At 43.0% G+C, this 126,989-nt stretch overlaps 5 protein-coding genes across 9 annotated transcripts; 4 read left to right on the top strand and 1 right to left on the bottom strand.

Moving 5' to 3' along the window:
- Positions 1-22,087: 22,087 nt before the first annotated feature.
- Positions 22,088-33,794, top strand: med1 (mediator complex subunit 1). 2 transcript variants are annotated; one of them, XM_084567435.1, is made up of 16 exons: positions 22,088-22,218; positions 23,468-23,574; positions 24,908-24,998; positions 25,150-25,204; positions 25,423-25,555; positions 25,685-25,713; positions 25,890-25,961; positions 26,068-26,142; positions 26,458-26,621; positions 26,742-26,853; positions 27,010-27,134; positions 28,080-28,207; positions 28,534-28,735; positions 28,823-28,918; positions 29,024-29,129; positions 29,207-33,794. In XM_084567435.1, exons 1-16 carry the CDS (start codon positions 22,098-22,100, stop codon positions 33,075-33,077), a joined length of 5,487 nt encoding a protein of 1,828 aa, XP_084423561.1. In that variant the 5' UTR covers positions 22,088-22,097; the 3' UTR covers positions 33,078-33,794. The 2 variants fall into 2 exon arrangements, with proteins under 2 accessions (XP_084423561.1, XP_084423562.1); XM_084567436.1 differs by lacking the exon at positions 23,468-23,574 and having other exon boundaries at positions 22,128-22,218.
- Positions 33,795-53,084: 19,290 nt separating this feature from the next.
- On the top strand, positions 53,085-79,608 carry LOC311504806 (SH3 and cysteine-rich domain-containing protein 2-like). 2 transcript variants are annotated; one of them, XM_084568110.1, is made up of 11 exons: positions 53,085-53,268; positions 65,542-65,923; positions 66,693-66,787; positions 72,684-72,768; positions 72,893-73,005; positions 73,096-73,159; positions 73,934-73,989; positions 74,120-74,208; positions 75,499-75,550; positions 76,508-76,645; positions 76,909-79,608. In XM_084568110.1, exons 1-11 carry the CDS (start codon positions 53,179-53,181, stop codon positions 77,005-77,007), a joined length of 1,263 nt encoding a protein of 420 aa, XP_084424236.1. In that variant the 5' UTR covers positions 53,085-53,178; the 3' UTR covers positions 77,008-79,608. The 2 variants fall into 2 exon arrangements, with proteins under 2 accessions (XP_084424236.1, XP_084424237.1); XM_084568111.1 differs by lacking the exons at positions 76,508-76,645; positions 76,909-79,608 and adding an exon at positions 75,721-75,910.
- A 13,516-nt stretch (positions 79,609-93,124) lies between these two features.
- On the bottom strand, positions 93,125-95,247 carry LOC311504883 (large ribosomal subunit protein eL19). Of its 2 annotated transcripts, none has more exons than XM_084568219.1 (6): positions 95,214-95,247; positions 94,145-94,251; positions 93,895-94,017; positions 93,662-93,782; positions 93,440-93,550; positions 93,125-93,325 (listed from the first exon to the last, which is right to left on the bottom strand). In XM_084568219.1, the coding sequence occupies exons 1-6, from the start codon at positions 95,216-95,218 to the stop codon at positions 93,199-93,201; spliced, it is 594 nt and encodes a 197-aa protein (XP_084424345.1). In that variant the 5' UTR covers positions 95,219-95,247; the 3' UTR covers positions 93,125-93,198. The 2 variants fall into 2 exon arrangements, with proteins under 2 accessions (XP_084424345.1, XP_084424346.1); XM_084568220.1 differs by lacking the exon at positions 95,214-95,247 and adding an exon at positions 94,878-95,015.
- A 2,000-nt stretch (positions 95,248-97,247) lies between these two features.
- Positions 97,248-117,697, top strand: gpam (glycerol-3-phosphate acyltransferase, mitochondrial). 2 transcript variants are annotated; one of them, XM_084567646.1, is made up of 21 exons: positions 97,248-97,637; positions 103,311-103,453; positions 103,651-103,770; positions 104,238-104,311; positions 105,257-105,370; positions 105,603-105,752; positions 105,945-106,044; positions 106,348-106,484; positions 107,179-107,278; positions 108,605-108,817; positions 109,176-109,289; positions 109,461-109,546; positions 110,223-110,335; positions 111,491-111,561; positions 112,181-112,448; positions 112,588-112,751; positions 113,081-113,158; positions 113,268-113,405; positions 113,508-113,697; positions 113,870-113,928; positions 114,437-117,697. In XM_084567646.1, exons 2-21 carry the CDS (start codon positions 103,370-103,372, stop codon positions 114,551-114,553), a joined length of 2,490 nt encoding a protein of 829 aa, XP_084423772.1. In that variant the 5' UTR covers positions 97,248-97,637; positions 103,311-103,369; the 3' UTR covers positions 114,554-117,697. The 2 variants fall into 2 exon arrangements, with proteins under 2 accessions (XP_084423772.1, XP_084423773.1); XM_084567647.1 differs by lacking the exon at positions 97,248-97,637 and adding an exon at positions 102,827-102,896.
- Positions 117,698-121,029: 3,332 nt separating this feature from the next.
- On the top strand, positions 121,030-126,335 carry ghdc (GH3 domain containing). The gene is made up of 11 exons (XM_084567009.1): positions 121,030-121,237; positions 121,450-121,740; positions 122,835-123,031; positions 123,134-123,328; positions 123,422-123,541; positions 123,865-124,162; positions 124,333-124,522; positions 125,449-125,520; positions 125,603-125,736; positions 125,814-125,902; positions 126,011-126,335. The coding sequence occupies exons 1-11, from the start codon at positions 121,150-121,152 to the stop codon at positions 126,230-126,232; spliced, it is 1,896 nt and encodes a 631-aa protein (XP_084423135.1). The 5' UTR covers positions 121,030-121,149; the 3' UTR covers positions 126,233-126,335.
- Positions 126,336-126,989: the final 654 nt, after the last annotated feature.

Here is a 126,989-nt window from a genome sequence, read left to right as displayed (position 1 = left end):
ATCAACACATAAATTAATATGATATAGGTGCTTTTTCTTAGCTTGACTTAATGGTAAAGATAATTTATCAGTTTTGTTTTAGCTTATTAATTAAAAGTTGATGAGAAACGCAGATTATTTAAGGCGTACGCACAATATAGCCCGATTTTCCGTTGTTCTGGGGGTGATTCTGGACATGGCCTCCGAAATAAATGGAGAAAAGCACACTTTAAACACCAGCAGGCAAAGAAATCTGAAATACAGAGGTCACATAAATAAAAAACAACACTTATATGAACAGAGACAGCTGGGATAGGCTCCAGCAGACCCCCGTGACCCTTAACAGGACTAAACGGGTATAGAAGATGAATGAATCAATATATGAACAGATATCAAATATGCGTAAAAATATTCCATGGGAAATTTTTAGAAATAACAACAAACGCGTTTAAAGAAACTGATAGAAATGACAAAATGTGCACGAAAACCATTTAGGTTAAACTACGGCCACTGACTAAGGAACTGTTATTTAAACCTCTTGCTCGGACAGTGGAGTGGCCAGAGGCACAATTCAAAAATGACTGTAGTCAAATTCTCTTTAGAGAAATTAAAATGACCTTGCCAGTGAGTTTGGAGTGAACATTATTGATCTGAACTTTTTGCATAACTGCCTCACAAAAACAAGAAGGAATGGGAATAAATAGCCATGCGTCAAAAGACCTGTTGGAGACCGAGCTGCCTTAAATTATTTGAAACATTTGTTTTAAACATTGTCTTTTGTGCAGCGTTTGCTAAACACAACAGGTTATGTTGTAACTGACCAGTCGCCAAAATACTTTGTGATCAAACCCAGTTATATAAAAAAGTACTAGACTGGATTTCGAATTATTTGGATCGCTTTGCGCACAGACTTTGCGGTGGGTCAGTGTTGAGTTTAAAGGCCTCACACACGCACTAATCCGGACCAAAGCTTGACACTCACACACTCGGCTTACGCACAGTGCGCAGTCTCTTCTCCTGCACCGCGCAGGTGGATCTGGGCCCTGTCACAGCGCCGTGGGTCTGGCTCTCAGGTGAGTAAATCCGTCCAGCTGTTTGAATAATACAGTCATCTCATTAATAAATCATAAAATATTTCCAAATATACAGTAGACGAGCGCTAAGATAGATTTATTTGTTAGAAATCTTTTAGTCTAAGTGTTCATTTAGCAGAATATGAAGTGAAAAGTGTTCACAAATTCAAGTGACGAACATTTTTTTTCGGGTTTAAAGCCACCCTCTCACAATTGTACTGAATATTTGATCGTTCATGCGGGATTCAACACATCATTGGTGATTTCTCATATGAATAGCGGGAGCAGGCACCATCTTTGGACCACTGCCCTGGGTCCCATATGTTGTTGCGGACGTCCAGGGGAAATCAGTACCGGGCACCGCAGGGTGGAAACCGTCCCATCCAACACTGACCACGGCAAAAAATATATAAAAAAAAAACAAAAATATATCTGCAAATTCTGCATTAAAATTACATACATTGCACAAAATTAGATTTTAAAAAAAAGTTATTTATGTTTTTTAGATTTTCAGGTGATTTCATTTTTGCGTAAAACGTCCATCTGACTCTCCAGATCACTGAGAGAGAGGGGCAGGTGCAAAATCAGGTGAATCAATGGCCCGTTGGTTTTAAAATGAAGAAGCCCAGAGACGGAAGAATGAACTCACACACACACACACACACACACACACACGCAAACCTCTCATCACAGATCACGTATCTGTGTACACAGTCCAAATTGTGACTATATCACTACCAGTAATAGATACGTAAATAAACTATTTGGAAAAGCAGCTGGCAAGGCCGCATTTTGGTGATCATCAAGGGCAGACCAGCATAATAATAATAATAATAATAAAAGGATAACAAAAGGATTTTAGGCTTCAAACCACATTTACGCAATAGCTACTTTTAGGTGCACTTTCACTTGGTAGCTGCAAGAGATTTTAAATTGTCTCTAAATTATTTAAGTTGATTAATTTGGACGATATTTTCAAGGAAGATTCTCATTTTTGGACGAAGGGAGAAAAAAACATTCATTTATTTCCTTTGCGCATTTACCCATTTATCTAAAACTGACTGATTTCTTTTAAAACATACATTCAGGATATAATTCCTAAAATGTCCAACTGGGGCAAAATACTGTTATATTATTTTGCTTTTAATATAATGTAAGTTTGTTATTTCTGAAGAGCTAATGTAAGATAAAAAAGAGAAAGAAAAATAGCATGCAGGCACTTTGATTTAGCAAAATGAACGTCTTGAGCTTTTTTTTGACACGTCCTCTCTCAGATGGCAGGTTTTTGAGATTATCCATCGACCTAACTCAGTAACTGCAAACGAAAAATACGCATATGCATCAGACACTTGTGGCCCGTGAGTGGATGAAACTACCATTAAACATGTATTTAAATGTCTTGCATCTAAAAAAAAATAAATAAATCCAGCCATCTGAAAGCCACACTCCTTCCATCCCTTCATGTCACGACCGTCCGTTTTAGTTTCCTGTCCCAGGTGAAGGGGAAGGCCTCAGAGGCACCTTTCTAATTTTATTTTTTTGCTCTAACCTCTCAGTTAGCTTGTGATTTTTTTTTTCTTCTTCTTCTTTTTTTAGTGAGGAGGGCATGACGGCTGGCAGAGGATTTGATGACGGAGCCCGGTGCCAACTCGCTAAATGTCTGAGCACCAGTAAAGCCAGGGACTAGTAGAGCCCACCATCGCCAACCCGGTGCCAGCTGCGCCACGTGGCAGCCCGGCGACCCCTGCCAAAGTGGCCCTTGTGGGAGGGACCCAGTATTTCTTTCCTAATTCACTCAGCATCTGTTCATTATTCTCCGCCGTTAAAGGAGGCCGAGTGTCCACACGCGCAAAAAGAGGGACCCTCTTTTTTTTTTTTTTTTTTGTCTCTCTCTCTCTCCGGTCATGCACTTTTGGTGGAGACTGCAGAGAGACCGAGGCATGGAACTAATCGGACATCGGACAAGGTTAAAGAGGGTTTAAAAAAAAGAAAAAAGAAAAAGTGAAGCCACAATCGCTCCTGCAGCAGACTTTGCGTGTGACTTTTCACCCTTTAAAACTCACCCGTGGGTCCAAAAAAAAATAAAATAAAAAAGGAAACACTAAAGTTTGATGAGTTAAACAAACGCATTATATTATTATTGTTGTTATTGATATGGTTATTATTACTACACTGATGTAAAATAGCCCAAATGAACCATTGGAATATATACCATTCCTTTAGGCTATGCGCCTCGGGCTAAATTAATGATCTGATTAATTTCTTATGATGCATTTTTTTTAGTCAGATTGTCCCGACTTTAATGCATGCTGGTGGTCTTCTATACGATTCCAAATATCTATGACAAATGGCTCCAAGTGACGTGACTGCAGCGCATAAAATCAATTATCCGGGGGTCCTAATCCTTGCGTAATTGTTCAAATGAACGCTCGCGAAATACCATGCAATTACTCTAATTAAATAATCCCGTGCAGATTTAACAAATTTAACTTGCTCCCACAATGATCAGCTGATTCGCCGGCACCGCAAAGGCAACAGGAAGCAGGGGCCCGGGCCCCACTGTACATAAATCTCCATCTGGACATGCCTCACCCACATTTATCAGATTAGGTAAACATTTATCGGATTAATTATTCTGGGATTAAGAAATATTTATATATATATTTCTCTAATCGGTGCCATAATCATAACATAGAGGGGGTTTGTGGTGCAGTAGAGGACTATTCAAAGATGAGTGACCAACATTATTCACTAGAGAGCACCTGTGGGGTTGTGTGTGTGTGCGTGTATGTATGTGTGTGTGTGAGGGAGGAAGAGAGAAAAGAAAGGAGAGGAGGAGGGGGGGCTCCATGATATATATGCAACATGTTTTATTTGTCACTTCCTCCCCACCAGTTGAAGAGAAGGAACAAAAGACTCCATTTAGACAATCTTGTCTGGAGTCACCTCCTTGCTGCAGCGGGCAACCGGGCGCCACTGCATCACGCTCGCCGACCCTGCACCCTCCCACCGATGCCAACCTGCCAGCCAGCCAGCCAGCCAGCCAGCCAGCCTGAGCACTATACGCCCATCTCTGTGAAAAAAGACACGGAGCTGGCATGGGGGAGAAATTCCAGTGCATGTGCGGAACAATAGTGTGGCACGTGTGAATTTATGTGCAGCGCCGATCGCCCGGGCCTGTTCATGGCTAACTGTCCTTACAAGAAAAAAATGTAGAAAGTGTGAAAGGCCTCACTGTGGTATTTGTGGTTAAGAAGACGCCCAGACTTGCTGTTGAATATTAAAGCCCAAAAAGTGAGGATTCGTCCTGTTTGATGTGCACCCCAAATGTGTGTATGTGTGTGTGTGTAGTGTAGAGGCTGTGTTGTGCATGGTAGGGTATAGAGGTTGTTGTCACTCTGCACAGATGGTGGGAGTGTTTTTTATTTATTTTTTGGGGGGGAGTGTGAGGAAATGGGGAGGGGAGGGCAGGGGAAAAAGGAGGAGGGTTGCGTCTCTGATGCTGCCATGCCACGGTCACACGGGCAGCAGTAATTGGCCTCCATATTGAGGGGTTTTGCGGTGCTGCAGGGTGGGCAAACTCCCAGCTGGACCTGTCAGATGGTATTCAATCCAGCTCATTGCCCTCGCTCCTCTGCTCCTTTCTCCTCTCTTTCCCTCTTCCCTTTCTCTGGCGTGTTTGCTTCTTTTTGTTCTTCTGCTTACTTACTTATTTTTTTCTTTTAAGCCATCTCCACTGTCTTCGTCTTCTCCATCCCACACACTAACTCGCGCTAACTTTCCGTCACAGTCCCTCCTTTCTTTAATCACACTTATCTTCTTTTTCTTCCACCCGGCACTTTCACCTCCCAGCATATCACTCTTTTCCTCACCTTTCTCTTCTCTTTACTTTCTTCTCTGCAGTTTTTCTCACCAGTGGCACATGGTCACTTCTATCTAACACGTTCGGTATCTTAAAGTACATCACACCCTTGCCTAGCTCCTCCGTCACTGGTCACCCACGTGCACAAACACACAAACACACAAACTCACACACGGTCGAGCTTCCATTGCTTCAGAGGACGTTACAGCCACCTTCCATTCATTCCCAGAAGACTTACCCGAACAATACTCTGACTAACAACGTGTGAACAGATTTATATCCACGCAGGTAATGCACATAAACACTCAAGACATTCAAGACGTGCAGGGTAGTTCTCTGCAGCTGTCTCTGCAAAGTAAATATGATAGATTTTAAGTGAAGATATCAAGGGAGATTTAAAAAATAAAAGCGGGGCTGCATTACAGTACAAAAAACTAAAAAAATCTGGAAGAGCAACGCAATAAGAAATCTCAGCGCTTCTGTGACGCAGCCATCTTGCACGATCTGATGAAACAGTGGGAAATAAGGAGCATGCGCTGCGTTCGATGTGCATAATATGTGCAGTGGGATATCTAGGCTCTCTGCTAAAAGGGCAGGTGGGACAATCAAACATACTGATGACGTGATAGATAGAGGTGGCAGCGGTAGGATTAGAGAAAATACCGCGTGGTCAATCCAAACCAAAATCCCCAAATAGCATCCAAGTGGCCTAATTTAACCAACTCCTGCTTTTTAGCTGCTCCTGCTTTTCGGGTATTACGTAAGGATGTCAGAGAAACCATGTCATAATAAACCTAAGGATAGTTTATCAATTTAATGCAGATTTTAGTTTGAAGCAGAAAGGCCAAAACCAAAACAAGAATTTCAATGGAACTCCCACGGTTTTACAGAATACTTACTGCGTAGTTTCAAAAACAAAATGACTGCATGAAATGTGCAAAGTAAAATGCCTCTACAGTACATGTGAAGTACTCACAGGCTGAGAACTAAATAGGAATAATTAAGACAGGATACAGGAGGGCCTGAGTGCCTTGTGCTTTCTTCTCTTCATTTCTACATTACATCAAGCTACAAGAATATTTAGCTCTGTCTGGTTAGCCCTCCATCCACCCCGGAGGTCCCTGTATACGAGGACCAGTATGTATCTGTTATAAAAAAAATTTTAAAAAAAAAAGAAAGAAAGAAAAACGTTGCCAGTTCTCACAGGCTGCCAAGAGTGGAGTGAAGTGGCTGCCTAGTAGTACCAGGACTTAAATGATGTAGCTTAAATTTGGTAGAGTCACAGTTGAGAACTTTAGAAAGGGTTCAGTAATTGGCTCATAAGGTTATTATGCACATAGACAGGTATGTGTATATTTTATGCTTATATGTATACAGCATATGTATGTATGAGTCTATTTATATGCGTGATTGTCACAAAAAAAAAAGTCTCCACCTGGATTTAACTAGTCAAATAGGTAGGAGCCTCCTATTGGATAATTACTGCATGGGTGATTATCTTTCAGCTGGAAACAAGTTATTTAACCCCAACTGATGCAATGAGTAGCTTCTCATTTCTTCAACAACCATGTCTAAAGACACATCCTGTGGTCGTGGAAAAGATGTTAGTTTGTTTGAGAAGGGTCAAATCATTGGCATGCATCAAGCAGAGAAAACATCTAAGGAGATTGTAGAAACTACTAAAACTGGGTTAAGAACTGTCCAATGCATTATTAAAAACTGGAAGAATAGTGGAGAACCATCAGGGTAAGAAGAGAGGCAGATGAAGTGATGCACCCATCATGCCTAGTGGCTACTGTACAAGCCTGTGGGGGCAGTGCTATGATCTGGGGTTGCTGCAGTTGCTCAGGTCTAGGTTCAGCAACATTATGTGTCCAAAGAATGAGGTCAGCTGACTACCTGAATATACTGAATGACCAGGTTATTCCATCAATGGATGTTTTCTTCCCTGATGTTCACGGGCATATTCCAAGATGACAATGTCAGGATTCATGGGGCTCAGATTGTGAAAGAGTGGTTCAGGGAGCATGAGACATCATTTTCACACATGGATTGGCCACCACAGAGTCCCGACCTTAACCCCATTGAGAATCTTTGGGATGTGCTGGAGAAGGCTTTGTGCAGTGGTCAGACTCTCCCATCATCAATACAAGATCGTGGTGAAAAATGAATGCAACACTGGATGGAAATAAATCTGGTGACATTGCAGAAGCTTATGGAAACAATGCCACAGGGAATGTGTGCTGTAATCAAAGCTAAAGGTGGTCCAACGAAATATTAGAGTAGGTGACCTTCTTTTTTTGGTGGTGACTTTTTTTTTGGCCAGGCAGTGTACTATATATTTTTACTAATTTTTATTAGTTAATACTTACTTACTTAGGGTTAATTTTGCACTTTTATGCTATTTTCACTTCTGGTTAGATGCCACTAAAGGTTAATCTAATTTAATCTGAAATCTAATTTACTTACATTTACAGCAAGTAGAAATGCTAATCTGTGCTGGATTTTTTGATTCTCACTCTCAGAGTTGTTGCAATTCAAAATCCTACTGGTTAAATTAGACAGAACGTTTCTAGTTCCTGCTGAGGTTAACTGGACCTCATTATTATTATTATTTAATAATTGTGGAGCATTTTCATGCAGCACTCCTATCCACCAAAGACCTGACTGTAGGTGCAGGTGTGTAGATTTCATTTAAAGTTCAGTGATATAGGCCTGTGCTGGCCACTGTCCATATGTTTCCACGTTATTCCCCTTACACACATTAAACAGACCCCAGATGTACACAGGGAACAACGCAGCAAACGCACTATAACGGGAGAGAAAGCATTTCACACATCCCTGACGAAACTTAGACGTTCACCATTTGCCGATGAGGCTGCGACTAAAAAGTCAGTTTTAGAAGCGCATTTATTCAATTTAAACTCTGACGCATAAATTGTGACACATTTCAGAAACAGAGAACAAAAGGAGGATAAAGAAAACTGAAATACGTATTTAGCCACAAAATATTAGATTGCATCTTTTGTTCAAATGCACAAGAGCATATAATTAGTCTATTTTATTCAAATGTACCTGTATAAAAATCTGACTAAAGCTGTGTGCCTCATCCGTCCCGTGGATTGCCTTTCTGCTGGTATGTGCTGCTTTGAGGAATCAGCAGTGTGGGGTTGTAATGGACTAATGAACAGCTGTCACCGAATTTAAACACTGTCTCGCACATACAGAGACGACCACAGTGGCCCTCATGCATGCAGATGCTCACAACACACACACACACACAAACACACACAACACACACACACAATTTCTCTTTAGTCGCTGGCCTTGACTTAGCAACCACCCACAGGTTTCGACTTTGTGTGGGTCTGACCTCTAAGTGTGCATTTGCCCGTGTGTGTTGTGCTTGATGTGCATATGAAACACTTGTCTGTCCACTTAATATATTTAATATAGTCTTTGATCAACACAAGCCACAGAATGAGGTTAATTTTGAAAATGTTATTATTATTTTTTTAAATGCGGTCTTAGACCCGTTTCCGTATGTGTGGACATGGCGTCAGTTACAGAGATATGAAATACACGTATTCATTTGTTTTCGCAGCACATTTACAGTAGTATAAATTCTGGGTCTTAGCTTTTTCATATTAACATCAGTGCTTATTTTCTAGTTTAGTTACAACAAATGTATTATTTATTTCTCTTTATTTGTTTTACCTTTGGTCCATTAGTTGAATTTCTTTTTGTAATGCGAAGCAATATAAAAGAGTAAACTACACAAACGTAATTTCAATCAATACCAAGAAAACAAGTGACTTCATTGAGTTCCAGTTTAATTTTAACTTGAAATAATTTATTGTTTCTCCATGTGCCTCATTAAATAACGTCGTATCTAACTGTGAGTACATTCCTTTTTTTCCCCATTATGAAGGCATAATATAAGAGATTATTATTTGCACTTAAATAGGGTTCTTTAAACAACTCACTGATTGTAATGTTCTGCTGCTTCTGCACTTCTTTAAAGGTCCACTGTCTTGGATTTAGTGACATCTAGTGGTGAGACGGGAGACCGCAACCAACTGAAAACCTCTCCCTCAACCCTCACGTTTCCAAGTGTGTTGAAGAAACTATGATAGCCACCCACTTTAGTGTGAACACAGGAAAGACCCTCTCCAAAAAAGAGTGTTTGGTTTGTCTGTTATGAGCTACTGTAAAAAGATGGCACTGAAACATGCCAGACTTCCTGGAAGAGGACTTGCTCTCTATGCAGATATTAAAAACAGTTACTAATGAAAACATATCCATTTCTTTTCCAGTTCGTGCATTTGCCATAAACTCATTTTTATTTTTATGGAGCTTTTTGACACATCTACTGTTAATATTGCTGCTGACTGATGAGTTTTCCAGAGCTTGACAATTTGATTTGCCCTGTATTATGTAAAGCAACAACTGGCAATCATGTCCCGATAATTACTTTGTATTGTTGACCTTTATTAACATAATCTCAACTCTCTCATGCTGTATATCAGAAGTCAAACCACGGAGCACACGTGCAGGCTCCAAAAAAAAAAACAAAAAAAAAACACCTTTCTCCAGCTGACTCCAAAGGTGTTAACTTCTCGGTGGAAATACGAGCCAGACGTGTTTTTCAATGAGTCATTATGATCTCAGTTGCTAAATCGTTTCACGGAGGGGTTGTCACGGCAACTGTTAGTCATCATGATGTCACATCCTGTTTCTATAGCGTCAAATAACAAAAACATGCACCAGCATTATATCAACTCCCTAAAATGACAGAAACCATCCTCGGGGGAAAAAAAATGTGTTTGACGTGTACTTGAGTTTTTTAGTTTAGCCCAAGTCCCGCCCACTAACATGGAGGATGGAGCTTATGACCTATACTGCAGCCAGACACCAGGGGGAGCTCTACTTGCTTTGGCTCCACTTTTGAGGCGCCGTCATGGCGTCCATTTTTTATGCAGTCTATGGGTTGAACGTGCTCTGTCTTGGACTTTGAGTTTCTTCTTAGTACAGTATTAGCTTAGTTCAGCGTTAGCAGAAATTTTATATTCATACTTGTGTTTTCATTAGTGTATAATCACCTGTAACTATGCAATTCTCTTTTAAGGCTCCCTTTATATCTACATAGGTCAGCAGATATTCTTCTACGAAGCCCACCATGATGTGCCAACATTTTTGTGTTTTTTATACACTGAAGCGGTGGCCACCGTAGATTCTCCTGCACACTTGGAAATGGAGAGATCCATTTCACAAAATCCAACACAATGATCCCTTAGGCAGTTGTTTTTTTTCCCCCCACGTTACATCAACAAGGTCCTTAAAAGATGGAGTAAAGCAGCTTTTAAATAAGGTTAATGCTTGCTAACCTGTCCTATTAGAACAATGCAGCTGAATCTGCTCCTATTTGCCGATATGTAACCTGTCAGTGTAATATCTATGATATCTATGTAGGACCACCTTCCAAGACTAAATGACATGCAAAAGTCTTAAAATATGTGACGACGACACGCAAAATATGCCAGAGGCAGTGTGCTGTAGATACGCAATTCCATCATTTCACATGGTTCTGGTAAACTAGAGTTAACTTCAGTGTAAGCATCTTCCCAGAGGGTGAAAGGCAAAATCCTTGCTCTTTGTTTGAAAGTTTCTTGCTCCAAATTCCAGCTCTAAACTGTGACTTTATGCTCCAAACCAGCTGCTCACTATGTCCATCTTTATGTATATTCTAAGAGTCAGCGCTGTCTCTCCCGCTCTCATGCCTTTAACCATTTCCCACGGGTCAGTGCCCACCTTCTCCACTCTCCCCTCTTCTTTTACATATTTCTTTCTCCACCTTATGCTCTGCCGCTTCGTGTTTTTTTATATATATATTTTCCTGCCGAACCATCTCTCTTAATCACTCCTTGGATGCTGAGAAGTAAACAAAATGGAGTGCGTGTCCCGATGGCAGCCTTGAGATGAGGTATTGACATAGCCATTCACTGCTGCTATCTCAGATTAAAGGAGATTATCAGGAGAGGAATGAAGAGAGGAGCTCGCACTTCACATCACAGCATGGGAGAAGGGAGTGGGGGGTCGTACATTGAATTAAAGGGAGACTTGAGGGTCGCACAGAGACAGAGAGGCTGGTATTAAACACATGTTCATGCATATGCACGCATAGATGCATCGGTGTATTCGCAAACATAAACACTAGCACAGAGCCACTTCAGTTGTGAGTGATGCATTTACTTCTCTCAATCCAATAAAAGGATTTATGGACATGAAGGAGCATCGTGTAATTATTTTAACTTCGGGACGTGATCTCAACTCAAGGTAATAAATGCCTACTTTCAAAAAATATGACTTGCTACCTGTGCTGAGTACCTAAAAGCCTCCTTTGTGCAACAACTTTTTGGGAAATTATGGATATTTATGTATTTAAGGGAGAGTGCTTCACAATAAAACAATGAGGCCATTTCTCTCAGTACTTTCAGACTTAGTTATTGTGTAACACATCTCTTAGACCACTTGTTCTTATAAATGGTTTACATTTTATATGTTACATGCATATCTTAAAATATCTTAAAAAGAAATCACACTGCTTGAAAACTGTAGGATAGTTTAGCAAACATTCGATAAGCCTTATGTACGACTATTTTCCTGCAAGCGTTTATGGCATGCACCATCGTTCCATCAGTAGGTATTCAAAAGGACATCGGTTTAAGTTCAAGTGGCAAAGATTTTGATGGGAGCAAAAGCATAGGGAGGAGGTTTGGGTGGAAGAACGGGTCAACAAAACATTTGACTTACTGTTCATACCAGCACTCATATTTGAGAGTTTAAACCAATTTGATAGTAATATATTAGTTATTATGAACACTCTTAATACAATTTAACATTTGTTATTAGGGATCGGATCAGATGCCCCCATCAAGTTCAAAAACTTGACGTTCAATCTGATCGTTTAATATTCAGTATTGACCGATCTGAGTCCCGATCTGATCTTAAATAAACAAAATTTCCTCCCCCTGGAGATTCATAAAGGATTTTCTTACCTTACTTGTATTCTCCCAGATCATGTGAGTACCGTGCGACCGGATTAAATACAGTAAATAGTGCTGTGAAAGCTAATGTGAAAGCTAATGTAGCCAGGAGATGGTAGCTCGTACTTTGGCTCCAGAGTCTCCAACAGACGATGAAAACCTGTGTTCTCGACTACAGAAATGGGAAACGACATAAACTCTGTAATATTTTTCGCCTTGGCGTCGTCTTAAGGAAACTTCTTAAATGCAGCATTCAGTGTTTGTTGCTGTTTTGGTAAAATAGATAACTAAAATAGATAATTTTGATCAAAATCACATTTCCAAAAAACCCTAAACAGGTAATTTTTATTGGTTAACCTAATCGATTATTTACAGTTTGTATCATCTGTGATTTAAAATGGTTAAGGATAGAACTGATAAAGATTTCAGATCAGAAATACACCTTCATGTGTCGCTCTAGTGGGCATGTGGCCTTCTTTTTGTTGGTTTTATTTGGAAGACCAAATGTTACGGCACTTGGGTAGTGTATGCGCAACAAACAGTGCCCATGATTTTTGCAATGAAGAAACACAGATGTGTTTTAATACGACAGCAACGGAGCCAAATAACTTTAAAGAAAATACTATAATCTGGCTTTGTGTGTCTAGACAATAACAGTTAGTACGGTTTATCCGTTGTCAGGTTTAGTCTTTTTATGGGATGTGTTTACTGCAAGAAAACTAGAAAAAAAATAGTTTTTATCATATCTGTTGATGAAGACAGAAAAGCCTATCAGCAGCCACATTTCAACAGTGATACGTTTTTAAAAAAAAATCTAAACTAGTCATAAAACGGGCAGCCATCACAGTTAGACATCAGAACGAATGAGGAAGTGCATCAGCATCCACCAGGATGAATAAATCAACACTTTCCCCTAAATTAATCTCTCTCAAGTTGAAATTTTATTACAGGCGAGCTTGGACATCTCCATGGTAACAGGAATTCCACCGCCATTCCCAAGTGGATTTGCAACCAGCATGCACGGACTGACAGTGTGATACGCTGTGCATACTTGCATGCGCTGTACACCTGCGCGCAGAAAAGGAGGCAAAGCTGCAACTCGGAAATTACGGCGCATTTCCCATCTCGCCTCTGTCCGCACGGAATATTCCAGCCATTGTTCACGCTGGAAAATAAAATGTCAAGATTCTTCAGTTCTACATAAATAACTGACAGCTCAAGTTTTGCACGGCCCCGTCCTTCTGCGGGCACACTCTCTTCCAGACACACAAAGAAAACAGTGCACTTTGAGTCTGCTGTTTTCTTGGTCTTTCCAGTTGGCGGCGGCCAGACGCGGCAGAGTTGGCACAGCCAGAGTCAGAGTGCCAGGGGGAATGGAGCGCCACATGGCACGTTCGTGGCAGGGCCAGCTGGGGGGGAGGCAAACAGTGAGGGTTGTGTGTGTGTGTGTGTGTGTGTGTGTGTGTATATATATATATATATATATACACATGCATGTGTGATGGAGTTGGGGGGTGGTGGAGAGGTGGTTTTGCATCTTAAATTCCACAACATCTGTTCGATAGGCAGCGCCGTACTATATACGGCTGAAGCTTGTGCAGGCAGCCATTGTAATTGGGGGTTGGTGGTGGGTGCGTAATGTGCATGTGTGCATGAGCATGAGTGCCTTCTGCGCGTGCATAGGTGTCGTTGTAGAGGGGAAGAATGGGAAGGGAGCGATCATAGGTAGGGAAGCAGGGTAAGTTTCAGTTCTGCGGCTCTTGGCTCAGCAGCTTTCGGCGCGTGAAATACAGCCTTGGTCAAAACGGCAACAAAAAAATCAAAACGAGAGCTATTAAATTCCCCTCACATATGGCCGTTTTGCTCGAGGCTGATTTATGGTGTCTGACGTGAGCATCACAATTTGTAGTTCATCACAACAACTGGGTTACGAGTAATTTCAGCATCATCTTCAGCGCAGTCTTGATGCCAGTGGACTAGCTGTGTACTGGCGCGTGGGGAGTCATCACTCTCTTCTCCGGGCGCTTCAGCAGACAGACAATGAGTGGGCATGAAGCACCGGGGCAAAGGCTTCCCAACCTCACTCGACGAGAAGCTGAAGTCAGAATACGGCCCTTGCTTCGCACACGAAGCGCACACACACACACACATACGCGTACGTCTAGTCCCCCTCCTCGTCATCCCTGCTGGCACTTTGGGGAAAAGTACCTCCTCCCACTCCCATTTATCTGCCCGCACTCCACCCCCCACCCCCACCCATGGCAGCCGACGTCCCTCGCAGCGTGGCGTACCATCTGTTGCCCCCCCCAACTCCACCCCACCCCCAACACCATCCCACCCTTCTCCCCCGAAAACCTCCTCCGCCTTCCTGCGCCATCATACCACACATCTCCAGGCCCGACTTTGGGACTTTAAAATTCACATACATGTACAGTACGCTCAAGTGTCGAGGAAACAAATGAACGCGCCGCGTTAAACGGGCAAATAATTCAAAGCTGCAAAGCGTGACACAGTATGCACACACCGTATACTGCAAGTGCGTCGTTCAACGAGGTACAAGCGTGACACGACGCTCAAACTACGGATGAAGTTGTACAGCGGGAGAGAACACATAGGGTCTGTTGATTGCCCTCATGAATGTTTAATCTGCGCGGCTCTAATAGGGATGAAGTCTGCAAAACCTCCTCCAACACCTCCAGGCTAAAAATGAAGCCATGCCAAAAGCCTAATTAAATGTTTTTTAAACCTTTCCCCTTGGAGAGGACACGGAGTAGTTTCACCCCAAAAGTGTGCCTGTGCCACAAAAAGGTGAGTTAATACGAACTGTAATAAAAAAGAAGGGGGCGGTTTGTGGTATTCATTGTGCACTTATAAATTTGATGCAAGTAGGAAAACATTAAAACTCTTAGACACCCAACGTCTACTTTGTTTTTATAGTTTTTTGGACATTTAATTTAGATACTGATCACATGTCTAACTGACTAATTACTGGTGCTGATATACATTAAATTAAATCAACCCTTTTTTATTATATCCCCATATATCCCCCGATATATATCCCACCAATCCTCACTATCCAAATTTAAAAACAGGAAATCCACGTCCCTGAATACTGAGACATGCCGCGGTCGTAGCTGGTCATCTCTGGGAAGACGCTGCCTGGCAGTCGGGCTCTGGGGTCACTCCAGTCAATTCAACTGATTAAAGCAACAAATTAAAATTTATACGCAGCATTTGTCAAATTGGAAAAAAAAAAGAAAAAGAAAAAGAAAAGTGGAGTGACTCCTGACCTTGGTGACCAGCCTTGCTGACACATTTAGGGAGCCGGATATATGGGACGGGAAGAGATTGCATGCGAGACGTTGCAGATGTGCACGTTTGGGCATAAAATATAGATTGACGTATTGATTTGGCACTGAGCCGATATTGTTAGTGCTGTTGACGTGAGTTTTACTTAAAAGCTCCCTAAAGACAATGTGTTTTTTTTTTCCATGTGTTCATAATCGATTTTGGAGTTTTGTTTTTTAATCCATCCAGAATCTTCCGAAAGACATAAATATGGTCTTACTGGCAACGTGATGAGTACTCATATGTGCGAGTGGGCGACAAATGTGCGGACAGCAGAATGTATCTAAACAGAAGAAGATGGATAGATGACGAAAGGGCCACTGCTGTTTGACCATTCGTCTCAGGTGTATGTGGAAGAGCTCAACAATGACAGCTCATCCATCAGCCACAGGGATACTACTGAGCCGCCTGGAACAGAACCAAAAGCCATCTCTATCCATCATCCCTCTCTTCTCTTCTCTTCTCTCCTCTTCTCTTCTGTCTCATATTTTTGTCTGCACAACTATTTCATTTCACTGTACGTTTTGCGTGTATGAGTTTGAGTCTGGTGATGATAAATGGCCGAAGCCCAGCTCGCGTGTTTGGGGAGAAAGAGGTAAGAAATGGAAAAAAAGAACCGGTGAGAAAGCAGTAGTCCAACAAGTACAACAGCGTGACTAAAGAAAAATAAAGTTTAGAGCAAAAGGATGAAGGAGTGAAAGACGAAGGAGAATGAAAATGAGCGTGTGTGCGAAGAACATGTGTGCACGTATATGAGGATTGGAGCGAACGAGAGCAAGGTAAGCAGCTAAACAGCAGCTGTCGACCTAATTCCTTCTTAACGCAGTGCTTGTGCTCTGATTAAGAAAGCGATCTGGCCTTTAATTTCCTCCTGACACCGGCTAATGCTCTGTATCTCAATCGCCCATCCTAGCTTTTCCTCCACGCAGCAGCCTGCTTAGCTAATCACCGTGCTCTCGGCTGACCTAACGAGTGCAAGAGACACATTACAAAATCCAAAAACTATTTTACAGCCGATTTTAAAACTGCCCTCGGCAAGGCAAGGCAAAGCAAAAAAAAGACCAATCTGTTGAATGTCTAGACGGAGTGCAAAATATAGTATATGCAGCGTAACGGCGTGGCATTTTACAAATCTCATGAGAGAGGACACAGATTCTGCTCTCTCTAAATGCGTTCAGTGTACATATATATATAGTTTTTGTCCTTAAGTGCACAAGTAGAATTTGTCACTGTGGCATAAATACAAATAAGCAACCGTTGATTTCATGGTCATTATATGACTATCAGGGTCAAACCCATTAGCAGCTACACTCCGAGTCCCTTGCACCAATCTGGTTCTGCAGGCGGCCAGATCAGAAATCAGAAACAGTGTGGGTGGGCATCAGAAAATCACAAGTTCTCAAATGCTTGCAACATTTTAGAAGCTTGAAACTGACTGGGATTTGCCCAGCTCCACCCCGACCCACCAACAGCTGTGTGTACATGTCGGCAGGATGCTGTCCTCAAACAACTAATACGCAGTTTCGGCTTCACAAATCGCCCAAACAAAGTCACCAAGGTAAAAAGCTTGCTCTCTTCCCTTCTTTACCGTCCCATTTCCCTCTTTTTTTTTTCCCGTCTCTACGAGATGGCAGATGGCTCGCCACATACGAGCTGGGTCCTGCTCGAGGTTTCTTCCCGTTTAAAGGGAGCATTTCCTCGTCGCCGTCGTCTCAGTGCTGGCTCTGGGGCTCTCGGGCGTCTTGACGCAATTTGGATTGTTATTGATGGTGCACAAATAAAATTGAATTGAGCCGAAAAGACACACTGTGCACGGAGTAACTGGATCCAATCACGCTGACAAATCAATCAGTCAAACAGTATTGAGCCGATGTTCGCCACGCAACGGCAAGTGGCCCAACTTGTGGAAACAGATTTAGACCAAAATAAAAAAAAGTAAAATATGTGAAAGAAAAATATTGGAACAGATCATGCTTCCACGGTAGCATCGGATCATGACCGGCAAGAAAAAACCTGAAACCCCCTAGAATGTCCCAAAATTGCTGGAGAATCAACGCTGCATATCCAAGTCTGCAGATTAGAGGTAAAATGTTTCACGATTTTTTTTCTATATGGTTAAAATCCATCAATCCACCGTTATCAACAAACCAAAATCTGCTTCTGATGTCAAAAGAAACAAGTACGACACAAGTGCAAATATGAAGCCTGGTAACAATGCAGACAGAAAAGAGACAATTTCAGCCTAACGTACACAGAGAGCATGAAGCATCCTACCATGACGACAGACCGTAGAAACCAACAACACAATGGGCCCCAATTTAAGATGAAAATGTAAGAATTACAGTTGAAAAGTCATTTTAAATGCAGGATTTCTAATTCTTAAAGCTAAATCCTAACACATTTTACGATGAGCGAGGTGAGGATTATCCCAAATTGGAACAGGCAGTCAATCAGAAGTCGTGACGGCATACAGGGCTACTGAATTTAACACTTATTTTCCTTTTAAGTGGTGAAATAGACACTCGGCTCCAACAGAAATGCATGATTACGACAGACTCAGATATAAGAGAGGTGATAAACCTTCGAGAAATGTGTGTGTGTGTGTGTGTGTGTAGTTTTAGTGCAAACACACACACGAGAAATGTGTGTGTGTGTGGTGCCAACACACACACACGCCATTCGGACCGCCATGTGGAGTGTATGTGAGAGAGGTGGCGTTGCTAGGAGCACCAGGTTGCGTGCAGACAGTGGTAACAGAGTAGAGACGGCAGCAGCAGCCTGGCAGTGGAGAAGAAAGGAGTGGAGCAATGCCAAGAAGATTCCCCCTGAGAGACTGTAGGAAGGAGAGAATAAGACAGACAGAGAGGGAGAGAAACATGGAGAGGGCACGCCGATATGATCACGTCTACTCCACCGCATGATGGGCGAGCAATTTGCTGTAGCTTGGCGTGGCTCGGGATATAAGGCTAAGAGAGTCATTAGAAATCGAAGGAGCACTTATTTCAGCTGCAAGGAAATGGTGATGATAGAACAGCAGGAGGGGGGTAAGATGGCTTACAAGGTTGACTGGAGGGATGGAAAAGAAAGAAAGAGGGGGAACGAGTCAATCTGTTTGGGGCTCGCATTTTGCCGTCCCTCCTCGTGTCACCCATCCGTCAGAAAAACAGTTTGCCTATTCCCAACCGGAGCACGTCACTTCCTCACCTCTGCGCGCTACCCTGCCGAGCCTATCCCTTGTTTTCCATTTGTTGTCTCCCCTTCTCCCCATTTCTCTCTCCCCTCTTCCTCCCGCGCTCTTCCTTCCCTTATTTTGTCTTTAAACGGAGAGTCGTGTGAACAGGCTATGCAAATGAGATGGTTATTACCCCACTGCTCATCAAGCCGCACAGAGGAGACATTAATAGGCTGATGAATATGCATGTGAATTTGTTAATTAAGTTAATTATTCTGCTGAAAATGCATTCGTCTTCCAAGGACATCTTCCCCAGGATTTCAACCTGCTCCACTCATTAGTCATGCGATATTTCATACACAGAGTGAGAAAGAGAGAGGGAGGCAGACAGTGGGAGGGAGAAGGAAGGAGACAATGCTGTATTTGGAAAGTGGGTGCCATGAACAGTTGGGGTTGTAAAAGTATGGGGTAAAAAAATAATGTGTTTTAATGTCATCAGCGCTCGCAATGGGATGCGCTATAACTACGCATAATAGGAAAACCACATCCTGCTTTCCAGATATGCCACATTATTCTCCAAAACTCTTCAACACTTTCAGAGTTTTCAGCATCTTTTTTTTCCCCCCCTCTTCGCCGTTGCTTCTACCTCACTGGTTACTTCTCCCTAATTGCTTATTAAAACCCTCTTAAATGAACTTTTTGTGCCAACTTTCCAACACATTAATTAATTGTTGTAGCCAATTAAGTGCCGTTGTGCAAATGAGCCTCATCACAAATGGTCCTATAGGGCTAACCCCTCCTTTCTCTCTCCGTCTCCTCGCTCTTCCCTCACTCCACCACCCTCCCCCTAGTCTTCCCAGCTGCCCGAGCACTTCAAGGTACTCTGTGCCAAAGAAGCAGAAACTGTGTCCCAATAATGCTTCACCGTTTCCTGGACAGTTTCCAGCCTTCCGGGGCTCACTGATCTAAAACTTGTACGATAGGTGAAAAAGCAAAAAGCCTCAACCGATTCCTTTTGTCTGGCACATTTGTTCACGCGACCGCCTCGGAAACTGAAAAAACCACCGAGCCTTATAGGAAAAAAAATCCGCTGATTGAATCGTCGGCTTAATTTGTCTGGTGGCCAAGAATAGCGGAGGACGCGTGTATGCATCAAATAGTTTATCTTTATTCACAGCAGGTAAAACGAGCGAGTTCACCGAGAGAGAGAGAGAGAGACGGCGGAAAAAGGAGGGTAGTCAACTTCAAAGCACTCAATAAGGTTGCCAAGCTGTTCACACATATTCATCCCCCTGTGTAAAAACTGGAAAACATGCAGAAGCAATCAAATACATGTCTAAAGAGATGTTTCAACACCATGAGAAAATACAGAGAAGGCAGGAAATAGTACTTGAGTATCTACGCACAGTGATATATATTGCTATGAAATGCAGGTTAAGTATCAACAATATGTCTTTATATGTAGGTGTGTGCATTTATGTAAATGTGTGCATGATTATTAGAGTGAACCGAGGTCACAAATGGTCAAATTAACTATTATTAGATCATTGTACTTATATAACAAATCAATCTGGCTTCAAATCAAAAAAAGCTGAAACGCAAATGGCGGAAAACTGACAAACCGGAATCACGTCAACATTTGGCGAGACCACCGTTTGACTTTAAAACGCCATCAGGTACACTTGAACGCAGTTTTCCCAAGTGTGTTCTGTGGATTAAAGCTGCCTCATTCGCTTCTGCCTCTTCAAGCAATCGCAGACTGACTCAATGATGTTGAGATCTCTGTGGGGGCAATGCCATCTGTTGCAGGACTCCTTGTTCTTCTTGTCGCTGAAGATAGCTCTCCGCGACTCCGGCGGTTGTGTGTTTGGAGTCGTGCGGCAAATTTGCAGACCGATCAGGAACGATGATGATGATGATGATGATGGAAGGGAATCTGAGCATCTAACGCACATTAAACTCTTGCACAGTATTGTACAGGACTGTCTATTTCACGTTTAATGTGTTATATTGACAGTTATTGTCTTCTTTTTTCATCAAGCATACTTTCACAGTTATGAAAGATGAGTAATGGAAGAATTTCTTTGTGCAAAGACTAACTGCAGCATTACTATAGTATATGAAACCCAGTTGAAGAGAGGACAAATTGCTTTTAATTTCCAAATACGTACAAAAGAGTATGCAGTAGGCAGATACTCTTGTCTTGTTTTTTTTTTTTTTTAAGGATATTCAATCTGTAGTTGAAACATGTCTACATCATGTTAAACACGCAGTGAAACATTATTTTTTTTAGGGCATACGCTGAACTTTCTTTTTTTTTTTCTTCCCTCCTCATGTCTGGCTCTGCCCACTCTGCTGCCATTCGGACGTGGCACTGATACACCCACCAGGAGGATTAGGGAAGGTTTAGCAACGGTGCCAGCCTCACTCCCTGTGCCACGCCATCCCTCGGCACAGAGGGGGGTCCCGCTTGGCATGGCAAGGTGAACTAGCCTCTGATTGATGGGCATGGTTTCAGCCCGCTACTGTGCTCCCTAAGGCCCATGCCTCCTTTTCCTTTCTCCTACTGCTGTCTTGGCAGCAGTGCCCGCACCTCCTCTTCCATGCCAGGCAGCCAGCTAAAGCTCCTGGTGGGCACATCAATTACATAGCGGAACCTCCCCTCTTTTCTCATGTCTATCTGTGGGTCTGTCTACTGTCTCAGACGATGCCAATCTGGTTCCTCTCCATTGCCGTCTATAGCTATCTCCTGTGTATGTGCGTGTGTGTGTGTGTTGTTTAATACCCTTGCTCACAAATATATCTTTGCATATGCGCAAATGCACATGTATTCATGCACACACTCCCTGCTCCCTCTCTTAGGCAGGTCATAATGGTTGGTGGGAAAATCCTCCCCAGAGAGCACTCATTGCCACAGGCTCAGCTGTACAATAGGCTCAGGTGTGTGTATGTAGTATGTGCTTGTGTGTGGAAGGAAGGCATGGCTGCTGTTTCATTTTTTTATTTATTTATTTTAAATCTACTGCTTAATTAGACAACCCATCGCTGCATGCTTTTAAAACGTGCAAATCTAAAAGAAAAAGAAATAATAATCATATTGAGGTGCTGCATTGTTCTATTTTTGAAGTCGATTAACGTGATCATTTCAACCTTCCTTTGGATTTTGGAGGCTAGTTGCTCTTGGCAAATCATGAATCATTTACTTGCAGAGATCGTACGCCATCTGGAGTATTCACCAAGCCACTGGCATTCATTTTAAGTCGAGAGATTTATTTTTATTTTTATTTTTTTAAAGAAATTAAGCTGAAATGTTTGTAAAACACTGGAAAACTGCTTAGAAAATCAGAAATAATATTAAAAACGCACAAGTCACACATTGTTTTGCTCCTATTTTGTATTAATTTAAATCGTTTTTCAATCAAAAATGACATGCAAAGTCAAAATAAGTCTTCAGACTGTAATATTTGTATGAAATTAGTTTGAACTCACCAACGAGAGGCAAAGTTTCCGCCGCCGGCTTGCGACTGTGGTGCGGTACGGAAGCCCGGGTGGCGACGCGAGCAAACCCGAAGCGGGGGAAGTCGCGCTGGGGAAATAGAAACGGGGAGCGGGGCACAATGGCGGCGGGGCCTGGTATTTCTATGCAGAGCGGCAGCCCTGCGAGAGAACTTTCTATCGCGGTTCAGCCGGGAGGAAATCAGACCCATGGAGATCGGGGCAAACCCGAAGAAGCGACAGGTAAGAAAGCAAACCCGTGCCTTGTTGTTTTTTTTTTTAGTTTATATCTTTCAGTTAGTTATGATAGCGGACCGGTTTGCTGGACGGGGGTGACTCGGGCTAACGGCTAACGGCTAAGTTAGCCGACAGTTAAACTGCAACGGCTACTTTTTGTGTGTCGTGTGTGTGTGTGTGTCTTTTCGACGTGTACATGGTGTATTCGAGTAACACAAAACACACTTGCGTTCACTTATGAAACACAAGTTGATAGTTGACAGCTTTTGTTGTTTTTGGTGAGGTCGCAGCTAAGTTAGGGAGCTAGCAGAAAGCTAACGCTAGCAGCTTCGCTAACATCAACTTTGTGCAAACACCAAAAATGTTCCTGAAGGTATAGGTACCACACGAGTTCACCTTCTTTTTTATCTTTAGTTGTGAGCTAAAAGTACAATAAGGGAACATAAACAGAATAAAACAACAAACGGTAGCAGTGTAGTAGCTCGTTATGACAGGTTATGTTAGCATTAGCCTTTGTTGACATCTTTGAACTTTATGACTGACAGTTGCATGTGGTTTATATTTAGCTAGTTTTCGGGATGTCATGGATAATTTTAAGTCGGAATGGTGCAGATCTGCCAGCTAATCAGCAAGATAGATATTAATGTTAAATACAGTAAGCATTTGCTAGGAACACAAATGGTACAGACGAAGTCCTGATCGTTTCTGTTTTGATTTTGCCTTCATACAAAACAAACGTGTCAGGATTTATGGACAGCCATACACACGTTTAACCTTTTTCACAATCGTTAAAAAAAAAAAATATATATATGTATATAGTTTCAGTTTATTGGATATGAATATACTTTGTTTTACCTGATTACCTTAATTGTTGTCATCAAGTTTGATATAAAACCAGCAATACACACTTAGATGCCTGCACCTCAGGTAAACCTAGAGAGTATAATAATGCAGTCTGACACATCAGGCATTATTATGTTTAGTTTTGTTGGAACGGCTTTGCACTGGCAACCGAAATGATAATTTTTGGGGATGTAGTCCGTGGCGCTGTTGAGCTGTGTGGCGTTAAAGAGAGAAGTGAGCCTGAGTGTAGTGTTGGGGCTGTGTTTCGCTTTACATTTGTTGAAAACCAAAGTAAAAGGGAGTTCGTGAGGCTATTAGCATCTTATTATTTAGTACAGTATATGTAAACAAGTGTCCTTTCTGTCGTCTTTCTGTGTGTCTGTTACTTGACGTGCTTTGCGTCCGTTTTCAGAAGCAGAGAAGCAGACTCGTATGACTGCTCTGCTGGAGAGGCTTCATGCCAAACACAACGCTTCACGGCCATGGCAGGAGACCTGCAAGGTTGTGCGTCAGGCCATGGTGAGTCAGGCCCATCCTTCTAGAAATAATATGTGTGAATTGGCAAAGTGTTCTCTTTAAGTCTGTGACATGTTAGAACATTGAAAACTGCCTGGTGCTTTGAAACTAGTGACCAGGGGGCCTGGTGATTGGCTCTCACACCTCCATGTTGTTCTCAAAAAGCCAATCAATACTTTAATCATGCACGCCGTATCTAAAATGTGTGGAAATCAGTGGGTCTTGCAAGTCAAAGGTCAAAGATACAAGATATCTTCATGATATGATGGTCGTGCAGTTCTTCCCTTTCCTTTCTTTAGTTTAATGAACGGTGAGTGATAATTTAGTGTAACTATATCATTGATTGTTAAGTTTAACATTAATAGAAGCCACAAGCATGAAAGGAAATGACATTAGTTTCCTCATGGAAGCATCACACCCTTCGCCTTAAGAGTGATGAGTACGTTTAAGCTGTCACTCTGCATGTGAGTGTCTATGGAAGCACTGAAACAGCCACAGCCACGATAACGATTGGTAGTCTGTTCATCATTAAAAATCAGTTAAATACAGTCAGTGTTTGTCCATAGACTAATAGTAACATTTCTCTACCTCAGTGACAGCGACGATGCACGTTTAATAATCCTCTTGTTTTATGTGCACAATGCGAGTGCTGCTGATCAGTCAAAGCAGATGTCCAGGGGATGTGCAAATATGCCATGCAGCAAGTCTTGAATAATGCCAGGTATGCATTGGCACGTACTTCTGATAGCTAGCTGAACTGGTCAGAAGACAGGGAACAGCTCCGAGGAAGACTCATAACTTCATGATGCAAAGTTCATGAACACCAGAGCACACAAATAGTGATTTATTTTCTTTCATAAACTGTGGGGAGGTGTTATTGTTACTGTTTGTGCAACTCCACTCTAACTCTGCCTCATTAGACAGTAAAAAACTCCATCTAGTGGCAAAACAGGGTACTAAAGCAAGTCAACAATATGGATTCCTCTGACTGATGATAAAAAGTAATTGAAAAGAAGAAAATAACAGCAGCACAGGGCGTTAAAACTAAGACGGCAATTTCCATAAACCTATCCATTTGAAGTATTAACACAAAATAAGATATCATTTAATATGTGCAATATCTGTGAAACCATTTGTCTTTGAGTGTTGTTTGCGCTTTAGTCATTATCTACTTCCACACGCACATAATTTGTTAATTTTTGCTGCATCACTAAACCTATACTGGTGACGTTTAAATGTCAGACCTCCTGTGCTGACTATGCAAGTAAAAAACAATTTGGAGCATCAGATCTTTTTGATCAAGATTCTCTGTTCTCTCATTTCTGTTTTTACTCAGAATGTGTCCCAGGAGAAACGAGGTGGGATGAATGCGGCAGGTCATCAGCTCCTGCTCAACTGCTTGGAGACCTTGCAGAAAGCGCTGAAAGGTGAGGCTCATAGTCACCTCATAGTACAGAAACAGAGTTTTTCTTGTCACCATTAATCGACTACACCGCCATCACTTGACTTGTCTTTTGCTTTGAGTTTTGTGCTTGCAGGAATAATAATTATTTTTTCCTTCTGTGCATTATTTTTCAGTCTCATCACTGCCCTCCATGACAGATCGTCTAGAATCCATTGCTCGGCAAAACATGTGAGTTTCTCCAGCCCGATTAAATTCCTTCTGGCTGTTAATACTTTTCACATGGACATAAGTAAAATGATCCCCCAAATAATCCATGTGAATGTTACTTTCTTGATAAACGACGTCCTGATTGTGAACTCAGTCATCAAAGATTATTACTTCCTTGTTCACTATACCCAAAATATTTTAAACGGACCTAGAGGCTAACAGGAGTTTTGTCTGTGCAGGTTGGGCTCTCACCTCAGCCCATCAGGGACTGAGTGCTACATCACGTCCGACATGTTTTACGTGGAGGTGCAGCTCGACACCAGTGGTCAGCTGGTGGACGTCAAGGTGGCTCATCAGGGAGAAAACCCGACGGTGAGTACAGCTTCCATACGGCTACAATAAGACTCACATAAGAGATCTTCAAATGAATTTGGATGCATATCCATTTATGCAACTGGGTTAAGATATATGATGTCGTTGTCTTGATTTTCTTGGTCACAGAGTTGTCCTGAGCTGATTCAACATCTAAGGTGAGTAGAAACCACACAGGCCACTGTACCTTACCATATTAAAAACACCACAAACTCTAATGCATGGTTGCTCATTGCTGTTTTGCTGAATGATGTTGGCAGTTATAAGAAATACTCATATTGGTCTAAAAGAAAACCACATTTTTAATAGTAAAGCACTTTCTTGTTTATATCAGGGAAAAGAACTTTGAAGAGTTTTCTAAACATCTCAAGGGACTTGTGGAATTATACAAGCTTCCTGGAGACAAGTAAGTTTTTATTTATTTATTTTGCTGATAAGTTACAATGATCTTTTCAAGGACATGGAACATTTTTATTGTTTTTCATCTAATTGTTTAAATTCCTGTCTTCCAGTAAGCTGAAAACTAAGATGTATATTGCGCTGCAGTCACTGGAGCTTGATCTCACCAAGATGATGCACATGTTTAGGTAAGGGTTTTTCTTGTTACGTTCATTATCCTCAGCACCTCAGCTTCCTATGTTTAGATTTCAGTAGTTTGTGAGCTTGTGCTACTCGTGCTAATCCAGGAACCTCGACTTATTTCGTAAATTATAAAGACCTCAATGATCAGTTAAGGTAGCCTGTGTTAACTGTCATAAGATGCATGTCAAAGTGTATCCCTAAGTGATAATTCCATACCCCTAAATTACATTAACCACTAGTGTAGCATAACAATTTGGTGCAAAGACCCCAATTTGATGCTCTCATTTTGTAATGTGGTCGCATTTGTGTTTGCTTTCTAGGTTAGCGACTAATGCTAATACTGTGGAAACTATTCTTCACGGGAGTGTGGGCCTGCTGACAGCTAGGAGTGGGGGGCATCTTGTTTCCCTTCAGTGTTACGTGTCCCCTTATGACATATTTGAGGAGGGCACAGGCACACAGCTCAACTTAACGGACAACAACGGTAAGTGGAGTCAGTGAATCAGTGACGAGTGGCCATTAGAAGAATTCCATAGGTGTTACAGGCCGTATGTTTTGCTAATGGATTGTAATTATCCCTGTGTGACTTGGCTCTGTATTGTAGTGCCACGCTCTTTGGGTGTCAGTGTCTCTGTGACAATTGAAGGAACCTCTGCTGTCTACAAGCTCCCTATCGCTCCACTCATCACTGGATCCCACCCAGTTGATAACAAGGGGTAAGAGAATGTACCTCACTTTATAGTGCTGTGTTGTGTTTAAAATACCAGTGTCCAGACAAAAACTGAGACTTATAGTAAAGGTACTAAAAGTTATTTTAGGGCAGAATTATGTCGAAATTATGTCTTGTTAAATGTATTTTTGCTGTATTTTAGGACACCTTCCTTCTCCACTGTGACCAACTCCAACTGCGTGGACCTGCCCGCTTGTTTTTTCCTCAAGATGAACCGGCCCATGCCTTTCTCACTCTCGTTCATTCAGAGACTGGGCAATGCCACTTGTGAGTTACACCTAGGGTTGCAAAATTCCGGGAATTTTCAAAGTTGGAAACTTTCCATGGGAATTAACGGGAATATATGGGAATTAACGGGAATTAATGGGTATATATGGGAATAAACAGGAATAAATAAGAAATTTACAAAATTGAAGGTTGGCCCTTAACAGGGAACTTAAATATAGTTGGGGGGAATATATTGTAGCATAGTCTTGCTACAAACAACCAGATTTAATGCAAGTACACTCCTCAATCACATGCACACAGCACACTGCTTACTGCAGGGCTATTGAGGCCACGCCCCCTACATGCACTGTGCATTCCTCCATCACATGCACAGGTGATTTCTTGAAGCCTGGAGGCCACACTTTTGAGCTCAAAGCACAAGACTATTGAAGCCACACATTTGAGCCCGCGGACTATATAAAGTCAAGTAAGTTTTGATAATATCATGGGGTAAATATATTTGATCTATAACGTTATTAATGTTTAACTTGCAAATATTAAATAAAAATGTATTAATACAGTAGCTAACTATCTGGTAAGTTAGGTGCTAAATGAAAGCTATTTTTCATTTCATTGACCATTTAAGAGGCTAGCTAATTATGGTGGTAGCTACCTCAAATTTGATGCTGTTTCTTCTGACTCCTGCAAGACGGTTTTCTGTAACCATACAAGAACTTATACATCAATTGTCATCCAATAATTCCCATAAATTCCCAATAATTCCCATAATTCCCATGGAAAGTTTCTAATTTGGAATATGTCCAAAATTCCCCAGTTTAACTTCCCATGGAAAGTTTCTGGAAATTTTCCGGAAATTTACCGGAAATTTTCCACCCCTTTGCAACCCTAGTTCCACCTAATGAATATTCCTCTTAAACGCTGTATGCGCCGAAAGGATGATTCTTGTTGTGTTTGATGATTTAGACTTGTTTATTTTCTCCCCAGCGATCCCAGTGTTTGAGACCCCACCCAGCCTCTCACCCCTCTACCAGTTAATTGTCCAGAGCCAGCTCCAGCTCCAGGAGGAGGGCAGCAATCCACCACCACCCTCGCATAACATGCACTTTTATTCTGTAAGCGGACACATGCAATATTTCCACACAGATCAGTAATGTGTCTCAAATAGCCGGGATCTTTCTACTTAGGTTGTTTGTAATTTGTGCCACCTATTGGAATTGGAAACGTCAAACAATCGGTATTGTATTTACCGTCGAACTATTTTTATAATTATTATGACCATTTTCCAGCAACTAGGATTGTTTTCATGACTTTCTCCCCTTTGCTGTCTTCTTGTACACATTGGAAAATCAGAAGACACGACCAATGCGAAAAGTACACACTTGATATTGTTAATCCACACAAATTACATTCTAAGAACACCAGTTGTTTGTTCTCACAGGTGTTGCCAGATCAGCAGCACTGTTACTTTATGAATGGTGATGCACCGGTGCAAGATGGTCATTCTCTTCAAGGAGCGCTGGTGTCCAAAATCCCCTTCCGCCACCCAGCACAAGTAGCACTCCTGTTGGATATCATTCGACACCAGGCAGCTTATAACACCTTGATTGGCAGCTGTGTGAAACGAACATCGGTCAAAGAAGGTAAGTTTCTGCTTTTGCTTTTGTACGTGTGTCTGAATTTTTAAGTTGCGTTTAATAAGTTTAACATCTTGGTTGTTGTTCCCACAGACAGTGCTGGCCTGCTGCAGTTTGAAGTGTGTCCTCTTACAGACTCAAGTTTCAGTGTCTCGTTTCAGCACCCGGTCAACGAGTCGTTAGTCTGTGGTGAGTGTTTAGCTAAATGTTTGGTGGTGGTATAAAGATCTTTTCATCCTTCTGTGATGGCCAGAATGATTCACTTATCTGAACTATATGACCTCTTTCTTCTAGTGGTGATGGAAGTGATTGATTCCAGACAGGTATCCTGCAAGCTATATAAAGGACTGTCAGATGCTCTGATTTGCACAGATGACTTCATCACCAAAGTGGTCCAGAGGTGAGATTGTTAATTCCTACATAATTGATGAATGTGCACCATTCTTTTTTGTGCTAAGTTTTTCCTTGTCCTCTCAGATGCATGTCCATCCCTGTAACCATGCGGGCCATTCGGAGGAAAGCAGAGACCATCCAGGCAGACACTCCAGCCCTCTCTTTAATTGCACAAACAGTGGAGACCATGGTGAAGAATAACCTGCCACGCTCTGATAGTCCCACCTTTAACATGGCAACCGGTGATGCAACTAATCCTATGGGACTGCCTGGGCTCACAGGGGGCAACACACCTACTGGAGGAGGGCCTCCTGGAGGACCTAATTTTGCAAGTCCCATCGCTTCACTGTTTGGGATGTCCCGAACAGAGAGACCATCCCAAGGAGGAGAGTGCCTGACCCCCGGAGGGGTCGCTGGCCAGCAACAGTTACAGCAACAACACCAGCAAGGACAAGGACATTCAGATGACTACAGCAAAGTCACCCAGAATCCCATACTAACAAGTTTATTACAGATAACTGGAAGTGTGGGTTCAAGTCCGAGCTCCCAGAATGCACCACCACCTCACCAAACCCCACCCCCAACATCCTCTCCTGCCAGCAACACCAAGAATCATCCCATGTTGATGAACTTGTTGAAGGACAATCCCTCACAAGACTTTGCTACTCTGTATGGTTCTAGTCCATTAGAGAGACAGAATTCTTCATCTGGTTCTCCGAGGACGGAGGCCATGAGTGGAACTTGCACTTCAAAGGTAAAGAAGAAGCGGGTACGGGGAACTGAAAAGGGTGGTGTGTTGCCTGGAACAGGTCCAGGTGTTGGAGGTGGTGGTTTAGGCATGAAATCACAACAAGCATCTTCCATGCCACAACATCACCAACACCATCCAGCCTCTCACGAAGATGATTTCCACCGTGAACTCCTCTCTATGGACGTGGACGCATCTCAAAATTCTATCTTTGATGTTAACCTTCCTGGTGATGGCCTAGACACTCCCCATAGCATCACTCCAGCACCTAGCCAATGTGGCACACCACCCTCTGGACCAAGCATGCCTTATACACAATCTCATGTCCAATCTCAGCAACAGCAGCCAGCAGGTTCTGTACCCCCTCGTATTGTCCGCCTTTCAAGTTCTGATAGCATTGGACCTGATATCACAGAAATCTTGTCAGATTTACCGGAGCAGACTGGAAAAGGCAGCAGTGGGAACCAGCACCCCATGGGCAGTGGCGGTGAGGACGGAGGTCCCTTAGGTACCCCCATCCGTGACTCCTCCAGCTCGGGCCAGGGTAGCACAGTATTTGACACTGCAGATATTTTCAATACCAACAGCAATGAAAATCCCTTTCCAGATGCTGCTGACCTGATTGCTGAAGCAGCTGGAACTGCTGCCACTCCAACCAGTGACTCTTCATCCACCAACTTCTTTCCTGATGCTGCTGACTTCAATCAAGACCTCCTGTCCTCAGGCCATGTATTCTCTCAAAACTACTTTGATGACAGTTCTCCAAGTGCCGATGGGGACATGGACCTGGTCAAGGGTTTCGGTGACAATAGCCAGCAGAATACCCCATCAGGAACACCACAGAATCCCACTTCTCACGGACAGAGCACCCCTGAGCCCTCACTCAAGGATCCTTTTGAAATGGCGATGGTTTTTGGAGGCAACAGCGGTAGTGGTAAACCTCTTGGACAAGCACCTGATTTAGGAGACACACATGGAGGAGGGTCCCAGAGCCCCCTCATGATTGGCCTCGGAGCAGCATGTGGCGATTTTAAAAGTACAGAACCCAAAGTTAAACCACCGAGTTTCATGCGCTCAAAAGATGAAAATGGGAGCAGCGGGGGGAGTAGCTCTGGGTTAGGGATGGGGAGCAGCTCCACAGAGGGCAAACAAGTCAAACGTAGCAGGACCCCATCCAGTGAGGGAAAGTCTAAAGATAAACCTCCCAAACGGAAAAAATTGGAAACCGATGGGAAGTCCCCATCTCACAGTTCAGGAGGGCGACCTTATACACCTCCTAGTGGTGGCTCAGGTTCTGGGGGAAGCATAAGTGGAGGAGGCTCCAAGTCTCCTGGTAGTTCAGGGCGCTCACAAACACCCCCTGGAGGTGCAACACCTCCAATTCCCAAAATCACTATTCAGATCCCAAAAGGGACAATAACCGGAGGGAAAACCTCATCCCACAGTGGATACACCTCCAGCAGCTCAGCCACAAGCAACACAGGAGGGACAGGAGGGACCAGCAGCAGCAAAAGCCATCATTCACACTCATCCTCCTCTGGGAAGATCAAGTCGAAGGAAGGCTCCATGACACAAGGCAGCAGCTCGAAGCCTGGGAGTTCAGGAGGTGGAGGTGGGCAATCACAGTCTAAAGGCTCCTCCCAAGGAATGGGTGTTGGCAAACCAGGATCTTCCCCAATCACCAAGCACGGGCTTTCCGGGCCTGGAGGTGCTGGAGGTGGAATTGGAAGTGGAAATAAAATTAAGCCGCAAGGGGGCAAGCCTTCTGGCTCACTTATGAATCCAAACATAAAGCCAAATATCTCTCCTTCACATTCTCGCTCCAGTGGCTCTGGTGACAAAATGTCCTCTCCGATGAAAATGCAGCAGTCCCAGGTTCCTGGAACTCCTCCATCCAAGGCTAAATCCCCAATGGGCTCAGGAGGTGGCAGCTCTGGAGGGTCCAAGTCTTCTTCTGGTGGAGGCATGAGCTCCCAGAAACCAATTGGTGGGAGCTCTTCTTCGGGTTCTGCATCTTCTTCGTCATCCTCCAGCTCCTCATCGTCTGGTTCCATGAGCTTCTCAGGAGGCTCCCAGTCTCAGTATGGTAGTGGTGGTGGTGGTGGTGGTGGTGGAAGTGGAGGGGGAGGAGGAGGAAGTGGTGGTGGTGGCAGTGGTGGTGGTGGCAGTGGAGGCGGTGGCGGAAGTGGAAGTAGTGGAGGTTCTGGTCAAAACAATGCAAATAACCCCAACGCCAAAGGGAAGTCTCCAAGTCGCAACAAGAAACCCTCTCTAACAGCAGTCATAGACAAACTGAAGAGTGTGGGTGGTGGAGGAGTTGGGGAGGATGGTTGTGAGGTCGGTCCACCGGTAGGGGGACCTGGTTCAGCGTCTGCTCCTGGTAGTGGACCTGGTAATGTTCCCAGTGGACCTTCTAACATGGGTCCCTCTAAACATAGCTCATCCTCTCAAAGCGGGGAGTATAAGCGGGAAAAGTCTGATAAGGAGGCAAAAGCAAAAGTGATGGTTTCAGGGGGGAACAGTGGGGATAAAAAGCTGATGGAACCAAAAACAAGTGGGGTGGGTGGGAACACTCTGGCCAAAATTATCATCAGCAAGCCAGATGGTGGTTCACCAAGCATCAAGGCTAAAGTGACGCTTCAGAAAGGAGGAGAAGGGTCTGGTGACTCTATGCGGCCCCAGATTTCTAGCCTCAAAGCTTCCCCTCTCTTCAGCGGCTCTACTCCCAAACACGACCGCTCGTCCCCCAGCCACAGCCGCTCGCCGGGATACACCCCGCTCAACCACGACAGCGAGAGCGAGTCGGGCAGCAGCTCAGTGGCGGAGAAGTCTCACCAGAACAGCCCCAGCTCAGATGACGACCAAACCATTCGCCCCCTTCCCCCGCAGGACTACATGAGCTCCATCCCCCTCAGCTCGGGGGAGAAGCACAAGAAACACAAGAAGGAGAAGAAGAAGCAGAAGGAGAGAGAACGGGATAGGGACAGAGACAGAGAGCGGGACAGAGACAAAGAGAAAAAGAAGTCATCTATGTCCATGGGGACGTCCTCGCATCCGCTTAAAGCAGACAGTTGGTCACGGTCGCCCATCTCGGCGTCAGATTCGTCGTCCGTGCTCAGTTCTGATCGTCCATCTCGACCCAGTCCCAACATGTATATGAGAAATGAAGATGATGACCTTATGGACATAGCCCTCACTGGCCTTTAATTTGGTTTAGAAGGTTGTTGTCCCAATTTTAACACAGGCTTTTTTTTTAACATGCAAAGTAAACTTCTATTTATTTAACCCCAGCCACAAATTGGGACTGGATATAAGAATATTTGTGGCTCTCTGGGCATTCATTGCCTTGTTAAAGTTTTATTTTAATGTCATATTTTACCGTATGATTATCCATGTGTAACGTAAGAGGGATTGGGATGCCAGTTTTATATGAAAGCGGGTGCTGCACATCCAAAGCTGCCTCAGAATACCAGCTCCCCCTTCTTTGGCTTCTCTGAGGAAGTTGCTTTAAACAGTATATTATCTGCAAAGTCTAAGATTTTGTTTTCTGTCTTTCCTGTGATGTCAGAATGTTTTTACTGTTAGTAAATGTTCATGTCCTTCCCGAATCTTCAGTGTGTACATGTTGCTAAAAACATGCAGGATTGCTTCGATGCGGCATGTTGTTAAAATAAGTTTGACATCTGTTTAAAAAAGAAAAGAAAAGGTATTGTAAAGCAAGAAGGGCGCAGTGTTCAGTTGCCTTCTTTTTCAGATACAACTGTGAGTTTTTAGATTTTGATACGTTTTAAACTGTTAATGTGTAAATTAGTGTAGGTAAAGAAGACTCAGACAGCCGACGACGAGGGGAACAGAAGGAAAGAGACATGCTGTAAAAAAACGTTTTTAACTGTAGATATATTTGAAAGCTTGGAATAAACATTACACTTCTGAGAAAAAAAAAAAAATGTCATCGTATTTATACATTTTTAGCAAGAGGAGCATCTGTAAATGCGTATCCGTATTAAACGTAGTAGTTTTTACCATTTCACTTCCTGTTCTGTGTGGTGTGGTAGTTGTACAGTAGATGGCAGCAGTGCATCACGCCGCCCAATCGCCGTTGCCCAAATTGCATGGCGCTTTGCAATTAGTTACGCGCTTCCACAGGTAATGCTCTGAGGCTAAATGGATTTCCACGTCTTTATCCACACATATTACAGGAGATTATGATGCAACTAGAGGGATGGAAGGGATGGAAAGCAAAAACAGCCAAAGATACACAAATGAGTTATGAAGGTTACAAGGAAACAAAAGACAAATTTGAACTGCTCAAACCTGAGACACTAAATTAGAAGACAGGAGAAGTGAATAACATTGACCATCTTGTGACAATTCAATATTCTGCTGGGAAACTTTTGGACCTGGCATTCATTGGTGTGGATGACATGTAGCACCCACGTAGACCAGACCAGGCACCCCCACCCCATAGCAATGACACCTCTTTGATGTCAGCAGGATGCAGCCTGACAGAGACACACACAAAAACGCTTTAGAAACAACTCATTCAATTCACTAGATCCCAAACTGATCAAGTATCTGTGGGATGATCCACAGAGGCCCCTCCCCTCAACCCATAGGACCCACTAACAACATTCACCCTCAGATGATGGGTCACAACTGTTTGGGAGACACAAGGGAGACCTACACAATATTAGGAAGGTGGTCATAATGTTATACCTGATTGATGTATATAGGCTTTGTCTAAAAATGCAAAATTATTTGTTTCAATCCATCAAGAAAAGTATTAAAAAAGCAAAATGCATCAATCAGAGCCAGCACAGCCGGAGACTAAAAGTGTCATTTATATTAATTGTTCTGAAGATATTTTGTCAGCAAAATGTAAAGAAGCTGAAAGGAACAATGCTCGTGTAATTGCTGCGGGCACTCAACAGCATTGGATACCAACGCCATGAGACTACATGGCTTACAAGTGAAGATAAAATGCCTGCACGCAGCATATCCTGCTAAATCAATAGCATATGTTCCTGTATGGACAGAAAACAATCTAACCTTTGCCTCCCCTCGTGTCCAAAGCCACGACACATGAAACCAAACATGGGTCTAATCTTCATCGTCAGCTGATCTTCTGACCTATTGCATCACTCTTTCCTGGCTCTGCTGACTGGGGTGTTTCGTTTTTTCCCTATAAGCCCCTCAAAACTGCGTAGTCGACACAAATGAATGGGCTCCTATTATGATAAAAAAAAAAAAGTCTTAATAGGCATTCAGCTCAAATGGCACAGAGTGTCATCAACTATGTGCACTTTAACGGGCAGCAGTTTGTTTAAGGCATCTGCTTAGGAGTTGGTCGGCTTCCCGTTCCTGTCAGTGTTCCCCCCCCCAAGGCCCTTGCTGATGGGCCCCCAAGGGAGGTCGTCTAACCTTTTGTACTGTATATGTTCCAACTAAAGATGGATGCTGAAAATGTCACATACGGCTTAACGCTATACAACAACCCGTGCAGGAGGTTGCTTGAATGTCAACACTGCCATTGTGGTTTTATCTGTCCTTGAAAGAGAAAGAATCACAAGTCGTCAGGCTGTTTTGCAGAACAATCGGCTCCTGAGCGGTCTCATATATTTTCTTTATGAGTGGCAATTTAAAAATTAATGAAACTTTTAATATTTCTTGATTTGTTTGTACATTTAGTATGGGAAGAAGTGAAGAGGTGACATTTTCCTTATAGCTGCAAACTGGTCTTGCATCATTGACGGTAATTACACCAAATAAGAAAATAATTTTATATGTTATATGTTATTTGAAGAGATTCTAAAGCCTTGTTTCTTGTTGCATACGTTTGATATACACAGATCAGTCATAACATTATGACCACCTTCCTAATACTGTGTAGGTCTCCCTTGAGCCTCCAAAACAGTTATGACTCATCAGAGAATGGACATGGGCCTTCTGAGGGTATCGTGTTGTTAGTAGGGGGGCCTTTGAGGGGAGGGGCCTCTGTGGATCATCCCTCAGATACTTGATCAGTTTGGGATCTAGTGAATTTGGAGGCCAGGTCAACACCTTATGCTGTTCTTCATGCTTTTTTGAGTTGTTCCTAGGCTGTCAGGCTACACCCTGCTGCCATCAAGGAGTATCATTGCTATGGGGTGGGGGTACCTGGTCTGGTCTGGTCTAGGTGGGTGCTACATGTCTAAGTAACATCCACACCAATGAATGCCAGGTCCAAAAGTTTCCCAGCAGAACACTGAATTGTCACAAGATGGTCAATGTTATTTACTTCTTCTGTCAGTGGTTTTAATGTTGTGGCTGAATCCATCAATGGGCAGTGTGCAGAGATGGTTCAGACCTATAAGTATCTGGAGTCTAAATCTGGATCACGAACTGGACTGGTCGGCTAACATAGACTGTAATGTACAAAAAAGGTCAGAGCCGTCTCGATTTCCTCAGGAGGCTAAGGTCGTTCAATATCTGCTGAACGTGTTCTACCAGACTATTGTTGCGAGTGTCCTCTTCTAGGCTGTGGTGTCCTGGGGAGGCAGCACTAAGAAGAAGGACACCGACCTCGCGGCTGGACAAGCTGATACAGAAGGAGGACTCTGTGGTAGGAGCAGAGCTCTAGTCCTTGATATCAGTGGTAGATGCAAGGACCTTGAACAAACTCATCATGAACAATGTCCACCACCCTCTACAGGACACCATAGTCAGGCAGAGAAGCTTGTTCAGTGACAGGCTGGTGTCTCAGTCCTGCTCCACGGTGAGGTTAAGGAGGTCGTTTGTCCCTTTAGGACGGCTCCTGACTGTGGTCATTGTTGATTCTACTGTATATTTTTCACATGAAGGTTTGAAGGTTATCATACAGTTAAATAAAAGTAGTCTTTAGCCATAGAGGCTCCTTTTAATTAGTGCAAACGTATGGATTTTATTAACTTCGAGCAGAAGAACAGAAGTAGATCAAGAGAACTTTAAGATGCTCGAGAGCTCACGTTCTTATTCTTGTTTCGCCTCTTCCACCTAAGCTCGGATATTATCAAGCGCTTTGTTGCAATCAATGGACTAATTTCTACGGGGCCAAGCGATTTGTCAGATGCCAGATAAATAAAAGAAAGCCTGAGACTGCAAAGCTCCCCTCTTCTCCAGCTCCTCGACTCTTTATTCCCTGTCAACCTTTTCAAAGTGCTGAGCGGCTCTTTTCTGCAGCACAGTTAATTTCTCTATTGTTGACCCCGTCACTCAAACACCCTGCCTGGCTTCTTTTTTTTTTTTTTTACTTACGCTCGGTCTCAATGCTTGGAGTATATCCACATCGCTCCTTCTCACCCTCCTCTCATCCTTTCATCCTGTGCGTACTCTTTCATCACTTCTCAAACAGGAGCCTGAGGTGGACTGCAGGTCTCTGGGATGTTACCGAGCAGTTTCAGATCCGGGATTCAGGAATGGACATGGAGATAGTGGAGTCTTATAAAAGTTCCTGGGTGTTCTGGACTGACCATGCTAGTGCATTTTATAAGAAAGGCTACACGCTGAGGACACTTTGGAGTGCAGGGAGCAATACAGAGGTCCCTTTATCTTATCCTATCTATGCAAATTCCCTGGCATACAGTACGTGTATGATAATCTGAGATACCATAAACCGAATTAGGAATACCACTTAGGTAGGAATGGGGTAATGGAAGCAAGGAAAACTGGGTGAGTTGGACAATAAGATCAGCAGCAATCTGTGACAATCTGTCCATTTTTTATAACTGTATTACAATCCTGGCAGCACAAGAAATATGTCGGCCAGATTTCAAGTTCTTTACTCCGATCCACTCTCTTCCTTTCGCGTGTTCCCTTCTCGTTTTGTTTCTTCTCCTGCATCTCAATGACATCCTCCTCCTCCTCCTCCTCCTCTCCATTAGCAGTTTGGCCCCCAAAGGTTGGCTCTGAACTCTTTCCTCTGTCTTTAAGGGTTGAAGCAAAAGTGCAAATGAGCCGGCTGCAGCGGCCGCGTCACATGCTGTTCTGCGTTACCGTCTGATTTAACACGCTGCAGGTATGCGAGGCACAAAAGAGGCAGGCGGCGAGATGCGTTCAGCCAGTCGCCGCTTCACCTCCAGCACATAAGGGAAGGCTTGCAGTTCATGACTGTTGATGAGCTGCATGGCGTGGAAATAACCTCCCAGCTTATCCAGCAGATAAGCAAGCAAAGGGAGGCAGTCGTTTGCCAGTTAGTTAAGCTTTATAGCTGCACACAGTCAGCTTTTGGAGGCAATGGAGGAGGAGAGTGGGGGGAGAGAAAGGGGGTGAGGAGAGGAGGAAGTAAGAATAAAGGCAAAGGAAGGAGGGAGGGAGGAGGAGAGAGTGTAGATTTATTTTCAGCCTGAGAGTGCTGCATCCTTAACTGAGGATATTATTATAGTATGAGAGCCCCAGACAAACTCCGGCTTATACTTCAGCAGCAGCTTACAGCGTGGCTGCGGTGAAATGTTTCATCGGGCCTGAAGGTTGCTGTCTGAGCAAAAATTCACTTTTAATTAAATGTTTTTCTTGACCTTAATTGAATCACGGCGTATAGATGAGCATCACTGACTAACAACTGATCTGACAAGAAAACAACAACAATCCAATTAAGTCCTTTCAAATGAACCATGGAAATACGTGGATCACTTGGTTATTGTTTAATTTCATTCCTCCCAGATAAAGCACGACCCTTTTGTTCGTCGTCACTGATTTGCAAATTAATTTTTTTTTCCTACGTTAAAATAACAAATCAGCCTCGTTTGAGTTGGAAAAAGCAGAATCACATTTTTTCCCCCCTCACGTGCTCTGAGGGGAACGGTTTACGGTCGTGTGGCTTTGCAGGTCTTATTAAAATGCTGCGCTGGGGAAAGTTTCCCTCATTGAATGGAGCTCTAGAGTTATGCTGAGGCAAACTGAAGTAAGTGGGTGTAAAACTGCTCTGCTTGTAAGACCTAAGCAAAAGTGAAGGAAGTGAAGGTGCACCTACGTACGTTCATGGCTGGTGTGTCTCAGGCAGTTTATATTTTTTTATATTTTAAGATTTTAGAGTTAAAACCACTGCAGGGGTTCTTTAAATGGGGACATTGTGGAATCGTTATGTAAAATGTTACGCAAGGTTGTTTTCGGTGAGTTTTCAGCACCACGGACAGTTCTGCACCACATGATGTTAAACTGTGTGTATTATCTTGATTCAGTCCTTAATTGGTCATATTCACAACAGAAATGTGCTTGTCTAAAGATTGCTGCTTAAAATATGTGGAAAGATAATAGAAAAATGAATGAAATGAAAAATGTTGCACCTGAAGTGGAAGTTCTATTAAAAAAGATTGATTTTCATAATGTTTCCTGAGCTTTCCTGTCTCTTGGTCTTCATCTGTCTCTATCGTAGATTCAGGAAGCGTAGCCCTAACTCTTTTCCTTTTTCTCTCCACGAAATAAATTTTAGATTGTTTAATTTTTTTCTATTTCGTTCACTAGGTCACTAGGTCACGTCTTCCATGTGTTTTGATTCTGCAGCACCGTTCATTAAAAAAAACATGAGACAGAACAACAGACACACACAATTCAGACCATTCAGGCAAGACAAAAATAAAACTAAACAAAGAAAAGAAAATGAAGTAAATCCAAAGGGTTAACTCTTTATAGGGCACTCATTGAAATACTTTTCATTCATTCATTCATCTTCTGTAACCGCTTGTTCCTGTGAAGGGACGCGGGGTCTGCTGGAGCCTATCCCAGCTGTCGGGCGAGAGGCGGGGTACACCCTGGACAGGTCGCCAGTCTATCGCAGGGCTAACACATTGAGACAGACAACCTACGGCCAATTTAGAATCACCAATGAACCTAACCAGCATGTCTTTGGACGGTGGGAGGAAGCCGGAGTACCCGGAGAGAACCCACGCAGACACAGGGAGAACATGCAAACTCCACACAGAAACCTTAGGGTGTTATTGCAGGGTGGTATGTGAGTAGTATTTTTCATTTTCATGTAGAAAATTAAGATCAATTAATTCATGCCGCAGGCCAGATTAGATCCTCTGGTGGACCAGTTTTGGCCTGCGGGCCGTATGTTTGACACCCCTGCCATATATGCTTCCTTGTCCTTAAGTGGTAAACAAACGTAAACATGTATTTAAGACCATTAGAACATCAGTGGTGATTCGGGCTCTTGTCAACGTTCACATTATCACATTAGACAACATTAAGCCACTTCTTCTACGTGGTACCTAATAAAGCATTTACACTCAGCGTTCATGCAGAGGTGGACCTTGCAGACCACATTTGACTTGGATTAGATCTGGCAGTGTAGCTTTGATCTTCTCTGATTGGCTGGGTGAAAACCACATTCTTCTAAACTTCACTAAGAGGCACAGGGACGCATTTTAAAATGTGTGCTAAAGTTACCAAATATGGTTCTTCGCCCCAAAAAGGGTTAAGGATTCAAAGTCTATGAGCCACAACATGGTCTCCTTTTAGAGGCCTCAGAGTCCTACTGGTATTTTTAATATATGCAGGTACCAGACCATGCAAGGCTCCAAACTTAATCTCGAGAATCTTCAACTGGAGTTTGTTGGGAAGCCAGAGTCAGACTATATTGATGTGGTGTGCTCTTCATGTAAAGTGAATGTTTGATTTTATTTTTGTTTGCGAGGGTTCTTAGTCACCCAGGTCCAGATTCACACCCAAAGCTAAAAACAAAAAGCAACTGGACAACGGTTTATTCTCCAATCATTTCTAAACAGAACATGTTTAGTCTTTTAGGCGTAAGTCAGAGATCAGGGCTTAAATTACAGTTACTTCCTGTCCAAATTAATATGTTATGTCATGTCAAGTCAAAAGACATCTCTTCTCTCACTCTTTATAGTGAAAGTCTGGTATCTGTGCTGGACCGGGTCACTTGGCTCCGTGTCCTCCACTTGCCCCTCCCGTCAGTAGCTGCATTTCTGCACAGTGACACGTCTGTAGGGCTATCTGTAGCGCTCATTAAAAAGAAATGGGGGCCTATTGTTCCTGTTATCCCTGCGGGCCTGGGGCGTGAGTCAGCGAATAGCAGCGCCGCCCCCCCCCCCCCCCCTTTTGGCACGTCGGACACAAACCCCAATGTCGTTCTGGCCAGCTGCCCGTACTCTCCGCTCTCACAGAATCGCTGCTTGCTGATAGTCCGTCTTTTTCAACGTCTCTGCAAAAACTATCTCTGTATTACACTTCGGGATAGGGATGAACTGTCAGGCGCTGCTCCAATGTGCATTTACAGACACTTCACTGGATGATATCTTGTCTATAAGGGATTATTATATCACTCTTGAAGGGATTTTGGCTGTATAAGGTGCAATATCTAAAGAAATCTAATTTCATTATGCTGAAATTTATAGTTTGAGGAGAAATTATTGTCCTCGTCTTTCATTCTGGACATGAAGTAGTCTAATACATCCTCTGACAAATTGAGATTTTATCCTACTGCTTGTATTCTGACTATAGCTCTTACTGTATACTGACTGTGACAGTGTTGGCCTTTGAAATCAAGCCTTAAGACTTTTCTGCTAGTTAAGTTCTCTTATTTTTATTTTCTGTTTTATTCGTCTCTCTTCACAGCGTGCTTCTTTAGTATTTTGTCTTGTTGTTGTATTACGCCGGGTTCCCTCTTCCCAGGCACACATTGGTTTGCATTCAATTAAATTCAATTCAGTTCAATTTTATTTATATAGCGTCAATAACAATACAAATTGTCTCTAGACGCTTTACAAAATCCGGTCTGAAACCTGGCCTGAACCCCCAGAGCAAGCATGAAGTCCCTTCCACACTCGCACTAGTATCTGATACGAATATGCATCGCTTTGTAATGGGCTGAAACCATTTCCTCTATATAAAGATGAAAAAAAACAGTGTGTGAAGTCTCCCACAGGTTTCCTAAAGAGCAGTTTTGAGGCTCAGTGTGGCTTCACACACTGGAGTCGCCATCTCGGCAGGATCTGACTCCCGACTAATCACCAAAATGGGAAAAGAAATGGAGCTGAGGAGGGTGGGTGTACGATTCATGTGACGGTTCAGTTTTAACGCTGACGTCTGGGGAGATTGAATTCATTTTGGAGGCAGCCTCTAGTGGCCATTTGTGGAACTGCATTTTTTTGGCATTTCACTAATTCCTTCCACTTGTGAATTTCTTTACTAGTAAGTAAAGTTAAAGGGGAACTACCGTTTTTTACAACCTGGATCTTATTTCTGGCATAAAATACGATCGTTTACTCACCCATATAACTTTTGTGTCATTTGCACTCGTTCTAGAGATATTTAGATCAGCGTGTATCCATATAGTGGGAGTGACTGGGGCACCGAGATGCAGCCTCTAAATAACGCATTATCTGCCACGAAACTCATTCATTTCACCAATATTTTGTTATGATACACTAGTGCTATTCCCCGTTGAGTCCGGAGTTACCTGTCGTCTGTCGCGGACGTGCAGAGGTTTGTTGTTCTTTAGCCAGCTGTTCCTCTCTCTGCCTCCTCATCCTCCTTTCAACGAGCTCCTCATCTGTATACTCTGGCTCAAAACGGTAAGGACGTCCATCATAAACAAAGTCGTCGTCCACAACCTCAGAATCTGAAAATATTCAGCCATGTTGCAAGAAACTAGCAGTAGCAAATTACAGGTAAACAAGTGGGACTGCAGGATGCGCGTGGCGCTCAGAGATGACATCATCCAGGTCTGAGGTTAGCAGGTCAATCTACAGACCATGGATGATGATAACAGGTAACTCTGGACTCAATGGGGAGTAGCACTAGCGTATTATAACAAAATATTGGTGAAATGAACGAGTTTCGGGGCAGATAATGCGTTATTTAGAGGCTGCGTTTCGGTGCCCCATTCACTCCCACTATATGGATATACTCCAGTTAAATATCGTCCGAACGATATGGGTGAGTAAACGATCGTATTTTATGCCAGAAAGGTCCAGGTTGTAAAAAACAGTAGTTCCCCTTTAAGACAGTATGTGATTTTATAATTATTCTCGTGGCCTCTCATATCATTTTATGCCAGCGTACTGTATATGTAAGGCATCTTATAAGGTACCGATACTGGATAAGCTTCTTTTCTCTGCCAAACAAATGTAAATCCACAAATATCCAAATCCATGCATCTTATCAAATGTACACACAGGATTATGTGAAGCGGTTACTGAAATATAACGAGAGCAAAATGCAAGAACGCATTTAATAGGTTCTGCATTAGCATCCAAAATGAGAGTGAGAGAGTGGGTGTAATTGTAGATGTGGTCACTCAGACATGACCTTGTTCACGAGGAATAGATGACATTTTGCTATTGTTGGTGCATGCACACACACACAGAGAGAGAGACACACACACACTAGCTAATTGTAACCTTTACCCTTTACTCCATAAGCACTCCAAGAACAAATGGTCCGTGCAACAATTCTAGCTCATAAACGTATTCATTTTCCATGATGACGTCCTAATCTGAAACCCTAAACTGGCATCTGTATCTGAGTTTTAGCGCATATGCATTTGTGTAGCAAACAGGGGACGCACACATTGCCAGACGACATTGCCCTGCGAACAGACACCACTTGGCACAGTAGGTGCTACCTGCGAAGCTAAATATAGCACGTTTGTTTTGCAAATTCATTTGACTCCGGCTCTGCAAGGGAATCTGCGTGTCTGTGGGATTTATGTCCCGATCTGCAGAAATCTTCATCTGCAAAAGTAAAACCAACATTCAAGTGAAGCACAGGTTCTCCAAAACCCTAAGAAAAAATGGAGTTCTTGATCTTTTTATATGTGCATTCACGACACTGAGGCTTTTTACAACAGTCCAGCAGTCTGTTAGATTAAAGGACTCTTGTGTTTTATGTGAAATACAACCATGTTTTGTCTTTGCCTGCACTGACATGAAGTCAAATTCAAAATAAAATATGTACTATTCACCACACAGGTGTAGTCTATCATCATACTGTGACCATATGCTCTCTTATATTAGGTTTTCCTTCCGTGGAGACCGCTCGCTGTGCATGTAATCATCCATGCTGGTTAGCGTGTGAGGCAGCACGTAACATGTTTACTTACCATAATCAGCTCAGAATCATTTTCATGTAATCGGGTTACGGTCAGACAATTTTATTTCTCGTTGTTAATAAGTTCTAATAATTTCATTGTGTCCGGGCTGCGTTTCCTCCACCTGCCAACGCGTCCCTTTAATTCTGCCCAAGGTCAGAGGAGACTGAGACGGAGAACATGTTCGGGTGCATAAATATTATATGATGCAGTGTTATACACCGATCAGCCACAACATTATGACCACTGACAGGACCATCTTGTGACTATTCAGTGTTCTGCCGGGAAACTTTTGGACCTGGCATTCATTGGTGTGGATGTTACTTAGACATGTAGCACCCACCTAGACCAGACCAGGCCACCCCCACCCCATAGCAATGACACTCCTTGATGGCAGCATCCATTCCCAGCAGGATGCAGCCTGACACAGGCACACACACAAAAACACTTTAGGAACAACTAAAAAAAACATGAAGAACAGCACAAGGTGTTGACCTGGCCTCCAAATTCACTAGATCCCAAACTGATCAAGTATCTGTGGGATGATCCACAGAGGCCCCTCCCCTCAACCCATAGGACCCAAGCCCACCTCTGTGGTTCCATGGTGTAATGGTTAGCACTCTGGACTCTGAATCCAGCGATCCGAGTTCAAATCTCGGTGGGACCTTGATTAAGCTTGTTTTTGGGTAGTAGGTGGAGCAAGTTGTCCACGAACCAGAAGGTTAGTGGTGTGATCCCCAAGTGTGCCACATGATGAAGTGTCCTTGACCATGTGGCCTCCAAATTCACTAGATCCTAAACTAACAACATCCTCAGAAGGTCCATGTCCATTCTCTGATGAGTCACAACAGTTTTGGATGAACAAGGGAGACCTACACAATGTTAGGAAGGTGGTCATAATTTTATGCCTGATTGGTGTATCTTTCTCTTTCTGTGGCGACTCTTCCCCCCCTCCCCTCACTTTTTCATTTTGACTGTGTCAGCTGAAAAACACAATTTGTATTCAACATATACAGTATTTTAAACGGCTCTGGTCTAAGGAGCAGTGAATTTAATAAAAAGGATTTAATTTCTTGCTTGCTTTTTGTTCCTTAAAGAAATCTCATTCTGTTCATTCTTTTTCATTTTCACTAGTATTTTATTTGACACCCTGAGCGCCTCTCTTGCGCAGTTCTTTTCGTGATAGCACCTCACATTTTTCATAATTCACAGCTAACCTGGTGAAACGGCACCAAACGCCAGCTGTACAACAAGGATTCGGTTTACACATTGTCATCAGATACCGACACAATTTTTTTTCTCTTCTTGTCATAAAAATAGAGAAACACACGTGTAGAGGAAGAAGAAGGAACACCACCACGTGCACAACTACAACTACAACAAAAAAAAATAAAAAGTGGGCCATGTATTCCACGTGGATCGAGGTTACGGTGGAAAAAACTCTTCAAAGTGATAAATAAAAAAAACACAAGGCTGCCTCACACATGAGCAAACGTTTGCTTGTTACATCATGAAAGAGATTTGTCTCCTATCAGGAATTAGCAGGTTAACGTTTGACCCAGATACGGCAGGGATCCGAGGATGTTCGTCACATCAAAGAGTTTTAAATTAAGCTTTTCTCATTTAAATAGAAAAAAAAAAGTCTTTAAAATAAAACACTTTTTTTTTTTTTCCACTTAGCGGGCTTATAATACTGTAGCTTCCAGGAAGGCTGAGTGACTTGAGGCTTTTTTTGTCCTCATAAGGCGACAGAAATAGCTCGTCTCCTATTTTCTTAGTCATCGTTGTTCAGATTCATACTAATCTTTATAAGCATGTTGAGCCACAATGTCCGGTATTATATCCACCACCGCACAGAGGAATATTATGCTTTCTTCCCATAGTTCAGCCACAACATTAAAACCACCAGTTGTAATATAATGCTATTCTGGGAGAACCCGGGTCCTGGCCTTTATGTGCATGTTACTTAGACACCTACCTCTACCTGGGAACGGCAAGGGGTGTCCCTTGTATGCTGCTCCCCAGATAAGGGACGCACACAAACCCAGCCATGCATCAGACCGGGTCACCTTCTTCCACTGCTCCGTGGTCCAGTTCTGATGCTCACGTGCACACTGTAAGATAAATAAGAAAAAGGTGAAGGTAAGGTAAAGTGCTTCATGAAACGAAATTGCATCGCACAAAGCTGCCACTGTGGGCCAACCTGATCCGGCACCATGTTTTTTGATGATGGTGGGAGGAAACCAGAGTACCCGGAGAAAACACGGGGAGAGCATGCAAACTCCACACAGAAAGGCCCTGAGAATCAAACCCTCTCCGCCCCAGGGATTCTCCTCAAACCAAGGACCTAGTGCTAAGCACTGTGTCACTGTGCTGCCCTTTCAGCAGTGGACAGGGGTCAGTGTGGACACCGTGACGGTCCTGCAGCTACGCGGCCTCGTACGAAACTGACCTGTGGGATTGGACCACAGCCTTCCTTGCATCGCTTTTGATAGAGACCACTGCAGACTAGGACAAACCGAGAAAAGCTGCAGCTTTGGAGATGCTCTAAATCCCAATTTTCTTTTACATTTTCAAACTTTTATCATGGGGCGGCACAGTGGAGTGGTGGTTAGCCCTGATGCCTCACAGCAAGAAGGTTCTGGGTTTGAATCCATGGGCCGACTGGGGCCTTTCTGTGTGGAGTTAGCATGTTCTCCCTGTGTCTGCGTGGGTTCTCTCCAGGCACTCCAGCTTCCTCCCACCGTCCAAACACATGCTCGTTAGGTTCATTGGTAAAATTGGCCATAGGTGTGAGTGTGAATTGTTGTCTGTCTCTCTGTGGCAGCTGGGATAGGCTCCAGCAGACCCCGCAACCCCTCACAGGACAAGCAGTTATAGAAGATGAATGAATGAATGAGCTTTTATCATTCAAAACTTTTACTACATTTAATATGAAAACCAAGGCTGGGTGTACAACAGAAACATAAGGAACAGCATAAGGGACCCCTTTTGGTTTGAATAGTAGTTTTATGCTGCAGGTATGATGGATTCCTGGTAAGGAGGTAAGCGAGCTTAATAATGACCAAACTTATTGTATAATTAAATGCTTTGTTTATTTACACTCTTCTGGTTTGTGAGGTTTCACTTTCACGCTAAAAAATAAATAAATATTCATCTTTCTTTCAAACTTTCTCGCCTTTAGATTTACCACGTCTCACTTTTCGGATGTTTTTCCTCTTGAGACCAATAACATGTTTGAGTTGACGAGGTCAGCGTCTGACTAACGATTTCATTACAACTTAATGCTGCCCCGAAGAATTCTGTGGTATAATTTAGTTTAATAAAGAAACGTCTGGCCCCACGCAGCGAGGATCCCTGGGCTCCAACCGGATATGTACAGACTCTGCTTACTCGTCCTGCACACTCTTTTGAAGTTGGGATAAGACAGTAGAGGTATAAAATTAGCATCAGAGAGGTCATTTCACAGAATAATGCTTTAATTATGGTTTAAAAGAAGGACGAATAAAGCTTTTTAATTGTGCCGCAGCTTGAGAATAACCAAGCAAACTTATTTTCTATGTTTATGATAATGCTGAGACATAATTTATCCATCAAAAAGAACCACATAAAAACCAAAGCTATTCAAAAATTCTAGATGATGAGTTATTACCACTGTAGCAGACATGAGGGACTGACACATTTAAAAATGGGAGAGGAGAAGAAGTGAGAACAGATAGAGGGGAAGCAAAGAGAAAATGCTAATTTGAACGGATGGGAAGATTAAACAGAGGCATATCAGGTCGTGTGCCTTCCAGAGACGGGACCCTAATCCCCTTCCCCGTGCCTCTTCTCGTGGATCTGCTTTAAACACACACACAAACACACAGAAGATGATGTGCTGTGAACAGCGTGTATTTCCGATGCGAGTTGGGGAAATGCACAACGACACCTGGAGCTGCAGGAAAAAGAAAATGACTAAAGGGACATTGCATGTAAAATAAAGTATGACTTTTTAAAATATATATGTAAATGAAGCCTATGCATGCTGTTTAAGGAACCTCAAACGAGTGCTGATGTTTAAAATGTTATTATTTGCTGTTTTGCACTTTTCGAGAGCTGCGTTTGAAGCCGAATTGGATGTGACGCCAAATGTGCACTATGTCTATGTTTGAGTCTGTGTTTAAGTGTGCTTTTATGCGGGTTGAGACAGAGAAATTGTGAGTGGATGGAGGGTAGAGTATCGTAACTGGAGCGAAAAAGTTCCCCGGAGCAGTTAATAAAAGATGACGCTGCAAAAAGGATATCAGAAAGTGCTCTGGCATGACTTGAAAGCAAAAAATATCACTGTTTTTTGTTTCTTATTTCTTGTTTTCTTGCCTTCTGTATCATTTTTTTGTTGGCCAGTAGTTACAAAACTTGTATAGCTGATACACAGTTGGTCGTATGGGGAAAAATGTGCAGTAAAACACAGCTAAACACCAAACCATCATGTAGTTTGATGATATTTGCAACCAGCAAGAAATGAAAAATGAGCTCAGCTTAGTTCTGTGACATGTAAACAAAGAAAATGACATAATTTGTCGCATAAATGGCCTTAAAGCTCAAGGATAAATGTTAATCTCCACAGTGTGTTGTATAAGTTCAGCATTACAGTGTAAGCAGTGAATCTGTGATGTTTTAAAGTTGATAGTAGCTCTGCACGACATAAACGATTGGACCTAGAAGGCCTTGAGAGTCTTTGCTTTCTTTTCCCATGAATGTATGATAAAATAATCTTTTCTTCAATTTACATAATTACCTGCTTCACCACGACTCAGTATCTTTTTTTTTCTTTCTTTCAGTGATGCGGATAGACAGGTGCTCAAGGCTATCTGTGATTGTTTCAGACAAATGCCACTAAAAAAAAAATCTGGGACATGCTACCTCTGAGAGAATACCGAACAGAAGATAAATCTATTTGGGTCTCATGGTCATCATCGTACGGCAGACTGACACATGGACAGACAGGTGAGTAGAGAGAGAAGTAGACGGACAGACAAGTGGACAGACGTACAGGTAAGTAGACAGACAGACAGACAGAAAGGCAAGCAGGCAGGCAGGTCGGAAGTCATAAAGACAGACAGACAGGTAGGTAGGTAGGTAGGTAGGTAGGTAGGTAGGTAGGTAGGTAGACATAAAGACAGGCAGGTAGGTAGGTAGGTAGGTAGAAGACAGACAGAAAGACAGACAGGTAGGTAGGTAGGTTGGTAGGTAGAAGACAGACAGAAAGACAGGTAGGTAAGTAGACAGACAAAAATACAGAGACAGACAGGTAGGTAGGTAGGTAGGTAGGTAGGTTGACATAAAGACAGGCAGGTAGGTAGGTAGGTAGGTAGGTAGAAGACAGACAGAAAGACAGGTAGGTAAGTAGACAGACAAAAATACAGAGACAGACAGACAGGTAGGTAGGTAGGTAGGTAGGTAGGTAGGTAGGTAGGTAGGTAGGTGACCAGCAGACAGAGGGACAGAAAGACAATAAAGAAGACAGAAAGGCAGACAGTACGTAGGTAGACAGACAGAGAGATAGAAGGATGGGCAGGTAGACATGGAGACAAGTGGTAGGTAGGTAGACAGACAGCTGTACAGACACAGACAGATGTACAGACAGACAGACAGACAGACAGACAGACAGACAGACAGACAGACAGACAGACAGATAGATAGATAGACAGATAGACAGATAGATAGATAGATAGACAGTCTGTTGTGTTTTCCTGCTGCTCAAGGATAAAGTGTTTTCTCTTTCTCTGTTTTGTGAATATTAATGAAATCCAGCAGCGCCACACATCCAGCTCCGGCCTTGTTAATTACCACGACGCCACAATGGTCCTGTTAACTTCACATATCAGCCTGTGTGAGGAGCAGAAATCATTAGTAGTCAGCGCCGTCGCCTTGTTCTACTAAGTCACTTCTATAATAAGCCCCGTGTGATAGAATACAACACACTACACGGAGGCTGAAAGGGCAACAAACACGGCTCTGCCTGATAAGACGCTCTATTTATTAAAATGAATACAGTTAGGTGAGTATGAAACGAGGCGGTTCGGTTTGTAAAGCTGATAATTAGTGAGAGACTCAGTCACTGAGGCAGGCAGGCGAGAGGAGCTGTCCACGGTGCTGAATCAGCCACCCATGCTTGGCTACTGGAGCTCTCTGTGGACGTTTTAAGGCGTTCTCCTCTTTAATTATTTCAACACAAGTAATGGAGCTAAAGGAAGTCCCATGAGCAACTAATTTTCTAAATAATCTATATTTATTCTACTTTCATGTGCAGTATAGCACATTCTGAAAGCATTTTCTTTTCCTTGTTATTGGTTTGCCTTGGCTTTGTAAGAATGTGGCAGAACTGTCACCTCAGGTTTATATATAAGCTAAGAATATATTTATATCCAGAAGCATTTCTTAGAAATAACCAGGTACAGGACTCACATGCACCTGAGAGGAGATATAGTATTTTACCTCAGCAGGAGAGAAGTTACTGAACAATTAACTCCTGTCCCAGTTCAAGATCGACACATGGGTGATAAATTAAAGCAAAGACCCGAATAAGAGACAGTCAATAAACAGCACGTGTGTTTTTATTGTGCGATAATATTTAAGTTTTAGTCTGGCATTTAAAATATTAATACAGTCGCCGTGTTTTACTTGTTCATCCTCAGGAGCTAATTTCTGCTTCTCTGTTTTAAGCTGTAACAGCTTCAATAGTCTGTGCATCTTCTAAACGGTAAATATCAGCATTAAATAAATGCAGGAGGAGAAATAATTTAATGGACTACTTAAATAGAGATTTAACGACTAGAAATTGTGTTGAAGTAGTCTACGGTACAGTAAGTAGATGCTTTACAGTACCATCTTTAAAAACACCAAATAAGAAAACATCAGTCACACTGAATAATGTGGCGAAAACGCAACATTCAAGGCACTTAGGAGGTAATTTTTCCTTTAAGATGCTTCGTATCTCTCCAATAGTGAGAAAAATGTACACTGTTTTGTTGTCTGCTTAACACTCACTGCACAAGATTCATTTAAAAACTGTTGAATCCTATCTAACCTTTTATATCCAGACGTTTATTTTGATAAATAATCACTTGCCAGTTCATTAGCCTTGGACTAAATCTCGGCTTAGCGAAGGAAACACTTTTTTTGTGTGTGTGTGTTTAACTCAATAAAGTTTAACAGCACCACAAACTACATCCTCCATAATGACCATACAGCTGAATTACAACTGTTTGAATATGAGATAATAATAATAGTCATGAAGGGAGATTTAGTGCAAGACTGTTATAGTAGAAGACATTCATCTTCATTAAAGACGTAGGTACACTAGTGGAAATTAATACATTCTAATAAAACAGTGTTGGAAATTAATACTATTATGAATTACTAATAATTCAATTAATATTAAAGTACTAAAATAACTGCATAAAGATGATGGAGGTATTAAAATAAATATATAAACAACTTGATGGGTAGTTAGGTAGGTAAGTAGGTAGGTGGGTAGGTAGGTAGGTAGAAGACCAACAGACAAAAAGACAGACAGGCAGACAGGTAGGTAGCTTAACGAAGGAAACACTTTACTAGGTACGTAGGTGGGTAGAAGACAGGCAGACAAAAAGACAGACAGGTAGGCAGGTATGTAGGTAGGTAGGTAGGTAGGTAGGTAGAAGACAGACAGACAGACAGGTAGGTAGGTAGTTAGGTAGGCAGTTAGGTAGGTAGAAGACAGACAGGTAGGTAGAAGACAGACAGACAGACAGGTAGGTAGGTAGGTAGGTAGGTAGGTAGGTAGAAGACAAACAGACAGGTAGGTAGATAGGTAGGTAGTTAGGTAGGTAGAAGACAGACAGGTAGGTAGAAGACAGACAGACAGGTAGGTAGGTAGGTAGGTAGGTAGGTAGGTAGGTAGGTAGGTAGAAGACAGACAGACAGACAGACAGGTAGGTAGTTAGGTAGGCAGTTAGGTAGGTAGAAGACAGACAGGTAGGTAGAAGACAGACAGACAGACAGGTAGGTAGGTAGGTAGGTAGGTAGGTAGGTAGGTAGGTAGAAGACAAACAGACAGGTAGGTAGATAGGTAGGTAGTTAGGTAGGTAGAAGACAGACAGGTAGGTAGAAGACAAACAGACAGGTAGGTAGATAGGTAGAAGACAGACAGACAGGTAGGTAGGTAGGTAGGTAGGTAGGTAGAAGACAGACAGACAGACAGACAAAAAGACGAACAGACAGACAGGTAGGTAGCTTAACGAAGGAAGCACTTTTTTGTGTGTGTTTAACTCAATAAAGTTTAACAGCCCCACAAACTACATCCTCCATAATGACCATAGAGCTGAATAAACTGTTTGAATATGAACTGAAGATAATAATAATAGTCATGAAGGGGGATTTAGTGCAAGACTGTTATATTAGAATACATTCATCTTCATTAAAGACGTAGGTACACTAGTAGAAATTAATACATTCTAATAAAACAGTGTTGGAAATTAATACTACCACTAATCCAATTAATATTGAAGTACTAAACTATTTTTATAAAGATGATGTAGGTCCATTACATCTTTATTAAAATAAATATATAAACCAATCTATTTTGAAAGAAGGATTATTGAAGTTAGGATTCAACAGCTCTCACCTGGATCTCTCTACGCCTCTTCTTCCCCGAGCGTCATCGTCTCTCAGCCAATCACGTCACGCTCCACTCGGCGTATTTTTTTGTCGGGTCTGGACCAATCAGGGCGAGCCGAGCACTTTGTCACGGCGAAATCAAAGTTGTTGTAAGAGCGCGTGTGTGCGTGTGTGTGTGTGTGTTTGTGTGTGCGCGAGAGGTAGAAGAATAACTGGCCGGTGTGGACGGAGGGAGAGGGAACGAGGCTCCGGTGGAGAACGCGAGTGGCTGCAGCTGCGGGATATTTTTTTTTTCCTCCACCACAAATATTTCATTTCCAGTTTAGAGTCGTAAACCTGCGAAGAAGACGCTTCTTTTTTTCTTCCTCCTCCACCGGAATACGAACTTAAAAGCGAATTTCCGCACGGTTCTGCGGATTAAAACATGAGTTGACAGTCCCGACTGGCCCTACCTCTTCACTCTCGAGACTGTAGCGATGTTTAAACCTCTGCGCGCATAGTTCCACCAACCCTCAGTTTTAAGGTTTTGCTGCAGAAGGAGCATTTATCACTATTATTATTAATATTAATAATATTAATATTTTTTCTCATCCGGTGATGACGGAAATCAGCGAGAAGGAGAACGAGCCACAAAACCGGGACCTTCACCGACCACAGGCGACCGTGCCCGGCCACCCAGAATCAAAGGTAACAACAACACCTGCGTAAATATGGGAGTTTTTACAGCGTTGAAATGAACAGAAGCAGCTCTGAAGCTATTTATTTAGTCAAATTTGAATCTTTATGTTTTATATTTTAGCTTGTTTAGACATTAAATAGATATTCTTATGTATTATATACATGTTGTCTGCCTTATTGCCAGGCTAATTCAGTGGTGGCTGCAGAGGCTCTTGCATAACGACTCTCTAAGCCTCTTTAATTCCTCTAACTAGCCTGACCTCAAAGTTAGAGGGCAGAGATTACATGGAGGTGTGTGTATTCTGTCTGTGCCATGGGTTGTAGTAGAACTAATCATTTTGTTGTGCAGAATGTGATGCAGGTGACAGGTTGTTGTTGTTGTTGTTGCGTTTCGGCTCATTTTAAATCAAGATTGCCATCATCTTTTGCACATTAGGGGCCCATTATCCCAGCAGAGGAGTCCTACATGTTGGGCCTAATCTCTCGCAGACTTCCACGAGGACCACTTCCACTCTTTGTGTAATGTGTACTGTACTTTATCTGCTAGTATTGTGGCACACGTGATCAAACGCCTGCATTTGGGGACGTGCAACCTAACCCAACCTTAACATCTTGCATACGTACTTTAAGCAGCTTTAACTCACTTATTCTTCACTGTCTGCGGCTGTGTCCGCTTGTTCCAACACTTCCGGCTTAAATTTACATAATGATTACACTTAGAGCCGAGGTTTGGTTGCGCAGTTCACTTGTTCTTATGCAGTTAAATTGATCAATCTGATGTCCATTACAGAATTCACTGGGGAAAGATTCCCGCTGTTCTTTGCCCACTTCTAGCCTGACTTTAATATCGCTACCAAAGTTTAGTTTTGTTTCATCCTCTGTCTTATTTTGTAGTGTTTTGTTTGCAGCTTTTTGTGCATCCATCTTTGACACGAGCCCCGTCCAAGAATAAGTCCCTAATTATTTAAATAAATAAATAAATAGACACAAAACTAAAAGAACGGGTTTTGACCTTCTTCTTCCTTGAACACACACCCTGGCGCGCTCGGATTTTGTTGGAAACCAAGAAGTACGTAACGTCAGATTACTCTTTAATCATGAACATTTTTACTTTTCTTGTTCAGTGGAGCTGAACTTCAAACGGTGTAAGTTACTAACTTGACCTAAATCTAGCTCGTCACATTTGCTTGTTTTTTTTTAATTCTCAAATGAGCTATGACGACAGCCCTTAATTGCAGCAGATATCACGGCAACAAATCACATTAATGGTGCCTTTTGTTGGTTATCGCCACAGGGACGTGGAACAGGCTTGGCAGGGCAGGCTCCTTGTTGTTTCTGTTTGACTACAAACAACACAATGGATGGTGGGCAGTGAGGTACCTTGTGAATTTATGAGCCAATCAGCAAACAGATGTTTGCTGTATCTAGCTAGGGGCTGGGTCATAATTCACACAAATGGTCGTCCAGACAAAAAAAAAGAACTAGGGAGGAAACAATCCTCCAAGCTGCGTCAGCCGTGTAGCTCTGCTGTTTGCCAAGCCCCTGCTGGCAGCCATGTCATCCTGCAGAAGAAGAATGAAGAGGGAAGGATTAAATGTGTGTTACAACTGGGGTCTCTTTAAGAGTTGTCTGCTGGAGGGTATCTCTAGAGCTTCGCTTGATTCTTTCTGTCACTCCGTTTTCTCACTTTGCTCTTCTCATTTCATAACAACGTCTACCCTCTGCTTTCCCTTATCTGTATCTTTCTCACTTTCCCTGTCGCCGCCTGTCTCTGCAGCCTTTCTCATCTCTTCATCAGCTCCCCTTCGCGTCTCTCTCCTCTGCCTCTCTCTCTCTCTCTCGGTCTCTCCGCCGTCCCTCAGCTCTCACAGTATTTATTACAGCGCTACTGTAAGTGGGCCCACCAGCTTTCTAGAGTGTTTCTAATAGAGTCTGCGACACAGAGTGAAGAGTTATTCCACCTCCTCCACCTACGGGCAAGGTGATGCGATCCAAAATATTCTTATTACCCTCTAATCACTTGCTGCACTTGTCATTCAAGTATCTTGCATTTACTAATGTATTCTTATTTTGCAGAGAATTACATCAGATCATTAACACTTGCCTGCCAACATGCTGCTGTACAGCCAGCAGCATCTTGGCTCACCAAAACAACCAAAATAAATTATAACCGCACCTCCAAACATCACTAATTCTTTTATTTTATATCCTATTTGTGTCGACTCTACAGTTCCCGGGCACGCTAATAGCCTATCTGCAACGTCCTTGCCGTAGGACCTTTTGTTGCATTCCTTACCACATTTCCAATCTCTCTCTCTCTCTCTCTCTCTGTGCACCAATCCTTAAAAACAATAATTTGTCTTTTCTGGGAGGTTACGTGCCAAATTATTTCTTGGCCGAGAGCAGCAAAGACTCTTAAGAAGTTACTGGTCGTGGACAATCATTAGTCCGACTCCCTGCACGCACACAGCATTGTTAGCATTGATGCCTCACAGCAAGAAGGTTCTGGGTTCGAATCCACCGGCCGACTGGGGCCTTTCTGTGTTGAGTTTGCATGTTCTCCCAGGTGGGTTCGTGCTCTTTAGGTTAATTGGTGATTCTAAAATAGCCGTAGGTGTGAGTGTAAATGGTCGTCTTGTCTCTCTGACCCCGCCTCTCGCCCAATGACACCCCCCAGATGACAAGCGGTTACAGAAAATGAATGAGCAGTAAGATTTAGAGGTGCTGGTAGGTGGGTTTTGTTATCTTTGCAAAGAGTCAGTCTAGCTGTTTTTCCCCGTTTCTATTTCTACTGCTTTATACTGGCTTTATATTTACCTTTGGATCCCAGTTGGAAGATGTTGTCTGTGAAGATGCTGTCTGTCAATTTAGCGAACCAGCGCACGAGAAGAAAGATGGAAGCACGTTCATGAAAGTAACCCCGCCTTGCTAGGAGGCTAGAAGTCTAGTAATATCAACAGAAGCTCTTCTAGTTTCCCCTTTTGAGTGAAGATGACTGCTACCTGCTGGTATGAAGAGTTATTTCCTTTCATGCAGGTGCAGAGCGTATGCACCAGCTGGCTGTTGACTGTAGTCCTTGGTGCATCCATACCTTAATGTGACAGCATTTTTCATCTGCTTATCTGCAGTACAAGGAAGTGCACGTTTCCCAAAATGTCAAAAGATTGTTTTAAACTCCACCTTGTTTCACGCCGTGTGAGATTACAGCTGTGCTCAGAATCAGACGCTGCATAAAGTCTCATATTATATTCACTGCAGACAGTGGGCGTAAATGCTGATAAGGCAAGGTGGTGCTGCGCCCCGGTCCGTGGGGCCCTCGCACGGCCCACCGCATTCTCAGCCAACACAAAGACATTTTTATGGAGGTAAAATGATGGCGATGGTTCCTAACCAACTTTGCCCTTCACGTTCTCAGAGCTCTCCTGCTGTTTCTCTCACCAACTTCTTTATCAGCTTCCTTCTTTTCTTTTTCTCATTCATTAATTTCTTGCTGCCCACTCTGTTGACTAAGAATTTGCATTTCCCTTCTCTTTTCTTTGCAGCATTTAAATAAACTTTTCCACTTCCTTTCTTACCTGGTCATCTTAGTGACTGACTGGTGGCGAGGGGGGCTTGAGCCTATCCCAGCTGTCATCAGGGTGAGAGGCGGGACACCCTGGACGGGTCTCCAGTCTATCACAGGGCTAACACAGAGAGACAGACAACCATTCACACTCACACCTACGGCCAATTTTGTGCGTGTCTTTTGACGGTGGGAGGAAGCTGGAGTACCTGGAGAGAACCCACGCAGACACAGGGAGAACATGCAAACTTTGCATCTCATGAAATAAATATAAATTGAAAAATCATTTCAATTCACATCTTTAACAGTGCAGGGCAGCTAAACTTTTCCAGTGAGCAAATACACCTGCGTCTGCGTCGGTAGTTTTCATTTTATTATTACCATGTAGATGACATTCCTCCTCGTGTTTGTATCGTCTGCATCGTTGTTAGCAGGAGGAGGCGTCACTCACTCACCTAACTTCTGACAGGCCGTGATATGTTTGTGTTTCGCCTGCCAGAGTGATCGACTCGTCCCGCTGACCTTCGAAATGAACTTTAGTCTGCGCAGAAAACAAATGGAGGTTTGAGAGAGAGAGAGAGAGAGAGTAAGCCAACTACTTTGCAGCGTCACCGTTTGATTAACGACGAAGACAGTGCATTTCTGTCCTTGATTGGGATAAAAAATGCTGCTGATCCAGCAGAGTCCCATGTGCAGTGCCAGGGTAAGAGTGGAGTCATGTGGGAATAAGTGTGGACTTTGTTTAGATGCCGCTGTAGTGACACAGTACGTCATTTTCTCTTTGAAGCTGCTGACGTAGAAGTGAAGTTGTTTTTTTTTATTGATGGATGGTTCTGATCGTCGGCTCTGAATGATAGAACGAGTGTGACCGGGCCACTCGATGCATTAACAACAAATGATCGCCCGTAAATTGCCCGCGTTGCCTAGCAACTGTGATGTGACTTTATAATCTTCTCAAGAGGGCAGTGCCAAGCGAGTCACTGGCAATGAAATAATAATAATAAAGAGGAGAAAAAAAAATGTTTCTGACTTTCTTTACAAGTGTAAAGCAAGTGTTTTTATCAGCTGAAGGTTGTGTCTGATCTTGTCTCTCTCTACCCTTTTATTTGCATCAACTAAAGACAGTTTGACTATGTAAGAAAAACAAGTTAATTGGCTTACAGTGTGATATATAGATATATAAATATATGTAAGCCTTACTGCACCCATCCCGTGCTAAGTGTTTAGAAAATTACACTTATACCGTGTGTGTCAGTGAGTACTGGCTGTAATCAAAGGTCAAAATAAAATTGCCATACATGCACTTCTTCTGCCATTGTATAAACATCAAAGAGCCACTGTGATTGTCACCTCATGCCAACCGCAAAAGCTCCTTGTGCAGTTAAGCCCTTTAAACGGCCGGATTTGGAAAGACAAGCTTCTTTTGCTGCTGCACACTTATGCAGCCGACTCGCGAGAGCCGTGTCTTTTGGAGAACAGCGAACGCCACAAATTCATACCCTTTCATATAATGTTAATGGGCCTCATTGCCATCTGGCTCAGTTTAGCTCGGTTGTCAAATATACAGTGCACATTGAAATTTTAATTTGATAAATAAAACATTAATAGTCAAATGAGCCACGTTGGTAAAATTCAATTAACCTCTCGAGCAGCTGTTTGTCCCGCTCATCGACGTTTGATTCACCTTAGACTTACTTTTCCAGCAGAATGTCTTTTTCTTTTGGTGGTTTTGCTTCCCAACCAGTGGCTGTACATAAAGATGGATGAACTCTCTGGGATGTCACCTGCAGACTTTCTGGCACAGTTTTAAAAGCCCGGTGTGTTGTGAACATCTTTCTAATTCAGAAATTGGCAAAGAGTTGGTGATGCTTCTCTGCAACCACTTGTCTCAGCTGTGCCCTTGGATTATGTACAACTTTGAGCCCTGAAGATAATGTAATACAACTTAAACATGTGAGTTATAGAGATATTCACACCTGCACGGATGTCATGAATGGGTAAATAAGCTATAAAGACTAAAACTGTTTTGTACCAAGCTGTAAACGTGTTTATTTCTGCTGTAAATTAGACATTTGAGGATCTGTCGTTGCTCTGGCTTCATTTTTTATTTTTTGTTTGACTGCCGGCGGTTGCTGCTTGTTCCTAACCCGATTTGTGCAGCCTAATGGGGTGATTATGCAGGTGGCGGCTGAATCCAGAACACTGACATTGATTGTTAATCATTCATTCCACTAGAGACGGGTGTGTTGGCAAGGGAAGCTCAGGTGACGGAGAAAGTATCTGCTGGTCAGGAATGTGAAGGGCAGCTCTGGCGTAGACTACTACAAAGACTATTTCATATGTTCAATAACTAATACAAGGGAGGCTGATATTTTTTACCACGGGACATTAGATTTTTGCGCCAGTTCAGGAAGTTGTCAGTATCTCCCAGTGACCAGCAGCACAGATTGTTCGGCGAGGACTTTTAACTTTAAATTCGCACAAGAGGTCGCTTCAGGAGATGCGCTTTTACCAAACAAGTTCCAGCTGGACCTGTGCCTGATGAGGTCACCTTTAATTCAAAGCTCAGGTCACTGTGGGAGGAACGCCAAACTTAATCCAGGCTCCTCTGGGTCCCAGTAATAGTTTGAATACTGCAAAAAAAAAAAAAATGGGAGATTATGTCTTGAGAAAAACAACACAGTTGGCATTCATCCATTCAATCATGATTTTGATATATCATGCACATGTTATATCAAAGTAGGAAAGAGATTAATGTTTAATGGAACTGATTTACTCATGATTCATCAGTTGTAGGCCGTTACATCTTGCAGCATACAGTGTACTGTTGTGTAATGAGGTGCGCCAGAAAGTTCCTGGTGCCAGAATAAGGATAAAACGAGCATTTCCTCTCCTCTCCTCTCCCGTCGAGGTTTTATAGACCCGGTAAAAGAGGCGCTTATGCATATTTTTTATTTCACTTTAAGCAGCTTTATGCATTTGCACCCACCTCACCCTGGGCTGATTCAGTGGACCGAACTGCCTGATGAGATAAAACCAGATGTTTGACAGCTGGAACTGCACATGTAGAGAAATAATCGTTGTGTTTTTCTCGGTTATAAATATAAAAAATGGATTTCACACGTCACGGATAACTTGGTGGGTGTAATATATTCTGATTCTGAACTTCTTTTGGTTCTTCTCAGCGTGAAGTTGGACATTTAAGTCGAACACGGTATTCTTTTTGACAATATTTACGATTAGTCTTGGGGAGGACATGTGTAAATGATATTTTTTTATTCAATGTCATCCATGTGGGTGCATATAACACAAGATTTCAAAATAAAAGCAATGGATATTCACTCTGATGGTTTATTTGTTAATTTACTGTGATGATGAAGCTAAAACAATATTAACTATTCACTAGATGATCGCAAACGATCACAAAGGAGTCCATGCCGTGGCGAAGTCGTCCCCGAGCGGGACGCAGAGGCATAAGCGGGTCGGACACGGCCTGAAAGGAGGCAAAGTGTCTGCGGATGAATCCTTTGGCTGACGAGTGAATGAGAGTCAGGCGGGTCGGAAGCAACGGAATGTGGTGGGCTTGTATGCGTTTACTCTGGTGGTTTGTGGGATATAAAGATGTAGCCGTTGCAGCGCCCCCTACAGCCCATAATTTCATGAAACTTGGCATGATTGTACGCAAGCATGTTATAATGATGGTTGCTAAGTTTCATAAGGATTGGGCGAATAGTTCACAAGTTATAAAGTCATATGTAAGTTTCCGTTGTTTCTAGGGCACACGGTTCTCGAGATATGAGCCAAAGCGTAAAGTGGCTTACTATAGCGCCACCTGGGTGTAGGCATGTGTATTGACACCTTGGCAAAGTGGAATGCCAGGACTTCTATCAAGTTACCAGGTTTGATGCCTTGCGTCCTTGCAGTTTGTCCTGGGCAGACACCTTTAGCTAGGCAGAAGGAAATTAATCATTAAGGCAAAGAAGAAGAAGATAGATCGCAACAACATCAATAGGGATCCTGTAACTTCATACTATTTGGCTGTTATGCATGCTTCGCTCATGTGTTTGTATAAATAATGTGTTGTCTCTATTTTTTTCTGGTTTTCTTTTGATATTTCCCCTTGTTATCAATATTTTTTTGTGTTTAGCTCACTGCGGAAGACCATGCTTACAAAGGTAAAGACAGACTGAGTTCATATATCCTGCAGAAAGTTGCAGTTCTCAAACAGTCAATCCTTTAAGATCAATATATTTTAAGACATAAGCCACAAACTTGTTAAATTTCTCTTTCCTTTCATAACGCTCTTCCTCCTTCCATAGTTCATCACCTCCGCGCTGTAAAATAAGAAAGCTCCATCTCCGTGGCAGCAGGATGACTTCTTGCCTGTCACAGGCATCTTGTCTGAAAACCCACACCTCACTTCTTTCTCAATCATTAATTCATCCGAGCCTTCCTCACAACAGCCTATTTATAGAAGCCTTCACAAAACGTCTCTGTGCTCATTTTCAAACGGCCGAAGAACAAGGCCCGGGATGGTGCTGCTGTGGCACAGTCACATCTTCGCTCGCTCGTCTCTTCACCTCCTTGTTCTCGTGTGTTCCTCCTCCTGTTTTTCTTCTTCACTTCCTTTGACTGCCCACATACGTTACGTTTTACTCTTTGACTTCCTCAAAACCATATTATGTTCTCGTACGCTACACTACTCGCTCTGTGATGAGCTAATTGCTGTCGGTGGTTCACGGCGTGACGGGTCTCCTGTTCTGTGATCCATAAATAGACTTTTCAAAACCGTACAGCGAGACACAAGAGCGCTGTGGAGAAATGTAGAGATTTGCGTTCGTTAGAATTCAGCTTTTGAATTCTGTTTCCTTGTTGCAGGATATAACGAACATATATAATAACAGTAAAGGCTTCAGGATGGCTGTGCATGAGCAGTGTGATGATCTGCAGCTTTTAGTTTTTAGCTTATTAATTCTGTGCGTTGATGAGAATCAGAATAAATAAATCAGTTTAGTGCTTCTTTAAGATATCATGCACAAATACAGTACACAAAAGGGCACAGGTTAATTCCTGTTTTTTTGATCTGTCTCCTAACATGCTTAGGCTGAGTCCACCAATCCTCTCAGGTAGTGACCGGGTATTGCACACGTCCAGTATTTGATTAGTAGTCTGCTGTAACAGGCTTTGCTATTCAGGTGAGGCTCACAAAAAGATTTTGGATCCTGGTTGCCTCCCTGGCTGCGGGGATTTGATCCTATTCAGCCTGAAGAGCATTAGTGAGGCCAGCCGCCGATGTTGCACAATAAGGTCTGGTGCCATTTTGTTACGGAGCTACAATTTGGAGAGGGAATTCTTTAAAAGGTTGCTGTTTGGGGATCAAATATCATCATATTCTGCAGGCTGTAATTGTCCCTTAGCAGGACGTGTAAGAGAAAGAGAACGTTTACCTCTTATGTGCATCTGTTGTAATTTTGTGCAGCTTCAGAAAGACAGAAGAAAGAGGTTATGTGGATGTCTGTGCGTCTATACATGTGGAATATTTATGGAAATTGTTTATTTCAGCACAAAAGGAAGTCTCTGTTTTGGTTTTATGGGATAAAGTTGAAGTTATTACATCTTTCTGGTGATGAATGTACTTCAGCTATGTATGTATGTAAGCTCTCTTACATCTTATTCATGCAATATTTATTAATTATATTGCTCCGTGCCTACACCACACAGATTTTAATAGACGTGCACTATACACTGATCAGGCATAACATTATGACCACCTTCCTAATGTTGTGTAGGTTTTCAGAACAGTTGTGACGCATCAGAGAATGGACATGGGCCTTCTGAGGGTGTCCTGTGGTGTCCTTTGAGGGGAGGGGCCTCTGTGGATCATCCCACAGATACTTGATCAGTTTGGGATCTAGTGAATTTGGAGGCCAGGTCAACACCCTGTGCTGTTTTTTGAGTTGTTCCTAAAGTGTTTTTGTGTGCGTGTGTCTGTGTGTGCATCCTGCTGGGGATGGCTGCTGCCATCAAGGAGTGTCATTGCTATGGGGTGGGGGGGCCTGGTCTGGTCTAGGTGAGTGCTACATGTCTAAGTAACATCCACACCAATGAATGCCAGGTCCAGAAGTTTCACAGCAGAACATTGTATTGTCACAAGATGGTTTAAATATTGTTTACTTCTCCTGTCAGTGGTCATAATGTTGTGGGTGACCGGTGTATTTGTAGCATTGTTCAGCAGATAGTCACTACCTTTATCAGCCTCTGTCTCCCTGTCGAGAAGGGTATTTATCAAACTGTGGGGTATTTTTTTAGAGCTTGCTGTTGCAGAAAACATGCTATGTGCCCAAAAAGATGGTTTAAATGTTATTTACTTCTCCAATCAGTGGTCATAATGTTGTGGCTGATCGGTGTATGTTGCGCTACTAACTCATATCATTAGTCAGTTTTGGGTCAGTAGTACTTTGGAGGACTAGTGCCTGTTTGTCCATGGAAAGCTATACTTGTATTTTCTTGTTTTTACACCGAAACAAAATTTAGAATTGCATTTAGTTTCTGTTTCTTTTTAAAAGATCTGGGAAGTGGATCAAGCCATTAATTATAAGAAAGACGAGACGAGTTGCTCCTTTTCCTTTGGAACTGGAGCAAAGGCAAGTCTTCACTATACTGAGAAGATTAACAAAGTCAGACAAGTTAAGAATCTAAGAGAGAGGAACGTCCTATATGACTGAAGAGGCCACCAGGAAAAAAAAGGCCATTAAGGAAAGCATGGACTCAGCTCACTGTAGAAAACATTTACGAGAGGACCTCACTAATGGGTCAACAGAGAGGACTCTTTTCATCACTCAAACTAATTGGCATCTGTGAATCTGTAGCTTAAGGAAGAGAAAGAGCAGCCTGCTCAATGCTATTGATTTAGTTTTCCGCGAAGGCGTGCAGACGGGTGATGTGGTGGCTTTCAGAGCTCAGGGATGCAATAAACGTGATGAGGATGCTCTCCACTTAAGATAAAGAAAGAGTGATGGTGGTTTTTTTTGTGAATTTTATTTCCCTGCCTCACCTTTTTCTATACTGCTGCGAATAGAAATAGGCGCAGTCACAGCGTGAATCCAGAATTAAATAAAAAATCTGCACAACTTTGAAGTTTAAGGCGCGATTCTCGTTACCAGAACGGCGGCGTCCTCGACCCAGCCGCAAACACAGACGGCTAATGAGCTCCGTGCAAATTGAGGGGGTGCTCTTCAAATCTCAGGGAGCTATTACGTCCTTGCCCTCGTTCTCCAGGCCGGTCTCTTGATATACGAGTCCGCGGCAGTTATTATTTCCACGTATTGGGTCCCATCGCTTCTAAGTCGCCGTAATTGCTCGTCATTATCAGTCTCCCTCGTCGTGGGCCAGGAGCACTGGGTGGCGAGCGTGTGGGAAACGGAGGCGAGTCGGTGGTAAACACAGTGTTTGCTGTGCATCACTGGCTGCATCAAAGGCGAAGGTGCAGGCCGTTCAATAAAACTAATCAAACATGAATTTTAAGGGGCTATTGACTGGTGTGGATTCGCAGGGGACGGAAAAATTTGTGATCTAAGGAAAGGAGGAGAAAACTGAAGATGGAAGATCAGAAGTCAGAGGGGAGAGCTAAGGGATTGATTTAAACAGGCAAACTCTTCACATCCCCTCGAGCTGGACTGGCTCCTGTTTGTGTCATATGAAAGAAATAAAAAACGTTCTATTTTTACTTTAAAACTGCACCCACACACATACAGTGTATAATGGAAGGAGGAGTTCAGTTTTGAGTTCTCCAGTCGTCATGCTGCGTCACGTATGCATTAAAAATGAATCGAATCGATTTAAGTGGTCGCTTGTTTTGACATCTATCAGCTGACCAAGCTCCGGGGTTACTTCCTTTTAGCTAATTTCAGCTCCTTGTTTTGATTTTTGGGCACATGGCATGTTTTCTGCAACAGCAAGCTCTAAAAAAAATACCCCACAGTTTGATAAATACCCTTCTCGACGGGGAGACAGAGGCTGACAAAGGTAGTGACTATCTACTGAACAAGCTACAAATACACCGGTCAGCCACAACATTATAACCACTGACAGGAGCCATCCTGTATCTAAATCATGAAATGACCATTTTGTGACAGTTCAATGTTCTGCTGTGAAACTTCTGGACCTGGCATTCATTGGTGTGGATGTTACTTAGACATGTAGCACCCACCTAGACCAGACCAGACACCCCCACCCCATAGCAATGACACTCCTTGATGGCAGCAGCCATCCCCAGCAGGATGCAGCCTGACACAGACACACACACAAAAACACTTTAGGAACAACTAAAAAAAACATGAAGAACAGCACAAGGTGTTGACCTGGCCTCCAAATTCACTAGATTCCAAACTGATCAAGTATCTGTCAGAAGGCCCATGTCCATTCCCTGATGAGTCCCAACTGTTCTGGAGGCAAAAGGGAGACCTACACAATATTAGGAAGGTGGTCATAATGTTATGCCTGACCAGTGTATAGTGCACATCTATTAAAATCTGTGTGGTGGAGCAATATAATTAATTGTAATGTAAAATACAGAAACTGCTAGACCAAGAGAGAGATTGAGAAAATTGGTATTGGTGCTTTTAAGGCGTCCCAATGAACCTTGCCCTTCTTTCTTAGATGGCTGTGTTTCTCTCCAGGATCATGTTGTTAATTTAATCACTCTTCACTTCTTGTTCCAGCTGCAGCGGCTGAAGCGCTCCCTGTCCTTCAAGTCCGTCATGCGCAGCAAGAGCGTCGACAACTTTTTCCAGCGCAGCAACGGAGACTCGCGGCCACCCTCGGCCCTCATCACCGCACCGCCGCCTCCGCCGTCTCCTCCCCTTCCTCCTCTCTCCGAGTCCCCGCTGGCCTACGAGCGCTCCCCCTCCCTCTCCCCGTCCGTCAGTCCCAACCCTTCGTTGTCATCGCACTCCCCGTCGGTCAGCCCATCGCTGTCCATGACCTCCAAGACCCAGCCAAAGTCTCAGGCCCTGCCGACGCAGCCGGTCAAGACCCACTGTTTCCAAGAGCATGTCTTCCGTAGACCCACCAGCTGCCAGCGATGCAAACACATGATCCAAGGTAGGTCAGCGGTAGCACCAGAACATTGTCCTTTGATGCATATTGTCATATGTAATTTTTTTTCTGGGGTGTCCCATCTGCTGTACCTGAGACTAACGTTGGAACAAATTTGGTTTGTGATTGTTAAAAGACTCATTACTCGGGATTTTCCACAAATCTCACTGTGAACATCGCAGCAGGACTATTTCCTGGGCAGTAAATAGTCTTAATGAAAACTATTGACAACGAGCTCCGTGATCTTGTTTCCCCATTTCCATGCCTCCTCTGGGAGTTGTCTTTTAGCTCCACAGGACGGGCTGACATTTCCCACCTGTGCTGTTTAGGACGCTTAGTTGATTGAATCGTATTCTGTGTGTTTTGTGTTTGAAATTACGACCTTGTAGACATTTTAAAACTGTTTACACAGGCAGGTTTCATTAAAGGGAATGTGTTGATTTGCTAACTTGGACATTTGTTCCATGGAGGAGCTACTGTGCGTACTGCACTTGTGTGTAACTGATGTTTAGGCTTTAATGCATGCTTTATTTAATATCTGTGGCATCCACAGGTGAGGCCTGCATCTGATGCACCTAATTTTGTGCTACAATACATTTTGAAAAAATTTATATTAGCCAGAAATGCAGCATTTTCTCATACAATAAAACTATTATTTCCTCCCACTTGGTATTTATATTATTTACAGTAGCCTTAACCTTTTTGCTGATGGCACAGGCGTCGGTTTAACAGGACGGCCTTGTGTTAAAGTGAGTCGTTTGTTGTGTCAACGCAGGGAACTCCAAGCAAGGGCTGCGTTGTAAAGCCTGTAAGCTGGCGGCTCACCTCTGGTGCTCGTCTGAGCTCTCCCAGCAGCCCTGTAACGGCAAGGTAAGAAGGTCACCCAGCTTTTACTACCGTACTCTTTGTCCAGCACACATAAACACATAAAATAATTGGTTGTAAAATAAATAAAGTGTCATCTAGTGTTTACAGTGCTTGAAACTAAACAAACTATTATAAACCACCTTGTCTGTGCTTTTTTATTTATTTTTTTTTTTTGATTTCTCGTGAAAGGGAATAATGCCGCCCAGAGGAGGCAGCTCATTAGGATAAAATGCTTAATCGTAAGCCAGGTTGGCTTGGTTTTAATTAATAATATTCAGTGTACCTCGGTTGCTTTGCTCATTCGCCGCTGCGTCCTCTCTCCCAGCAGCACAGCTTGACGTGGCCAAAAGTGTTTATCACATTACATTAATTGCATTTTCATATTCTGTTTGATTGTTCCTCAAATTTACCGGATGTGCGGCCGCTCTCTGTGGGGGCAGAGACTAACCCGGGATGCGTCGTGTCAGCAGAATTAAACCGCATCTGGATGCTGTAATTGTCTGTCTCAGTCAGTTGGCATAGCCTTTGGGCCCGGTAATATGCTTAGCCTCAAAGCTCCTGACTTGTTAAAAGAGGATAAAGCCCTTTTCAAACCAGCAAAGACACACAAAAAAAAATAATAAAAGGTTGTGGTTATAATTGGAACGTGGCTTTGCACAGTAGACTGGAAATGGTTGGAGTGGGATAAAATTATCTCTCAATTATAAATGATATAGAAGAGAGGATGACATTTATAAAGTTTGTGTGGTCAGGTCCCTCTCATCCTTATTGTCCTTCCTCCCTCTTGTGCTGCTCTTCTCTCACACAACGCTCTCCTCTCTTCCTCTCTCTTGTCTGGATGCTACATTTCCTTCCTCCCCTCTCGACTCAACTGTTGGAAAATCAATATCTCTCTGTACCAGCTGGTCTGGCTAATTCAGTGTGAAATTCAGCGTGTTTGAGGCGCACACAATCCCCTCGAGGATATGACACGGCAGGCTCTCGCCAAGCCTTCAGCGGTGTCCTTTTCGATCACTGCACACTCATCAAAGCGAGGATTAGGCATTTCACCGAAACTGGTCAGAGTTCGAGGCCACTCCTCGCTCATCTACGTGTATTAAAGTGTGGTTCAATGACGCTCTAGTAAAGCGTGTCATCCAAAGCCTTTGTGTTCAAAAAGATTGGCTGTGAAAGGTTACTTGGATTTTAATTATACGCCAGGCATAACATTATGACCTAATATTGTGTATGTCTCCAAAACTCTGAGTGACTCATCAGAGAATGGACATGGGCCTTCTGAGGGGACGGGCCTCCATCGATCAGGCTCGTTCCACAGATACTTGATCAGTTTGGGATCTAGTGAATTTGGAGGCCAGGTCAACACCTTGTACTGTTCCTCTCATGTTTTGTTGAGTTGTTCCGAAAGCATTTTTGTGTGTGTGCCATCAAGAAGTGTCATTGCTATGGGGTGTGGGTGCCTGGTCTGGTCTAGGTGGGTGCTACATGTCTAAGTAACATCCACACCAATGAATGCCAGGTCCAAAAGTTTCCCAGCAGAACACTGAATTGTCACAAGATGATCAATGTTATTTACTTCTCCTGTTAGTGATTTTAATGTTGTGGCTGATCGGTGTAACTGTTCAGGCTCTATATTTGATGCAGAACAAAATTAAAGGTAGAGATGATGGGGAAAAGTAGATTCTCTGAGTGTAAATACCAGCTACACTCGAGTTCAGACTGAGACTTGTTGCTGCAGGGAGCAAACTGGAGAATGACCAAAAAACAGCAGCAGACTCCAGGAGAAGCAAGCACCGCAAATAGTAAATAATTCAGAACGATCTAAGAATGTTTGTTGTGTTTATGCTTATTTACATTTTGTCTTGATATATTATTCCTGTTTTTAAAGGATTAATTTAACATATGCAAACCCTGCAAAACAATCTTCATTTTATCTACGTCAGAAACATTTTATTCTCTTTTTTTTTTTTTTAAGTAAAGTCTGCCATTAGGGTAAGATAATGTCTGCTGCTTAAATAGAAGCCATCTGTTTTATATATATATTTTTTTTATGAATTTTCAGGATATGCTGTCATTTTTATTAGCTTTATTTGCACAGTCTCAAGCTCGTTTCCAGATAAAATCTAAATAAAAAGTAATTTTCTGAAAGGAAACACGTTGAAATAATGGAACTATGTATTTTTGTTTGTAGAGAAAAGATAAAAAAGGTTTAATTATCATCTCATAAAGAAGTTAAAATTAGCTCTGCATCGATCAGCTTCAGCATCTGCGTGCATGTGAAGATTAATCTCATTAAATATCGTGCACCTGCTCAAAGTGTGTGATTCGGCCCGTCAGACTTTTACTAACGTCAGTGTATTTTCATGTTATTGCTAAATCACAAACTTGAGAAGGCAAAACCTGCATCACTGTTTAAATAGCTTACTTAAAGAAATATTGTCGAGTGCACTTCCCCTGGCTCGTTCTCAGCCCATTTGCAGAGTGCATCGATATAAAATACCTCCAGAACCAAGCTGCTTTAAATGAGTTTGGAATCCAGACAAACCTTTGGTATTCAGCTTAATTAAGCTCAATGATGTTTTAGTGTTTTATTAGAGAACTGGCCGTGCTGAGCGCTGCACAAAATAATTGCTTCGGCAGGAAATCTTTACACACACACACACACAAACACACCCATCCCTGCCATCCTCATGTACGGGCTTCCTGTGAGTCTCCTCTGCTGCATTCCAGCGGTCAGCGTCCGGTCTTGATCTCAGCTGAGCCAAGTGTGAAATAAAGTTCAAATCCAAGGCTGTCTAGTTGTCCTGCACAGTGGCTGTTAATGACATATTGTGATACTTGTGATGCTGCGTTATTTGATGTGAAAGAAGAGATTTAAGATCAGTGACAAAGAGGAAATCGTTTATCTACCCTCCAGTTCTTTCATTTGGAGCTCTGGCAGGATAGTTGAGGCCAGTCGCCTCTTATCACTTGGCATAATTTAACAGGAAGCGCATAAATGTTAATTTACAGAGAGCTCTCTTTGGTTGGTGCCCTGTGTGTGTTTCCTGTGAAGCAATTTGCAACAGATTAAAACAAGGATACTAAGAGCAATATATGAAAACACTTGGTTATTGGCCAGAGCTGCTTAGTCAGCAGATATTTTGAATATAGATTAACTGTATTTCTGAGGGTGTCCTGTGGTGTCTGGCAAGTGGATCATTCCACAAATACTTGATCAGTTTGAGATCTAGTGAATTTGGAGGCCAGGTCAACACCTTGTGCTGTTCTTCATGTTTTTTTTAGTTGTTCCTAAAGTGTTTTTGTGTGTGTGTCTGTGTCAGGCTGCATCCTGCTGGGGATGGCTGCTGCCATCAAGGAGTGTCATTGCTATGGGGTGGGGGTGCCTGGTCTGGTCTAGGTGGGTGCTACATGTCTAAGTAACATCCACACCAATGAATGCCAGTTTTCCAGCAGAACATTTTGTGGAGTTTGCATGTTCTCCCCGTGTTTGCGTGGGTTTCCTCCGGGCAGTCCAGTTTCCTCCCACCTTCATCAAAAAGCATGGGTGCTAGGCGCCGGTTCAGGTTGGCCCCAAAGTGGCAGACTGCTCAGTCGCAGCAGCTCAGGACTAACCCTCCATCCGACCATGCAATTTCATTGTACAATGTTGTATAATGACAAATAAAGCACCAAAGATGGTCAGTGTTAGTCACTTCTCCTGTCAGTAGTCATAATGTTGTGGCTGATTGGTGTGTCTCAGAGCATAATATAATATTCACGCACCAGAGCTTGCGTGAAACCACAGTGGCGTATTCCTGCAGAGGTCTCAGTCTCCTCTGATCTTGTTTTTTGAGGCAGAATTAAATTCACTTCTTCACATCACTTCTCCTGTCAGTGGTTTTAATGTTGTGGCTGATCGGTGCATGTGCCAGCTGTAGTCTCTGCAGTCTGTTCAAGTGCAACTTTTGGGTCCAGACACAGGTGCATGAGGTGATACTAGGATGTCAGTTACAGTATTTGGTCATTTTTAATTTGTCTGAGATGTCATTAATCTATATTATAATTGCATTGATTTAAACTAGTTTCTGTAAAGGTGAAGATTCAGTTCTGGGAACAAAAGATAAAAGAGATTCTGGTCACATCCCCGTCTGTCTGTAAGTCCTGAGAGCAGCCATCACACTCACATCAGTGCCTTGAAGCAATATTTCACTTTCGAATGACTTTTGTGCTTCCAACAAAATCCGTCAACTCGTCGTGACAGCCTTGTTGATTTATAATCCTTTACGGTTCCTCTATCTTGACATGTTGACATGTTCTTTTCAACATACACCGCTTTAAGCCAAGAGATGAAAAGAAAAGAGGTCCTGAAATGAAATAATGTCGAGACACTATCTTTATAAACTCTTTCTATTTTCAGAGCACGTTTATCACGGCCCCTCTTTCTAAATCGGGACTTTGTAACACTGTCTATGATGAGTCATGTGCTGCAGCTAAACATATTTCTCCTGCTAAATAAAGAATCAGATTTCAAAGCCGTACAGTGGCAAATCTCTTTCATCTTCAATCTGATAGACCTTTGTGGTGCCGCGACACACACAGCACGTGGATAAATGCTCCTGAAGGGAATAAATCAGTGTTAGAGGTAATGGAGAGTGCATCGTCGCCACCATTAGTGCAATAATAATTCCTTCATATATCACATTACCTTATCTAACCTCCACTGTGCCTCCTTGGCACTAATACAATTTGTTTGTGTACGTGAAGTGATTAGACTGTTGGGTTTACGTCTGATGTCAGAAGTTTATCAACGGAAACCAACAGCATCCTCATTTATCGGGGGTAATTTACTTTCAGGAAGATGGGAGGAGGAGGAGGGGGGTTCAGATACAGACTGATGCTATAACATATATTTTTACAAACCGTAAAATTGTTTTGTTGACATTGTTGGAGCTGTGTAATGTCAAGATTTATGTTATAATGAGTTTGGACCGTCACACTGAGAGGATGTCTCTTAATGTCTCCTTTACTCCTCTCTCAGTCCATCTGTCTTCTCTGGATGAAATGTGGACGTTGTTGTCCTCTCAAAAACATATTGAAGTTACCCTAACCGATCAGCCACAACATTAAAACCACTGACAGGAGAAGTGAATAACATTTAAACCATTTTCTGACAGTTCAATGTTCTGCTGGGAAACTTTTGGACCTGGCATTCATTGGTGTGGATGTTACTTAGACATGTAGCACCCACCTAGACCAGACTAGACACCCCCACCCCATAGCGATGACCAGCAGGATGCAGCCTGACACAGACACACACACAAAAACGCTTTGGGGACAACTCAAAAAACAGCACAAGGTGTTGACCTGGCCTCCAAATTCACTAGATCCCAAACTGATCAAGTATCTGTGGGATGGTCCACAGAGGCCCCCTCCCCCTCAAAGGCCCCCCACCAGACACCACAGGACACCCTCAGAAGGACCATGTCCATTCTCTGATGAGTCACAACTGTTTTGGAGACACAAGGGAGACCTACACAATATTAGGAAGGTGGTCATAATGTTATGCCTGATCAGTGTAACTTTACAATTCATTTGGGATGAAAGAGCAGATTTATTTTGGAGGCATTCACATCAAAATTAGAGGAATTACAGACCCGTATTTCTACAAATTAACCTCATCATGACATTAACTTTTAATACTTTGTGGAGAATTCTTTAAAGGCAAATGCTTTTAATGCAGCTGTCTACAGGTTTTGTTTGTTCAACTATGAATATGCTTTGGTGCAAACTGAGATTTACTGCAAAACCACAAGTATTGTCTTGCAGCAAAGTATTACTTCCTCCATTTTGCCTCAAGTAACATTTCTCCTTCCACTGTCCTCCCTTTCTCTTCCGCTCTCCTGCCCTGCTGATATGTCAGACCGGAGCTTTTAAGAGAAACTTCAGCTCTCCTCTGCTGACCATCGATCCGCTGGGTGTGGTCAGAGAGGCTCCTGCTGCTCAGGGTGAGTGATGGAGCCGCCGGCTGATTTATCACGCAAGCAAACAACTGGATTCTCAGGATGAATAATTACTGTGTCTGCGTCCTTCAGCCTCTCGTGTCGCTTCATTTCACGTTTCTGTTCGTAGAGGCAGATAACAGCATCGTCGACCCCGTGTACGAGGCCCTGCGCTATGGAACGTCGCTGGCTCAGCTGAGTCGCTCCAGCTTCAGCAGCATCTCAGAATCACCGTGTCACGAGGTATAAAAACACCCACGTATAAAATAAAATAAATAAAGTTCATGTTAACTTTACTCATGCTAAGAAATATTGCTGACTTTGCTGTTCTAGGCGGAAAAGCTGCAAGACATACTAGAAAACCAGCCCATACCGGAGGAGGAACACATCCCAGGAAGTGAGTCTAAGCATCGTTACTGTAGCTAGCATTTTACTCACCGTGCACATTTCTATGTCAGTAGTAATTCCCCTCGTTTTTTCAAAACGTCCCTATGGGGCAACTCTGATGTTATGAGTGATTGCCATTAGTGTGAGGTTGTCAGGCAGCGAGCAGATACTCCAGGAAGTCACTTTGCCCTTGGCCAAGAGATCGTCCTTTACACGAAACCCCCAGTGAAACTGAGAATCGTTGTTTTCACGCTGACGCAATAAATGAACTGTGCATTTGTGAGCTTTAGAGCGGTTGGAAAGAGGTTAACGGGTTCCTCTTGTCTTTGTGCTAAGCTAACGGACTGATTTATTATACAGATGGGTCTCCTCCTTTTACTTTCAGCAAGTCGTCAGCAACGTATCAGTGCTGAGACAAAACTGTGCAAATTTACAGTAGACCTTACGCAGGAACTTTACAGTTTATTTTAGATGGAGCACAAATCTTTATACGTCTTTATAAAGCAGTGTTGTGAGCTACATGCCCAAGAGTTTAAAAGTCCACACAGGACATTTCCCTCCGTATCTTCAGTCCCAGGAGAAGAGATCATCTCCGTTTCTACTGCTGCTTCTTTACAGTAAAAGACCTTGAAAGTGACAAGAGCTCTCCGTCTCCTCTTCTCTGTCCGTCTCTTTCCCTCCCCTCCATTCTATTTTCACACGCGACCTTTCTTTGTCTCGTGGATATTGTCTTTCTTTTCCCCGTCTCTTTGTGTTTTATGCGTCTGTCTCTCTCTCTCTGCAGTGCTCACCCCTCCTGAAAGCGAGAAGGCCGATTCAGAAGACAGGGTCAGCCTGAAGGTGTGTAGTCAGCGTTCCTCTCTTGTTTCAGCTTATTATTTTTTGGTCGATCTACTTCAAACTCGCTCGCTGTCGGGACCTCTACATGGGGGAAAACATTTTAAAAACCTACTTTTTTTGTTTTTGTCAGACTCCCAAGCGAGTGGAGGTTCACTCCATTCACACCTACGTGGCCCTCTACAAGTTTCTGCCTCAGGAGAAGAACGACTTGGAACTACAGTTAGTCTTTTATATAATCTTTTTTTTCGTATGTGTGTGTGGATGAGAGTAACCAGGTGAGAAAAGGTGCGTTTGGTTCAAAAATTTCCTGACATTCACACACCAGCTGCCTCCTCAGCAGGATGATCGTAGTGGGGGTTGCAGAGCTCGGGGTGGGAGGTCGGGGAAGGACAAACAGCTGCATTGAAACCATGACGGAAAAAAATAGTCTTTGCATGTTAGTAGGTGCAGGAAACTGCTGAGCGTGGCGTGGCGTGACATCCACCACTAGAGGGATGCGTCTGTGCAAAGAAAGAAATGAAAAATAACTCATTTCACTGTGACATTTACACAAGAAGATGAGGAGGGAAAAAAAAAAAGCTAGGAAAACGGAGTGACATCTGCCATGCAGTGATGAGGGCAATTTGCCCAATAACTCATTAGGCAGCTTAAAGTCTTAAATATCATGCTCATTTCTCGTCCTGCAGCACAGAGATGAGCGTTCATGCACAGAAATACTGTAGTTTCTTACCTTTTTTATTTTGAAACTGCTCCGACACTGTCTTTCAGGAAGGAGGAATTTAAACACATGTCCGCTCACTTCTTTTAAAGAGCCAGGCTAGGTGTTTCCCCTTGTTTCCAGTGTGTATGCTAAGCTAAGCTAACCAGCTACACAGACTCGTATGTTCTCTTCTTTATATACATTCATTCATCTTCCTGGGGGGCTGGAGCCTATCCCAGCTGTCATCAGACGAGATGCGGGGTACACCCTGGACAGGACATGATACATGCACACCTACGGCCAATTTAGAATCACCAATTAACCCTAACGAACATGTCTTTGGACAGTACACACACCCTTCAAAACAGCCCAAAACATACAGTAGCATATAATAGGAACCTGAAAACAGTCTTTCCCAGCTTGTATCCCCCTTAATAAGGTAGAAACTGCTGTATGTCCCTCAGTGTAATAGAATTAGGCCTGCAGATCTAAGACCACACAGACTCTGTTCTGCCTGATCAAATATGACCACAGACGCCTCCAGAATCTAATAAATTGATAACATTTGTGATTGATGCGTTTATATAGCTGGAGCAGGAGCTGTTTTAAGCCTTTACCGAATCATTTAAACTTAAAAGATTCAGTTCAGATTTGTGCATTAACAGAATACTGGGAGTGTGGGAACAGAAGACACATCAAGCATTCAGACTCTGCAAGAAAACACAAAAATCTATCATGCAGCACATTTGTAGATGATGAAGTTTGCTTAAAAAGTCTCATCAAACGCTGATGATCCGTTTTCTCTGCAGGCCTGGCGACAGAGTTCAAGTCACAGATGACTCCAACGAGGACTGGTGGAAGGTGGGCTCTAATAAAAAATTTAAATGCATTGAAGTAGTAGCGTGTATCCTGTGAATTACTTTCTTTTTACTAAGCCAGCGCTTAGTTAAATAAAATATTAGCACGAGAAAACTCCACATCGCCTTTGAGTAGATGCTCCACACACACAGTTGAAATTCTTCTTTTCAAAGCAGAGCAGCTCAGAGACGATAAGACCGAAGGGCTGGTGGAAAGACTCGAAGGAGCGCAGGTGTGTTAGCAGAGCTAGTTAACATGAAGACGACAGATTTACTAAGGCAGTTGTAGATTTAACCTTCACCTGAATGATGGCAGACAACAAAACACCAGAGGGAAGTAGTAGGTTATCTACTTCAACAGAATGACAGGAGGCTCATTTAAAATGTCATTAAACTAGTTAGATTTTGTTTTCCTTGCTGGAAAGTTTCTACAAGACTTTTTGTGATTTGAATTAAATGCATGACTCAGTATTTCATTTGTCTGTAAAATTACTCACATGAGAGCAGCCACATTTCCACCCTGCAAAACCGCACAGAAATCCGTAAGCATGCTAAACTGCTTTTTGTGAGGAGCCACCGTTTGACTTGAACATTTAAAGTCACGTGACTCCGGCACTCATGGGCTTTGCACGCTTGTGTTTGCCAGAGCCTCAGAGGAGAAGAGGGGATTAGGACTCCACAAACACAAATGCTTCTTTTTTTTGTGCTAGAGGTGGTAAAAATAAAATCTCTTTTATTTCCATTTTCTTGCTAATTGTGGCGGTTCATTATAATTTGCTTTTGTGTTACTGTGACGCATATTTTTTTTTTTGGGATCTGGTCAAATAAACAGAAGGAAACTGAAAGATTTTAATTGTGTCTGCTCCTCTGAGGATTATGCGGGACTGTGGTGGAACAGGAATATCAGTTTAGACTAAAATAAAATGTTTTGTGTTTGTGTGTGTGTGTGTGTGTCGTCCAGGGGAAAAGCAGAGACAAGGTGGGTTTTTTCCCGGCTAACTTCGTGCAGCGAGTCCGCCCTGGTGAGCGAGTGTGGAAGGTCACCGCTGGTTTCCACGGCAACCGAGACAAAGGCCAGATGACTGTGAAAGAGGCCCAGGTGATCATCGTAACTAACACACACACATAGACACAGAAACACACACACGGTACGCATGCAAATTAATGCAGAAAACTGCTGATATTTCAGGGGACGGCATGTTATTGCTTTCAGTGCAGCTCACTTTTTTCCCTCAGTCCCAAAACCTCTCTCACATCAGTGCATGTCACTTGCCCCTCCTCCTCCTCCTCCTGCTCCTGCTCCTGCTCCTCTCCGACTACCCCCCCCATTCCCCACCCCCTCCTCCCACCCCGCGTCCACAGATCTGCGTGGGGAAGAACGAGGAGACTGACGGCTTCCTGCGGCTGAGCAGCGGGAAGAAGAGAGGCCTGGTCCCTGTGAAGTATCTGCTAGAAATATGACGGCAGCACATTCCTCCTCGGCCCTCGACTTTAATATGGTGATGGAAGAATCCTCAGGAGTGTTTAGCTAACACCTCACTGACCACCAACCACACACCTCCACCCCTTCAAAGAAAAAAAGAAAAAAAAAAGAAGCAGAAGCGAATTAGCAGCTTGAGCGGATTTGCTTTTATTTTTTACTGCGGAAGGCTTTAAAGGTTGAAAGGACGGACGCTCTCGTCTCTGGAGCTACTTTTCTTGTAGCACAACCCGTTGTGGTTTTATATACACTCACAAAAGAAATGTAGCATTACACTAAAGGAGGATACTTGTGCAGGAAGTCTGGCTACCTCACTAGCCATCTCCACTGGCCATCCACTTGTGAAAAAAAGAAGAAAGGACTACTTTATTAATGATGTCAAGGCGTGTCCGAGCCTCACGTTTGCGTGGGCGAAGTGTCTTCATTTCATTGTTTGTGTAGAGAAAACGAGACATAAGAGATTGTGAAAGACTGTAGCTGTTTATCGTAGTTGCCTGTGCAAAAACACGTCTTGGTTTAATGTTTGTTTCGAACCCTTTAGATTCAGTTGAGGGGATAAAGATGTTTTTTTATGTACAGACTGCAGCCCGACATGTTTGTTTGCTGTTGTAATACGGATTCATAATGTGCATATGTGTCACTCCTGCTGGGTAAGAAAAGATTCAGGTATTACATTATGTCAAAAAACAAAAAAAAGCTTATTCCCGGTTAAATTAAAGTCCTACCACATTCACACACACACACAGACAGAAGACACTGGAGTCTTCTGTGCTTCAGACTACTCTCGGGTGATTAGAAGATGGTACGTTTGTGCTCTTCACAGCTCCGATGTGACAAATGCTTTGCATGCACCTCGGGGGAGTTTCTTTCTCAGTATGCCCTTCAATCGCACTCTCTCTCTCTCTCTCTCTCTACACACACACACAGTTTTTTTATTATTCAGTCTGTTGAATTCAACCGCTAGAATCAGCTTCCCGTCGGTATATTCTGTATTCTGAACGTCCTTTATCTGTATGTAACATCCTGTAATACTCATATCTGGTCGTGCACAACGGTGCGAGGGCGTCGTGCCGTCTTGACTTTCTGGCGTGCTTTCTTTTAGATTAGAGCGAAGAAATAGTCCAGGGTGAGTGATTAAAAACCAAATTCAATGTTGCAGTTTAAAGGAAACTCTCGGCCTCTCGGAAAGCTTTTCTTTTTGAATGGCTGATGTTTCCTCCCAGCGTTCACAGACTGCGGCGAAGAAAAGTGAAGACAGAGTCACCTCACAACATATAATTTATTGCTCTGTCGTTAGAAACCATGAGGCGGTGACATACTGCCTTTATCGCGGCAATAACTGTAAATACAACTATGACCGTATTTGTAAATAGCCTGTTAAAGATACTGTATATATTTGCTCTGAAGAGGTTTGCAGCTATCCAGGAGCCAACTAAGGGCATTAATTCTACAGTTATAACTTACAGGAGATTATTGTCTCACTTACCTGCAAGAATGCATCCGTCTCCTCAATAACATCCACCCCTGTCAGCACAAATCTTCTCTCGATACTATGCACAACAGTTCTAGTCACTCACTTTGCTTTGTACTCCAGCACAGCCGCACATGTGTCAGTGTATACCCGTGCATTTTGCAAAGACTTGAATTTGGACTTCGACAAAGCTTTCGCCCCCATCTCAAATCAGTCTGCACCACGCTGCTCCTCCAAAAAATGAACATTATCGTCGTCGCTGACTAGAACCAAGATTGGCTCAGGATCAGTATTACCAGGTAAATCTCCCATCTCACCTCAATGCCCACTCTGAGGCTAGTTCTCTGCATGGCTAGCTGCCTCCCACCCCCACCCTCGTGTTGCTCATATCTCTCAATAAAGAAAGTCAGATAAACTCTCAATATGTGTGTGTTGTGGTTGCTCTTCATTCATTGTCAAAAAGCCTGAGAAGGAAGAAATGGTTTGCATAATCCACACATCGGATTAATCTAACTTGTTCGAGGCCACAGTGAAAGAGGAGACTCTTTATATGCAGCAGCATGCAAACACATACTTCTGAGCTGTCTTTCATGTATAAGGACCAATATTAGTGCTGGCATGTGTCTCTGCTTCCTTTTTAAGGTGAGGAAGGTCATAAAAAGAGCACTTCATTGTCAGTATGTCTTCTTCTTCTGGACCGTTAAAGAAATATGATGTATATGATATAAAGTAGAATAAAATGAGAATACTCAAGTGCGCCTGGCAGGCATACAGTCTTTTAGAGTCAAGTGTGTTGAAGACATGAAACAGAACTTAAGTGACATCCCATTCTTAATCCATGGAGTTTGATGACGTCGGCCCACCCTTTGCAGCTGTAACAGCTTCAGCTCTTCTGGGAAGGCTTTCCACAAGGTTTAGGAGTGTGTTTATGGGAATTTGTGACCATTCTTCCAGAAGCACATTTGTGAGGTCAGACACTGATGTTGGATGAGAAGGCCTGGCTCACAGTCTTCCCTCTAATTCATCCCAAAGGTGTTCTATCAGGTTGAGGTCAGGACTCTGTGCAGGCCAGTCAAGTTCTTCCACACCAAACTCACTCATCCATGTCTTTATGGACCTTGCTTTGTGCACTGGTGCGCACTCAAACTGGAACAGGAAGGGGCCATCCTCAAACTGTTCCCAAAAAGTTGGGAGCATGGATTTGTCCAAAATCTCTTGGTATGCTGAAGCATTCTGAGTTCCTTTCACTGGAACTAAGAGCCCAGCTCCTGAAAAACAACCCCACACCATAATCCCCCCCTCCACCAAACTTCACACTTGGCACAATACAGTCAGATAAGTGCCGTTCTCCTAGCAACCGCCAAACCCAGTTGCTGCTCTAGAGTCCAGTGGTGGCGTGCTTTACACCACTGCATCCGATGCTTTTCATTGCACTTGGTGATGTATGGCTTGGATGCAGCTGCTCGGCCATGGAAACCCATTCCATGAAGCTCTCTACGCACTGTTCTTGAGCTAGTCTGAAGGCCACATGAAGTTTGGAGGTCTGTAGAGATTGACTCTGCAGAAAGTTACCACTGACAGTTGACTGTGGAATATTTAGTAGTGAGGAAATTTCATGACTGGACTTGTTGCACAGGTGGCATCCTATCACAGCACCACGCTGGAATTCACTGAGCTCCTGAGAGCGACCCAGTCTTTCACAAATGTTTGCAGAAGCAGTCTGCATGACTCGGTGCTGGCTCTTATACACCTGTGGCCATGGAAGAGAATAGAATCTGCTGCTATCTGCTCTGTGAGGCTTTCGGTCAACAACTTCACGCTAATATACTCATAATAGCAATGCTAACATGCTCATGTTTATCAGGTCTAGCATGTTAACATTTGCTAATTTGCACAAAACCCCAAGCTAAGGCTGTTGTTAGTTTTGCAGGAATTTTATAACGAATTAAAGTTGCCTATTGGACACAGTTTTTTACTTAAGTGTTGGATGGATTTCTTGAATTGGAAAATTAAATGAAAACTCCTTTCATAAAAGCTAGGGGTGAGACCAGAACCAGTAACACACACACGGTCTGGGCTCCATAAATGTCTATAGAATAAGTCGTAGCCATTGCTCCAGAGTTTGCACAGCTGTTGCTAAAAAACATAGTAAAGATGTGGTGTTTTCAGTCTTCTGGTTTTGCCAAGCGTTGATTTCAAGCCAAAGAATCTGCACTTCAACCTTAAACCGACTGAGTAATTTCACATTATAATTTATAAACTATTCATAGCAAACCAAAAACGTCTCCCTTCATGGCCACATCGCTCAAGTACACCGCGATCTTTCATTCGAGCTGACAGTGCAGCGCCTGAGAAGACTGCTTGTTCTTAATGACCATAAATAATATGATTTACTCCCAATGAAATTAATTGGCAACGGAGGAGCTGCTGGCAGGCCATAGACTAAGCTGGCAAAGCGAGTATTGTGTGTCTGTGTATGCGTGCTGTGCGTGTCCCTGCTGTGGTGCGAGGAACATTTCTCAAATCATGACCCAGTTCTGTTATCAAATAGGATCAAATGTGATTTTCATCTCTGCGGAGAGGGAGACAGAAATGTGTGCAACTGGCAGTACATCAAGCCACACGTACATTTTATAAAAATGCTGACTTCGGTGCTCAAGATGGTGCGGTGCTCCAACAGTGCTCTCCACTTACTCTGCAGCTGAGCTCGCCCTCGTTCATTACAACGAGCCGAGGGAGGCTGAAATCTAAAATTCTCTTTCTGGGCCTCAAGCAGCCGCGACAATCAGAGGGTGACCCGCAAAGTATCTCCCTTAACAAACCCTTTTCCATTCCTCTTTCGCGCCACATCCGTCAACAAATGAAGTGTTCAGTTTGAGGCAGTGAACTCAAACCACGCGTATCGGAGAGATTTTTTTCCCTGAGCGTATCGCGCCGGCTCCAGAAAACGATATTAAAATGCCTCATTAAACGTGTGATTTGTCGCACAATCGTTTCTTGTCCTTCAACGTTCACACTCTTTGCATCTTTCGAAACTGAGCAGCAGCTGCCGGCCAGACTCGCAGCAGGGGTGATGATCACGGCGCAAGGGCGTTAACAGGCAGCAGCGATATAGCAACAATGCAAATTTTGTGTGTGTGTGTGTCTGGGGGGTGGGGGGCTCAAAATAGCTTCCTGGTGCTTGCAGACAAATCTTCAAAGTCTACACAAGAGCATATACAGTATACGGCTTACAATGTGAGACTATCCTTTCAGTTCATGAATTACACATTGCACCTTGCGGATGAAGTCAGTCAGCTCACACAACACATATACACACACATAGACTTATTATGTGGAGCCACGTCTTTAGCCTTGTTACTCCATCAGGTGTGAAAACATCCTCGCGAAACAAAGACTGCAGAGACACAAGAGCAGAATACATATAGAGCCTATAGGTGGATTCTTAGGTTGGAGACAGTAGGCTAGATCATGTGTGAGGTAAACATCTTGCAGACTCTGCTCCGCCCCCGCTGCACTTTGAATGCCTTTAAAACACGAATGCATTCTTCAAATTGTGTTTTTTTCTGTAGCAACACTATGATTTGAATGGTTTTGGAGTTTCTTTCCTACGTACGTTTGCTCAAACAGAGCAGTGACATATAAGCAGACGCAGAGCAACATTAGCATTTGCTTTAGCTGTATTTGTCCAATAAGGCATAACATTATGACCACCTTCTTAATATTGTGTAGGTCTCCCTTGTGCCTCATCAGAGAATGGACATGGGCCTTCTGAGGGTGTCCTGTGGTGTCTGGTAACAGGATGTTGTTAGTGAGGGGCCTCTGTGGATCATCCCACAGATACTTGATCATTTTGGGATCTAGTGAATTTGGAGGCCACGTGCTCAAGGACATTTCAGCATGTGGCACATTTGGGGATCAAACCGTTAACCCTCTGGTTCGTGTACATCCTGCTCTGTCTGCTACCCCAAAATTGAGCTTAATTAAGGTTCCACCGAGATTTGAACTCGGATCGCTGGATTCAGAGTCCAGAGTGCTAACCATTACACCATGGAACCACAGTGGCGACCTTCAGGTCCTATGGGTTGACGGGAGGGGCCTCTGTGGATCATCCCACAGATACTTGATCAGTTTGGGATCTAGTGAATTTGGAGGCCAGGTCACTTGTGCTGTTCTTCATGTTTTTTTTTTTTAGTTGTTCCTAAAGCGTTTTTGTGTGTGTGCCTGTGTCAGGCTGCATCCTGCTGGGGATGGCTGCTGCCATCAAGGAGTGTCATTGCTGTGGGGTGGGGGTGCCTGGTCTGGTCTAGGTGGGTGCTACATGTCTAAGTAACATCCACACCAATGAATACCAGGTCCAAAAGTTTCCCAGCAGAACATTGAATTGTCACAAGATGGTCAATGTTATTCACTTTTCATGTCAGTGGTCATAATGTTGTGGCTGATCATTGTAGATTGACATATTAGTTTTATTATTTTAGCTGAAGTTGCAGTAATATAATGAGTAAGTGCAGACTCTCAGCTTTAAACTCTTTTCAGCTGTTTTCATAAACAGTCCCATATTTTTTAGTGCCTCATAAAAGTGACTGGACACATTAACCTTTTAACTTTATTGAGCGTTCTTTGCAGGGAATGACTGTTATAAATATTCTCTGTCATCAAACTATGGGATTCCTCCTTTGTTACCAGGTCTTTTCTGAAGCTGCAACTCAACTAGAGGTTTGTCCACTGCAGAATATTCTTCACCTTCAGCTCCACCTGGGTTGCTGTTGAGTGCGTTTGAGTCATTGTCCGTCTGCGCTCCCAACCAGCTTCACTTCATTTAGCTGAATCTGAGCAGACAAGCATCTCCCCACGCACTTCAGATTTCACTCAGCCGCGTCCGTCTTCCGTCTCTTCATCAGTAAACGTCAGTGATGCCATTTGAAGCCACGGTTGCTCATGCGTCACTCTGCCTCAGCCTGCTGTGTATTTTACAGATGATGCTATACGCTCCAGGATCATCCAAGCCTTCTTCTCAGTGCTTTTTTACTTCCTGTTATTCGGGTACAAGCTGCTCTTAGTTTCATCTCTCCAAAGAATTGAGTATTTCTATTCTTGTGGTTTGTTTACCTCAAGGAGAGCGTTCTTCATATTGGTGCGGGTGCGATCATCCACCTGTAATTTCAATATGTTAAACAGCACAGCTTTAGCTATATTGCTGCTCTATGCACCACTTTTTAAACCTGTGAGCTATTGTTTATACAGCTGCAAATGTAACCTCAGGTGTTACCTTAGGCTAATTAGCCGAAATTACTTTACCTCAGCAAACGTGTGCTTGAACCTAAACTCAACTGAACTTGATTTATGTGGAACTTCACAGCACACGGAAACAAAACAAACAACACCCCTCCCCGTCTTACGCCGTCCCTTTCCTCAGGTTACAGCGATGTTTACGTTCTTCCAGACCCCTGGCCAACTGGACCATTAAAAATGAAGAAGGTACACGGAGGCTGCATGTTTAATGCATGCTCTCATCTCCCGCCGCCGAGGCTGCCTCCGCTTTCTCAGGATGCCGCCTGCACAAACACACTTTCTGTGACAGGAACGAGCGTTAACGCGGCAAAAGTCCGGAGGTAAAAGGCGGTATGGGAGGGCTCCAGGGCTTTAGGTTTAGTGGAAAGTCTTCGCATGTCCCCGGAGTTGATCTAAAGGGGCTGAGAAAGTAGCCCCGAGGGGGGTTGACACATGAAAGCTGTCTTTGAATGAAGCTGCACTGGGAATGGCGGATTCGAGGAATCGCCTTTGCTTCTTTGCGTCTGTGGAATAAGTATTTCAGAGGAGGCTCTGGCTGGTTTATTGCTTATTCTTACACACAATAATATATAAAACTTTTGTGAAAAGGGCTGACGTGGTAGGATCCACTGAATACAAGCAGGAGACACCTCTAAACATCTTTATTCTGTTCGGTTTTCAGGTAATGATGGGGTAAAATAATGCCACTGTGCATTTGCAGTTTAATTTAGATATTTCCACAAAAACAAACATGAATTAGAGACACGACATGCAAACAAAGGAACAGAAATTCAGATTTTACGCTTACACTTCAATCAGGAAAGACCTCCTTCTATGCACAAAGACTGAGCCTTTGAGGGAGAGAGAGTTGAAAGATGTGCAGAAACCCCCCCTGGTCTAAAGGCTGCTGGTGGTAGTGGTGGTGATGATGAGAAGAATACTGGAAATCTGGATATGATAGGACACTGATGAGCTCGACCTGGAGCCCCAGTGGAAAGATCGAAGGAGAACGGGTGGAGAAGGTCGCAGCAGCAGTCTTGAACTGAGCTTAAGTGCAGCAGAGGAGACCGTATTTAAAGTTTGACAGCGAGGACGTGATTGCGTGATGATTGTGGCAGAATCTGAATGGTTAAACTAGAAACTCGTCCAACAATCAGCTGATTAGAAAAGCGGCGAAGAAAGACGCAATGAGAGAGAGAGTTGTGAATGAGTGAGGATAAAGATAGCTTCTAAATAGCCTGGAGCACACTGACTGGGACACATCCTGCCCCATTGCTTGGATTATTTTGTTTCCATTGCTCCTGAGCAACCTCGGCATCAAATATATTTTTCACTCACATGGGAACTAAAATCTAACCTCACGTTCACCTCACAGATTATGGACCGCGACTCCAAACTCTTCGTATCAGTCAAGATATTTAAAGTTACAGATTCTGAGTGTGTCTGCGTCGGTTTCTCAAGGATTTCTTTCCTCCCACAGTCCAAAGGCATGCACGTTATGTTTCCTGTTCATAGCATGCTGAAGCAGAAACCTTGTGTAGGTCTCCTTTGTGCCTCCAAAACAGTTGTGACTCATCAGAGAATGGACATGGGCCTTCTGAGGGTGTCCTGCGGTGTCTGGCAACAGGATGCTGTTAGTGGGGGCCTATGAGGGGAGGGGCCCCTGTGGATCATCCCACAGACACTTGATCAGTTTGGGATCTAGTGAATTTGGAGGCCAGGTTAACACCTTGTGCTGTTCTTCATGTTTTTTTTGAGTTGTTCCTAAAGCGTTTTTGTGTGTGTTCTGCTGGGGATGGCTGCTGCCATCAAGGAGTGTCATTGGTATGGGGTGGGGGGTACCTGGTCTGGTCTAGGTGGGTGCTACATGTCTAAGTAACATCTAGTCAATGAATGCCAGGTCCAAAAGTCTCCCAGCAGAACACTGAATTGTCACAAGATGGTTGATGTTATTTACTTCTCCTGTCAGTGGTTTTAATGTTATGGCTGATTGGTGTAGTTTATGCTGACAGATTTGTACGTTGGAGAAACAAAACAACCCATCCCACAAGTGCATGGCTCAATGCAAGAGAACCAGCTCGTCAGGAAAAGGACTCAGCTGTCCGCCTACGTCTAAAGGACAAAGGACACTCCTTTGACGACAACAACTTCTACATTTTAGCCAAAGAAGACACGTGGTTTGAAAGAAGAGTAAAGGAAGACATCTTTCCCCCTCATTCACACCTTCAGAATGGAGCCTCTGAGTGATAATGGGTTGTTAGGGTACCATTCTTTGGAGAAAGAGGATGAGGTCAAAAAGTCTCCTCCAACGACAGCTAAGCATCTAGATGTTAAGAGACACTAATCATGCTCGTTTCTGATGGGCTACACCCACAAATGTTCCTGTTTAAACCCCAACTCCTCCACAAGTCCTTTAGAACTGAACAAGCAACTTGCATGAAACGTCTTCAAAAAAGTCCAGTTGCCTTCCTTTAGCGTCTTTAGATGTTAATTTGAGACTGTAAATTGGTCATAGCTGTGCTTGGGAGTGTTGGTCTCTCAGTGTTGGCTCTGTGATGGACTGGTGACCCCACCTTTCATCCAATGCAAGCTGCAACCCTCTACAGGACAAGCAATTATAGATAATGCATGGATAGATGGATCTCCAAGACATTATGCAAAAATTAAAGAGTTTCTTGCAACATAGAGGCTGCTTACATTAGTAACGTTTGTACCTCTACTGTATATTGGTGGTATCTCTGTGCCTTATCCTAATAAGCTGATGTCTAGACAGGATGTTGGTCTGTGCACCAGATGTCTGTTTCTTTGGTTGTCACAGATGTTTCTCTGAATTAGGCCCATGACATCAACAGAAAAACAACAACGTCACGTCCCCGTCTTCCACCCCACCTCCACACCTGCTCTCAGCCCTCTCACTTCACACCGTCACAACTGTACACCCGGCAACGGGATTAAACTCGGCCGCACTTCAACCCGACGCGCGCTTTAATCAGGCGATGACCACTTTTCCCCTCCGTCTTTAATCCTTGGGCCATGCTGTAGCTTTGATGTGATTGTTGGCCTCTCGACTTGCCCCGCAAATGGTAAATCACGGAAAGTCAAGCAGCACAATTAAAGGACAAGGACACGAGGACCTGGCTGTTGCCTGGAAAGGAGAGGGTTTTGTTTTTAATGCGTACATGGTTCTCGGCTTCACTTTATCAGCTTCTTTTCATCAAGACGATTTAGAAGGGCTGCAGTGTTTATGCTTGTCAGTGACTGCAGGCCCGACTGTGACTAATCTCCACATTAGTTAAGCAGTGAAAGTTGAGTTTCCATCTCCCTAATCGTTGGGTAAACACTCTTTTAGTCACTTAGGTGCCCTCGTTTCCTAGTTGCTTTCTGCTTTCTCGTTACGTATCTGAGCAACCGCCTGCACAGTCTTATGCTATATTATAACATGAGTACTCTGGAGCATTTAGTCAACGTAATCGTGACTGGAGGCCTTTATGAATACTGTCCACTGGAGTTTGAAATGTTAAAGCTGTTTAAAGCATATTATTGTAACAGTCACGGACAGTCTCAAAGGATAGAGAAATGCAGTGGCTACAGAAAAAGAAAATGTGTTTTTCCATCTCTGTTCAATTTCAACTAATCAGCCAAAGCATTAAAACCATCATCAACCAGCATCTGACGGCTGATACCCGGGCGTCTCCCCTTCTCTCTCCTCTCCTGGTTGATTGAACTCACCTGCATCCCATCTACTCATCAAGCCTCCCTTTAACATCTCCTCCCCGAGTCCAGCTTCACCAGTTGGTTAAGCCTCGTTCAGCTGTGATTATGTGACCGTACCTTTGAGATCTGTCAGACCTTTTCTAGTTTTATCTTCGCCCATAGTTTGCTTGGCTGAGCATAAATCGACCTCTGCGTTCAGTCCAGCTCTTTCCAGACTACAGCACTATCAGCTGCCTAGGGATTCAACCGTTTTCCACCTTTTTCCACCATTTTCCACCTTTCCTTGTGTTTTATTTCTGGTTTTAAACAGTTCAGTTGCCTGGGTTTGTGTCAGTGTCTGCATTTGGGTCCAGTTTTTTTTGAGGAAATCTAACAAAATGCCATGTTATATTCTGCCGTTATTATTTATGGTAAGCTGAGTGTCTGTACATTGCTGCTTCAATATTAAAACAGTCTGGGGTAATTATGTATCACCAGGTTCAATAATCATCTTAGATCCAGAACATTGAATTGTCACAAGATGGTCAATGTTATTTACTTCTCCTGTCAGTGGTTTTAATGTTGTGGCTGATCAGTGTACATGATCAGAGACCTCACCTCTGGACCTCAACCCTCGCTGCCCTTGAATAGTTTCCAAATCCAGCATTGTATAAAATCTTGAAAGCGTACTTCAAAATCCATTATGTCGCCATGGTATTTACTTCTCCTGTCCTCTCCGGTCATAATGTTGTGGCTGGTCGGTGTATACTGCACATTGTGTACTAAAGATTTACGGTCAGATTTAGTTTAAAAATGAACAAAGGGATGAAAAACGTTGAGCCTCTGAGGAGGAAACAAAGTGAGAGTTGAAGAAAAGGCCAGGAGCTCAGTGTCAGATTAGTGAAGCTCAGGGTTCAGAGAGGAGACAACAGCCATCACCAAACATCGGTAAAGCATGCTAAATGCGTCAAACATCCAGATACTGCAGAGGAGAAATAAAAAACAGGATGAGACTCACAAAACCAAAATATCAAAGTCACTTTGGAGCACGCATGAAAGTATGAAAGTCCTTTTTTTTTTGACGAGCTGCAAGGACAGATGGAGCGAGCAAAACAACCTGACTCAGAGAGAGCTCGCTGGGTGACTCAGGTAAAACAAATTTGTTGTAGTTAATCACTTTAAGGCGTAAAATTTGATCATTAGAGAACGTGCAGAGTCACTGACATAAGCTATTGCGATTAAGTGGCGGCAAGGTCAACAAAGTGCAAGCTCTTCCTGCAGCTTAAAAACAAAAACTTGGCCGTGCACAGTTTGCCTGGAATGAATGGCAAGCTTGAAAAGCCATTAAAGATTTAGAGTCTTTTAAGATTCAAATCCAGTCGGCTAGTTGCTCCACTGCCTTCCGCTTTCTTTTCGGCCATCTTAGTGGATCTTTATGTCTCGTCCCTGTCCTCTGTGTCCTGGCATCTCTAAAGCTCTCCGTTGTAAAAGCACACCAAGCAAAGTGAGACTTATTACCAACTCTTTCTTCGTCTCGCTGATGCTTCGGCATTCTGAATGGTTCGCCTTTTTCATCTCTCTTTATTTGTCGTGACAGAGTTGTTGACTTGTGTGAAGAGAGGGAAGAGTAGCTTCAGCTGATAGCAGGGAAAAGCATCTTTGGCAAAACAGAGCAGCACCAATTATCCTCTAATCCCTGCGCCTTGAAAGCACAGAGTCTGTGGCACATCTCAAACTGAACAGATTAGTTTTGCTATTCTCTTCATACCAGGACAGAACAGACGTTTGTGGGAATAGTGCGAAACTGAGGGCTTGAGAATTTTATAAGGAGAACAATAGATGATGTGAAGTGCACCTGAAATAAAGCAGCTGATAAATGTATGTGTTCAAATTCTCAAATTCACTGCTGATCAAAGCTGTCGTATGGAAATTTAAATCTTGGCGACTTAATGGATTTTGAAGTACGCTTTCAAGATTTTATACAATGTTGGACTTGGAAACTATTCAAGGATATCGAGAGGTGAGGTCTCTGATCATGTACATTGATCAGCCACAACATTATGAACACTGACGGGAGAAGTAAATAACATTTAAACCATCTTGTGACAATTCATTATTCTGCTGGGAAACTTCTGGACCTGGCGTTCATTCATGTGGATGTTACTTAGACATGTAGCACCCACCTAGACCAGACCAGGCACCCCCACCCCATAGCAATGACACTCCTTGATGGCAGCAGCCATCCCCAGCAGGATGCAACCTGACACAGACACACACACAAAAACACTTTAGGAAGAACTAAAAAAAACAAAACATGAAGAACAGCACAAGGTGTTGACCTGGCCTCCAAATTCACTAGATCCCAAACTGATCAAGTATCTGTGGGACGATCCACAGAGGTCCCTCACCTCAAAGGCCCCCTCACTAACAACATCCTGTTCCCAGACACCATAGGACACCCTCAGAAGGTCCATGTCCATTCTCTGATGAGTCACAACTGTTTTGGAGGCACAAGGGAGACCTACACAATATTAGGAAGGTGGTCATAATGTTATGCCATCTAAATCTGGAAAAATAAACTGTTTACATATCTGGAGTCAGACCTTTCCCATTCACAGGCAAATAAGTCTGTTTTAAGTCTGTGTGGTAGCCATTGTGGCTCACTAACCATCATACATAAACAATAGGACAAGCTCAAGAGGCTGACTATGAAGAGCCTTCTCGTTTAAAATCTGGGTTTCAAAGGCCTCGAGCAGCTGGAACGAAGGCTTACGCAGCACTGTGCATCTGCTTACCTTGACACCCTGATTTAATTTGGACGCGCGGCAGTTTCGTCGACTAAAAATACCATTCAACTGTACGCAGTCATTACCAAATGGATCGGCAAGGACCAAAACCACGCGTATAAATAGATCTGTAGGAAAGATGTCGTAGGGATTAGTGAAGGAGAAAAACAGCCTTTGTGGAGCGAGGCCATTTTGCTAGCTCCATTAATGTGTTTCTTCATTACCAGGAGGCACTCCTATTTCCTGAAGCGTGAGCCTTAATGGGATTAGATAAGGAGGGGAATATGAGCTGAAACGAAGCAGCGCTCTTTATTGCAGTTGGCCTTCGACCCAGGCAAACAAATGGAGCACACTCCAGAGTCCAGGAGATCCTCAATGGCACCGAGCAGAGGAGAGGAGGAGAAAGTAATCTAAAAACAGTTATCTAACAAAAATAAGTAAATTACCCTCCACTTGTCATTTTCATGACCCTCTTTACATTGGTTCCTTCTTCTTTGCACCACAATAAACAACCAGTCTTCCTCTTTTAAAGCGATTGTTACTGTACCGACTGTATATCACCAGACATCCTAGGGCCTTTAGGTTATTATTTTTCATACCCTGATAGCTCCGGTTTACCGATGGAGAGATGAAACATCACGGGCAGGATTCAGGAGGTTTAATTCGTGTTTAGTGACTGAAAGAGGGATTAGCAGCAACACAGATCGATCAGAGAGGCCGTGCCGTCAGATCTCGCACAGATATAGACGCCTCGGTCCTGCCCTCTTAAAATCAGGTCTTGCTCTTTTCCCTCCCCGGCCACCACCGAGCGCCGAAACACGTCTGAAATCAAGGAAATTGCAGTGGATCTCGAGTCGTGATTGTCCTTCGCCCCCCAAAGAAGGGCATTGGTAATGATCATGTGACCGAGGAGCTACTGCGCGGCGGCAAGGTGGTGGAGGCTTGATTACTAATAGATAAATAGTTGGCAGCTGCTACAGGAAAAAGAGGGGGCAGGTGGTGGAGCAGTCTCATCTAGTGGAGTTTTATACACCAAAAGAAGACTTTTCAGTAAGCAGCTAAATGGGAATAAAATTATTCAGAGCAAGAGCAGATCAGTATACCCCACAAGGGATTGACAGATTAAGAATGATCAGCTCAGGTTTTGGAAAAATACTCTGAAAGTCTTATATAACTTGAATAACTTGCTCAATACAAAATGTAAAAGTCTTTAGACCGAATAGAGATGTCACACGTCTAAGGGGTAGAAGGTAAGGCCGTGCTTAGTGTAAGGAGATGCTTTATCACATGTATTTAGAGTTTTATATAGAGTATCTAACTATCTAATATGTAGTGTTTTTATGGTTTCTTCAAGTCTGACAAGTCTTCATGATTGCAGCTTTACACACTGCCTCTGCTTATGGGTCTCATTTAACATTTAAAGTTCAGTCCTGGACGATGAGAGAGTTACGAATACAGTTGTCAGTTATGATTTGGAAAGTACAGCCACGGCTTAAGAGCAGCCAGAGCTCAGCCGCAAAGCCGAGCAAAAATGAATCAGTGCTGCTCAAAGCCGAGGCAGACGCAGCGTATTAAAATTAGTCAGATAAGCTCATTCATTCATCAATACCTGATTAAAATGCTAAATAAAACAGATGCATGATCGGATGGTTTGTTTTCTCACACGTTTTGCAAGAAGTGTGTGGATTCATGTGTTCTGTTTGTTTAAAAAAATGGATTCAAGTTTGAGAACAGGTGAGTTGCTAGTATAAAACATATACACAGATCAGGCATAACATTATGACCACCTTCCTAATATTGTGTAGGTCTCCAAAACAGTTGGGCCTCATCAGAGAATAGACATGGGCCTTCTGAGGGTGTCCTGTGGTGTCTGTTGTTAGTAGGGGCCTTTGAGGGGAGGGGCTTCTGTGGATCATCCCACAGATACTTGATCAGTTTGGGATCTAGTGAATTTGGAGGCCAGGTCAACACCTTGTGCTGTTCTTCATGTTTTTTGAGTTGTTCCTTAACGGTTTCTGCTGGGGATGGCTGCTGACATCAAAGAGTGTCATTGCTATGGGGTGGGGGTGCCTGGTCTGGTCTAGGTGGGTGCTACATGTCTAAATAACATCCACACCAATGAATGCCAGGTCCAGAAGTTTCCCAGCAGAACATTGAATTGTCACAAGATGGTCAATGTTATTCATTTCTCCTGTCAGTGGTCAAAATGTTTTGGCTGATCAGTGTATATCAATTACTTTTTTAATTATAGCTTTCTCATAGAATGATGATGGGTTAAAATGCTTGCCAACAGGTAGAAACATTCAAGTCAAAAATAACACAGGTATAAATAAACTGCACTCCTAGCCAGCAGTATTTTATTTACAGATGCTCTAGAAAGTGCTTTATAAATGTTTCATGTAAAAAGCACTTTATTTCAACTGAGTGGCCAAAGCGTTGATACCACTTTGTGCACTGAAATACACACAAATACTTGCAGTGGTTTTGCACAATGAACTTTGTTCAACTGCTTAAACAATACATGAGAAAAGTGGCAAATGTGTTGCATAGCGTTAAAGTACAATTGTTTATTAGTTTTAACTACATATGTTCTGCTGCCAACACTCTGACCAGCAGTGTGACAGCTTTCTGCTGCTGTGGATCTGCCTTAGAGGTATACACAGTCATCTGTTTCTGATTGTATTTGGAGCACTGCTGCCACCTGTTGGGATTACTCATATCTGTAACCCAAAATAACCTGCAGTCTTTTCTTAGCCACATAAGAACATGCACTCATTTTTCACTGAAATACAATGAATCACTGCACTGCAGGACTGACTATATTTCTGTGACAATAGATGATATTAGGCAGACATTAATAATCACCAAACAAAGTTTTTTTTTTTTCATCCAAATTTATTAACAAAGAAAAGCGGAGTCTGACAAGATTCAATTCATATGTTGGGTTTTCATTTCTTTGCACTTTCCTCCTCCTTTGACAAGTTCTTGATGATCTCTTCTTTCTTGGCCAGAAGACGCTCTTCTCTGCGTTTGCGAGCCTCCTTTGTCTTGGAGCGACGAGCCTCAGCCTGGTCACTGGGTGGTTAAAGAGAAGAGGGGACAGAAGATTATTCATGTGACAGTGAAGATATACATTAATTATTTTAGTCCAGGTACAGTAAACAAAATTCAACGGGATGTGCAACTTACGCCAGAAGCTTCTTGCGAGCCTTGTCTGCCTTCAGTTTATGGATGTGCTCCATCAGGATGCGCTTGTTTTTGAAGACGTTACCCTTGGCCTTCAGGTACAGGCTGTGGTACCTAGAAAGACACAGAATACACCTCAGGACATCGCAAAGCAGCATGTCTTGTCGTAAAATTAAAACAACATCAGCTTCCGCACCAGTAATGAGCGCCGGGATTCAGACTTACATGTGCCTGTCGATTTTCTTGGACTCCCTGTAGCGACGAAGAAGACGACGCAGGATTCTCATGCGACGCATCCACGACAACTTCTCTGGCATACGAGCATTGGCTGTACCCTTTCTCTTACCTGGGAAGAGGGCATATAACAGTGTTTTTGTCAACTTGGCAAGAGACAACTGCACAATAAACTCAGTGATAATATATGGGAAAAGGACGTTACTAGAGAATGAACTCCTTACCATAACCCATGTGACGTCCCTTGCGACGTGCCAGCGTGTTCTTGCGGCAGCGAGCGCGGGAATGGACGGTCACTGGTTTCCTGATGATCAAACCATCCTTCACCAGTTTTCGGATCTGCTGGCCTGCAGCACAAATTCAAATAAAGACAGAGGTTAAACAAAAGAAAGTTCCAAGAGCCAAGATATGAGTACAAATCTACAAAAGAGAGAGAGAGAGAGAGCACTCTGTAACGCAAAGGAAGCAACTCACGAGAGTTTGCATTGGCAATCTCGTTGGTTTCATTGGGGTCCAGCCACACCTTCTTCTTGCCGCAGCGCAAGACGCTGGACGCCAAGCGCTTCTGGAGCCTGAGCATGCTGGATGAACAAAGACAACAAGATGTTAGTGACACAGAGATCTCCCCAAGCATTCTCTGAAATTAAACTCTATAACGCCACATGACAGGAAGGAGTTTAATCTGATTTTTCCATTTTTAATACATAAACAAAACAAAAACAGAACAATATTTTCATTATACCCAGGTCAAGGTTTGCTACCACCATTGTTATTTAATTTTATTGCTGTAACTTGAGTGACAGCAGGTGAAACTCCACCTGACATTTCATATTTACTTTGATGCAAAGCTCATGGTAGCTCATTTCTTTGCGTAGAGGGGTCATTTTAACTGATTAATTACAAATATTATATCACATATCATAGTGCAGTACTTTTTAAAGTACACATTAGCCATTTAGAAGACCAAGCTAGCAGCTTCAGTGGCTTAGTTCAACTTTATAGTTTGTTGGTTTAATCAAAATCCAATATTTAATCATCAGTAATAATGCCAGATTGATGACTGGTACACACAAGTGTGCAGTAACCATATTTTGTTGATGTTCAGTTAGTGAAGAATGCTATAAAATGAAGAGAAAACATAATATTGCAATATTTGCTAGCATATTTGCTAACCCAAAAATTATCGAGACACAGATGAAGTAATTACCTTGTCAATATGACTTCCTTTGCTGAGAATAACCTACTAAATGTACCTGATTAACAGTTACTCTAGCTGACCCTGACTAACACGTTACTAGACGTCGCCAGCTGATAGCCCTCCAAGTAGCTGTGGTGGTTTAACATGTTGTGACATGTCTCGGTTAGCTTGGTTAGCTTACCAACACAAGGCCTTACATGGATTTTCCTTCAAATAGCCAACTTTACTCAAAGTCCACCAGAAGCCGGGGCTTCCTTGTGAACTTACACAACAAACCCAACGGGATTATGGATATAAACTAGTCTAAATAAACCTGCAAAATTAGATTTAACGCATCTCACTCACCTCATGGCTGCCGCTAGCTTGATAGAAACGCAGGAAATAGGACGTTTGAGACCAAACCATTATAGCTATTGTCATGGGTCACTCCACGGTGGCAGCATCTGAGGATCGTTCATACGTTCATTGTTTGAGAAGGTACAGAAGGTCAAATAATTTAAATAATCGTTTAAAATAAGAATTCTTAATATAATATTGTAAGTTATGAGACTATAAAAGCCTTTTTGAGTATATTGATATGTTCCATCTTTCTAGCTCAATGGTACAGTCCAATAATGTGCAGTGTAACTGTCTGACCACTAGAGGGCGCACAATAACAATAATCCTTTTATAAGGTTTATTATTTGTGTTAACATCATGTTTAAAGTATATTTATTGGACAAAATAAAAAACATATCTTGTTTTTGCGAAAACTTATTTGTTTTCTTTGTTGCTTATCAAAAAACAAAATGGGTTATTCATAAAATGTAAACATGGTCATCATGTACATGTACTTCTTTGCACTAAAACAAAGGGAAACATGCTTGAGAAACTTTACTGCCATTCGTATAGTCATTAACCATAGTTTTTTTTGCATATCCTGTTGTAATTGCCATAGTTATTGTGAATACTGGAACACTGTCTGTCTGAACTTAACCATATGTATATCCGTACAACAACTCACCCTTCTGTAACACATAACTCCATGTTATTCATGTTAATGGGCACTATTGCACCTTAACTGCATTGCGTTACCTTGTACTTAAACATGTGCAATGATAATATATCTGAATCTAATATAATATAATCTTGAGATCAAACTGGGTTGTTTGTGGCTCCTGAACTAAAATAAATTGGCACCTCTTGCAGCAGGGTAGTCTAGACTCTTGACTGGTCCGGCCCGCTTGAGACACATTACTGCCACTCATATAGTCATAGTTTTTTGCATATCCTGCTGTAATTTCCATAGTTTCTATTTACCGTAGTTTTAAACTGCAAATATCCCGATGCAGTAGTTATTGTGAATACTGGAACAATGTTTGTCTTAACGTGCGGCACAGTGGCGAGGTGGTTAGCACTGCGGGTTCGAATCCATGGGCCGACTGGTTCCTTTCTGTGTGGAGTTTGCATGTTCTCCCTGTGTCTGCGTGGGTTCTCTCCAGGTACTACAGCTTCCTCCCACCATCCAAAGACATGCTGGTTAGGTTCATTGGTGATTCTAAATTAGCCTTAGGTGTGCATGTGAGTGTGAATGGTTGTCTGTCTCTCTGTGTTGGCCCTGTGATAGACTGACGACCTGTCCAGGGTGTACCCCGCCTCTCGCCCGATGACAGCTGGGATAGATTCAGATTCAGAAAACTTTATTTGTCCCCAGGGGGCAATTTAAGGCACAGGTGAGCAGCTTAACATGCAAGTACAGACATTTTAAGGTGCAAAAGAGACAGAAACAGAACAGGATTATGACTGTCCAAAATATCCATGGAAGAATGTAAACAGACTGTATAAGTAAAGTGACTTAAGTGCAAATGTAAACAGTAAACAGTAGTTACAGGGAGTATATGCCAGTTATAGCCGAGGTAGAATGGGTAATAAATAAAACGGGTAATAAATAGGCTCCAGCAGACCCCCGCGACCCTTAACAGGAATAAGCGGGTGCAGAAGATGAATGAATGAATGAATGAATGAATGAATGAATGCATATTTGTACATTTGTACATATTCTGTACCATTCTCAATCCAGCTGCACAACAACTCACCTTTCTGTAACAGATAACGCCACGGTATTCATGTAAATGGACACTATTGCACTGTGCATTTGCTTGTACTATTTTTTATTTTATTTTACTAGATTTTATTTTATCTTTCTTTTTACTTGTGGTTCTTAAGAGTGTTTTTTTTTTTTTATATGCAACTAAGCTACTGTGACCAAGCAATTTCCCCTTGTGGCTCATTAAAGTCCATCTAAGTCTACTGCTTCTTGCACTTCTGGTAACTGCATTGCGTTGCCTTGTACTTAAACACGTGCAATGATAATACAGCTGAATCTAATATAATATAATCTTGAGATCAGACTGGGCTCTCTGTGTGGCTCTTGAACTAAAAATAAATTGGCACCTCTTGCAGCAGGGCAGTCTGGAGGCTCGACGGGAGCAGCGCCGCCCTCTAGCGGCCGCTGTCAGAACGGCACTTCACGGCCGTTGGCTGCAGCCTGTACCACAACAGCAGCGCGGAGGGAGCGGGTCCTGCCTCCTGTCACACATACCCCGCCTGTCAGTGCCGCTGCCGCTGCTGCTGCTGCTGCCTCTGCCGCCGCCGCCTGCGCCGTACCACTTTCCTTCCCTTGAGCTTGATGCGCGACATCACTCGGACTGCGATACTTTCTCGAAGACTGTCTGTTTTGCCGACGGGTTCAACTGTTGAGATATGACTCAGCGCAGCACGACGTTCAAGGTAAGCGAGGCTGCGGTCTCGCGCGAGCGTGGCTAGCATGCTAGCGTCGATGCTAGCGGCGCTACACACACACCGCGGCCGTTGGAAGTAACTGTTACTAACGGTGACCTGTCATGGAAACAATAGCCGCTCCAGCTAACCCTCTGTTGTTGTGGCTGGGGAAAGATGCGACGCTTTTTTTTTTTTGGGCTGTTTCTCCCTGAATAACTCGACATTAGCCGGTTAACTTTACATTGACATTGAGTTAAAGAGCACCATTGACATTGTGTGTGTGTGTGTGGGTTAGGGTTTCACATTTTAATATCTCTGCGCATCTTTTCACATATTTTAATTAAACCGCCTACATATTATTAACATCATATGGTTTTAACTGTACGTTTAGTCCTGTAAGTCTTTGCTAAGATGTGACCCATGAGGCTCGGCTGCATGCCATGCAGTGCACCGGCACACACACACACACACACAGAAACACGGTTTATTAACTGTAAACGAAGATAAAAGCTGTAGCCGCATGATTTGATATCATGAGCAAGGCTGTGATTTACGCCAAACTAAATACTGGTGATAGTGTGCGTAAAGCAGGCGAGACGCCGACCAGGCTACCCGGTCTGGGGGCTATTGTTGTCTGCTCTGCTAGCTGTATCTATCCGCACTGCCCCATCTGTCACCGAGACTTCTCCTGTTTGACCTGGTTATTATCGCAGACGAGCCTGGAGCTTGTGACACGGATTAACCTAGTCCCGTACAGTGTGTAGGAACCAGAACAAGGCCTGTCTTTGTCATATATTAAGTCCGGATGAGAGCTGGTGCTCCTTTAACATCTTAAAGAGCTGCATTTCTTTCCCCCTCCAGTGTAATTACATATTTAGCATATTTTTGTATTGTGAGCTTGGTAGCTAAAAAAAATAGCAGTCATGGTTAATTGGTTTGCATTCCTGAAACACCCACTTCTCAGTTCATTAGGTACACTGCTGCATTTTTTGCACTGTCTTGCACTAAATCCCATGAAGGTGAAGGTGTTGTCATGTTCGGTTCGGCTTCAGTTTGTATTTATTTGAGCCTTATATATATATTATTCTGCGCCTATACGTGCACTTTCTACCTTCAGTCATTTTTGTAAATCTTTAACTTTAAACATACAAGAATGCCAGCGTACCTGTACTCTAATGCACCTATGATTTTGACAATTTAGTCAGTGGAGTAGGCTAAATGCTGGAAACCATTTTGTGGTTAATACAGTTGAATTACCACCTGTTTCAATATAAACTGAACATTATAACAATCACGAATGTGGATTTAATGCACGACTCTCTCATTTATTTGTATTCACTAGTGTACCAAATGAAGTGGCACATGAGTGGATGTCAACTAGCCATAATAGCCTGATATACTGAAGCTTTACCGCTGCGTTATGGCCGCCCTTCACTTGTTACCTAACCTCCCCTACTTCTCATTCTTCAGCATCGTTGTTTCGCATCCAACAAAGTCACCCCATCAAGCCAGAGTACTACTCCCGGTCACTGACCCCCCTTTTGAAAGCCCAGTCCCCCCCCCCCCCCCCCCCCCCCATCTGTGTGCATGTCACCTACGGCGGCCACGACTCCGCAATAAGACAATAGCATTCATCCGTTTGCGGGACGCTAGTTAGGCAGGAACATCTTTGCCAAGAAGCCTGCATGCCCGCCATCTGACTTATTTATTCACAGAAAGACAGAGCTACACTGCCCTTACTACACACACACACACACACACACACACAGGCTGTGCAGTATCAGATGTGAGAGCATTCATTCATAAAGTGACCTGCTAACCTGCTTCCAGATGATCACAGGCACTGGCCGTTGTGTTTTCTGTTGATTAACTTTCCATATTCTCTCTCCAGACCACTAGACTGTTTGTTTTATTGTCACCGTGCAAAGGGACAGACATCCTGTTTGAACTGAAATAACCAGCTGCTTGTTTGTTTATGCATTCAAGCAATACGTTGGGTGCAAATGTGCCAGTTTCTTGGTTTTGAAAAACATAAATATGTTGATATGTTGGTACTTGGGGCTCAAATGCTGCACCTGTAACAATAACATCTACCAAAAACGTTTTGTACAGCTAACAAATCACATTATGTTAATTAGTTATGGCTCCTAACCGAACCGTGAACTCTGCCTCTCGATATAAATACACAAAAATGGACAAGCCTTGTTGAAACTTGATGGTTAATGCTTTCGTAACGCTTCAGGTAGATGCCCTGGTTTCTCTCAGGTCAAATATTGTAATTCTACACAGTGTGACAGGATGTGAAATTGACAAATTGAAATCGAATCTGTTCGTATTTTATCAAAAAAGTGCTCTGTGCCCACTCAGTCGTTCACCTCTTTGATAAACTGATTATTTTATTATAAAAGAAACCTGTAACGGCGCCTGAATTTAGTAAAAAGTAGGATTTCTGTCTTCTAAAAAGAGCCAAGACAAATAGATTTTAAAAAGCCTGCTGTGAATGATCTCGATCAGTGCGTATTGAAAGTTGTTGTTTGATGTAAATGTGAAATCTAAAAGCTCTGCTTGAGCGACTCGTAAAAAAAGAGGAAGTCTTGTACCGATACTGTCGTGTGTGTCGCTAACTGTTGTGCACAGTGTCAGTCTTATAAAAAGCTTTCTGCAAATGAAGGAAGTCAAGTTTTCACTCGGATGAACGCTTAGATGCGAGAAACTTGTCAGCTAAAAATGGTGGGGGCGTTAAAGGCACAATACATTCTGAGAATTTGACCCCTGACATAATGTAGAAAGTCTGGCTTAACCAGAGCGAGCAGACGCTCACGCTGGCAGGATGATGCCACGTGCGGTGGGAGGTTCTGTTTTTGTTTGCTTTTTCATGTTGAAGGAAGGCAGGCAACATCTGGCTCGTCATCATCAGCGCTTGTGCAGTGCAAATTATGAGGCATCTTTTTTTTAAAGTTAACTTAAAGCAGCACTAAAGAAGTTTTCCTCTTCGGTCCCCCTACTGGTTGGAAGTGTAATTGTCCATTACTTCCGTCGTAAATAAGTAAGCCTACTGCATCCTACTGTCGCAGGCACGTTATTTGTTTATGCAGAACCGGCTTTGGAAACAATCAACGATATCGAAGGATGTCCAGTGACAAGGTAGAGTAGGTTGCATGATTTTACGAAAGTATGATGTATTGCAACATTAGAATGAAGTAAAACAAAATAATGACATTGCTTGCTATTTTTATTTCTGTGTGAAACTGTAAATTTGAAACGGCAGATTAGCAATAGCCAGATAGGTTTACATAAGGATGAAAAATAAAGAAACGTATTGCCTAACAGTTTAGCATGTAATAGCCATTTGCATTGTCTGTGAAAATCTTGTGAATGTTGTTGAAAAAAGTTTCAGAGACCGTTGTGAACTAAGAATCAACAACTTTGGGAACGATCAAACATTTGGGGTTATTTTGGCAGTTATTGTCTTAGCTTGCAGTGATAGTTACAGCGATATTTAGCTTAGCGATAGTTACATACAATAGCGAACACCTTAGCTAACATGAGCCATAGCGATAGTTACATATATATTAGCACAATAGCTAACGCCTTAGCTAAGATGAGCCGATAAAATAATTGACAATGTATTGAACACCGATGCACACTGTTTGAAAAAAATATTACCGGTATTACAAGTCCAGCAGCAGCAAAGCCAAGTCGCCATCCGTCTTGCATTTTGTTGCCTCCTTCAGCTCCTTCAGCTCTCGCCAACGAGTATGAGCCGGTCCGATATTCACTCTCGTTTTAGCTCTTTCTTTATCATGCTCTCGTTTTCTTTTCTTCGCCTCATCGGACAGTAGGCTACACTCCTCCTTTTCTTTGCAGGCTCCGTCATGAAGCTGGTATCTTCCACACACCTGCTGAGTGTTCTCTCACTGATCTGATTCACTCTCTCACTGATTTGAGCCTCAACCTACCGGCTTTTGTAGCCGCGTTGCCGTAAAGCAGGTCAAATTTGTAGTCTTTTTAGAACTACAAAAACGCTACCCGACGAAGCAAAGTTACATAGTGCGGTTACAGCCAATAGAGGGCCGCAAAGCGAATACAGAATTGGCTTTCACCCGGTTTTGAGGTGATAAATCACTGAAACTATTTTTGAAACATTATTTTAAGGTACTAAAAACTCTTTAGTGTTGCTTTAAAAAGCAGAGACATCATATTTCTAGGCGCTTTTCAGAATACATTAATACGGTTTAAAATACATTACAGACATCAAAAGCATTTAACAAACTATAATACACTAAAAGATACGACAAAAAGATAAAAAGATTTGGTTTAAAAATTAAAAATCTGGAGAGAGTGACGGTCAAGGAGGGTGTGATTGGAGAAAAAGGTGGGTTTTGAGATGAGATTTGAAAATTGCCAAAGTGTCGATGTTGCGGATGATGGGTGGAAGGGAATTCCAGAGGCGGTGGGGCAGAACGGCTGAAGATCTCTGGACCCCCATGGTGGTCGTGCGGGCAGGAGGGATGGTGAGGCTGATGGATGAAGATGATCTAAGAGTCCGGCTGGGTGTGTTGACGTGGAGGAGTTCTGTCAGATAAGGAGGAGCGAGGTTGTGGAGGGCTTTGAATGTTAAGAGCGGGATTTTGTAGGTGGATGCGGTGGGTGATGGGAAGCCAGTGAAGCTGCTGGAGAATAGGGGTGATGTGGTGAGAAGAAGGGGTCCTGGTGATAATCCGGGCAGCAGCATTTTGCACAAGCTGTAGTTTACGGAGGGACTTGAGGGGGAGACCGGTGAGAAGTGAGTTGCAGTAATCCAGGCGGGAGGTGACGAGGGAATGGACCAGGATGGCGGTGTTGTCGGCGGTGAGGGACGGGCGGTGACGGAAATATGCAGACCGGGTAATGTTATCACCCAAACTCTTGACTTGAGGGGAGGGGGAGACAGAGGAGTTGTCAATGGTGAATGGTGAAACTGTTAGCTTTGGAGAGGGTGGATTTAGAACCAATGAGAAGAACCTCAGTTTTGTCACTGTTCAGTTTGAGAAAGTTGGAGGAGAACCAAGTCTTGATTTCTTGGAGGCAGTCACAGAGGGAGGTGGGAGGTGGGGTTAGAGGAAAGGTAGAGCTGGGTGTCGTCCGCATAGCAGTGAAAGTGGATATTGTGTTTATGGAATATGTGACCAAGGGGGAGGAGGTAGATGATGAAGAGGACTGGGCCGAGGACAGAACCTTGTGGTACACCAGAGGAGACGGGAGATGGCTGGGATGCAAAAGTTTTTAGTTCAGTATTTTCTTTATATCCACTGCTAAATATCTGCTTCCCTGTATCTTGAGAAAATTGTTGTCGTTCAATTCCCTGCAGTAAGTTCACAGTAGGTTTAGGTGAATGTTTGGAAAGTCAAATATGTAAAAATCTTATCTTTAACCTCTTCTTTTATTTAAAAGCGGGATGGACAACGGAATCAGATTTAGTCTGAGAGTACAGTAGAGTTGGAGATTGCATTTTTAATCTGCAATCATCTCTCGTCGTATAGTTTCTTAAGATACTCTAAGACGATCTGTCCGAGTTGTGGGTGACGGATTAAAATATTGCGTCAGATGAATGAAAATCAAAACCAAAATGTATTGCCAGGAGGAGCGGCTTCAGTCAGATTATTTAATTGTGATATTATGTTTTTTTTTGTGTCTTGACAGCTTTCCAGCTAGTGGTGTGTGCGGTCTGGAGGGAGAAGAAAGGAAGGACAGCAGAGAACATGGAGCTGTCCGACGGCTTGTTGCTGCAGGTCAACAACGGAGAGCAGTGGTGTAACCGCTGGAAACATCCCAACGATGACTCGGTAAGCGACGGACCTAAATTAATCTTTGTAATGCAATTGTTGGGGGTAGGATCAGCGCCGTGCATCTTATCAGATCAAAGGAGAGCTAAATCTCATCTCGGCATGCGTGTGTTCCAGAGAACAACAGGTCCTCGCACGTGTTTGATTCTATTTCTTCACCCCTAATTGAGTTTCGCGTGCGGCTGTGTGTTTTCCAGGACCGCAGCACCAGCCCTTCAGTCCTGCGCTGTGTCACCAGTACGTGGAAGGAGGGTCTGCTGAACAGGAAGAGGCCCTTCGTGGGACGTTGCTGTCACTCCTGCACACCGCAGAGCTGGGTAACGTTACACCACACCTAATTAACTCTGGCTAATTAAGCTCATTTACTGAACTTCCTGTCGGTCGCAGGGTATTATGCGTTCACCACATGCACCACAAAATGATTTATCCTCACAAGAAATGTGTTTGATTTGCAAAGGTTTCTGTAATATTTACAGAATAGTGGAATTTCTCTAAGAGATGTCACTAACACTGACCTTAAACTTTCCTCGGCCCAGACACACTGTGTGCTTTTCATTTTAACATATTCCACAAGTGTGTGAAGCACTAGTTCGAGCGCCAGAGGAGAAAGTAAACAGGTCGTTCATGAGAGCATGACAGGCCAGTGAAACTTCAATAAGAACAACATGTTTTCTTTGCCTTTTCCCAGTAATTATTGCTCAATAAGCAGGAAATTAGATAATACCGACTTTGTGAACTTTGAAGCGTCTTTTTGTTGTTTCTAACGATTCGTGTTGTGCTGCAGGAAAGACTGTTCAACCCCAGTATTCCATCTCTGGGTCTGCGCAACGTCATCTACATCAATGAGACGCACACTAGGTAAACAAAGCAAAGTCTGCCCGATAGATAGATGTACCACTTCCTCCTTCCACGGTATTGTGCTCTGCACCCGCCACTTCTGAAACCACACATCGATACTTTCACGTGTTGACTTGGCATCTGATGAAACTCACGCCTCGCAAACAAGACTTGTTTTGTACAGTACCAACAATAAAGTTCAGCTAGGTGTGTAATAAATGTCTTTAAGTCAAGAGGACTGATCTGTGAAACAGTGGAAAGGTAGACAGATGAATTATTCAGTGTGTTTGTCAGTGGACACTGGACACATGCATCCAGTGACTGACATTAGCAGGCAAAACTCAAGACGCCTTAATGCCTCAGAACTGAACACTATAAACATGAGCTTGATGTAAACCTAGAGCGTTTGGTGTCATGCCCCAAACTGCACAGGAAAAAGAGGGTTTATTCTTAATAGTGTTAGCATGTGGCGATATCCCACAGCCAAGTTCACCGTATCCAGTCTGAGTACATTAGTATTGTTGGCTTCGGCTGAATACAATCAGCGCTGCTTTGTGTTTAAGCTCAGAAAGGTGGAAGAACGCTGACCGCCCATTGTTGAGAAGGCTTTGTGAAACTGATACGGCAGCCTAAGCTTTTCTCTGTTTCCTGAAAATGTGTGAAAATTACCAAGAACTGTGTCAGTCCTCTATCTGAACTTTTTTGTTGTATTTACTCAAGAATCTGATCAGTTTTCTCATACGTAGTCCAGCGTAGTCCGTGCATACGCAATATTTGAGAATGTGTTCTCCGCTTGACATGTTGCACTGCCTGCTGCTCTGCGGACTGTAGGTTTGTTAGGGTTTCTCAGTTGGACAGGGCCTCTAAATGTGTTTTAGGGCACAAGGGATTGTAACATCTAATCCTGTGTATTAACGAATGTTAGTAATCATAGGTGCATGTGTGTGTGCGTGTGTGTCCATGCAGGCAGCGGGGCTGGTTGGCACGTAGACTGAGTTATGTGCTCTTCGTAACGGAGAGAGATGTCAACAAGGACATGTTCGCCAGGAACGTAGTGGACAACGTGCTCAACAACAGCAGGTAGGAGTCGTCTGAAGGAAATGTAGCCCGTGTCAAAGACGATGCTCTTGTGGGAGCACAACACCAAACCAGGAAATGGTTGCAGTTACTTAAATGTTTCCGTAATTGCAGTTGCGGATAAAGTGTGTAAAAAAGAGATTAGAATAAGTGAGATTTATTTTGAACGATGGTGGTTGAAGGCTCAAAGAGTCAGACCTGCAGTGTGTTCATGCTCTGGTTTTGTTGATTGCAGGGTGGAGGCTTCTATTGTGAAGGTTGCCACAGACTTTGAGGCGGCAGCCAGCCGTCCCGGCCAAGAGCACAAAGCTGTCAGTAAAGTGAAGCAGAAAGCCAGGGCCTTCCTCCAAGAGATGGTGGCCAACATTTCCCCAGCCTTCATCAGGTATACATGTTGTTTGGTTTGTAGGAATGTTGTTTTGTCTCCATCTTTTAGGAAAAACAGTGGATTGCAGCCTTTCTTCTGCTGCAGTGGGGTTTATTTCAGAGTGCGACACAACAACATATATATGGAGTAGCCTCTACTACATTTAGACTTGTCTCTGATCTACATCTTTGCTTTTTGTGTTTTGTCCAGGCTCACGGGATGGGTGCTCCTGAGGCTGTTCAATGGGTTCTTCTGGAGCATTCAGATCCACAAGGGACAGCTGGAAATGGTCAAGAAAGCTGCGACAGAGGTCAGCAGCTACACAAACACACGCAGGAAATGAAATAAACTGTCGCCACATGATCTGCCACGAACAAATACGCAGGACTGTGCTTTCAATAAATATTGTACTCGTATGTCTAACAGCTAAGCACACAAGTCTGAAGCAAGCTGACACACTTAGATTCATTCTCATAGCAGAGCAGTCTTTAATATTAAACACTAGAGAGGCTTTGGGAATTTAAACGTCTGGTCTCTACATGTATACTGTTCATATAAACAGTAAACGGTGAATATGCTTAATGTTAAAGTCATTCGTGTCTCTTCTTCGCAGCAAAACGTGCCGATGGTTTTCCTCCCTGTTCACAAATCCCACATCGACTACCTGCTCATCACGCTGATTCTGTTCTGTCACAACATCAAAGCCCCACACATCGCAGCTGGAAACAACCTCAGCATCCCCATCCTCAGGTAAAGCAGCACGTGAAGACTCAGAAGTTTGATCTGCACATGAGGTGTGTGTATTTCTGATTTCCGTCAAGCATGAAAAGATCAGTTTGATATCGGATGAAAGAGAATGCACAACCAGCTTTGCAGCAGGTTGTGAACCCGTCTTTAACCTGCTTCAGCTTGTATTTGAAGTTCTAATATTGATCTTCTAACATAACATACATGGGAATATAATCCGTATGTTGAGTAAGCAACAAGCCTAATGCCTAAATAGTTGACCTGTCCATAGTCATGTGCTTGTTTGACTAGTTCATGATAACAACTTATCCTCAATGAGTGCTTGAGCCATTTTGTAAAGTTTCTGCACATGGTATGAACACAGCATTAGAAGAATATGTGTGAAGCAGCTTTACTTTAAGGCAATGGTCATATCAGCTAAAGGGAAAGGAAATTCTGATGAGGTTAAGAAGGTAAAGGGTTGGAAAATGCACAGAAAGTATAATGTTTCTAGCATTTATGTATATTCAGATTCAGAAAACTTTATTTGTCCCCGGGGGGCAATTTAAGGCGCAAATGAGCAGCATAACGTGCAAGTACAGACATTTTTATTCATGTGTATGTTTTATGACAGTAAGAATTTACAGGCACGCCAAAACACCCTACGCTGAAATGTAGAAAGCTTAAGATGGAAAACCTTCTTTCTTTCTGCTTTCAGCACCCTGATTCGTAAACTCGGAGGATTCTTCATACGCCGGAAGATGGAGGAGACAGGGGATGGGAAGAAAGACGTTCTGTATCGATCACTTTTGCACGCAGTAAGTCTGCAGTTTGTCTTTTACAGTAAAAGTAGTTTGTTCTCCTGATTACTGCTGTGCTCACTCTTGAGTGTCGAGAGAGCTAAAAACTAGCTCAACATCTTTTCTCCTTTTTGTCTAGTTTTAGTTTAAGGTCAGGATAATAGCTTCCACGCACAGAATTTAGTCTAACGAAGATGTTCCTACGTCAGTGCTGTGATGTTTTAGCTTATTAGTTTTGGTTTATACAAGTTCTAGCTTCGAGTCCAAGCTCAGTACATTCAATATTGTTTTTTGGCATCACATGATGAGTGGTTATCTCTATCTGTAGCTTTAAATGCTCCCAGTTTTGACTTCTTTGACATGTTTGGGTAAAATATTGAAGGGACAATAATCAAAGTTTGACCTTTGAACTGTTTTATGTTGAGTCGTCGATACTTAACGTACAGCGAATAAGGAGTGCTTAAGAAACAAGAGATTAAATGTGAATCTGAACCTGGTGTTTTTGCTTTAGTTTTTGGGATATGGCAGATTAACAAGCTTTTGTTAGTCAGTGAACTATCACGAAGGATTACTGATCTTAATATTAACCCTGTGAATGAGTTGAGAATAACGAAGGCAACACAGGGTGTGTATTGTTCCTCCGAGACGAGTCTGCATCGTGTCCCAGAGATAAGAGTTATCGACTGAAGCCTTTGGCCGTTGAGCCATATTTCATCTTGTTCTATCGACGGTATTTTACCTCACTTCCTGCCCGAACGGAGAACAGAAGGTTCCCGCTACGGTCATGGTTACAGTGGATAAAGGACCGAGTGGTTTAAGAAGATGAGATTTTAATCTTTCATGCTTGTGTTGCTCGCAGGAATGTAATTGGCTAAACTCCTCTGCAGGCAGAAGTAAGCAGTAAAACGTGCTGCTTTGACTCCAGTTTACTCCCGTGAAAGCCGATCCAGGATGTCTGTCCAGTTCCCAGCTTACTCTGAATGCCTCGGCCCGGAGTCTATTCCAGGATAAACCTTCTATTCTCAAAATACGATGTGCATAGCAGGACGCAGCTGTGTACATATTGTACTCAGGAGGATATCAGTACACAACACGTCTGCCTTAGCACATGCTGAGTATATCAGGGGTCAAAGTGTCGATTACCACCACTCATTTTTAACTTGTATTCAGACTGCGTGTCACTGCACGAGCTTGATGTCTGTAATAAAGTCTCAGCAAAATTTGATTTAACGCAAAACTGTTACAACCTTTATACAAATGTGTTTGCTTGGCCTCACAATGCCGTCTCTGTCATTCACCTCCAACCTATTCTCATTTCTCTCCGTGTCATCAATCGTCGTCCAGTACACCGAGGAGCTGTTGCGACAGCAGCAGTTTTTGGAGGTCTACTTGGAGGGCACTCGCTCGCGCAGCGGTAAGCCGTCCCCGCCGCGCGCGGGCATGCTGTCCATCGTGGTCGACACGCTGTGCACGGGCTCTATCGGTGACGTGCTGGTGGTTCCAGTTGGCATCTCCTACGACCGCATTATCGAGGGCAACTATAATAGTGAGCAGCTGGTGAGTGCTCACACGGTGTGCCTGTTGTTTGTGTGTGTGCCTTTGCTGTGGCAACCCAGGTGTTTGCTTTTATGTTCTTTAAAATACACACACAGAAAATTAGGATTTCACTTCTGAATTTGTGACTTAAAGTTGTAAAGAGACAGAAATACTTTATTAATCCCCGGGGGGTAATAGGGTTCATTACAGCTGAATAAATCCAATAAACCACAGTAAAAAAACACAAAAAAACAGAATTATATATAAAAATAAGTTAGAAATAAGGCCTATATACAATAATACAATATATACGATAAAATATAAGTTAAACAGCTTTAACTGTGTTGTCATTAATCTTTCTCTCTCTCTCTTTCTCAAGGGTAAACCCAAGAAAAATGAAAGTTTGTGGGGAATCGCTTGTGGAGTGTTCAGGATGCTGAGGAAGAACTATGGTTGTGTCCGTGTTGATTTCAACCAGCCCTTCTCCCTAAAGGTGACCGATCACAGATCTATATCAGCTTTTATACATTTATAAATAGAACTGCAGCAAATCAAGGTGTTATACAGTTTATTTTTTTCAATTAAATGATATAAAATGAACCAAGAAATGAAGAAAATTTAGTTTCCAACACCCATTAATTAACCGTTTCTATGTCACATGTAGGAGTACCTGGACTCCCAGAGAAGCCGCCATATTGCACCACCGGTGTCCCTTGAACATGCCCTGATGCCCGCCATTATTTCTACACAGTAAGCACAAACACACAGTCCCCCACTCGTGCGTCCCGCCCCGCCGCTCAGCAGTCCCACAGACCTTCCAGGACAACGACCTTCCCGTCCGAACTGAATTCCTCCCTCCCGCTACTCTCACAGCGGGGCCTGCCATTTGACATCTGAGAGCAGCTCTTGGGTTAGCACATGCAGGGGTCACGCCAGTTCAGAGCTGTCTCCTCATAATACGACCGATATAGCCGTACAGTGCTTTCACAAGGACGGCAGCAGTCTGGCCCAGCTGGTCCAGAGTCACAAGTTCAGAATTTGTGCCAGCAGGGGCGATTATAAACTTATACTGTCCCAGAATATGTCAGGTTTGACTAAGACTCAGCTCAGTTTAGCGTATAATTAACAGATTGTTTACAATTTAAAGCCGTGACACAGACAAGTGGCACAGGACAAGCTCTAGCACTCTTGTGTCATTTGTCTTTGAGTTACTGTATGTTCTTATATTGTTTTTGGTCTTAAATGTACCTGGGCATCTCTTGAGAGTTATATCTTAGTCGGACATACGCAATTAAATAAAGGGAGTGAACAGGACGGAGGTGAAATGAGCTGACTCGGTATCTCTCTAGACATGAAACAGATATCTCTAAGTATGCATACGTGCCATAGCAACATGAACATATTGGGTTGTTGTTATTTTTTCCAGGCCTGATGCCCAGCTGTTTGTCGGCCAGGAGGAGGAGCAGATCCACGGAGAGCTGCCTGACGACATCTTCAGACGACATCTTATCAACAACCTGGCCAAGCACGTGCTCTTCAGTAAGACATTTTACTGCCCCCGTACTCATCTACAGGGTGTTTTATCGGCGTTTACCAAGACTTGGTTAATATTCAAGCAGTTATACTTTAGTTTGATGATAGAAAGAAGGTTCATTTTTGTCAATAAACGATCCTGGAATTTATTTATTTATTGGAGCACATGTTTGCCGCTTCATTTTTATTCCCCGTGCTCTTTGTGCGCATTAGTCTCCCTTTCATCCCGTGTGAAAGGTGCACCTGCTTTCAAGCGCGAAACAAGATCCATCGTTCTGCCTCCAGTAATTGAAATCCAACACAGCGCAGCATCAGTCCATCCCGCTTCACATCACTCCGGGTGCTTTGCCCTGGGGTAGCACTACAGAAACCAGTTCTCCCCAGCCTCATTCAGCTGCATTCTCCTACGCTGGCCTTTTTTCTTTCTTTTTTTTTTTCCACCACTCAGCCAATCACAGAGCTTCCATCTGGATGGCATGTTGTTTTGAGCCAATGGAGTGAAGGGAAGGATAGGAACACAGCAGAGGGGGAAGAATGCAGCACCGGTTCGGACGCTGCAAACGTTTTACACATCTAGGGTGAACCTGTGCTTCGTGGAGCCTCTATCGACTCGGTTTAATTGATTTAACCCTGTTCTTGAGTCTGTATTTACAAATCGGGTACAGTACGTGTTGTAATGTTATCTTATCTCAGACAGCCGCCAACAACAAGTCTGGATCTGCCTGAGTTTTCCTTCCTTTCAAAAGTTAGTTTTGCATAAAGCTTGAATAAAGGGTAATTGGCTCTTTTATAAAGTAAAGTCATATCCTTACTACAGTAAAACGCCCTGAGATGTTAGAATTTAATTGACCTGAAGCTACCAAGTGTAAACAATTGTGGAATTTATGCTAAAAACTTGTTGTTTTAAAAGGTGTGTTCTTATTTGTCATAGATTTCTAGCCTGACCAGTCTTGCTTGCTTTTGCTCAACAATGATGACCTGTACAACACTGAGATAATGACTTGCACTACTAGATGGTTGAACCTCATCTTTTATACACCTGAGATCGTTTCTGTATCTTGCAGTTGCGCCATTCATCATAGAGCGTAACTGATTGGTTAGTGATGTCTGTGCGTTACGCTCTGTGTCGCTCATTATATCCTCTTTGCGTCTCCCCCACAGCGGCTAATAAGTCCTCAGCCATCATGTCCACTCACATCGTGGCCTGTCTGATGCTGTACAGACACAGACAGGTAAGTCGGCCTGTTGTCTTCCATCGCCTCCTCTCTCTCCTGGTGCTCTGGCACTTCCTGTTGTACCTGTGTAATTATTGAACAGCTCATTCTAGGAGAATTAAGATGACGCACGAGCCGACGCAAGTGTTGCCGCCTCACATCTTCAGTTCTGCAGGTGTCCTTGTCTTTAGCTTTCCACAAAATGAAACGTCTGTGACCCAGCAGTTTATTTTCTAGCTTGACTCTAACATTGTCAGATATTTTGGTCTACTGAGCACCAAGTAAACTCAATCTATGGACAGGATCTCTGGCGAAACCTTCATGAACAGGCTGTCTTAAACTTTTTTCCTGTTCATCTGGATTCTACTTATCGGGGTCCTTTACTTGTAAAATACTTCCATGTAGTTTTTATGGATGTGGTTCTTCCTGTATCCTCCTCTTATCACCTCTGTACATAGTGGTAGACTTCTGCCATCTGCTGGTACACTGATGCACCTAGTCGAATGAATGAAATTGTCTTGATATTGTCTAAAATGAAGTTCTTATCTCGCGTTTTGTTTGTTTTACAGAGTCTTTGATTTATGAGGATTTAGTTTCTGATCGAGCCGTTTTGTGTCTTTCCTCCGCTTTGCTCCAGGGGGTGGTGCTGTCCAAACTGGTGGAGGACTTCTTCAACATGAAGGAGGAGATTTTGTCGCGGGACTTCGACCTGGGCTTTTCGGGCAACTCCGAGGACGTGGTCATGCGGGCCCTCCACCTCCTGGGGAACTGCGTAAACGTGACCAGCAGCGCTAACCGCAACGGGGAGTTCACCATCGCACCCAGCCAAACCGTACCGGCGCTTTTCGAGCTCAACTTCTACAGCAATGGCCTTTTCCACGTGTTCATTTCTGATGCTATCATCGGTAGGTCGAGCTGACGCGTTCCTCTTCCGAGATTCATATTGTATCTTTGAGGAAAGTTTGAATAATTAATGTTCTTGGTTCATCAGTCCTAAACTTTGTGGTTTTCCTCAGCTGTATTTCTTTCATCATGTGTCTCCAGCCTGTAGCATCCTGTCACTGCAGCGAGAGCTGGTCACGGAGTCTGATTCTGATCAGTCTGACCAGCCCGGTGGTCATAATACTCTGCCTCTCAGCCAGGAAAGACTCATCCGCAAGGCCGCCAGTCTCTCCCACTTCCTCACCAATGAGGTGGCTGTTGCACCAGTAAGTCCTGCACATCGTCACTCCTTTCCCAAACTTTGCACTCTGTAAAATCAGATGAAATGCAAAGTGCTTCTCAAAGGAAATATATATTAAAATAACTACCACTAATAAAAGAACTATGACTGGTTTATAGCTTGTGATCATAATGTTTCTGGCTCAGTTTTTACAAGACATTCTATCACTGTGTAATTGATAACTTTAAACTCTAATTGATAATTATTTCCAGCATAATTTAAGCACGAGTACTGACGTTAACCTTCAGCAGTGTGTTGTTTTTTCCTGTCAGCTCCACATGGTTTGTTTCATATTTCCTCCTCTCTGTCCCGCAGCCTTGTCAGACAATTTATCAGGTTTTCCTCGATGCAGTGACCCGGCTCATCCAGTACGGAGTTCTCTACGTGGCAGAGGTGAGTTTACGGACACAAACCCAGCAAACAAAGCGACAGTGACAGTTTCCCACGGACCATTTAATCTAATTTGTGATTTCCTGTGTGTGTGTGTGTGTGTGTGTGTCAGGAGGACCAGGAGGAACTGAGTCCCAGCCCCACAGAGGAACCTTGGCCCAAAAAGTTCTCTGAGCCTCTTTCCTGGAGGAGTGACGAAGAAGATGAGGACAGTGACTTTGGAGAGGAGCAGAGGGATCGCTACCTAAAGGTCTAGTTTAATAAAATCACTTTATTTGAATTTTAAAAACATGCATTTTCAGAACCGTTTTCACATTATGTTTATTTATTTATTTTTTTTACTGACCATCAGGTGAGCATTTCTGCAGAGCACCAGGAGTTCTTTGTCTTCCTCCAGCGTCTGCTCAGCCCAGTCCTGGAGGCCTACAGCGGAGCGGCCATCTTTGTCCACAGTCTGAGTCAGCCCATGGCCGAGTCTGAATACACCCAGAAACTCTTCAGATACCTGCTCACTCGCACAGAGAGAGGAGTGGCTGCTTACGGTAATACCGGACCCTCTAGATATATTTATTCATATCAACATTTATCATTCATGTTGAAAAAATTAGATTATTTGCAGGTGAAAGAATAAATCATCTGGATTCCTTTAGATTTAATTTGGTCTGTGACTTTCTGAGTTTAGTGCCTTTTTAATAAAATTCTGGTATTTTTCAGGTGAAAGTGCAACTCATTACCTGGTTAAGAACACAGTGAGGACTTTCAAAGAGCTTGGGGTAAGTGTGTGTTGGCTCTGTGTATTTATTTCAAGGCTGGAGGGCAGGACTTTTTCATATTAATGAAAATATTAATGTTCCATCCGTTAGCAGAAACTGTTTTATACCTACATCTCTTTAATTTTCAGTGTACCAGTGTTTTAAATTAATTTGGTGTCTGATCAAGAGTTACGGGTGTAACTAGGGTTCTATGAGTTCACTGTCTCTGGAAGCCGAGAATAATAATAAAAAAGAGACGTTTCTGTTGCTCCAGATGAAAAAGAAACTTGGTGTTTAGAGGATTAGAGTCCCAAAAAGAAAGTGATCGATGTCTAGGACAAACACAGATTATTATTTTCCTTGTTAGAGACTGAACAGTGTCTGTGTAATTACTCAAACTACCAGCAGGGGGAGAAAAAAGTTCCACCTTGTAGCTTTAAGTTTCTGAACACCTGTTAGAGTTTGGATGGCGTACAGATTCCTCCAGCTGGAGTTAAGTGAGTCACTCTGTGTTGTGATTGTTCTCCAGGTCCTAAAGGAGAGAAGGGAGAACAAGGTGACAACCCTGGAGCTGAGCAGCACTTTTCTACCTCAGGCCAATCGGAACAAACTCCTGCAGTACATCCTAGGTTTCACCCTGCTCTAACTGAGACGCCGTGCAGCCCACCCAGCTCGGACCCCAGGCTCCTTCCAATAAAGGGCTTCTACTGGTTACTTCTAAACACTCCCAGGTGCTACTCTGTGGAAAGCTTTACCAGGAAGTGCCTTCACGTAAAAGCCGCTAGCAGGACAGCTGTTAGCCGGAAGAGACTTGAAGCCAGTCTTCCTTTTTGTTTCGTCTTTCCTCCCCGTGGTAGAACCGTGCAGCTGATAAAAACTCGTGTGTCGTTCTCTGAAGAGGTACCTCTTTCTTTGTGAACTTTGCCAGCGAAGTCGGGAAGGTTTTAACACGATCAAAATTTTAAGAAAATATACTCGAGCAGGTTAGAAAACGATGATGATCTCTTTTACAGCAATCCGAACAAAGCAGGCAGCCTTCCTGTCTGTACAAGTGAACAAACTAAATATGCATAGGAAATAATTGTAATCATAACACTTTATTTCTTTTTTTTTGTGTTTACTCGTATTCTCTCCAGTGCGCTCTGCTATCACACAGTAGAAAAACAAATTGTACATAGCCACAGCAGCAGCAGTGTGTAATAGAGATACGCCGACGCCTGAGAGATGCAGCGTCCCTGCAAAATGTGTACATATCAAACTTTTCATAAATCAAAGTTAATGTCCGTTATTATGCCGGTTAAAGATATCAACACGGTTCGTCCTGCAAATTCAAATCACACCTGCTGAAAGTCCGGCGGAGTCGAAAGTCCTGAAATCACCGACGTCTGGAGTTAAGTGCTTTCAACCCACTGATCTTTAAGTGCATTCAGTTCCACTTTTCATCGTGGCTTTTTGATGAGAAGCGACTTTGGTCACACGTTTCACTTTTCAAATGAATGTTACGCACAGCACTTAAAAAAAAAAAAAAAGAAATACCAGCCATCTCGTCCACTTACATTCATATGCAACAAAGCTCAGACACTCTTTGCTCATGCCTTTTTCAGGGAAAGCAGATGTTCGGGATCACCGCTGGTTTGTTTCCTGTATTATAATCACTCTGTATAAAAAGCCTTTATTGCTGCTGAGAGAGCAGTTTAGCTCCGATAGTCGGGCATTTGTACGACAGACGTGCGGCGTAGTGCGGTAAAAAAATATAAACGGTACATATCCACTGTAATCCACTTGAACATGTGAGGATAAGGTAGTGTCATGTTTAACTGCCAGTCGTGTTTAGTTATTCTTTCTTATAGTTGGTTATAGCGATGCTTTAATTTTGCATAATCATAGTTGAAGGAGGATTTTAAACTACCAGTAAAAAATTCTAATTTAAAAAAAAATCTCCTCCTAAATGAACTAAATATGTGTCGAAACAGGTTGCGAATAACTCATCATGAAATTCAACCTGATAGTAAAAAGAAAACAAACAAAAAAAATTGAAATTATTTCTATTATATCATAAAATAACATCACGACCTAGTGTTTAAGGTAGCTCAAGATCGAAATACGCTGAACGTAAATGTTTATTCTTCTTGTTGGTGTGTGACTTTGCATGACTGAAAGCAACAAAAGAGAAAAAAAGGAGCACGTTTTTAAAAGGGTCAAAGGAAGGACGCCGGGCAATAAAAGAAAAGAGGACCGGCTCTTCTGATGATGGGAAAACATGTAAAGGAATATTTATACCGAAAGTGTTTGTGACGATTCATTTAGATGCTTTTTCTCTACTTTATTTGATAAATTCTGTCAAAGCTGTGTTTGAGCTGACCCGTGTGTGGAGGAGGTCAGTAGTGGATCGGCGGTATGTTGAAGAACAGTAAAGTATGTTAAATGGGAATGTGTTCATGCTTGAGATTTAAAGCATTTCTGAGCCTACTGTCTGTACGAGCCCCTCCACCATCCCCCATCCCCCCCTCTCTCTCACCGAGGGACCACTCGGCCAAGATCAAACCACTCACTTATACGTACTGTACTGCATGTTTCCTCTGGTCGCCTTCACTCATCGACTCTTTAGTGTGCTGAGCGTTTTTTCCAGTCTGGTGTGTGAATTCTTTTGAAGATAGTCGTAGTAGGAGATAAACTTTGTTACCTCTCGAATGTATCTGTCCCTGTGATATTGTAGGATACTCCACGGTACAGATAACGACGTAGTTTTTATGAACTGGCATCGTGGGACATCCCACTGCTCCGTGTAACGCCGTAGGATATAAAACATGCCTGTGTCCGGGGGGGAGCAGGTGCCTTCTTAATGCACTGTAGTGTTTTTGTTTTTTGTTTTTTTTTGTTGTTGTTTTTTTTTGTGTGCATGTTAGCAGTTTCTGTGGGAATCTAAAAAAAGAACACTGTAGATTGTAACTTATACACAAGTGGCGAGAACGTGTTGTTACCCTGCGAAGAATCACCAGCTACTAAAAGAAATGTCACCTCCTTTTGTTTGTTTTTTTGTTTTAGTTTTCCCCCCTGTTGCTTGATCGAAGCAAAGCACAATTGGCATTATTAGATTTTGTTTTTAAATAAATTAATGATAGATTAACAATGATCTTGTCTTTGGTTTGTTTTCAGTCTGGGATGGGGCGGTAAACGGTAAAACGGTTTAATGTCGGCATCTACTAAAAGAAAATCCTCTTTATTCATACTTAAAATGTCTTTAACACAAGTTGAGGAAAAGTCTGTGAGGAGTTTCAGTTTGGAAAGTTAATATGTCCCACCCTCGTGCTGTCTGTGAATGCACCATGCCACATGTGGTTCCATGGTGTAATGGTTAGCACTCTGGACTCTGAATCCAGCGATCCGAGTTCAAATCTCGGTGGGACCTTAATTATCTTTCTAATTCTCTAATTATTTCTATACATGTATTTACCGAAAAAAACAAAGCGTTCAGATAATAAATTCAAATTCAGGAAACTTTATTTGTACCCAGGGGGCGATTAGAACCACATGAGTTGCTAAACAAGACACAAGAAATTTGAACAATTTACAATATATACAAAAGCTATGTTATAGATGTTTTTCAACCGTCAATAGAAGATATAAACAAGGATAATGAAAGCAATAACTTAAATGGTTGACACATAAATACCCAGGTACATTTTACCAAGACTTCTGTAGCGTGTATAGCACATGATTGTATAAGGAGCTGTAAAAATGAGGATTAAACATGTCTGGTTTTGTAATGACTGAAAAAAAGATGATGAATCGGAAGAGTGCAAATGTGTTGTATGGAAAAATAAAAGGAAGTTGAGAGTCGCAAATATTTCTTATAAATGTAGATGAAAACAGAAATTCTGATGAAATCGTAGTCTGGCAGCTTGCTTCCAGAGGTTTCTTTAGGTCGCAGTCTCTCCCCTGGAGGCGTGGGTTCAAATCCCACTTCTGACATAATGTTTTCGTTAATTATTCAGAAAATTGATGGAGTCATTGAAAATATAGTCATTGTAATCCTATTTTCCAAGAATTCCACAATGAAAACATTTGAAGTTTATATGTTTAGCACAAAACAAAATGAATTCATGTACAACCAAACTTTTTCTTTTGTTTTGTCTTTATGTTCTTCTTCTTCTTCTTCTTTATGTTTCTCTTCCAAGGAGCCAGATATATGTTTACTTCACAGTGCAGGTGGTCACATCTCCTCGGCTCTTTCTTCTTCTGCTGCTTTTTCCTTCTTCTTCTTCTTCTCTCCTCATATTATTGTTTCTCCATTCTAAATGACGGGGCAAAAACGGGATAAAATTAACGCTCTTAAGAATTATTCTCAGGATTTCTTTTTATAAATCTTATCTATAGGATATTTACCATTATTGATGAGAGCATTTCCTTTCATATTTTCCCTTGTGACCTCCTTTTCGTCTTCTTTTTTTCATGTTTCTCTTGTTTCGCCCTCACGCCACTGTCTCTCCTTGATTTCACAGTCTCTCTACCAACCAGCCGTGATCGTATAGAGGTTAGTACTCTGCGTTGTGGCCGCAGCAACCCCGGTTCGAATCCGGGTCACGGCAAGTACAGATGAAGTTGAAGAAATTTCATCTGTTATTGTTCCTCTTTGTTGCTTTTATCTTCTCCTGTTTGAAACAACAATGGCCAAAGAAATAATCACGTTAATTTGATGTATCATGTGTAAAAGAATTTATTTTTGCTGTTATCACCATGTTTTACCATAGCGTTCATCCTCGTCTTCTTTTCTTCCCTTTTCTCCTTTCTTATGTTTCTCTTATTTCATCCTCACATCACTGCCTCGTCTTGATTTCTCTCTTCCTCTCTCAGTCATAAGGTTGATGTTCAGAGGTCATACTATGACACCAGCTCAGGACGTCCCTCAACCAGCCGTGATCGTATAGAGGTTAGTACTCTGCGTTGTGGCCGCAGCAACCCCGGTTCGAATCCGGGTCACGGCAAGTACAGCTTAATTATAAGAAACTTCTTCTGTTATTGTTCTCCTTAATTACTTTTATCTTCTCCTGTTTGAAACAGAGCAGTGGCCAAAGAAATAATCAAATCAATTAATTGAAATCATGTGTAAAAGAATGTATTTTTGCTAGGTTATCGCCGTGTTTTACCATAGTGTTCATCCTCGTCTTCTTTTCTTCCCTTTTCTCCTTTCTTATGTTTCTCTTATTTCATCCTCACATCACTGCCTCGTCTTGATTTCTCTCTTCCTCTCTCAGTCATAAGGTTGATGTTCAGAGGTCATACTATGACACCAGCTCAGGACGTCCACCAACCAGCCGTGATCGTATAGTGGTTAGTACTCTGCGTTGTGGCCGCAGCAACCCCGGTTCGAATCCGGGTCACGGCAAGTACAGCTGAAGCAGAAGAAGCTTCTTCTGTCTTCGCTCTTCTCCTCTTTGAAACTGAAAAATGGCTAAAGAAATTATGGAATTCATTAACTGAAACCATGTGTAAATAGTGTTTTTATGTAGCTTGTCACCATGTTTTACCATAGTGTTCATCCAGAACACATCCTCACTGGCTCCCTCTTACTCTTATTCTGTCTTGTTTCTTTCTCACATCACGGTCTCTACTCTTTCTAAAAGATAAAAGGCAGAAGAAAGTTATTGAATCCACTGGAATCATGTTAAAATAAATAAAAATGATGATTAAATTCTGAAATTCAATAAATGTTTACTTCACAGTGTAGGTGGTGATATTTCTTTGTCCCCTTCTTCTTCTTCTTCTTTGTTTTGTCTTCTCTCTTTGTCACATCATAGTTTCAGAGGTCATACTATGACACCAGCTGAGCACGTCCACCAACCAGCCGTGATCGTATAGTGGTTAGTACTCTGCGTTGTGGCCGCAGCAACCCCGGTTCGAATCCGGGTCACGGCAAGTACAGAAGAAATAGAAGAAGCTTCTTCTGTGTTCATTTTTTTTCTCCTCTTTGAAACTGAAAAATGGCCAGACCTTCTTCAGCAAAAAAGTTGAAAACTTTGGTCGAAGGTGAAGTGACGAATCGATCTAGAACCGAGGCTTGTCACCATGACTGCAGTGATTCTTTTAATTTTGCATGAATATGTTTTTATTTGAACCACACAGTATTTCAAACCGGAAGGGTCATTATTATTGTAGTTTCTTAATATATTTTAAAGGTTTAAGTGTTAAACAATTAGTAATGAATTGGTTAATAATTTAAGAGCTTACATTGGTATTTTAATTAAATATATTTTATTTAAACCACATCGTTTCTTACGGATTTAAAATAGAAATGGTCTTTAATTATATTATTGTAGGCTATATTTTTTTCCAGATTTAAATATTTTAAGAGTGAAAATGATTAGTCAGTAATAAATTGGTTGGTATAAATAAATAAATAAATAAAATCAAGAACCATGGTGGAGACTCTTTCATAGTTTTTTTTTTTTAAACTTTTCATGGACTAAACAGTAAATTGTTAAGTTAAATTAGTATTGGTAGCACATCTTCAGGTATTTCTATATATTATAAAATAGGCAGAGGCTAACTGAAACGTCTGTGAACGCAGCATGTCAATTTGAAGTCCACGATGACGCGTGCTTTCGTCACAGAATTTGGCAGCTGCTAGCTGGCATGCGCGGTTCCATGGTGTAATGGTTAGCACTCTGGACTCTGAATCCAGCGATCCGAGTTCAAATCTCGGTGGGACCTGAGTATTTTCTTTGAGAGAGAGAGAAGAGGGAAACGCGTGAAGTTTAATTAATCTTCCTCTAAATGCATAGTAATAATTTTCATAAATTGTTAGAAGGACAAACAAGACAAGTTTCTCTGGTTTTAGCTTTGTTTTATTACATATCACGAGACACTACACATTAAAACAAACAAAAACAAGCAAAAAAAAAAAAATACGCGTAAATCTTCACTAATTAAGGAAATACATATACACATATACATGTATATATAATTCCCAACACAATTTAATTTAATTTAATTTAATTTACTTAAATTTAATCGGTCGAAAGCATTGGTCGAAAGCGGTGCCATGGGAACGGCTTCAAGGAACGTCATCATTCATCCGACCAATCAGCTACGAGCTGGGGCCCAAACACGGAAGTAGCGCTGACGGCTGATGGGAAAGTAAACGTTAAGGCCCTTTAGTGAGGGATATCAATCATCCCTGATGCTATTACACATGTAAACAGTTAAAACAGCAGGAACCGTAGATCGGAGTGTTTGCTCTACATGGATTTCTCTTGGTTTCGCGTTGCTGTTGCGCTTTGTTTTGCGGTTTTATCGGTCGCTGTGGCTGTGGTCGTCGGACCAAGTCCAGGTAAATTATTTAATAAATACGACGAGGGAGATTAAAGGAGGGGGGATTGATGGTATCCCATGGGAACAGCTGTGTATATATGCTGACTGTAGATGATACGTGTTCGGAGCGGATGTAATGTTGACTTATAGCGCCCCCAGCTGACGCTTCTGTGCGCCGTTATGTGTTTCTTCTTGTGTAACCACCGCACTCCCCCGGCTCTTCCTCCGCAGCCATGCCGTCCCCGCTGCCCGCTGCCGTCGGGGTCTGCTCCCTGGCCGGGGTGGCGCTCATATGGAGGGACATTAGCTCTAAGATGAAGGGTGGGAACCGGACGCTGGGCGGTCTGCTCAGCCAGTACGTGGCGGTGAAGGCCGTGGGCTGGCTGGGACGACGGCAGAGGAAGAACCTTGAAGCCGACACGCTCAACGTGAGACGAGTCCAGGAGGAGACTCTGCTGAAGCGCCTGAGGAAAAACGCAAATACCAGTTATGGACAAGAGTACGACTTCAGCTCAATTAAAGGTAAGAAGACAATCAGGTAAGGTGGAGATTATAATCGGTAAAAACACAGAAATGTCTCCAGTCTTACGGTGATGTAACATAAGATGCAGCACATACACAAGCAGTGACAGGAGTTCACCACCATTTATCTACCTGACCTCCAGGACTGTACTGCAACTAGTTATCACCAGCATCATACAATTTACTACATATTAATCAATAAAATGTGATAAAAATACCCAAACACAGCTTCCTGATTCCTTCAAATGTCTTGTACTTATAGAAATCACTGTCATAAGACTGTGTATTAATTTCTCACAGTTGTGTAATGTGCAGCAGCAAACAGGAGAGACAACAGTAACATAGAAAAGCAAAGACAATAGTAGTGATATGTACATCAATCAGCCACAACATTAAAACCACTGACAAGAGAAGTAAATAACATTTAAAACCATCTTGTGACAATTCATAGTTCTGCTGGGAAACTTCTGGACCTGGCATTCATTGGTGTGGATGTTACTTAGACATGTAGCACCCACCTAGACCAGACCAGGCACCCCCACCCCATAGCAACAACACTCCTTGATGTTCAGCAGCCATCCCCAGCAGGATTGACACACAGGAACACACACAAAAAAAACATGAAGAACAGCACAAGGTGTTGACCTGGCCTCCAAATTCACTAGATCCCAAACTGATCAAGTATCTGTGGGATGATCCACAGAGGCCCCTCCCCTCAAAGAGCCCCCACTAACAACATCCTGTTACCAGACACCACAGGACACCCTCAGAAGGATACCCCATGTCCATTCTTTGATGAGTCCCCACAGTTTTGGAGGCACAAGGGATGTTATGCCTGATGGGTGTATCCTCTATATATATTCTTTCACTCCTCTAGCCTATTTCCCTTTTGTACAAGTCCCCTGAGGGAGAGGACCAGGAGCTGGCAGCTGAATTACATTGTGTTTTTCTTGATGTTTAAATTCACCAGTTGCCATAATAAACAGAGATCACCTCCTAGAGTTAGCAGCGTGTCAAGTCATCATTAATCCAACACAACGCAGAAGCCAGCCGGTTACGCTTACAACCGACCGTTATATGTTTTATTCTCTCAGACAGTGATGGCTTCCGGGCTCGTCACCCCATCACCACGTACGAGCATTATCGAGAGCTCATCCGGCGCATCGCTGTCGGAGAAGAGAAGGTGATTATTGCGGAGAAGCCGCTCATTTTGGCCATGACCTCTGGGACGTCAGGAGCCAGCGCCATGCTGCTCAGCACCAAGGACACCAACTCTGAGTTCTTCCTGCAGGTGAATCTCCTCCCCATACATGATGATTATGATGATGATGATGATGACGTGTCTTCCTGGCTTCCAGGTTAAAATCAATGCTTACTTGTGTGTTTCCATCAGGGAGTGGCTGTGTGTTTAGATGTCATGCGACAGGCGTTCCCTGCCACCGACAGCCTCCAGCGCACCACCAAGTTCTTCTACACTCCCACTTTTCGCCAGTCTGAGGCCGGCATTCCCATTGGTCCCAACTCCTCCACGCCAGCCTCCTCCCGCCACATGCTCAACCTGTACACAACGCCAGCACCTGCATTTGAGGTACGGTTAGTAAATCTATAAGTGGTCTGAGTGATTTTGTTTTTGGCATGCAGAATGATTTGCAAAGAAGAAAAACATCCTGTGTCTCCTCAGGTCCCCAGTGAGAAGGACACCCTGTACTTGCACCTTTTATTTGCTCTGAAAGATCCAAGTGTGGGAACTCTGGAGTCCAACTTTGCCTCCACAGTGTTCTATGCTTTCAGTGCCTTACAGGTATGCTCTTGGATTTCGTATTTTATTTTGTGTTGCGTCATTTTAGTCTCAATTTTATATGAACATCCCTAAGTTTGTCTTTAAGAGATAATATTTGTATCCAGCAGTAGCTCTGTGCCGTTGGTTAGTTGGAAAAATCCTTTTCTGCAGCATCTTTCATGCATGCCTAGTTTCTGTCTCACTGGGACATTATCTTTTAAAGTGGGATGAAATCTTGAATTGGGTATCAAGCGCCACATTGACCGAAAAATATCCCCTCAATTTGTTCCATGAATAAAGGATTAGGAAAGTAATTTCTACCCGATTTGCGCTCCCTCCCACAGGAGCGTTGGCAGGAGCTTGTGGAGGACGTCGAACGAGGGAAAGTCAGCAGTGCCCTGTCTCTGGAGCCCAAAGTGAGAGCCAAGCTTGAGGCTTTAATGAAGCCCGACCCAGAGAGGGCCGCTCAGCTTCGGGCCCACTTCCAGGACGGCTTCAGGGGGATTGCCAAGCGCCTGTGGCCTCACCTCCACCTGGTGCTGGCGGTGGACTCGGGCTCCAATCAGATCTACGGTGAAATGTTGAGGGAGAGCTACTGCAAAGGAGTGCCTTTCTACTCGCCCTTTTATGCTGCTACTGAAGGTACAAACCACATGTTCACCTTTTACGACATGTTTCATTAAAAATAATTACAACCCAAAAAGCAGGGGAGTGCATGCAAGCCAAACATGTACCAATTAAAGTGTTTAAAGCTGCTTGTAGTGTTTAGCTGCTCTAACTGTGTGTGTGTGTGTGTGTGTGGGCCCCTGCAGGTCTTATCGGGGTGAACCTGTGGCCTCAGGAGCTAAACAGACGCTACCTGCTGTGTCCTCGCTCGATGTTCTGCGAGTTCCTGCCAGAGAGCAGCCTGGAGGAGGAGACGCCTCACACTCTGCTGATGGAGGAGGTGAAGGAAGGAGACAACTACGAGCTCGTTATCACAAACGCTTCAGGACTTTTCAGGTCAGACATCCTTTACAAAGTATGTCGGTGTCGGTTGTGACTCATCAGAGAACGGACATGGGCCTTCTGGGGGTGTCCTGTGGTGTCTGGCAACAGAATGTTGTTAGTGGGGGGGTCTTTGAGGATCATCATCCCACAGATACTTGATCAGTTTGAGATCTAGTGAATTTGGAGGCCACATGCTGGCACATTTGGGGATCACACTGCTAACCTTCTTGTTTGTGGACAACCTTCTTTGCCTTCTACCCCAAAATTGAGCTTAATTAAGGTCCAACCGAGATTTGAACTCGGATCGCTGGATTCAGAGTCCAGAGTGCTAACCATTACACCATGGAACCACAGTGGTGAGATTTGGGTCCTATGGGTTGAGGGCATTGCTATGGGGTGGGGGTGCCTGGTCTGGTCTAGGTGGGTGCTACATGTCTAAGTAACATCCACATGAATGAATGCCAGGTCCAGAAGTTTCCCAGCAGAACACTGAATTGTCACAAGACGGGCATTGTCATTTACTCCACCTGTCAGTGGTTTTAATGTTGTGGCTGATCAGTGTATATGGCTTTATTTAGCTTTGCTCACCTTCAAATTTCACCCAGTTTTGTACTGAGTTTCAAAGACCCAGACGGTTTTTGTTTCTTGTTGTTTGTGGCGTCCATGTCCAGAGTCAATAGCTGAACCAAAGGGTAAATTGTGAATTAATCAGTGAATGAGTATAATTATGCTCCATAATTGCTTTGTGCCATTGGTGTTGTGTTGTTGCTGCTGCTTCACTTGACTGCACCCTCTTAATAAGCTGCATCTAGCGGAATAATAATCTAGATCTGTGCCCTGGCTCAATCAGACACTTGGATATGCAATTCAGATCAAACATTATGACTAACGAGATGTGCCACATATATATCTGCATACTGATATGTACCGGGTTACAGGTATCGCGTTGGAGACATTGTGAAGGTAGTTGGATTCCACAACCAGTGTCCCATCGTGGAGTTTCAGTACAGGTACAGCGTTGCACAGTTCGTAAATGTAATCGATATATTCGACACGGCTAAACATTTTTCTCTTTCCCTCCCGTCCCGTCAGACGGGGTCAGATGCTGAACGTTCGAGGGGAGAAGATATCCGAGGCGTTGTTTCTGGATTCTCTGAAGAAAGCTGTTGCTCAGTGGCCGGGAGCTCAGCTGGTCGACTACTGCTGCGCCGAGAGCGGCATCTTGGGTAAAATGTCCTACATAGCTTCCAGTGGCGGCAAAAGTTGCGCCACAGATTGATCTTATTTTGTTGTGTCTTTGCAGGTGACGCAACAGGCGGCTCAGACCCTCATTACCAGGTGTTTGTAGAGCTGAAAGGTGTGAGGAAGCTAAGTGAGGAACAACGATACAAGGTCAGATACAATCCTAAAGGAGAACACTAATAAAGCAGCACGCGCTCTCGTTATCTTAAAGTCTTAATTCTCTTTCTGTGCTTGCTTTCCTCGTGTCCTCTCCTCCAGTTGGACGTGTGTCTCCAGCAGGACTCGGCCGTCTACAAGTCCTTCCGCATCAAAGGCAGCATCGGGCCGATGAGGGTGCAGCTGGTGGCGGAGGGAGCGTTCAAGGAACTGCGTAAGCAGATGATGGCCTTCTCGAACACCTCGCCCAACACCTTCAAAATGCACCGCGTGTTGCGCAGGAGAGAATACGCCGACTTCCTTCTGGGGAAAACCGTCTCCTGAGACGAGACGAAGCTCATGGACTCTTTGGTTTGTGGTGAATGAAGGACACGTCTCCAGTTTGAGCAACCGCTCCAGAGTGAATAGTGCCTTTGGGAACTGCCTTCGTTCACTTTTGACAATTAAAAATCCGATTCATTTCATCGTTTTAATTTCTCTGCCTTATTTGTATAATTATGTAAAAATACAAGGACTTTAAAATAAAATATTAACTATACAGTAGATATCGTACCAAACAGTCATTCAGAGGTGTGGATGGATGTTACCAGGGTTTTATTTTGCTGCTTTATTACTACATGAGTGATAATCATGAGGAAAAACACATTACATGTACACCGATCAGCCACAACATTAAGACCACCAACAGGAGGAGCGAGTAACATTTAAACCGTCTTGTGACATTACAATGTTCTGCTGGGAAACTTCTGGACCTGAGGACATGAGTTACAACTGTTTTTCAAGACCTGCACAGTATTATGAAGGTGGTCATAATGTTATGCCTGATCAGTGTAGTCAGCTCAAAAGAAAAAAAATTTGTGTTTCCTTCTCTGATCCCTGCAATTAACCGATCCATTTGTTCAAAGTCAGAGCACTGGGCTACAGCTTGTTCAAGGCACATTATCCATGGATATCTGGGGACGCAAACCTGTGACCTTATGGTCGTATCCCTACAGTTTACGTGCTTGTAAAGAAAATCCTTGTAAAGTTTCTTATTTAAGAATTTGATTTGTCTATTTTGCCTTCAGCTGAAAGTAATGTG

Source organism: Chelon labrosus (assembly GCF_963514085.1).
Source record: "Chelon labrosus genome assembly, chromosome: 19".
NCBI classification, from domain to species: Eukaryota; Metazoa; Chordata; class Actinopteri; order Mugiliformes; family Mugilidae; genus Chelon; species Chelon labrosus.
Note: the sequence above shows the minus strand (reverse complement) of the source record. Positions and strands in the feature narration are given on the sequence as shown.

Coding starts and splice junctions, on each gene's coding strand:
- ghdc (XM_084567009.1), top strand. CDS start 121,150: ATGGATTTCTCTTGGTTTCGCGTTGCTGTTGCGCTTTGTTTTGCGGTT. Junction 121,741..122,834: donor CGACTTCAGCTCAATTAAAG/GTAAGAAGACAA, acceptor TTATTCTCTCAG/ACAGTGATGGCTTCCGGGCT. Junction 125,521..125,602: donor ATCGTGGAGTTTCAGTACAG/GTACAGCGTTGC, acceptor CCGTCCCGTCAG/ACGGGGTCAGATGCTGAACG.
- LOC311504806 (XM_084568110.1), top strand. CDS start 53,179: ATGACGGAAATCAGCGAGAAGGAGAACGAGCCACAAAACCGGGACCTT. Junction 73,990..74,119: donor AAGACAGGGTCAGCCTGAAG/GTGTGTAGTCAG, acceptor TGTTTTTGTCAG/ACTCCCAAGCGAGTGGAGGT. Junction 76,646..76,908: donor TGACTGTGAAAGAGGCCCAG/GTGATCATCGTA, acceptor CCGCGTCCACAG/ATCTGCGTGGGGAAGAACGA.
- med1 (XM_084567435.1), top strand. CDS start 22,098: ATGGCGGCGGGGCCTGGTATTTCTATGCAGAGCGGCAGCCCTGCGAGA. Junction 28,208..28,533: donor ATAACATGCACTTTTATTCT/GTAAGCGGACAC, acceptor TTGTTCTCACAG/GTGTTGCCAGATCAGCAGCA. Junction 28,736..28,822: donor ACGAACATCGGTCAAAGAAG/GTAAGTTTCTGC, acceptor TTGTTCCCACAG/ACAGTGCTGGCCTGCTGCAG.
- LOC311504883 (XM_084568219.1), bottom strand. Junction 93,783..93,894: donor GGGACGTCACATGGGTTATG/GTAAGGAGTTCA, acceptor CCCTCTTCCCAG/GTAAGAGAAAGGGTACAGCC. Junction 93,326..93,439: donor GCTCGCAAGAAGCTTCTGGC/GTAAGTTGCACA, acceptor TTAACCACCCAG/TGACCAGGCTGAGGCTCGTC.
- gpam (XM_084567646.1), top strand. CDS start 103,370: ATGGAGCTGTCCGACGGCTTGTTGCTGCAGGTCAACAACGGAGAGCAG. Junction 104,312..105,256: donor ATCAATGAGACGCACACTAG/GTAAACAAAGCA, acceptor GTGTCCATGCAG/GCAGCGGGGCTGGTTGGCAC. Junction 113,929..114,436: donor GGACTTTCAAAGAGCTTGGG/GTAAGTGTGTGT, acceptor ATTGTTCTCCAG/GTCCTAAAGGAGAGAAGGGA.